The 143,884-nt window shown below is 40.0% G+C and overlaps 1 protein-coding gene across 1 annotated transcript; it reads left to right on the top strand.

The window, feature by feature from the left end:
* Positions 1-22,723: 22,723 nt before the first annotated feature.
* Positions 22,724-128,194, top strand: LOC128698569 (uncharacterized). The gene is made up of 15 exons (XM_070085027.1): positions 22,724-23,381; positions 23,525-23,617; positions 28,527-28,649; positions 28,781-28,973; positions 36,967-37,143; positions 39,209-39,338; positions 75,927-76,067; positions 85,593-85,764; positions 87,120-87,198; positions 89,118-89,256; positions 91,413-91,629; positions 91,906-91,928; positions 114,549-114,759; positions 125,380-125,618; positions 127,050-128,194. Exons 1-15 carry the CDS (start codon positions 23,218-23,220, stop codon positions 127,181-127,183), a joined length of 2,235 nt encoding a protein of 744 aa, XP_069941128.1. The 5' UTR covers positions 22,724-23,217; the 3' UTR covers positions 127,184-128,194.
* The last annotated feature ends 15,690 nt before the right edge of the window (positions 128,195-143,884 follow it).

Here is a 143,884-nt window from a genome sequence, read left to right as displayed (position 1 = left end):
AATGAAAAGAGAAGCCTGAGAATCTAAAAAACCCCACTATGATAAAGAAGAGATAAGATGTTTATGGAGCAACTTAAAAGTGAAAAGACTGACTGATGGAGTGGCCAGGCTTAGGCTTTTGGTTAAAATTTTTGGAGGGGGGAGACAACAGATGATGATAATTTTCCCAAATTTAAAGGATCGGGCATAGGGTTTTTACTCTTTCGGGGAACATTTATGTGTTTAATTGTCCATTTATTGAGGAATACAGAGACGGGAGCAGTATAAAAAACTTTAAGGGAATTTTTCAAGATATTTTTTATTAATAAAAAATAAGATACTAGATATCCCACAAATTTCCAAATTTGCTTGTAAAGATAAGTAAACCCTAGTAGGGGTATAAATCCATATGATTTTTGTTTTTTTTGGGGGCCCAGTTCCGGGCCTTTTGGACCCCTTTCCCTTGGGCCCCAAAGCCCACAGGATGGATATGGGGTAAAAATTAAATTAGCCCCCTTCGGGTTTAAAAATCTAATCTAATCTGGGAAATTTAAAAAGGGGACCCTTGAAAATTTGTGGAACGGGAGCCTTCACTATGGACCCTTTGATTTAACTTTTGTTGCCCACTCCCTTTTGTGTCTGATTTTTTTGGGGGCCAAGCCACCCCCTTTTCCCCTTTTCCCCGTTCCCCCTTTTAAAAGTTTTTTGGGGTTTATTAAAAATGTTTGCATTTTTAAATGCTTTTTGCAAAGTCTTTTAAAACATCTGCATTCTGTTTTTCTTCCAGTGAAACCAAGGGCCCAAGGCTGAGTGATAAAAGAAGGGGGAGAGGCGGGAAAGGACTTGCCCTGAACCCGTTCCCCTGGTTTTGCAGATTTTGGGAATCCAGGGGGGTTTTGGGGCAATCCGTTTTCCAGCACTCTTTCGTTTTTTATGATGGGGAGTCAGGGGCCAAAATTTCCATAGCTCTAACCCAAGCTTCCCCGCCCCCTTTTAGGGATTTGGGCACCCGTTTTTTTGGACTGTGAACCCCCACCCAGGTCCAGGCCCTTCCCCCCAAGGGGTACGGGGAAGGGAGGGTTTTTGCATTTTAATGAAAACAGAGTTCCAGATTTGGGGCCTGGGGCTGAGTGCATAGGCATTTTGGGTCAAGGGTTTTTTAGAAATCAAATGGAGTTGGGGGTAATGTTAAAAAAACCCTGGCATTTATGGATTTTTGGGCTCTTTCCCATGAAAAAATTTATTTGTTTTTTGGGACTCAGCCCAAAATTAGGGGTTTCCCCAAACACAGAGTCGTACGGGGATTTCAAAATTTTTTCTACCTTTTTCCCTTGTTGTCATCTGTGGCCCCAATCCTGTCTGAGAAAGGGGCCCCGATACAGATGTGGTTTTTGGGCCTTTGGGTTTTTATATGAAAAGAAAATTTTGAATTTCTTAAACCACTTTTAGTTTTGATTTTTCCTCCCGCCTCTCCCCATTTCCCCTGAAGGGAGTCATTTAGTTTAAAGTTGAAAAAGGCTCATTTCCGGGTCAGGGCCCCCTTTTCTTTATCAAAATTTTCCCAGCATTCCGGGAGGGGGCCCCAGTATTTTTTCGCCGCCCTGTAGGGGGAGCCTCTTTTCCCAGTTTATTCCTGCCTTCTTTTTTCGGGGGAATTATGCCTGAACATCCCTTTTGGGGCTACCGGGGTTGGGACCCTTTTTAAAGGCACTGGTTTGGACCCAAAGGTCTTTTAAGCACTTTTCCCCAACATGTTTAAGGGGGGGACAGGGGGTTTCCCCGGGTCCCGATGTTTTTGCTGTTGAAATTGTTTTTTTTGTAAGAAAATTTCCGGTCATGTTTCCGGCTGTTCGGGACCCTATGCATGTACGCCGACTTCGAAAGAGGGTGATCAAATTAGTTGTTTTGATTTTCCCCAGGGTCCTTATCGGGTCCCCATTATTTGTGAAGATAAGGTCAAGTGTTTTTTCAGTCTTGTTGGTCCCCCATCTGCTGGCTTAAGGTGTGTTTTTCGGGGGAGACTTGAGCCGGGTGGGGATTTTATCCACGCTCCCTTCCGGGGATTGTTTCACCCAAACATTATTTCCCAATTTTTCTTCCATTTTTTTGGCCTTAGGGGGAAACTACCAAGCGGGTAAGATGTTTATATTTAAGGGTTTTTCCCAAACAGTAATGATTTTCAGTAGCTGTTTTGAACTGTTGTGAGGTTGCATCTGGTGGTTTTAACAAACTACAATGACTGGGGCTTTTCTCATTTTTATTGATAGAATTTCCCAACTACCCCATTTGTGGTGTTAGCAACCTGGCAGAAAAGGGACTTTTGACATCACCCAACCCCCCTTGTTGCCTTTTTTTTTCGGTCGGATTTTTAAAGGTTGAAAACCATTTTATCCATTTTTTCCACTGTCAAAGGATTTTTTGTGTGAGTCCTGGGGAAGGCTGCAAATTCAACGGGCCCTTACCGGGAAGTCCACTGATAAAAGTTTTTTGGGGTTGGATTTTTCGGTTATTGAAAAAAATAATAAGGTTGTATTTTTGGTTTTTTGGGGGGGATTTTGTTATTGCCCCGGTAGTTGTAATTCGGGGAGGGCCATGGTGGCTACTGGTTGCGCCCCTCCAGCCCAACAAGGCCCCAAAGGGGGGGGGATATTTTTTTTTTTTTCCCCTTCCCTTTTTTTTTTTTTCTTTTCCCCGCTCCCAAAAATCACCGGGATTTGGGTTTGTAGCTATTTATTGTTTGTCTTAGGGGTCTGTGCCTCCTGGTCCTTTTAGATGGTATGCAGGGAAATTTATGTTGTAACACTGTTTCTGAGGACCTGGGGTACATTTTTGAAAAAAAGTACAGGAAGAAGAATGACACCTTTTGACAGGGGGTTCCCCAATTTTTTGGGATGGCCAAAGTTGCATGTCCCTTTTTTTTTCCCCTGTTATTCCATGCTTCAGATGCCCAAGCATAAAATTTTGGACAAATTCACCTTTGGTTTAGAATTGCTGGGAGGGTTTGGCAATTTTTGCAGGTTCTGGGACTTTTACCCATAAACTCAGCATCCAAACCGGGCCCCCCTCCTGGGTTCCATCTACTTTTCCCATAGAGGAAGAAGGAGGAGACTCCCTTTCCAAAATCTGTACTGTGGGGCCTGGGCCTTTTGCAATGATGGTTTTAATTTAGGGGGTTTTTGATGGTTTTATATTTACCGTTTTTGTGGTGGTTTGGGGGAGGTCCCCAGGGAGTCTGGGCTGGCAAATGCTTTGGGGGCCCGGGGGGTTGCACTGGGGTGGGGGCTGGGTCTGGGGGGGGACTGGGGGTGGGGGGTGGGGTCTGGGCCCGTGGCTGGGGCCCGGGCCAGCACCCAAAGGGGTTTAGTGCCATGGGCTGGGGAGCCCTGACCAGCACTTTGGGGGGTTGGGGCCATGCCTGGGGAGACTGGGCCGCACCAGCACTGTGGGGATGAAAACCTGGGGAGCCTGGGCCAGCACCGCACTGGGGTATTAGTGGGTATGAAAGGGGAGCCTGGGGCCCGAACCAGCACTGTGGGTATTGGTGCCTGGGGAGCCCGGGGACCCCGCATTGTGAAAAGGGATGGGGCTGGGGAAGGGCCCGGCTTAAACACCATTTGGGGGACTAGAAGGGTTTAGTCCTCTGTTGGGATGGACATTCTGGGGATTTTTTACACTATTCTCTTGCTCCTTTTTTTATATTTTTGGAGAATATCCAAGAGGCTTCCCTTTTTTTCTTTTAATTTTTACTCCTTTTCCCCTACCTTTTTGATACCGCCCCAAAGTTTCATCTTTTTTGACAAACCAGAAGCACCCTTTTTTAGTTTTGGGGGTGGGTTTTTTTAGGCTGTATTTAGCCTTTGTACAAGAGATATGGGTTTGAAGATATAGGTTGTGTGATTCGGGTTTCCCTTTCCAAGGGTTTTTTTCATGTCCCACAGAGCCAGTAAGGGGAAAAAAGTGAAAAGATAAGAAAACCCAAAATTGCAAAAAATAGAAATGCAGGAAAGAGCAAAAAAAAGGACTCACCGAAATGGGATAATTTTCCAAAACAAAAGGGGCCCCTTTTTGGAAATTTGGGGGGTTTGGGAAATAAAGAAGGGAAAAGAAAAAAAAGAGGGAATAATTTGCAGAAACCCCAAAGGGAAACCAAGGCCCCGGGACAAACCCCATGCACTCCCGGGATCTGCCAAAGGGGGAAAACTGGAAAAAAGGATGGGGGTGCAACTTTTGACCCCCCTAGGGAAAAAATAAAAAGCCCATATGAAAAAGGAAAATGCAAACCCCCTTTCCCGTGCCCTTTTTTCCCCCCTGGGAACGGAATTTTTTTCAGTACAGGGAAAAACGGTATAAATTTAAATTGCCAGGCATACCATCCAAAGGGGACAAAAAATACAAAAATCCAGGCCAAGGAAAACCTGGGGGGCCAGCCACCCAAGAGGGAGGGTTTTTGAAAGGAAGGGAAAAAAAGGCAGGGAAAAAAAGGGAGAAATCAACACCAAATCCAGCCCCCTGGAGGGGGAAAACAGTCGATTTGGGCCCCCCACCCAAAACCAACAGAAAAGATACTAATGCCGGAAAAAAACCCCCGTACCAAAATACCACCAGTCCGATAACATTCTTCCTTGGGAAAAATACAGGGTCCAAAGCCCGGGAAAAAAACCAAAAAACCCTTTTACCCGGGGGGCTTTTGGGGAAAAGGGAAAGAACCCTGGCCCACTGAGACCCCAAAAAGGGTTTACTTTACAATGAAATATGGATCCCCGGTTACAACCCATACAAAAATTGGGCAGATGAACAGGCAAAAGGGGGGGGCCTGTTTGGGGAGAGCACTTTTTTATTTTGAATCAAATGCCCCCAAAAGATGTAGTAAATTTGAAAAAGGTTTTGGGAACCAAAAACCCAGCCATTGTGATAGTTCCCCAAGCCTCCGGGGCAACATCCAGGAAATTCCCCGGGGGAAAGCTGAAAAACTGGGCACTGTCTGGAAAAAAATTTTCCCGCCCTGCACCCAACATCTTGCTCCGGGGGTTTAACTGGCCCCCAAAATGGGGGAATATAGCAAAAAATATTGTGCAGTAAAACACCAGGAAGCCTGATGAAATCACACTCAGCAGTTTTTAAATCTCGAAAAATTTTTAAACCCAGCAAATAAAGAGACTAGACTGAGAAACACTAGCCCTCTTTCCCCCAAAATGAGATCTGATAAGAAATATCACCATAAAAAAAATATACTCGATCACAAATAATTTGGGTTTCAGTCATGTATGGGGGGGGCATTCACCAAATTCAATTTCAAAAAAAAACAAAGTGCCCATGAACGTCCTAACCGGATAAAAGGGGGAAGATATACACAACACAGACCCCAACTTATCCCTAGAACAGATTAACTTGGAGCATTTATGATGCCAAGGTTATTCCAAAAAAAAGGAGGAGTAGAAAACAGAAAGAGACGGGGCCCCCTTTTTAAGGGAAAAAAGAATAAAGAGGGGAAAAGAGGTAATATATCTGAAATGCGGGGGAGACACTGGCCAGAGAAATAGCAAGACGAATTTGGGTTTAAAAGAATTTTGGAGCAGGAACCCAAAGAACTAAAAGAAAAATGAAATCGAAAGAAACCAAAGTATTTTTCCATGCCAAATAAAATCGAGAATAAGTCCAATTCCCCTACTTAAACAAGTTTCCTACAAGATGACAACAAGGAAATGAGTGAGTACCTGCCCCCAAATGACTCAGTTTTTGAACCCGCAACCCAGACTGGAGTCGAAGATCAAAATAAATTTTTATGAGGGGCCAAAAATTTGTTTAAAAAACCCTATCTGATGTTTCCTGAGCCAAATGACTTCGAACAGGCGAAAAATGACATGCCCATGCACTTCCCCAGGCCAGACTTGGAACTTGTGTTATCAAGAACTGCAAGAAGCCCCCCAGAGCCTTTTCCCTCCTATGGAGAGGGAGCAGGACACGGGGGCGTCCCCAAAGCCAAAAAAAAGACAAGCCCCCCCCCCACAAAGGGGCAGTAAAGCAACAGCAAAGAACTACAGACCAAAAGCACTAACATCCCATATCATAAAAAACTTTTAAAGGGTCCTTAACAAGATTTTACGCATCTAGAAACCCATCAGTTACACAACCTGGGCAACATGGGCTTAGAAATCGCTCCCGTCTGTCTCCAAAATATTGGGCCAAAAACGACAAGGTCCTAAATGCACTAGAAGACAAAAAAAAATGCAGATGTAAATTTTTTAAACTTGGCTCTCTGAAATGTGACCATTGGGGAATAGGGGCACAAAAAGGGGTGCTAAAGGGGAAAAATTTTTTGGAAAAACCTTGATGGATCCATAATTTCCTACCAAAAACAGAGAGTAGGGCCCCACAGAGAAAGTCCGGGGGCAAACAGGAAAGCCTGTTCCACGGGACAGATCGCTCCCATCTTGTTCCCCATCCTTTATCCGACATAGGGCAAGGGGGTGTCAGCCACAGCACTGCAGTCTTCCTTTGGGAGATGACACCCGAATCTGCAGATGTTTCCCCCCATTGCAGAACTGCAAAACCCAGGCAGACATCAAACCAAAAACCCTTTTTTAGGCCCGAAAACAATATGAAGTTCCCAATGATGAGAAAATTTTTTACTTTTAGATATGGGAAAAAGGGGGAAATTAAATCTTTCCCTCAGAGTACAAAAAAAATTCTGGGCCCAAGGGGTAGAGGGGAAAACCAAGTCAAAGACCTGGGGGGATTGCCCGGGGGATCTTACCTTTAAGGGCCATAACATTGACAACCATCTGTAGAAAATGAAAGGATGGATAATGAGAACCCTTTAAAACTAGGGAGGGCCCTTTGGGGTGACACTTCCTTTTTAGGTCACTTGTTCCCTCTAGGCTGGAAAACCGACATCAAAAATTTTTTAAGGCAGGGTGAAACCGACCTGGAAAATGTACAGAGAAAATTCATTGGGGCATAAAAGGGGGAAAACACCTCAAATTGGGAGGGGCTTGGGGGGTTCCAACCTGGGATTTTGGAACGAGGGGGGGAGAGAAAATGATTAATACACCCGGAAAACCCGAGGGGCTAGTACTGAATTTTTAATGAAAATAAACCCACCAGAAAAAAAAAGATTTTCCCGGGTGATGCACCATCCCCCAATGAAAAAAGGGCAGCCCTTTTTCGTTAAGAGACCAAATAAGTGTTTAGGGGGGAGATTGTTTAACTGGCCCCCCAGACAATAAGGGGGTCAAAAACCCCGGGAGCCTTTTAAGTACTGGAAACACTCAAAGCTGGGGCCCGGGTTCAGCCGGGTTTTGGTTTTTATGTTGGGCTGGGGAGCCAGGGAGGAACCCGGGCCCGGGGTTTATTTTAGGCTCTGATTTTACCAGGAGGCCTGGTCTTAGGCCGGGGGGGCGGCCCCGGAACTTTTCCCCGGTAAAAACCCCGGTAAACAGATATGCTAAAGGGGGCATCCTGTCTGTATCCCACACACTTTGGGTCAAGGAAGAAAAACTGATTTACTTACCTTTTTTTTGTTTGGGGCCAAAAATTTTGATGGTTTTATGAACCAAAATTTTCAGTATGGGGTGGTGGTGTAGGGGGTGGTGGGTTTTTGGGTGGGTGTGAGCCAGGGAGACTTGCCCCCCACCCCCACTCCCCACTATTTTTTTTTATTTCTAAGGGGTTATTATTATTATTATTATTTTTTAAATTTTTTTTATGGTGTTTACACTGTTTATCTCGAATACATTTATTTTTCAAAAACACTTTTCATGCGTTATACGACTTGTTTTATTATTTACAGAGAGTGGGCCTACCCCAACTTTCCCCTACACTTTTGGAAAAGATTTTTTTGTTTAGTAGAGGAAACTTTTATGCTCAATTTATGTATGCTGTGATTCCTGCCCCTAAACTACCCCATGTTTCAATCTTATGATATAGTAGTTATTTTATCCGTTATTAACCCCACGGGACCTCCAATAGTTCCTAGTGCCAGTTGCGTGATATTCCCATTACACTATTTTTTTTAGCTAACTTGAGGATAATTAAGATTACTCTTATCTACAATTTAGTTCACTATGTCACTGCACATATATATTCTTGTCTCTCACTATATTACTTATAGATAGATCGATATTTGTTTATTTCCACTTGTGTCGACATCCGGCAATAATTCACTAGTGCTGGTCAGGTCTATTTCCCACAGTAACCGTTTCTCCACCGGCACTCTCCATGTGACACTATAATCCATATTTTCCTATTTAGCGTTCACTGATATTCCTTTTTTGTTTGTTCAAAGGAGTATATGCACTTTATGGTTGCACACGCTTATTTCCCGCATTCTGTTCCTTCTGCTACTATCAAGACACGCAGTTTTTGACGGAGCACAAACGCGCGTGACTGTCCCCTCAAAACTGGGAGTATGTTGGTAAGTAAGTTTATTCAGGTATACACAAATACAGTTACATAGAATTATCATACATAGCAGCATATGTGTAGAGAACCTAGGATAACCCAAAAAAGTCAGACAGAGACAGAGTGACTTATTTCCATTGGTGTGTTGGTGTAGTTGAAGACTAAGGAAAGGTCGTGTATGTTGAGAATAGTGTTTGGGCGAGCATAGGTGGTAAAAAAGATAAAGGGGCCAAGGTGGGTGTGTATTCTGACTGCAAGACAGTGTTGGTGAACCTGGAGTTTACCTGGAGAGAGTTCCGGGGGTCAACGCCCCCGCGGCCCGGTCTGTGACCAGGCCTCCTGGTGGATCAGAGCCTGATCAACCAGGCTGTTGCTGCTGGCTGCACGCAAACCAACGTACGAGCCACAGCCCGGCTGATCCGGAACTGACTTTAGGTGCTTGTCCAGTGCCAGCTTGAAGACTGCCAGGGGTCTGTTGGTAATCCCCCTTATGTGTGCTGGGAGGCAGTTGAACAGTCTCGGGCCCCTGACACTTATTGTATGGTCTCTTAACGTGCTAGTGACACCCCTGCTTTTCATTGGGGTGATGGTGCATCGTCTGCCAAGTCTTTTGCTTTCGTAGTGAGTGATTTTCGTGTGCAAGTTCGGTACTAGTCCCTCTAGGATTTTCCAGGTGTATATAATCATGTATCTCTCCCTCCTGCGTTCCAGGGAATACAGGTTTAGGAACCTCAATCGCTCCCAATAATTGAGGTGTTTTATCTCCGTTATGCGTGCCCTGAAAGTTTTCTGTACATTTTCTAGGTCGGCAATTTCACCTGCCTTGAAAGGTGCTGTTAGTGTGCAGCAATATTCCAGCCTAGATAGAACAAGTGACCTGAAGAGTGTCATCATGGGCTTGGCCTCCCTAGTTTTGAAGGTTCTCATTATCCATCCTGTCATTTTTCTAGCAGATGCGATTGATACAATGTTATGGTCCTTGAAGGTGAGATCCTCCGACATGATCACTCCCAGGTCTTTGACGTTGGTGTTTCGCTCTATTTTGTGGCCAGAATTTGTTTTGTACTCTGATGAAGATTTAATTTCCTCATGTTTACCATATCTGAGTAATTGAAATTTCTCATCGTTGAACTTCATATTATTTTCTGCAGCCCACTGAAAGATTTGGTTGATGTCCGCCTGGAGCCTTGCAGTGTCTGCAATGGAAGACACTGTCATGCAGATTCGGGTGTCATCTGCAAAGGAAGACACGGTGCTGTGGCTGACATCCTTGTCTATGTCGGATATGAGGATGAGGAACAAGATGGGAGCGAGTACTGTGCCTTGTGGAACAGAGCTTTTCACCGTAGCTGCCTCGGACTTTACTCTGTTGACGACTACTCTCTGTGTTCTGTTAGTGAGGAAATTATAGATCCATCGACCGACTTTTCCTGTTATTCCTTTAGCACGCATTTTGTGCGCTATTACGCCATGGTCACACTTGTCGAAGGCTTTTGCAAAGTCTGTATATATTACATCTGCATTCTTTTTGTCTTCTAGTGCATTTAGGACCTTGTCGTAGTGATCCAATAGTTGAGACAGACAGGAGCGACCTGTTCTAAACCCATGTTGCCCTGGGTTGTGTAACTGATGGGTTTCTAGATGCGTGGTGATCTTGCTTCTTAGGACCCTTTCAAAGATTTTTATGATATGGGATGTTAGTGCTATTGGTCTGTAGTTCTTTGCTGTTGCTTTACTGCCCCCTTTGTGGAGTGGGGCTATGTCTGTTGTTTTTAGTAACTGTGGGACGACCCCTGTGTCCATGCTCCCTCTCCATAGGATGGAAAAGGCTCGTGATAGGGGCTTCTTGCAGTTCTTGATGAACACAGAGTTCCATGAGTCTGGCCCTGGGGCAGAGTGCATGGGCATGTCATTTATCGCCTGTTCGAAGTCATTTGGCGTCAGGATAACATCGGATAGGCTTGTGTTAATCAAATTTTGTGGCTCTCTCATAAAAAATTCATTTTGATCTTCGACTCTCAGTCTGGTTAGCGGCTTGCTAAAAACTGTCATATTGGGACTTGAGTAGCTCACTCATTTCCTTGCTGTCATCTGTGTAGGACCCATCTTGTTTAAGTAGGGGCCCAATACTGGACGTTGTTCTCGATTTTGATTTGGCATAGGAGAAGAAATACTTTGGGTTTTTTTCGATTTCATTTATGGCTTTTAGTTATTCCCGCGATTCCTGACTCCTAAAGGATTCTTTTAGCTTAAGTTCGATGCTTGCTATTTCTCTGACCAGTGTCTCCCTACGCATTTCAGATATATTGACCTCTTTTAGCCGCTCTGTTATTCTTTTCCGTCGCCTGTAAAGGGAGCGCCTGTCTCTTTCTGTTTTACATCTACTCCTCCTTTTTCTTAGAGGAATAAGCCTTGTGCATACATCGAGTGCCACCGAGTTAATCTGTTCTAGGCATAAGTTGGGATCTGTGTTGCTTAGTATATCTTCCCAGCTTATATCGGTTAGGACTTGGTTTACTTGGTCCCACTTTATGTTTTTGTTATTGAAGTTGAATTTGGTGAATGCTCCCTCGTGACTAATCTCATTATGTCGGTCTGGGGCTCCGCGCATACATGACTGAACCTCAATTATGTTGTGATCTGAGTATATTGTTTTTAATATGGTGACATTTCTTATCAGATCATCATTGTTAGTGAAGATGAGGTCTAGTGTATTCTCCAGTCTAGTAGGCTCTATTATTTGCTGGTTTAAATTGAATTTTGTGCAGAGATTTAAAAGCTCGCGTGAGTGTGAGTTTTCATCAGAGCTGCCTCCTGGTGTTATTACTGCAACAATATTATTTGCTATATTCCTCCATTTTAGGTGCCTTAAGTTGAAATCCCCCAGGAGCAAGATGTTGGGTGCAGGAGCTGGAAGGTTTTCCAGACAGTGGTCAATTTTTAACAGCTGTTCCTGGAATTGCTGGGATGTTGCATCCGGAGGCTTGTAGACTACCACAATGACTAGGTTTTGGTTCTCGACCTTTACTGCTAAAACTTCCACTACATCATTTGAGGCATTAAGCAGTTCTGTGCAAACAAGTGACTCTGCAATGTACAGGCCAACCCCCGCCTTTTGCCTGTTCACTCTGTCACATCTGTATAGGTTGTAACCTGGGATCCATATTTCGTTGTCCAAGTGATCCTTTATGTGGGTCTCAGTGAAAGCCGCGAACATTGCCTTTGCCTCTGCAAGCAGTCCACGGATGAAAGGTATTTTGTTGTTTGTTGCTGCCTTTAGACCCTGTATATTTGCAAAGAAGAATGTTATCGGACTGGTGGTATTGTTGGTACTGGGGGGGATTTTTTTTCCGGCATTAATACAATGCCATATGGATTACGCTTGCTCTTCTTGGTACTCTGCCTTGACAAAAAAAACTGAAAGATAGACTGCAAATCACCCAGAACAAAATCGTAAGATTCATCCTGGGGCTGGGACCAAGAGAACATGTAGGCCAGGATGAATTACAGCAGTTGGATATGCTGAATGTTGAAGACAGAGTAAAACAACTGAAGCTAAATCATGTTTATAAAATTGCTCACAAACAATGTCCAGAATATCTTGCTGTCAATTTTGTCAAGGTTGGGAACCAAAGCAATCATAGTACTAGGGGGAGAGAGCACAACTTTGTAGTATCCACAGTCAGTGGCCAGGCTTCAAACACCTTTTATTGTACAGCAATAAAGGAATGGAACAGACTGCCCGCACATGTCAAAGCCAGTCATAGCATGAACCAGTTCAAGAAGAGTGCCAAAAGGTGTCTGATGAATGTAGCTAGAGAAAGGGAGGGGAATGATTTTCTATTTTTTAGCTAACATACGTGTAAATTTTACCTTATTCCTAGTAATGACCCTCGTATTGTAGATAGTCTTAATGACCTTGGTGTAGTAGATAGTCTTTTTAGTATGATAATAAGATGTAATCTTCATTGTAGAATAATAAGAATATATTATAACCTTTATATTATAATAATAAGGTAAAAGGACCCCAATGGAAATAAGTCACTCTGTCTGACTTTTTTGGGTTATCCTAGGTTCTCTACACACATGCTGCTATGTATGATAATTCTTTGTAACTGTATTTGTGTATACCTGAATAAACTTACTTACTTACTTACTTAACAAAGTAAGAAAGAAGACTCCCAAGTTCGGTATGACACGTAAGGGTCTTACACTTCCTTGCGATTAAAATTTAAAGACACAGTCGAATAAATATTTTTATTGCTACCAGGGGAGGCCACGTGAGCTCTATAATTTCAAACTTCATAGTTATAAGTGTGTTGATTTTTAGGTACACGTTTACACTATTTATGGATGATTACAGCTGTCTTACATAGTAACTTATGCATAAATTATATAGGAAAGTCCCCAAAAAATCAATTATTATTATTATTATAATAAAAAAGAAGCACTAAGCCACCCCAAAAATCAAACAAAGTGACTTATTTGAATTTGGGTCCTTGAATACGGTCCTATAACCGCAAGCTTCAAAGTGATGGTTACGATCCTTTAATTAGAGACTTCTGCGCCAGCCTTTGTCGGGCGTGGACGTCTCTCTCTCGCCTGAGTATCAGTGACAAATTTCCACCGTTCTCTCAGGGACGCTTGTCCTCATGTATTTAGCCCGCCGGGCACTCTACAGGAGGGAGGGCACCTGTTCATCGGCTTACTTTTAGACAGCTTCATTTGTTTTTTTTTTTTCGCTCTCCGGATAATTCTTTAACGGTCTTTGGTGGGAAGCCGGTTACTGAACTCGGGTGGGGGTGTGGGCGTCTCTCTCTGCTGAGGCTTGCAAGGGGGTCCACCGGATCTAATTGGAAACTTCAAGTTTTTATCTCTATTTGGAAAGGAACCTTTGTTCCTTTTTCTTTCATCGCCCAGCCTTGGGCAACAAATCTTCCTCGTACCATCGAGAAACCGGACTCGACACGGCGTATGCTGTCAGTGGCCCTGATAAACCCAACAACAACAACAATTAGTGGGGTCATTAAATCCTGTACCCCAGACTGCCAACCACACCAGTCGGCTAACAATGTAAGTAAACTTATTTAGGCGCAGGTACACATAAGCACAATTATCATACATAAGCACAATTATCATACATAATGTAAAATTACCACTGATAACCCAAAAAAGTCTGACTTATTTGCAGTGTGGTGTTAGTACACGTGCAAGTACTGTGACACTGAGGCAACGTGTTGTTCTCTAGGAAGTTTGTCAAGGCAGTGTTGGGTGAACAAGGGGCAGCAGGAGTAAGGAAACATGCCCAACATTTCTACTCATCCTAGGACAGAACCTCCAGTCCTTTGGTGTATAAGCTGAGGCTGCTACCAAGTGAGCCACATGTAAGTTTATTTAGGTATGTTTACGAATAAGTACCCCTCAAGGGAGGTTCCTTGATGCTGGTGAGGGGCTCTTGATCTAGGGAATTGGATTTGTGCTTCAATTCCCTGAATTGAGCCTGAATGCCTTCCATCCCCCCTCCACATGCGCTGTATAATCCAATGGGTTTAGCGCTCCCCCAGGATTATAATATAATAATAATTATGAATAAGTACAATTACATAAGTTTTAGGTAATTACAGTTGGCTTACATTCTGCACACTGCCATAACAACATACTGGAGTGAGAGATATGGGAGGAAGTGTAAAATAAACCCAGTGAGGAGCAGGGGTGCGGTGGGGATAATAAGGGAACACCGTATCAACATCCGGGGTCCCAGACTATTCAACATCTTACCAGAAGATATCAGAAACACTGCTGGGACAAGTGTTGAAGCCATCAAGAGGAAACTAGACAAGTATCTTCACCAGGTGCCAGATCAACCAGGCTGTGATGGATATGTGGGGCAGCAGGCCTCCAGTAGCAACAGCCTGGTTAACCAGGCGAGCACCAGATGAGCCTGGCCCATGGCTGGGCTCAGAGTAGATATACTCTCGAAATTCTTCAAAGGTACATCAAAGGTATCAAATGTCAAAAACAGCTCAAAGAGCCTGCTTGTCTGCCTCAGAAGGCACATTTCGGACTTTTATCCACATTTAATAACGAGATACATCACACAGTTGCACACTTACAGCAGGGATGATGTCGAGACAAACCTCTTGAAACTTGTCCACCAAATTCTTGTAGACACCAGTGTTGCAGAGGTTGACAAAGATCCTCTACGCACCGTTTAATGCCACACCATATAACTCCTCATTGGCGACACATTAAGTATAGCGAATAATGGCTGGTAGCAATACCGAAGCATTCTGTGCAGACACCGCCCCTCGCACCAATTCTATGCAGGCAATGTTTATGCGTCATCGTCCCTGCTGTGCCATTTTGTGAAAACAAGCTTTCACCACTTTTCAGTAGGGGCAGTCCTAGCGCACGTCTGCTCTTCCCAGAGGTCGAGCAATGAATGAGAACTATTATTACACACATTTACATGTATCAGGTGGCTCATGGCTCAGAGGTACCTTCTTTGACTCGCATTTGAAGAATTCAGGCTTGATCCTGGGCTAGTAGAGACATAGGGCATGTTTCATTGCAGTTGTTGCCTCTGTTCACTTCACAGAAGCTGCACATTTCAGCTAGGGAACTTTTTTAACCACTCCATAAAATGGAATGGTTAAAAAAATTGTTAGCAGGTTTTTTAAAATGAGATAATTTTAGCAGTGTACCTCTATCTGCTAATCTTATCATTTCTAATTTTTGCATATCAGTCTGTCATGTATATTTCTTTGCATTCATTTTTTAAAAAATTGTAGTTTTTTTTTTTTTAGCTCATTGCAAGTGTCAAACAGTTGAAAGGACCTGGTCTTATAACAAGGAGGACGAACACTGCTAAGCACACTTCATATATTGAGTACTTACAAGTTCAGTACTGTGACAGTCATGTTGACTGTTGTGCCGTGGTTTTCAAGGTAAGTACATTTTCATCACTGAAACTTGGGCTTTCCTTTGGTTACATGTGCAAAGTATTTGGGCTCAATTAATGTTTATTATATGTAGTATGTAGTTTAAATGGGATCATGACAGAAATGTTAAAAGCAGGGGGGGATATATTGTTGGAGTGGTTGGTACTTTTGTTTAATAAATGTATGAAAGAGGGGAAGGTACCTAGGGATTGGCGGAGAGCATGTATAGTCCCTTTATATAAAGGGAAAGGGGACAAAAGAGACTGTAAAAATTATAGAGGAATAAGTTTACTGAGTATACCAGGAAAAGTGTACGGTAGGGTTATAATTGAAAGAATTAGAGGTAAGACAGAATGTAGGATTGCGGATGAGCAAGGAGGTTTCAGAGTGGGTAGGGGATGTGTAGATCAAGTGTTTACATTGAAGCATATATGTGAACAGTATTTAGATAAAGGTAGGGAAGTTTTTATTGCATTTATGGATTTAGAAAAGGCATATGATAGAGTGGATAGAGGAGCAATGTGGCAGATGTTGCAAGTATATGGAATAGGTGGTAAGTTATTAAATGCTGTAAAAAGTTTTTATGAGGATAGTGAGGCTCAGGTTAGGGTGTGTAGAAGAGAGGGAGACTACTTCCAGGTAAAAGTAGGTCTTAGACAGGGATGTGTAATGTCACCATGGTTGTTTAATATATTTATAGATGGGGTTGTAAAGGAAGTAAATGATAGGGTGTTCGGGAGAGGGGTGGGATTAAATTTTGGGGAATCAAATTCAAAATGGGAATTGACACAGTTACTTTTTGCTGATGATACTGTGCTTATGGGAGATTCTAAAGAAAAATTGCAAAGGTTAGTGGATGAGTTTGGGAATGTGTGTAAAGGTAGAAAGTTGAAAGTGAACATAGAAAAGAGTAAGGTGGTGAGGGTATCAAATGATTTAGATAAAGAAAAATTGGATATCAAATTGGGGATGAGGAGTATGGAAGAAGTGAATGTTTTCAGATACTTGGGAGTTGACGTGTCGGCGGATGGATTTATGAAGGATGAGGTTAATCATAGAATTGATGAGGGAAAAAAGGTGAGTGGTGCGTTGAGGTATATGTGGAGTCAAAAAACGTTATCTATGGAGGCAAAGAAGGGAATGTATGAAAGTATAGTAGTACCAACACTCTTATATGGGTGTGAAGCTTGGGTGGTAAATGCAGCAGCGAGGAGACGGTTGGAGGCAGTGGAGATGTCCTGTTTAAGGGCATTGTGTGGTGTAAATATTATGCAGAAAATTCGGAGTGTGGAAATTAGGAGAAGGTGTGGAGTTAATAAAAGTATTAGTCAGAGGGCAGAAGAGGGGTTGTTGAGGTGGTTTGGTCATTTAGAGAGAATAGATCAAAGTAGAATGACATGGAAAGCATATAAATCTATAGGGGAAGGAAGGTGGGGTAGGGGTCGTCCTCAAAAGGGTTGGAGAGAGGGGGTAAAGGAGGTTTTGTGGGCAAGGGGCTTGGACTTCCAGCAAGCGTGCGTGAGCGTGTTAGATAGGAGTGAATGGAGACGAATGGTACTTGGGACCTGACGATCTGTTGGAGTGTGAGCAGGGTAATATTTAGTGAAGGGATTCAGGGAAACCGGTTATTTTCATATAGTCGGACTTGAGTCCTGGAAATGGGAAGTACATTGCCTGCACTTTAAAGGAGGGGTTTGGGATATTGGCAGTTTGGAGGGATATGTTGTGTATCTTTATATGTGTATGCTTCTAAACTGTTGTATTCTGAGCACCTCTGCAAAAACAGTGATAATGTGTGAGTGTGGTGAAAGTGTTGAATGATGAAAGTATTTTCTTTTTGGGGATTTTCTTTCTTTTTTGGGTCACCCTGCCTCGGTGGGAGACGGCCGACTTGTTGAAAAAAAAAAAATATGTATATACATGTATATATATATATATATATATATATATATATATATATATATATATATATATATATATATATATATATATATATATACACATACAAATACATATACATATACATATATACATATACATACATACATATGTATATATATGCATATATACAACACAACCACTGTGTAAGAATAGAGAAAGTCCAAGCACTTTCGTGACTACTCACATTATCAAGGAACAATAAAAGTAATGCATCAAAAGAAGGCATATAAATATATATATATATATATATATATATATATATATATATATATATATATATATATATATATATATATATATATATATATATATATTTTTGTTATAGAAAATCAGAATAAGATTTTATTTACCAGAACTACATGTACATAGGTACATGTATTTTAAAATGATTATGTTAATGATGCACAGTAGTTTTTGCAAAGTCCATATTCATTGCAGCATTTTTGAAAGTGATCATTAAGGGTCTAGTACTTTCCTTGAATATAATAATAATCAGACAAGGAACATTAATATAATAAAACTTTATTAATATAAACAGGATTAATATTAAGAATTCTGTAGTTAAAAACTACTGTCTTCAAATTTACATGAATTAATAATTTTTACTTAAAAGCTCCACAGGGACAGATACTGCATCATTAGGTCATTTGAGAAACATTAGAGTTGCTCATTCATTTGTAGTACATAATTGATCATTCCCTAGGATGCAACTCACAACAGTCGACTTATCCCCATGTATCTTTATACTGACAGTAAACAGCAGTGGGTGTAAGGAGACTAACCCATATGTTTCAACCTGCCAAGCTATACCTAACACAATAACATTCAAAAGCAGAAACAGTCTTTATGGGAGTTCATAGGTATAGGAAACAAAAATTAATAATTTTCAAGGCAAAACTGAGCATTTTCAGTGTTAACACTAATTTTTGTATTTGAGATGAGAATTTATTTAATTTCCTGTATCCAAAAGGACTTTAGCATATATTAGTTACTTGTATGTTTTGTGCTATTTTATGATCCATAGAGTTTTTGTAAGGAAATCAGAGCACTAAAAAAAAAAAAGGTCAAAATTCTTTCCCCCTCATCCCTTCCAGAAAAGTGCCATTCCATTAGCCTACATGTGAGTTAAGGTAAATGTACATGTTTATTTTTAATATGTGCATTTTGTATAGGTACTTGTATTTTAATGGAATATTACATAAATTACCATTGAGTAACACTAGAACTTTGATTTTATAAAGGTTTAGAAGATGAAAATAAAATGTGACCTGTAGCTCAGCGGTAGAGTTTACTGCATACACTTGAAGAGGCTCAAGGTTGATTTCCAACAAAAATTGTATTAACCTAATTAAAAGCAAGATTATAAGCATCTGAAGTTGTTGGGACAGATGTGTTTTGGAACAGTGTTAGTGGCAATGTGCTTTTTGTTGCAATTGGTGAAATTTAGAAATACAATGGAACCTCTACTTGCGAGTTTAATCTGTTCCATGACCTTGCTCGCAACTGGATTTGCTCGTTTGCAGAGTCAATTTTCCTCATTTAAATTGATTGAAATGCAATTAATCCGTTCCAGTGGAATTCTGTACTTCAATAATTTCGCTAATATCAATTCTATGGCTTATTTATCTATCTCACTTCATCTAATATGAACAACATAAATAACATAGAAACCTGATATATACTCTAAAATGAATAAAATATGTTATTCATGTAGTGGTATGGGCGGTGTCGGCGGTGGACGAGAGTTTGTTTGGACACCGGGCAAAATACTTCATGAATAATTTCGCTAATTTCATCTATACGGCTTATTTATCTATCTATCACAGTTCATCTAGTATGACATAATAAACAATATGAATAACATAGAAACATGATTTATACTCTAGAATGAATAAAATATGTCATTCATGTAGTGGTATGGGCGGTGTCGGCGGTGGACGAGAGTTTGTCTGGAGACTGGGCAAAATTCTTCTTGAATAATTTCGCTGATATCATCTATATGGCTTATTTATATATCACAGTTCATCTAATATGACATAACAGACAATATAAATAACATAGAAACACAATATATACTCTAGAATGAATAAAATATGTCATTATGTAACAGGTGGAGGCGGCCACAACCGCTCCCTCTTTGTTGTGGTAAACACTGCCATCTAGTGACAGCCTTTTGAAGCCGTCTATTATTATAATTATTATATGTTGTACATTATTATATGTATTATTATTATACATATATTATAATTATTATTATTATTATTGTATTATACTATTATTATTATTGTATTATACTATTATTATTATTATTATACGTATTGTTATTATTCATATTATTATTATTATTATTATTATTATTATTATTATTATTATTATTATCATTATTATTGTTATTATATAAATTATTTGTAATTTTTATTCACACAAAAAATATAAGATTTACTGGTATTCCTTATTGCAATAATTGTTTAAATATGTCAACCCATTCACGACTGCATATTGGAATGAACAGTGACATCATTTGTTTACACTGAAACAGCCAAGCAGTGGACCATTTCTCCTAGGTTGAGCTCAGTTTCAAGGCACTTTTCGTCATGAAACCAATCAAAAATCATATCTATTTCTGTAATATATCTTCCATTCTATCAAATGAGACCAAAAAAATGAGAATACAACCATAAAAACCATACGAAACTACCACTAAGGGGTGGCTAATTGCTGAGAAGTGAGCTCCATTATTTATGCTTAGATTTTTTTCATCATTATTATTATTATTATTATTATTATTATTATTATTATTATTATTATTATTATTACAGTTCTCCCTCAACATTCACGAGGGTTAGGGGATCAAGATCCTCGCGAATGTTGAAAAACCGTGAATGTTTGGTGCCTCAACATATTGTAGGGAAATATATTACAATACTGCTTCCTTAACTTGTTGAACCATGAATAATCATAAAATACATGAAAACATCGTAAATTATACTAAATATATACATGTTATGCTTTAATAACGTACAGTGAACCCCCGCTTAACGATCACCTCCAAATACGACCAATTATGTAAGTGTATTTATGTAAGTGCGTTTGTACGTGTATGTTTGGGGGTCTGAAATGGACTAATCTACTTCACAATATTCCTTATGGGAAAAAATTCGGTCAGTACTGGCACCTGAACATACTACTGGAATGAAAAAAGTTCGTTAACCGGGGGTCCACTGTATGTTATTTAATATCATGTATGTTAATAACATGTATGTTATTAAATACCACAGACTCCACCACTGCAAGTCCCTACTACCCTCCCTCCGACCCCTGCAACTGGCAGCCAGCCCTCCCACCACTCAGTGTGGTGAGTGTTTTGTTTGTTCATTATTTGCTATTAAACTACAGAATAAATAATGTAAACCCATTCATGACTGCATATTGGAATGGCTATTAGGAAAGGTATTAGACGGTGACATCATGTGTTTACTCTTGAACACAGCAAAGAATTGAACATTTCTGCTATGGCTAATAATAACAATAGTAATAATAATAATAATAATAATAATAATAATAAATACGATATAATTGAAGAAGGAAATTGTACAAAAATACGAAGGAGTGGTTGACACATCGTCAGTGTGACTTTGTTTATGCTGGAGTGAACATTAGTCTCCCTGCTCTTCCAAACATTTCACAATAATTCAGCAGTTAAGGCAGTGGTATTTAATAACATATATAAATAATAATAGTACATGTTATTATTAATAACATGTATTATTATTAACATGTATGTATTTAATAACATATATGTTATAAATAATAATAGTACATATTATTAACCCCTTCAGGGTCCAAGGCCCAAATCTGAAGTGGTGCCCCAGTATCCAAGAATTTTCAAAAAAAAAAATTTGTTATTTTTTCTTATGAAATGGTAGAGAATCTTTTTGTAAAGGTAATAAAACAAAAAGTACGAAATTTGATGGAAAATTGATGAAATTATGCTCTCGCGAATTTTGATGTGTCAGCGATATTTACGAATCGGCGATTTTGACGACTTTGACTCCCATTTTAGGCCAATTACATTATTCCAGTCGACCAAATTCGTAGCAATTTCACTAGTATTACTTCTATTCTATCGACTGAGCACAAGAAATTGCCAAGTCAACTGTTTCAACTACAAATTAAAGTGATCGGAAATTGTTAATTTGGCCAATTTAACACAAAGTTCAAAATATTCCAATTTCAAAATAGGGTCCAGAATAAACAATGTAGGTATTCCTGGAACTAAACTAACATTTCCTCTGTTCATTAGTTATGTTTTGAGGCTTTACAAATAAATTCCATTTGGATTTTTTGTTCACTTAATGAATTTTTATTCACACCAAAAAATAGAAGATTTACTGATATGCAATACTGTAATAATTGTATAAATATCATCACCATATTTGTGAATGTATATTAGACCCACCAGCTGGCGTGTATTAGACGTGTGAGGTCGTTTGTTTACTCTTGAATATCGGCAAAAATTTAACATTTCTGCTACTTTGAGCTCAGTTTCAAGCCATTTCCAGTGCTAAAACCAATCAAAATCATCTCAATTTCTGTTATATGTCTTCCATTCTATCAAATGAGACCAAGAAATCACAAATACAACTATAAAAAACATACGAAAAAACACTGCAAAGTCGCTGTTTTAATCGAAAAATCATGATTTCAGTTTTTTTTTTATCTTATTATACACAGTGTGCTGCAGGATCTGTTTTATGTGGTGCACACATACCACATAGATGTATTCTCTCATATCTAGGCCCAAATGTACCACTCACAGTTTATCAGAGTGAACTGAGCTCATGACGTAGATCTACGGTTTGGACCCTGAACGTAAAGCCGTAGATCTACGGGACGGACCCTGAAAGGGTTAATAACTTGTATTATTATTAACATGTATGTTATTAAATACCATTGCCTCAATCACTGCCTTTACCACTCCAGTCACACTCAATCTACAAGCACCAAACACAATGAATTATTGTGAATGTTTGGAAGAGCAGGGAGACTAATGTTCACTCTAGCATAAACAAAGTCACACTGACGATGTGTCAACCACTCCCTCGTATTTTTGTACAATTTCCTTCTTCAATTATATCATATTTATTATTATTATTATTATTATTATTATTATTATTATTATTATTATTATTACTATTGTTATTATTAGTTGTAGCAGAAACGTTTAATTCTTTGCAGTGTTCAAGAGTAAACACATGATGTCACCGTCTAATACCTGTCTGAATAGCCATTCCAATATGCAGTCATGAATGGGTTTACATTATTTATACTGTAGTTTAATAGCAAATAATGAACAAACAAAACACTCACCACACTGAGTGGTGGGAGGGCTGGCTGCCAGTTGCGGGGGTCGGAGGGAGGGTAGTAGGGACTCGCAGGTGGCGGGAAACTTAAATATGACTTGGCGGCTGGGAATTTGACGGTTGGGAATTTGCGAATGTGTGAAGCCCATGAAAGTTGAAAACGTGAATGTTGAGGGAGACCTGTATTATTATTATTATTATTATTATCATTATCATTATTATTATATAAATAATTTGTAATTTTTATTCACACAAAAAATGTAAGATTTACTGTGACGTCATTTGTTTGCACTGAAACAGCCAAGCAATGGACCATTTATCCTAGGTTGAGCTCTATTTCAAGGTACTTTTCGTCATGAAAGCAATCAAAATCATATATATTTCTGTAATTTATCTTCCATTCTATCAAATGAGACCAAAAAAAACGAAAATACAACCATAAAAACCATTCGAAATTACCACTAAGGGGTGGCTAATTGCTGAGAAGTGAACTCCATTATTTATGCATAGATTTCTTTCATTTTTGGTGTACATTAAGAAGCATCTTTCCATCATACATTGCCCAAGTTTCAATAAGATAGTCCAACAAACAAATGAGATACAATTCCCGAGATCAAGAGCAAGAGCCCCTCACCAGTGTCAAGGAACCTGCCTTGAGGTCTGCTCAGTTGTGGAAATTTTGCTCGCGTATGGAAGCAAAAAATCGACCCATCGACTGCTCATATTTGGAAAAACTCACACGTGGACACGCACGCAAGTAGAGGTTCCACTCTAATTTCTTGTGTTACAATATTTACATGGCTGAGTAAAGATGCCTAATTTTTACACATGTGTTGTTTTACTTAACTAAATTATGATGTAGCCAATCTTATAAATTCATTTTGTTAAAATATATTTCAGACAAGAATGGATGGATGTATATAAAGCCATTTTCTCAGATGACATAAACTGCTGGAAAGAGGCTAAAGACACAATGCTGGTATGGCAGGCAAGGTAAAGATAAAACAAAGAATTAATAGTTAAGATGGTCCACAAAGCCTTTCATATTTAGGAACAAGAATACAAGGGGTTCAAATGGTATGGCTCCTTATGTACCATAGAAATGCACCACAGGTACTACCTGTATAGTCTGATTTATGTTGCCATTAAATATGCTCTAAAATGTCCCTCTGGGAAGACTCACTGATTCAGCCTATCCTGAAGAAAGGTAACCATTTGAATCCATCAAACCATTGTGTTGCAATGTTTCTCTCGCTCAGATGTCTTAAACATATTGATTATTATAGCCTTTTTTATTATCAATAGTACAGATTCATTTAGGATTATTCATCTGGTAACCGTTTACCTCTTTCTTTTTTTTAGTAGTACTTAAGTTTGGTCAAATTTTTCATCATTAGCAAAACTTTTGATAGGATATGACAGTGACTGAATGAATGACAATGAGCGTGTTTCCTTTTCTTGCATCACGTCACTCTACCTCAGTGGAAGACAGCTGGTGTATTAAAAAAAAAAAAGGACATGAAAGTTTGCCTCCCAAATTGGCATCCATTGCCCTCCCTTTATGTAATCATACCAGATATAGGGTCTGCTATGATTATATTACAATGCCAGCACTTTAAAGGAGGAGTTTGAGATATTGGCAGTTTGGAAGGATATGTTGTGTATCTTTATAGGTATATGCTTCTAAGCTGTTGTGTTCTGAGCACCTCTGCAAAAACAGTGATTATGTGTGAGTGAGGTGAAAGTGTTGAATGATGATGAAAGTATTTTCTTTTTGGGGATTTTCTTTCTTTTTTGGGTCACCCTGCCTCGGTGGGAGACGGCCGACTTGTTAAAAAAAAAAAAATGCTAAAGTATCATTTGCTTTTAGTTCTTTTCCATATTTTTTGTTATTTGTGGTAACCTGTTATTAGCTAGTACAGTCAACAAGAAAGCTGTGCATTTAGGCAAACTTATCTGATCTGTCATAATAAAGTACAGTGGAGTACAGTGGACTCCCGCTTAACGATCGCCTCCCAATGCGACCAATTATGTAAGTGTATTTATGTAAGTGCGTTTGTGCGTGTATGTTTGGGGGTCTGAAATGGAGTAATCTACTTCACAATATTCCTTATGGGAACAAATTCGGTCAGTACTGGCACCTGAACATACTTCTGGAATGAAAAAATATCGTTAACTGGGGGTCCACTGTAATTGCAGTAGTACAGTATTTTAATGAGACAAGGTATAACTGGCATACAGTATCTTGGTTGTAATAGACCAGCATTGATAGTAAAGAATATAAAAAGGAAATATATTAGCTTAATAGGACTATCAATTTGAAGTAAATTAAGAAATAAGTTATGCAGGATTTATTATTATACCTCTTGTGTACCTATATTTGATTCAACATTTATGCTATCACAGTATAATAATCTGTTCATTTTGTATGAAAAGTAGAAAGACCTTTTATCAAGGGGAAATAGATACCCTCTTCGCATCCATAGTCTTTTTCAAGAAGTGTTAAGAAGGGTATTCTATGCATTGGGTTCATGTGAAGATTAACCCTTTCACTGTTGAGACTCCTGCTCACAAACTTGCTCTCAGTGTCAAAGAGTTTTTAAAAAAAAAAAATTCTTATGAAATGATAGAGAATGTTTTCCTGATGGAAATGACACCAAAAGTGCAAAATTTGATGAAAAACTTATGGAATTACCCTCTCGTGAAGTTAGCGGTCTCAGTGATGTGTATGCATCAGTGATTTTGCCCACTTTGAGCCCTATTTTTGGCCAATTCCAATGTTCCAGTTGACCAAACCCGTAGCTATTCGCTAGAACATTTGTTCTATCGATTGAATGCAAGAAACTGCCCATTTACTGATTTTAACTACCCAAAAAAGTGATTAGAAATTGGTAATTTGGCCAATTTCATACACAATTCAAGGTCATTTTCAAAATAGGGTTCAGAATTAACAATACAAACATTCCTAGCACTAAAATATTTTCTCTTCATTAGTCATGTCTCCAGGCCCCTCTTGCTTACTTGCTTTCCATTTTGAATTTTTATTCACACGAAAAATAGAAGAATTACTGTTATGCAGACTACTGCATTATGTAAAAATGGTATAAATGATATCAGAGCATTTGTAAAAGCATATTAGACCCACCAGTTCATGTGTTTGGATGCGTGACGTGATTTGTTTACTCTTAAACATCAGCAAAAATTGAACATTTCTACTACTTTCAGCTCAATTTCAAGGTACAGTAGGGCCCCACTTACATGTCCGATTAGGTTCCAGGCTACTGCCGGAAAGGAGAAAGCCATTTTTTCCATTTATAAATGCATATAAATGCCAGATAACAAGTTTACACTAACATGTATTGAGTTAGCAATAGAACTAGGCATTAGAAAAAATACAAAGTAAAATAAGAACATAAGAAAGAAGGAACACTGCAGCAGGCCTATTGACCCATGCAAAGCAGATCCGTGTCACCCCTCCGGCTTAGATCAATAACCCACCTAGTCAGGTCACTTCCACATAAGGAAGGAGCATGGCATCAGACCTAGTAGCACAAGCTAGTCAGGTCCAACTCACACCGTCTCACACCCACTCATGTATTTATCTAACCTATTTTTAAAACTACACGACGTTTTCACTTCTATGATGGTACTCAGGGGTTTGTTCCACTCATCCACAACTCTATTACCAAACCGGTGCTTTCCTATATCCTTTCTGAATCTGAATTTTTCCAACTTGAAACCATTGCTGCGAGTCCTGTCAGGCATAGTTTATTATTGTCCTGTTCTACATAATTTATTATTTCATGGACCCACTCTTTGATAATTTGCCATGTGACCCATGCCTTATTATTAGCATTCCACATCACACACAATATACTCTTGAAGACTTTGGGATTTTCAGTAAAGGTTTCACTTTGAAATCCCCACTAACGTTAGCACAGAACGAGAGTTAGCCTGTCTTTCATAGGCTTGTGTCCTGGCACTGCCTTTCCCTTCTGCGTGATGTAGGTCCTCTTTGGCATTTTCTTCCATACGAGGCCTGTTTTGTCACAAACGCTTGTTGGGGGAGGAATTCTTCAGCCTCTACGTACCCCTTGAATTCATGCATGAGTTTTTTAGCCGCAGGTTTGTCTGAACTTTCAGCCTCACCATGCCTTACAACACTGTGTATGCCACTACTCTTCTTGAATCTGTTGAACCAGCCTCTGCTGGCTTGAAAATCACTAACAGCAGCACTCATTCCAGGCATTTTCTTTACGAGATCCGCATGTAACTGCCTTGCTTTTTCACAAATGATCAACTCCACAACACTATCTCCCACTAACTGTTTTTCGTTGATCCTCACCAACAACAACTTCTCCATATCTTCCACTGTTTGTGATCTCTGTTTTGTTAGTACATTCACCCCTTTTGCAACTTTAGCTTCCTTGATTTCTACTTTCTTTGCCAGCATAGTGTGTAAGTATGTTTAGGTATAGGTACACATAAGTATAATTATCAGAGTACATATAAAATATGCAATAACTTTAAAACACCTGAAATTTTGGAAAATTTCCAGACATAATAGATATATGTGCTCATGGAGAATGTAAACAAACCGGGTGGGGTACGCCGTATTTGAAAGACCACTTGCCGTATAGCAAATTTTGGTCATAATTTGAAATTGCCGTATTAGGGGAATGCCGTAAGGTGAAACACCCTAAAGCAGGATCCTACTGTACTTTTAGTCCATCAACCATTCAAAATCATCTCTAATTCTGTAATATATCTTCCATTCTATCAAATGAGACCAAGAAAACAAGAATACAACCATAAATACCATAAGAAAATACACCGCCAAGTTGGTGTATTTTCTCATTGTGCACTTTATGTTGTAGGATTTTTTTATACAGCCTCTCCTTACTTAACGACAGAGTTCCATTCCTAAGACCACATCGTTAAACGAATTCTTCTCTAAGTGAGGAGCATACCATAATGGTAGTGAGTTTGTGTCAACCATCTTTGATATTGTTTTAATATCACCTTTACACCATTTATAACATTTCTGGTATATTTTTAAATGTTTATACAGTAGTGTACTGTATATTCAAATAAATAGAATAGAGAAAAATCAGCTCTAATATGCATTATTTAGGTATGAATACTGGTCAGAGAACCCGTCGTAAGTCTGAGGCGTCGGTAAACGAGTATGTCGCTAAATGAGGAGAGGCTGTAATATGCACACTGACCACTCAGACCCATTCTCTCGTATGTAGGCCTACCAGCTTTCTCCCGCAAGATTTAAAGCCGCTAAAATTTTAGCGCAATATTATGAGACCGACGCTGATTTGCAAGCCGTAATATTACGAGACCGACAGTGAAAGGGTTAAGTATTACACATTATATCATACCTGTAAATCTTTGAACATTGCATATTGTTTGGTAGCTGGATTAATTATTTTTATCATTAAATTTAAAATATAGGTTTTACCAAATATTTCAGTGACTATTTTTTCTACAGTGGTTTCATGTTAAAAGTTAATGCTGTATTAATGCATAATCATTATTATAGGGTGTCCTTTGTTTTATGCTGTAGATAAATCATAGGTTTAGGCAGCTATTAACACTTATTTCCACATAAAAATCTTCAGTAAGCGTAGCAAACTGCAACACTTGCATATGGCAAGTGTATATTGCATGTATGGAACTACTGATACAAGTAGGACATCAAATAAGAGTCAAATAATAGTGACTTCTCACAAAACAAATCTGCATAGAGTGAAATTGTATTATTCTTTACTGATATAGTGATCAAATAGCACATATAGTAATCTTACATCTTCAGTATTTATGTATCCTGACAAATAATTAGAGAAAACCTTTCTGTAACAAAATTACAGATTTATTCATTTGTATTTTTCAGAGTTAATAAATTGCCTATAGGTATTGATGTAACATTGCCCTTACTGGAAGCTAAGGTGTTAGATGCAGACCCAACAGTTGAAAACTCTGTCAAATCTATATTGCTAGCTACAGCAGTACAGAGGTAAGTTATTGTTGTAATGTACACTTATATAGCTGACATTATTGGAGTATCTACTAAAATTACAGGATTAGGGCATTAAACATAAACTTGGCTGTCATATTTTGATTAATCTGTACACGTTTTCCTTTCAGGTTTGTGAGCTGTATTGTTAAGCTGCCACAGACAAAATACTATCAGAAGCAGACCATGCATGATCTTGCAAGAGATATTGGACTACCCATGCATCTGGTTGATCTTCGAAATGAGATCATACATGGTACTGGGGGTTGGGCAGGTGGACAAACCATTCATAAAGCCCTTGAGACTTCATATGACTGGATAAAGGTAATGTATGTACAAAAGATTATCTTTGCTGATTAGTTAGATGAAGGTTTTGACCATATTAATTACTCTATTGCATGCTTGAAATACTGTACAGTATTGCTTTTCATTATGTTGTATTGTGTTGGGAGAAGTGCTGTCCCCATTGAGTATATCATTTATGAGATAAACGAGTTAAAAAACCCTAGGGAACGAGTGGATTTGTCAGTTAAAAGCAGAGTAGGGGAGTTAGTAGATGGGGAGCTGAAGGTACAGTGGACCCCCGGTTTACGATCAGCTCCCAATGCGACCAATTATGTAAGTGTATTTATGGATTTGGAAAAGGCGTATGACAGGGTGGATAGGGGGGCAATGTGGCAGATGTTGCAAGTGTATGGTGTAGGAGGTAGGTTACTGAAAGCAGTGAAGAGTTTTTACGAGGATAGTGAGGCTCAAGTTAGAGTATGTAGGAAAGAGGGAAATTATTTCCCAGTAAAAGTAGGCCTTAGACAAGGATGTGTGATGTCACCGTGGTTGTTTAATATATTTATAGATGGGGTTGTAAGAGAAGTAAATGCGAGGGTCTTGGCAAGAGGCGTGTAGTTAAAAGATAAAGAATCACACACAAAGTGGGAGTTGTCACAGCTGCTCTTTGCTGATGACACTGTGCTCTTGGGAGATTCTGAAGAGAAGTTGCAGAGATTGGTGGATGAATTTGGTAGGGTGTGCAAAAGAAGAAAATTAAAGGTGAATACAGGAAAGAGTAAGGTTATGAGGATAACAAAAAGATTAGGTGATGAAAGATTGAATATCAGATTGGAGGGAGAGAGTATGGAGGAGGTGAATGTATTCAGATATTTGGGAGTGGACGTGTCAGCGGATGGGTCTATGAAAGATGAGGTGAATCATAGAATTGATGAGGGGAAAAGAGTGAGTGGTGCACTTTGGAGTCTGTGGAGACAAAGAACTTTGTCCTTGGAGGCAAAGAGGGGAATGTATGAGAGTATAGTTTTACCAACGCTCTTATATGGGTGTGAAGCATGGGTGATGAATGTTGCAGCGAGGAGAAGGCTGGAGGCAGTGGAGATGTCATGTCTGAGAGCAATGTGTGGTGTGAATATAATGCAGAGAATTCGTTGTTTGGAAGTTAGGAGGAGGTGCGGGATTACCAAAACTGTTGTCCAGAGGGCTGAGGAAGGGTTGTTGAGGTGGTTCGGACATGTAGAGAGAATGGAGCAAAACAGAATGACTTCAAGAGTGTATCAGTCTTTAGTGGAAGGAAGGCGGGGTAGGGGTCGGCCTAGGAAAGGTTGGAGAGAGGGGGTAAAGGAGGTTTTGTGTGCGAGGGGCTTGGACTTCCAGCAGGCATGCGTGAGCGTGTTTGATAGGAGTGAATGGAGACAAATGGTTTTTAATACTTGACGTGCTGTTGGAGTGTGAGCAAAGTAACATTTATGAAGGGGTTCAGGGAAACCGGCAGGCCGGACTTGAGTCCTGGAGATGGGAAGTACAGTGCCTGCACTCTGAAGGAGGGGTGTTAATGTTGCAGTTTAAAAACTGTAGTATAAAGCACCCTTCTGGCAAGACAGTGATGGAGTGAATGATGGTGAAAGTTTTTCTTTTTCGGGCCACCCTGCCTTGGTGGGAATCGGCCAGTGTGATAATAAAAAAAATAAAAATAATAATAGTATTTATGTAAGTGCGTTTGTACATGTATGTTCGGGGGTCTGAAATGGACTAATCTTTTTCAACAAGTCGACTGTCTCCCACCGAGGCAGGGTGACCCAAAAAAGAAAGAAAATCCCCAAAAAGAAAATACTTTCATCATCATTCAACACTTTCACCACACTCACACATTATCACTGTTTTTGCAGAGGTGCTCAGAATACAACAGTTTAGAAGTATATACGTATAAAGATACACAACATATCCCTCCAAACTCCAAACTGGACTAATCTAATTCACAATATTCCTTATGGGAACAAATTCGTTAAGTAATGGCACCTGAACATACTTCTGGAATGAAATAATATCGTAAACCGGGGATCCACTGTATTTGGTAGATGGCGGGAATATTTTGAGGCACTTTTAAATGTCAATGAAGAAAGGGAAGCAGTAATTTCATGCAATGGTCAGGGAGGTATAACATCTTTTAGGAGTGAAAAAGAGAAGGATGTGAGTGTGTGGGAGGTGCGCGAGGCATTACATAGAATGAAAGTTGGTAAAGCAGCTGGAACTGACAGGATCATGACAGAAATGTTAAAAGCAGGGGAGGATATTGTGTTTGACTGATTGGTATTTTTGCTTAATAAATGTATGAAAGAGGGGAAGGTACCTGGGGATTGGCAGAGAGCATGTATAGTTCCTTTATGTAAAAGGAAGGGGGAACAAAAGAGATTGTAACAATTATAGGGGAATAAATTTATTGAGTATACCAGGTAAAGTGTTTAGTAGGGTTATTATTGAAAGGATTTGAGGTAGGACAGAGAGTAGGATTGCAGATGAGCAAGGAGGCTTTGGAGTGGATAGTGGATGTGTGGAACAAATATTTTCATTGAAGCATATATGTGAACAGTTCATATTTAGATAAAGGTAGGAAACTTTTCATTGCATTTATGGATTTAGAAAAGGCATATGATAGAGTGGATGGGGGAGCAATGTGGCAGATGTTGCAGGTACAGTGGACCCTCAGTTAACAATGCCATCGGATAGCGATAAAATTGGATGCCGATATGTTTTTGCGTCAAAATATTGGCTCGGCTAATGATAAAAAACTCAGTTAAGGACATTGGTCCAGAACGTGTCCATGCGGCCTGAGCCACCCAGCCACTCCAGTGTGGCTAGTGTGCCATTGTTTACAAGCCACTGCAGACGATTCCACGCATACATGTGATACATTTTGTATTATTCCATTGTTTTTAGTGCTTGTAACTTCTAAATAAGCCACCGTGGGCCCAAAGAAAGCTTCTAGTGCCAGCCAGCCCTTTGGTAAAGGGCTGAGAGAGAGGGGAGAATGTGCCTTTTTCAGTGATTCTGCAATATGTACGATCCTAAAACAGCAGGAGTCTATAAAGGCTATAGTGGCAGCCAGTGATAAAGTGTACCATTAACTATAGCAAGTAAGTTAAGCGATTAATCGATAGAAAAAGGACAACACGAACCTAACTCCTCCAGTGTTGTTGGAGTTATGTAGGGCGACCGACAACACTGCCATTTCTAGTCTCTACCGTCTTTGCTGGCCTTCACCACCATGTACAGCTTATGCTCTCAGTGGCCTTTATACACCCAGCAACAACAACACAGCAACACTCGTGACATAATGACGTATTTTACTCATTTTAGAGTATATGTCATGTTTCTATGTTATTAATATTGCTTATTATGTCATATTAGATGAATTGTGCTAGATAAATAAGTCGTAGAGCTGATATTAGTGTCATTGAAGGACTATCTTGTCTCCCAACACAGTTCCTAACATACGCCTGAAACAGACTTCTCTGGAAAACTTTTTTGATTAACAGGGGTCCAGTGGCTCTCAAGCTGGTCCTAGTGGCATTAAAAAACAAAAGAGGGAAGTAACCCAGGATAAAGACTTGGTACCTGAAGTCTTTATGGAGTGGGATTCCCCTTCCAAACAGTTGTAAACTCCTCCAGCCTCTCCCCTCCTCCTGTCTTCCATACATCACCATGTCTTCACTAAAGGTAAGTGCGATGTTATTATTGTTTTATTCTTCATGTATCATTGTTTTCCATGTAGGGAAATGTATATTTTATGTAAAAAAATTATTTTGTTTAATACTTTTGGATGTCTGAAACAGATTAATTGGATTTCCATTACATGTATTTCTTATGGGGAAAATTAATTCGGAAAACGATAAAATCTGTTAAGGACAAGCTCTGTGGAATGGATTAATATCGTTAACTGAGGGTCCATTGGATATAGAATAGATAGTAAGTTACTAAATGCTGTAAAGAGTTTTTATGAGGATAGCGAGACTCAGGTTAGGGTGTATAGGAGAAAGGGAGATTACTTCCCAGTAAAAGTAGGTCTTAGACAGGGATGTGTAATGTCACCATAGTTGTTTTTTATATTTATAGATGGGGTTGTAAAAGAAGTAAATGCTAGGGTGTTGGGGAGAGGGGTGGGATTAAATTATGGGGAATCAAATACAAAATGGAGTTGTCACAGTTACTTTTTGCTGATGATACTGTGCTTATGGGAGATTCTAAAGAAATTTTGATAAGGTTAGTGGATGAGTTTGGGAGTGTGTGTAAAGGTAGAAAGTTGAAAGTGAACATAGATAAAAGTAAAGTGTTGATGGTATCAAACGATTTAGATAAAGAAAAATTTGATATCACAGTGGAGAAAGGGAGTATGGAAGAATTGAATGTTTTCAGATATTTGGAAGTTGACTTGTCAGCGGATGGGTTTATGAAGGATGAGGTTAACCATAGAATTGATGAAGGAAAAAAGGTGAATGGTGCATTGAGGTATCTTTTTATTATTATCACACTGGCCGATTCCCACCAAGGCAGGGTGGCCCGAAAAAGAAGAACTTTCACCATCATTCACTCCATCACTGTCTTGCCAGAAGGGTGCTTTACACTACAGTTTTTAAACTGCAACATTAACACCCCTCCTTCTGAGTGCAGGCACTGTACTTCCCATCTCCAGGACTCAAGTCCGGCCTGCCGGTTTCCCTGAACCCCTTCATAAATGTTACTTTGCTCACACTCCAACAGTATTAAAAACCATTCGTCTCCATTCACTCCTATCAAACACGCTCACGCACGCCTGCTGGAAGTCCAAGCCCCTCGCACACAAAACCTCCTTTACCCCCTCCCTCCAACCTTTCCTAGGCCGACCACTACCCCGCCTTCCTTCCACTATAGACTGATACACTCTTGAAGTCATTCTGTTTCGCTCCATTCTCTCTACATGTCCGAACCACCTCAACAACCCTTCCTCAGCCCTCTGGACAACAGTTTTGGTAATCCCGCACCTCCTCCTAACTTCCAAACTACGAATTCTCTGCATTATATTCACACCACACATTGCCCTCAGACATGACATCTCCACTGCCTCCAGCCTTCTCCTCGCTGCAACATTCATCACCCATGCTTCACACCCATATAAGAGTGTTGGTAAAACTATACTCTCATACATTCCCCTCTTTGCCTCCAAGGACAAAGTTCTTTGTCTCCACAGACTCCTAAGTGCACCACTCACCCTTTTCCCCTCATCAATTCTATGATTCACCTCATCCTTCATAGACCCATCCGCTGACACGTCCACTCCCAAATATCTGAATACATTCACCTCCTCCATACTCTCTCCCTCCAATCTGATATCCAATCTTTCATCACCTAATATTTTTGTTATCCTCATAACCTTACTCTTTCCTGTATTCACTTTTAATTTTCTTCTTTTGCACACCCTACCAAATTCATCCACCAATCTCTGCAACTTCTCTTCAGAATCTCCCAAGAGCACAGTGTCATCAGCAAAGAGCAACTGTGACAACTCCCACTTTATGTGTGATACTTTATCTTTTAACTCCACGCCTCTTGTCAAGACCCTCGCATTTACTTCTCTTACAACCCCATCTATAAATATATTAACCCTTTGACTGTCGCAACCCCCAATCCTGAGGTGTCTCCTGGTGTCGCAAAATTTAAAAAAAAAAAAAATTATTTTTTCTTATGAAATGATAGAGAATCTTTTCCCGATTGTAATGACACCAAAAAAAAACGAAATTTGATGGAAAACTGACGGAATTATGCTCTCGCGAAGTTAGCGACCTCGGCGCTGTTTACAAATCGGCGATTTCACCCACTTTGAGCCCTATTTTCGGCTAATTCCATTGTTCCAGTCGCCCAAACTCATAGCTATTTCTTTAGAACTTCATTTTTTCTATCGATTGAGTACAAGAAACTTTCCATTTACTGATTTCAACTACCTAATAATGTGGTCAGAAATTTGCAATTTGGCCAATTTCACGAAAACTAAAAAATATGACAATTTCAAAATAAGGTCCAGAATGAACAATGCAAACATTCCAGGCTCTAAAATAACGTTTTCTTTGTTCATCAGTCACGTCTCCAGGCCCCTCTGATATTACTCTTGCTTTCTATTTTGAATTTTTATTCAAACAAAAAATATTAGACTTACTATTATGCAGACTACTGCAATGCTGTAATAACTGTATAAATAACATCAACCCATTCATGACTGCATATTAGAATGGCTAGTTGGATATTTATTGGACAATGGCATCATTTGTTTACTTTTGAACATTGGCAAAAATCAAACATTTCCCCTACTTTGAGCTCCATTTCTAGGTTCTTTTTATAGTAAAATCAATCAAAAACACCACTATTTCTGTAATATGTTTTCCATTCTATCAAATGAGACCAAGAAAACGAGAATACAACCATAAATACTATACGAAAATAGACCACAAAGTCGGCATTTTAATTAAAAAAAACGGTCGGAGTTTTTTTTTTCTCATTATGCACTGCTTGCTCCAGGATTTTTTTTATATGGTGCACACTGACCACACAGATGCATTCTCTCACATGTGGGCCTACCAGCTTTCTCCTGCTTGATTTGAAGCAGCTAGAATTTATGAGTATATATACGTCAAACACAGCACCTCGTAAAACGTATATATACGGCCGCGACAGTCAAAGGGTTAAACAACCACGGTGACATCACACATCCTTATCTAATGCCTACTTTTACTGGGAAATAATTTCCCTCTTTCCTATGTACTCTAACTTGAGCCTCACTATCCTCGTAAAAACTCTTCACTGCTTTCAGTAACCTACCTCCTACACCATACACCTGCAACATCTGCCACATTGCCCCCCCTATCCACCCTGTCATACGCCTTTTCCAAATCCATAAATGCCACAAAGACCTCTTTAGCCTTATCTAAATACTGTTCACTTATATGTTTCACTGTAAACACCTGGTCCACACACCCCCTACCTTTCCTAAAGCCTCCTTGTTCATCTGCTATCCTATTCTCCGTCTTACTCTTAATTCTTTCAATAATAACTCTACCATACACTTTACCAGGTATACTCAACAGACTTATCCCCCTATAATTTTTGCACTCTCTTTTGGCCCCTTTGCCTTTATACAAAGGAACTATCCATGCTCTCTGCCAATCCCTAGGTACTTTGCCCTCTTCCATACATTTATTAAATAATTGCACCAACCACTCCAAAACTGTATCCCCACCTGCTTTTAACATTTCTATCTTCATCCCATCAATCCCGGCTGCCTTACCCCCTTTTATTTTACCTACTGCCTCACGATCTTCCCCCACACTCACAACTGGCTCTTCCTCACTCCTACAAGATGTTATTCCTCCTTGCCCTATACACGAAATCACAGCTTCCCTATCTTCATCAACATTTAACAATTCCTCAAAATATTCCCTCCATCTTCCCAATACCTCTAACTCTCCATTTAATAACTCTCCTCTCCTATTTTTAACTGACAAATCCATTTGTTCTCTAGGCTTCCTTAACTTGTTAATCTCACTCCAAAACTTTTTCTTATTTTCAACAAAATTTGTTGATAACATCTCACCCACTCTCTCATTTGTGGAGACAAAAAAACGTTATCCAAAACGGTTCCACTGGGACAGACCCATCATGGAGAAAATCACTATGCCGACCTAAAAAGATTTGTCCCAAACTAGGAACCTAGTGTGTATAGAAATGTACCTATTTGAGCAAATCTTATAAGGCCAGTATGGTATAGTGGCTGGTGTACTGACCTGATAGTTTTAGGGCTGGCTTGCTGTGGGTTTGAAACCCACCTGTTAAATGAGATGTTTACAGTCATGTCATGTCATGATTTTGCTAGTCAGTTATATTATACACAGATAACCCACATATAGGAGAATGGAAGTTATGATAACATTGTAGAGGTTAGTATTTATTATATTTTACTTATTTTATAATTTAATAATAATTTTTTAATGGGTTTTTAAATGAGCAGAACTATTATTGGGAGAATGAATGGAAGAAGATGATGCAGGTGATGCCAGAAGGTTACTCATTACCACTGATACCACAAGACAATTGGCAAAAGTTCTTGAAGCTTCTGAAACGGTACTCTACGCTTGTGATTCCTAAATCAAGAATGGCAGAATTCAATAGGAAACATCTAAAGAGGGTAATTATGTTAAAGTTATTAGATTCTCTCCTCATGGATATTAAAAATGTATCTAGTTTTTGTGCATATACAGGACACTCCTGGTGAGTTTAGTTTTCTGTTTATATTTATTTTTGTGGTTTGTCTTGGATAGTAACCACTTCAATTCTTGGACAGTAGTTAAACCTTTCATAGTTTTCTCTTGTTTTGGTAATGTTTATCATATTTTTAATGACATATTAGGGTCTGTACATGTTATGTCATGATGGAGATCAGCTAATTTTGATGGTATCATTATTGGCCAAAAGTTGAATATGGATCAATGTTGGTATCAGCAACTTTTTTTTTTTTTGTAAGATTATTGTTGCTATTTCATTTGCTGGTTAGAAGGACCTGTAAACTGTCATATCTATGTGCCTCTGGCCAGACAGTGATAGTGTGAATGATGGTGAAAGTGTTTCTTTTTTTTGTCATCCTGCCTAGGTGGGAGATGGCCAGCATTTAAAAAAAAAAGAAGTGTCAATTTTGCTACTATCTGTATTTTTAAGTGAATTTATTATTGATGCTTTTTCTAAAGGAATGGTAAGGGCCAGGTAGGAAAAATTGGATAATTGCCTGTCAGATGGCTACTTATGTCAACTTGAACCTTGGGATTGTTATTTGTATTTTGAACACAGGAAACATTTCAAGGCCTGTTGCACCTGGCCATAACCAAACTTAACAAAATTGCAAACAACAAGGGCGAGGCAAACACAGAGGGGTAGGTTTTTTTTTTTTTACCCATATATTCCTGATGAGCTTTTGGAGTGTGAGCAGGGTAATATTTTGTGAAGGGATTCAGGGAAACTGGTTAGCCAGACTTGAGTCCTGGAAATAGGAAGGAGGGATTTGGGATATGGCATTTTGGAGGGACATCTAAACTCTCATATCTGAGTGCCTTTGCAAAGACAGTGATTATGTATGAGTGATGGTCAAAATGTTGAATGAGGATGAAAGTTTTTTCTTTCTTTTTGGGTCACCCTGCCTCGGTGGGAAATGGTCAACATGTTAAGAAAAAATATTCCTTCACCAATATGTACAATATTTAAACCATACCACGGGTGGGGATAGAACCCATGATCAGAGAGTCTCAAAACTCCAGACCGTCGCGTTAGCCACTGAACCAGCTAGCCACAGTAAGATTCGTCCAACTAGGTATATTTCTACACCATAGGAAGGTTAGGCACCACTGTGACCACAAATGCAGATTTTTACAGACGAATCTCCAGCTAGCGTGGCTGTGACAAACTCTAGCTCAAGTCCCCTCAAAGCCGTCAACATGACTCACGAAATCGTAATGACATGATTCCAAACAAACCATACCACGGGCAGGGATAGAACCTGTGATCAGAGAGTCTCAATATTTACACAGTTAAGATATTAAGTTAGCAGTATAATGATAAGACAGAGCAAAGATCCACTCAAAACAAGAGCAGTGAATTTATCCAGAGTGAGTGATTGCTTCACATCCAGGCAGGCAGGTGTGATGTCACCTTGGCTGGGAATCCAGCTTTCACCTGATTGGTGGATTGAACTGGACAGTTAATACAGCAGTGGGGTCCCAGAACTGCTGTACTCTGAATTGCCAGTTTGCTGGTCGAGAGGACATGTCGGTGGTTGTATGATGAATGTTGAGTAAAGCATAACAAAATGAGCATACACCACATTTAGCAAAGAAGTTATTCAGTTTGCTCAAAGTGTCAGTTCTCAAGAGAGGGGCAGGAGGGTGGCTCACTTGCTTTAGAGAGGGTTACTTCTTTGCCATTTCCCACCACCTTGCTTGTAGCAGAAATTAATGTTAAATGGTTTCCTATTATTTTTTTTTTTCAGCACACTGGTTGTCTCCCACCAAGATGGTGACCCCCCCCCCCCACCAAAAAAAAAAAAACTTTCATCATCATTCAACACTTCCACCATCATTCACACATAATCACTGTCTTTGCAGAGGCGTGTGGATATGACAGTTTGTATGTCACTCGATATGACAGTTTGTATGTCACTCCAAACAGTTAATATCCCAAACCCCTAATAAAATTAAAATTTTCAGACTTCTAATGATTTGAAGTGGGCTTTGGAAAATATGTATGCAGAAGATTCACAAGAATGTATAAAGGCATTGATATCACATCTGCTTATTCCAAAAGCTATGCCAAATCTAGTACAGCAACTTCAGTCTGGTGAGTTTATTTTAGATCAGTGTCTTAAAATGATCAGTTCACTTGAAAGTTAAATTTGTTAGTTTTTTTTTTTTAAATTATGGTAGTTTTGAAGGCAGTAAAATTGTACAGCTGACCTTCAAACAACATGGGTTTGAACTGTGCAGATCCACTTATACTCGGATTTTTTCCCATAGATATATTGGAAAATTTTTTGGAGATTTGTGACAATTTGAAAGAACTCAAGACGAACCTCATAACCTAGAAATATTGAAAAAATTAAGAAAATGTTAGGTATGTCATGAATGCATAAAATATATGTAGATACTAGTCTGTCATTTACTACCATAAACAAATCTATTATAAAAGTTAAAATTTATCAGAACTTTCACAGATAGTACACGGTGCCATTCGCAGTTGAGAGAAATGTAAACAAACATAAAGATGTAATATTAACCCTTTGACGGTCCAGAGACCCTCAAGAGTGACAGCCAGGGTCCAAGAATTTTCAAAAAATTTTCTTTATTTTTTTCTTATGAAATGGTAGAGAATCTTTTTCTGAAAGTAATAAAACAAAAAGTATGAAATTTGATGGAAAATTGACAAAACTACACTCGCAAATTTTGATGCATCAGCGATAATTACGCATCGGCGATTTTGCTGACTTTGACTCCCATTTTAGGCCAATTACATTATTCCAGTCGACCAAATTCTTAGCCGTTTTGCTAATACTACTTCTATTTTATCGAATGAGCACAAGAAATGACCCAGTCAACTGTTTCAACTACAGTAGGGCCCCACTTGTACGGCAGGTTAGGTTCCAGACTACTGCCGGAAAGCAGGCATCGCTGGAAAGCAGAACACCATTTTTTTCCACTTACAAATGCATATAAATGCCAGATAACAAGTTTACACTAACATATATTAAATTAGCAGTAGAACTAGGCATTAAAAAACAATGAAAAGTAAAATACACACACAGTACACTCATCATTTACCTCAAAATATTCGTAGTCTTAATGTAGGGCAAAAGGTGAGTAGTATTTACTGTAAGAAGTTAGGTGTGGTAGCCTTCCTGGCCACCCCCACCCACACATAATATACTACGACGATGCTTAAAGCTCCATAGAGTGATAAAATGCATGTACAGTACACTTATTACTTACCTTAAAATATTTGTAGTCTTAATGTAGGGTGAAAGGTGAAAAGTATTTATTTGTAGAAAGTCGTGTGGTAGGTAGGGTAGTGTAGGGAAGCCAGCCTAGCAACCCCACCCACTGTTACGTTTCATAAACATTCATACAAACACCTTACAGGTAGGTAGTAGGTTGGTAGACAGCAACCACCCAGGGAAGTACTACCGTCCTGCCAGATGACTGTGAAACAGAAACCTGTAACTGTTTTACATGATGGTAGGATTGCTGGTGTCTTCTTCTGTCTCATAAACACACTAGATAATAGGGATATCTTGCATATTATTTAAAACATCCCAGAGAGGTAAAAAAAAACAAACCCATTAAATGGACCCCCATACCTTAATCCGGGAAGAGGCTGGTTTTAAAAAATTTTATCTTTAATTTTCCCCCTAGAAAAATGGGAAAAAAAATTAATCCCAAGACACCCAAAAGTATGAAAAAAAAAATTTTTTCCACAAAAATGTTTTATAAAAAACTGAAAAGGCATGCACAATTTTGACAACCCTTTTTTTTAAGTCTGTGATGATTGATGGGATAGGAGGAGGGGAAAAGTTTATTTTAGAAGAACCCTTTTCCTTGGACTTAGGTAAAGGGCCTTTCGGGGCCCTTTTCTTTTAAAACCCCTGGAACTAAATCACTGGGCTTCTTTTTTCCCCTTTTGTCCCAAATGGCCTTTTTCGTTCCTTTTTTTGTCTAAAGTGGTTCCAACAGTGTCTTGTAAAGCACCACACGGCTTGCTTCTGTGGGGGATTTTTTCAAAAAAGGTTTTTCCTACCATTTTGCACATTTCAATCTTTAAATAGGCAATTCCCTTTAATTTCTCTCCCCCCCTTTGAACCAGTTTCCCCGGTTGGCCTCTTTCTCTTGAAGTTGATCTATGCTCATCAGTGGGTTAGTTCTTCAGTCCTCCCCACCTTCCCCATCCTCCCCCCCCCTCCCAACCCCCAAAGGGCTTCCCAAATTCCCCAATTGATTCCCCAACTGGGCTTCCCCCAGGGGTTACCTCAAACCCCTTCAAATCCTTTTTTCTCAATTTATCCTTTTTTAAGGGATTCGGTTTTTCAGTCCCCCCTCCCAAGCCTTTCCTTTTACACAATTGAGGGTATTAAAAATGATCCCCAAAACTCTTTAGAATAAAGTTTTGGTCCCAAGCACTTTTGAAACAAGGTGTACAGTTTCTTTTAAGTTGGAAATGACCCGCTGGGGTCCCTGGGGGCCAAGGAGAGGAGTGGTATTAGGGGGAAAAAACCCCCTTAATGAACTATGTCCCCATAAAACGCTCTGCCAGTCTGTGGATGACCAGGGCATTGTCTAACACCAGGAGGGACTTACAACCCCCTTTTTCAGTTAGGTAATTTTTCACATTGGGGGCAAATGCATGGTGTAACCATTTATAAAAAAAAATTCCCAGGACCCATCCCCATTGTTTGCCCCCCACAGCACACAAAATTATCCTTGGGGACATTTTTTTGCCGGGGCGGCCGGGGGATTTTTCCAGAGGATACACAATTTAAAGGGCAATTTTGCAATCCCCACTAGATTGGCAAACAACAAAGAAAGCCTGTTTTTCATGGCAAAATTTAAGTTTTTTCCTCCTGAGTAATGGGTCCTGCTTGGCTTTTTTCCAGAACGGGGCCTTTTTATAAACAATTAAACACTTGTTCAGGTTCCAGTCCTTCCCGTTTCATGTTCCCCTTGGGAATTTTTTGCACATATTTTTCAGCCTTTTGGGGCCCAAAAGGAACCTCACCATGCCGTATCACACTATGGATCCACCCCTTTTTTAAAACTCCCCAAACCAACCTTTTCTTCCCTTTAAAATTTCCCCCACACCCTCACTGTTTGGGCATTTTTTTTAATTAAACCTTTATGCAACTTTGCCCTACATATGATCGCTTTAGAGCGTTTTCCCCCTGCTAGCTTTTTCATTTATCCCACCAATAAGAGTCTCCAAAACTTCCATCCTTCATCTTTTTTTTGAAAAAGGTTTTAAAAATTTAACAACACCTTTGATTGCCCCTTGCCCACAATAGGCGATGGTTGATTTTGGTTTTTGGAAAACCTGACCCGGTCGGGTCGATCCACTTTTCATACTTATCAATGATCTCTTTTTTTCATTTCAATGGGTATTCTTACCCTTTGGGGTGTGGGGTTTGGCATTTAGAAGCTTTCTTGGGGAATTAACTTTTTTTCCCCAAAACAAAAACAAAAACCCCGTAAAAACCCCCAAAATATTCAGTGTTGCTTGAAGGGCCCCCGGGAGGCTGGCTGGTAAATCCCTCCACCCGGGTACCACACAGCTCCACAAGTATTATTATCAGAGCACACATAAACTATGCAATAAATGCCAGACAACAAGTTTACACTTACTTATATTAAGTTAGCAATAGAAATAGGCATTAAAACACAATAAAAGGTAAGATACACACAGAGTACACTTACTACTTACCTTAAAATATTAATATTAATGTGTGAGAGGTGAGTGGCAGGGGGTTCATTGAATAAAATCAGAATGGCACACAATCATCCTCTAACTTGGCACTTAAAGCAAGAGGCTTACGACTTCTCTTTTTATTACAGCTAACCTTAGATGCCATCGTCAATGAGAGCCAACTAGTTAACGAAAGAGTAAATGAGAGAGAGAACGAGATACAGAGTTGAGACAATGTAAGAACACAAACTGAACAGGTAGTGGACGATCACTTGGTTAGGTGAAATAAATGCGTATTAATGTGTGTCTGCTTTTAGTTCATTCACGTCCATTTGTAAGAGTTTGTAAAACATTTACCTCGATGTTTTTTTATTTTAATAATAATTACCTCACAATACAAATACTCTTATATTGTGTACAAGTTGTACAAGTTAGTTCAGAATAAACAAACAGCAACACACCATTTTTAGAGTGAATGAAAAAGGAGAGCAGATGAAAGAGTGGGAGAGGCACTGTCAAGAAATTTTAATGAAAATAAGAAAAAATTTTGGAGTGAGTTAAACAAGTTAAGAAAGCCTAGGGAAAGTATGGATTTGTCAGTTAAAAACAGAGTAGGGGAGTTAGTAGATGGGGAGAGGGAGGTATTAGGTAGATGGCGAGAATATTTTGAGGAACTTTTAAATGTTGAGGAAGAAAGGGAGGCGGTAATTTCATGCACTGGCCAGGGAGGTATACCATCTTTTAGGAGTGAAGAAGAGCAGAATGTAAGTGTGGTGGAGGTACGTGAGGCATTACGTAGAATGAAAGGGGGTAAAGCAGCTGGAACTGATGGGATCATGACAGAAATGTTAAAAGCAGGGGGGGATATAGTGTTGGAGTGGTTGGTACTTTTGTTTAATAAATGTATGAAAGAGGGGAAGGTACCTAGGGATTGGCGGAGAACATGTATAGTCCCTTTATATAAAGGGAAAGGGGACAAAAGAGATTGTAAAAATTATAGAGGAATAAGTTTACTGAGTATACCAGGAAAAGTATATGGTAGGGTTATAATTGAAAGAATTAGAGGTAAGACAGAATGTAGAATTGTGGATGAGCTAGGAGGCTTCAGAGTGGGTAGGGGATGTGTAGATCAAGTGTTTACATTGAAGCATATATGTGAACAGTATTTAGATAAAGGTAGGGAAGTTTTTATTGCATTTATGGATTTAGAAAAGGCATATGATAGAGTGGATAGAGGAGCAATGTGGCAGATGTTGCAAGTATATGGAATAGGTGGTAAGTTACTAAATGCTGTAAAGAGCTTTTATGAGGATAGTGAGGCTCAGGTTAGGGTGTGTAGAAGAGAAGGAGAATACTTCCCAGTAAAAGTAGGTCTTAGACAGGGATGTGTAATGTCACCATGGTTGTTTAATATATTTATAGATGGGGTTGTAAAAGAAGTAAATGCTAGGGTGTTCGGGAGAGGGGTGGGATTAAATTATGGGGAATCAAATTCAAAATGGGAATTGACACAGTTACTTTTTGCTGATGATACTGTGCTTATGGGAGATTATAAAGAAAAATTGCAAAGGTTAGTGGATGAGTTTGAGAATGTGTGTAAAGGTAGAAAGTTGAAAGTGAACATCAAAAAGAGTAAGGTGATGAGGGTATCAAATGATTTAGATAAAGAAAAATTGGATATCAAATTGGGGAGGAGTATGGAAGAAGTGAATGTTTTCAGATACTTGGGAGTTGACATGTCGGCGGATGGATTTATGAAGGATGAGGTTAATCATAGAATTGATGAGGGAAAAAAGGTGAGTGGTGCGTTGAGGTATATGTGGAGTCAAAAAACTTTATCTATGGAGGCAAAGAAGGGAATGTATGAAAGTACAGTGGACCCCCGCTTAACGATCACCTCCAAATGCGACCAATTATGTAAGTGTATTTATGTAAGTGCGTTTGTACGTGTATATTTGGGGGTCTGAAATGGACTAATCTACTTCACAATATTCCTTATGGGAAAAAATTCGGTCAGTACTGGCACCTGAACATACTACTGGAATGAAAAAAGTTCGTTAACCGGGGGTCCACTGTATAGTAGTACCAACACTCTTATATGGATGTGAAGCTTGGGTGGTAAATGCAGCAGCGAGGAGACGGTTGGAGGCAGTGGAGATGTCCTGTCTAAGGGCAATGTGTGGTGTAAATATTATGCAGAAAATTCGGAGTGTGGAAATTAGGAGAAGGTGTGGAGTTAATAAAAGCATTAGTCAGAGGGCAGAAGAGGGGTTGTTCAGGTGGTTTGGTCATTTAGAGAGAATGGATCAAAGTAGAATGACATGGAAAGCATATAAATCTATAGGGGAAGGAAAGAGGGGTAGGGGTCATCCTCGAAAGGGTTGGAAAGAGGGGGTAAAGGAGGTTTTGTGGGCGAGGGGCTTGGACTTCCAGCAAGCGTGCACGAGCGTGTTAGATAGGAGTGAATGGAGACTAATGATACTTGGGACCTGACGATCTGGTGGAGTGTGAGCAGGGTAATATTTAGTGAAGGGATTCAGGGAAACCGGTTATTTTCATATAGTCGGACTTGAGTCCTGGAAATGGGAAGTACAATGCCTGCACTTTAAAGGAGGGGTTTGGGATATTGGCAGTTTGGAGGGATATGTTGTGTATCTTTATACATATATGCTTCTAAACTGTTGTATTCTGAGCACCTCTGCAAAAGCAGTGATAATGAGTGAGTGTGGTGAAAGTGTTGAATGATGATGAAAGTATTTTCTTTTTGGGGATTTTCTTTCTTTTTTGGGTCACCCTGCCTCGGTGGGAGACGACCGACTTGTTGAAAAAAAAAAAATTAATAATAATAATATTATTATTATTATTAATATTTATTATAAAAAGCACTAAACCCACAAGGGTCATGAATGGCTATAAATAGAGTAAAGGCATATGAAAAGAATATTTTTCTACAGTTATCCCCAAGTTTGACTAGAGAAAACGTAATTCTTCCAACACTACCTACACAGCTGCTTTGTAAACAAATCTAATATTTACATCAATTTTTATTCTGAGTGTATGTATCATGTTTATATGCTATGTAATGGGTTTCATATATAATTTTGAGGAAAATATCATAGATGGATTAATGAAAATGCCTATATTATGTAAAATAAGACATTTAGTGTACCCAAGAGTGATTATTATTACGTAGTATTGGCATCATGAGTAGAGAGAGACTTAGCGATTTTAATGTGTACCTGCACACCAGCACAGTGTGTAAGTATATTTAGGTACAGGTACACATAAGTATAATTATGAGAGTACATATAAAATATGCAGTAACTTTAAAACACTTGAAATTTTGGAAAGTTTCCTGACATAATAGATGTGGTCACGGAAAATGTAAACAAACTGGGTGGTGGGTGCCGTATTTGAAAGACTGCTTGCCGTATAGCAAATTTTGGTCATAATTTGACATCGCCGTATTAGCAGAACGCCATAAGGCGAAACGCCATAAAGCGGGGCCTTACTGTACGTACTAAAAAAGAGAAGGAGAAAAACTTTATAAAACTGGGATGCTTGAATGTGCGTGGATGTAGTGTGGATGACAAGAAACAAATGATTGCTGATGTTATGAATGAAAAGTAGTTGGATGTCCTGGCCCTAAGCGAAACGAAGCTGAAAGGGGTAGGGGAGTTTCGGTGGGGGGAAATAAATGGGATTAAATCTGGAGTATCTGAGAGAGTTAGAGCAAAGGAAGAGGTAGCAATAATGTTGAAGGATCGGTTATGGAAGGAGAAAAGAGAATATGAATGTGTAAATTCAAGGATTATGTGGATTAAAGTAAAGGTTGGATGCGAAAACTGGGTCATAATAAGCGTGTATGCACCTGGGGAAGAGAGGAATGTAGAGGAGAGAGAGAGAGATTTTGGGTGATGTTAAGTGAATGTATAGGAACCTTTGAACCAAGTGAGAGAGTAATTGTGGTAGGGGACCTGAATGCTAAAGTAGGAGAAACTTTTAGAGAGGGTGTGGTAGGTAGGTTTCGGGTGCCAGGTGTAAATGATAATGGGAGCCCTTTGATTGAACTTTGTTTAGAAAGGGGTTTAGTTATAGGTAATAAATATTTTAAGAAAAAGAGGATAAATAAGTATACAAGATATGATGTAGGGCAAAATGACAGTAGTTTGTTGGATTATGTATTGGTAGATAAAAGACTGTTGAGTAGACTTCAGGATGTACATGTTTATAGAGGGGCCACAGATATATCAGATCACTTTTTAGTTGTAGCTACACTGAGGGTAAAAGGTAGATGGGATACAAGGAGAATAGAAGCATCAGGGAAGAGAGAGGTGAAGGCTTATAAACTAAAAGAGGAGGCAGTTAGGGTAAGATATAAACAGCTATTGGAGGATAGATGGGCTAATGAGAGCATAGGCAATGGGGTCGAAGAGGTATGGGGTAGGTTTAAAAATGTAGTGTTAGTGTTCAGCAGAAGTTTGTGGTTACAGGAAAGTGGGTGCGGGAGGGAAGAGGAGCAATTGGTGGAATGATGATGTAAAGAGAGTAGTAAGGGAGAAAAAGTTAGCATATGAGAAGTTTTTACAAAGCAGAAGTGATGCAAGGAGGGAAGAGTATATGGAGAAAAAGAGAGAGGTTAAGAGAGTGGTGAAGCAATGTAAAAAGAGAGCAAATGAGAGAGTGGGTGAGATGTTATAAACAAATTTTGTTGAAAACAAGAAAAAGTTTTGGAGTGAGATTAACAAGTTAAGGAAGCCTAGAGAACAAATGGATTTGTCAGTTAAAAATAGGAGAGGAGAGTTATTAAATGGAGAGTTAGAGGTATTGGGAAGATGGAGGGAATATTTTGAGGAATTGTTAAATGTTGATGAAGATAGGGAAACTGTGATTTCATGTATAGGGCAAGGAGGAATAACATCTTGTAGGAGTGAGGAAGAGCCAGTTGTGAGTGTAGGGGAAGTTCGTGAGGCAGTAAGTAAAATGAAAGGGGGTAAGGCAGCCGGGATTGATGGGATAAAGATAGAAATGTTAAAAGCAGGTGAGAATATAGTTTTGGAGTGGTTGGTGCTATTATTTAATAAATGTATGGAAGAGGGTAAGGGTACCTAGGGATTGGGAGAGAGCATGCATAGTTCCTTTGTATAAAGGCAAAGGGGACAAAAGAGAGTGCAAAAATTATAGGGGTGTAAGTCTGTTGAGTATACCTGGTAAAGTGTATGGTAGAGTTATTATTGAAAGAATTAAGAGTAAGATGGAGAATAGGATAGCAGATGAACAAGGAGGCTTTAGAAAAGGTAGTGGGTGTATGGACCAGGTGTTTACAGTGAAACATATAAGTGAACAGTATTTAGATAAGGCTAAAGAGGTTTCTGTGGCATTTATGGGTTTGGAAAAGGCGTATGACAGGGTGGATAGGGGGGCAGTGTGGCAGATGTTGCAGGTGTATGGTGTAGGAGGTAGGTTACTGAAAGCAGTGAAGAGTTTTTACGAGGATAGTGAGGCTCAAGTTAGAGTATGTAGGAAAGAGGGAGATTATTTCCCAGTAAAAGTAGGCCTTAGACAAGGATGTGTGATGTCACCGTGGTTGTTTAATATATTTATAGATGGGGTTGTAAGAGAAGTAAATGCGAAGGTCTTGGCAAGAGACGTGGAGTTAAAAGATAAAGAATCACACATAAAGTGGGAGTTGTCACAGTTGCTCTTTGCTGATGACACTGTGCTCTTGGGAGATTCTGAAGAGAAGTTGCAGAGATTGGTGGATGAATTTGGTAGGGTATGTAAAAGAAGAAAATTGAAAGTGAATACAGGAAAGAGTAAGGTTATGAAAATAACAAGAAGATTAGGTGATGAAAGATTGGATATCAGATTGGAGGGAGAGAGTATGTATGAGGTGAATGTATTCAGATATTTGGGAGTGGACGTGTCAGCGGATGGGTCTATGAATGATGAGGTGAATCATAGAATTGATGAGGGGAAAAGGGTGAGCGGTGCACTTAGGAGTCTGTGGAGACAAAGAACTTCATCCTTGGAGGCAAAGAGGGAAATGTATGAGAGTATAGTTTTACCAATGCTCTTATATGGGTGTGAAGCATGGGTTATGAATGTTGCAGCGAGGAGAACGCTGGAGGCAGTGGAGATGTCATGTCTGAGGGCAATGTGTGGTGTGAATATAATGCAGAGAATTCGTAGTTTGGAAGTTAGGAGGAGGTGCGGGATTGCCAAAACTGTTGTCCAGAGGGCTGAGGAAGGGTTGTTGAGGTGGTTCGGACATATAGAGAGAATGGAGTGAAACAGAATGACTTCAAGAGTGTATCAGTCTGTAGTGGAAGGAAGGCGGGGTAGGGGCCGGCCTAGGAAACGTTGGAGGGAGGGGGTAAAGGAGGTTTTGTGTGCGAGGGGCTTGGACTTCCAGCAGGCATGCGTGAGCGTGTTTGATAGGAGTGAATGGAGACAAATGGTTTTTAATACTTGACGTGCTTTTGGAGTTTGAGCAAAGTAACATTTATGAAGGGATTCAGGGAAACCGGCAGGCTGGACTTGAGTCCTGGAGATGGGAAGTACAGTGCCTGCACTCTGAAGGAGGGGTGCTAATGTTGCAGTTTAAAAACTGTAGTTTAAAGCACCCTTCTGGCAAGACAGTGATGGAGTGAATGATGGTGAAAGTTTTTCTTTTTCGGGCCACCCTGCCATGGTGGGAATCAGCCAGTGCTAATAAAAAAAAAAAAAATAAAACACCTTACATTGTGTACAGATTGGCTTCACAGTGGTACAGTAGAATAAATGAAGACCAACACTTCCATTCTCATGCAATTTTTAGAAGGAATGATGCTCTGAAAAATTATTATTGCGAGTTATTATTATTATAATCATAATAAAAGAAGCACTAAAATCACAAGGGTCGTGAATTGCTATATATAGAGTGAAGGCATATGAAAGGAATATTTATCTACAGTTATCCCCCAGTGTTTGACTAGAGAGAACATACAGTAGGGCCCCACTTATATGGCAGGTTAGGTCCCAGGCTACCGCCGTAAAGCAGAAATTGCCGTAAGGCAGGGTGACCCAAAAAAGAAAAAAAATCCCCAAAAAGAAAATACTTTCATCATCATTCAACACTTTCACCACACTCACAAATTATCACTGTTTTTGCAGAGGTGCTCATAATACAACAATTTAGAAGCATATACATATAAAGATACACAACATATCCCTCCAAACTGCCAATATCCACTTATAAATGTATATAAATATTAGATAACAAGTTTACACTAACATATATTAAGTTAGCAATAGAACTAGGCATTAAAAAAAATAAAAATGTAAAATACACACATAGTGCACATATAAAGATCATCCCTCCAAACTGCCAATATCCACTTATAAATGTATATAAATATTAGATAACTAGTTTACACTAACATATATAAAGTTAGCAATAGAACTAGGCATTAAAAAACAGTAAAATGTAAAATACACACATAGTGCACTCATTACTTACCTTAAAATATTTGTAGTCTTAATCTAGGGTGAGACAAGTAGTATTTATTGTAAGAAATCAAGTGTGGTATGTATGGTAGCCAGCCAGGCTACCATACCAGGCCACCCCACCTACACATAATATTCTATTACATCTAAGCATCCCAGAGCGATAAAATGCATATACAGTTCACTCATTACTTACCTTAAAATATTTGTAGTCTTAATCTAGGGTGAGAAGAGTAGTATGTATTTATTGTTAGAAATCAAGTGTGGTATGTATGGTAGCCAGCCGGGCTACCATATCAGGCCATTCCACCCACACATAATATTCTATGACATTTAAGCGTTCCAGAGCGATAAAATGCTGGAGGCAGTGGAGATGTCATGTCTGGGGGCAATGTGTGGTGTGAATATAATGCAGAGAATTCGTAGTTTGGAAGTTAGGAGAAGGTGTGGGATTGCCAAAACTATTATCCAGAGGGCTGAGGAGGGGTTGTTGAGGTGGTTTGGATTTGTAGCGAGAATGGAACAAAACAGAATGATTTCGAACGTGTATAAATCTGTAGTGGAGGGAAGGCGGGGTGAGGGTCGGCCTAGGAAGGGTTGGAGGGAGGGGGTAAAAGAGGTTTTGTGTGTGAGGGGCTTGGACTTCCAGCAAGCGTGCATGAGTGTATTTGATAGAAGTGAATGAAAACAAATGGTTTTTAATACTTAACGTGCTGTTGGAATGTGAGCAAAGTAACATTTATGAAGGGATTCAGGGAAACTGGCAGGCCAGACTTGAGTCCTGGAGATGGGAAGTACAGTGTCTACACTCTGAAGGAGTGGTGTTAATGTTGCAGTTTTATAATTGTAGTATAAAGCACCCCTCTGGCAAGACAGTGATGGAGTGAATGATGATGAAAGTTCTTCTTTTTCAGGCCATCCTGCCTTGGTGGGAATCGGCCATGTGTTATTAAAAAAAAAATCGTTACTTACCATAAAATATTTGTAGTCTTAACCCTTTGACTGTTTTGGTCATATATATACGTCTTATGAGCCAGTGTTTCGGATGTATATATACTCAATATGGAGTATATGGAGAAAAAGAGAGAGGTTAAGAGAGTGGTGAAGCAATGTAAAAAGAGAGCAAATGAGAGAGTGGGTGAGATGTTATCAACAAATTTTGTTGAAAATAAGAAAAAGTCTTTCAGTGAGATTAACAAGTTAAGGAAGCCTAGAGAACAAATGGATTTGTCAGTTAAAAATAGGAGAGGAGAGTTATTAAATGGAGAGCTAGAGGTATTGGGAAGATGGAGGGAATATTTTGAGGAATTGTTAAATGTTGATGAAGATAGGGAAGCTGTGATTTCGTGTATAGGGCAAGAAGGAATAACATCTTGTAGGAGTGAGGAAGAGCCAGTTGTGAGTGTGGGGGAAGTTCGTGTGGCAGTAGGTAAAATGAAAGGGGGTAAGGCAGCCGGGATTGATGGGATAAAGATAGAAATGTTAAAAGCAGGTGGGGATATAGTTTTGGAGTGGTTGGTGCAATTATTTAATAAATGTATGGAAGAGGGTAAGGTACCTAGGGATTGGCAGAGAGCATGCATAGTTCCTTTGTATAAAGACAAAGGGGACAAAAGAGAATGCAAAAATTATAGGGGGATAAGTCTGTTGAGTATACCTGGTAAAGTGTATGGTAGAGTTATTATTGAAAGAATTAAGAGTAAGACGGAGAATAGGATAGCAGATGAACAAGGAGGCTTTAGGAAAGGTAGGGGGTGTGTGGACCAGGTGTTTACAGTGAAACATATAAGTGAACAGTATTTAGATAAGGCTAAAGAGGTCTTTGTGGCATTTATGGATTTGGAAAAGGTGTATGACAGGGTGGATAGGGGGGCAATGTGGCAGATGTTGCAGGTGTATGGTGTAGGAGGTAGGTTACTGAAAGCAGTGAAGAGTTTTTACGAGGATAGTGAGGCTCAAGTTAGAGTATGTAGGAATGAGGAAAATTACTTCCCAGTAAAAGTAGGCCTTAGACAAGGATGTGTGATGTCAGCATGGTTGTCTAATATATTTATAGATGGGGTTGTAAGAGAAGTAAATGCGAGGGTCTTGGCAAGAGGCGTGGAGTTAAAAGATAAAGAATCACACATAAAGTGGGAGTTGTCACAGTTGCTCTTTGCTGATGACACTGTGCTCTTGGGAGATTCTGAAGAGAAGTTGCAGAGATTGGTGGATGAATTTGGTAGGGTGTGCAAAAGAAGAAAATTAAAAAATACAGGAAAGAGTAAGGTTATGAGGATAACAAAAAGATTAGGTGATGAAAGATTGGAAATCAGATTGGAGGGAGAGAGTATGGAGGAGGTGAATGTATTCAGATATTTGGGAGTGGACGTGTCAGCGGATGGGTCTATGAATGATGAGGTGAATCATAGAATTGATGAGGGGAAAAGGGTGAGCGGTGCACTTAGGAGTCTGTGTAGACAAAGAACTTCGTCCTTGGAGCCAAAGAGGGAAATGTATGAGAGTATAGTTTTACCAATGCTCTTATATGGGTGTGAAGCATGGGTGATGAATGTTGCAGCGAGGAGAAGGCTGGAGGCAGTGGAGATGTCATGTCTGAGGGCAATGTGTGGTGTGAATATAATGCAGAGAATTCGTAGTTTGGAAGTTAGGAGGAGGTGTGGGATTACCAAAACTGTTGTCCAGAGGGCTGAGGAAGGGTTGTTGAGGTGGTTTGGACATGTAGAGAGAATGGAGCGAAACAGAGTGACTTCAAGAGTGTATCAGTCTGTAGTGGAAGGAAGGCGGGGTAGGGGCCGGCCTAGGAAAGGTTGGAGGGAGGGGGTAAAGGAGGTTTTGTGTGCGAGGGGCTTGGACTTCCAGCAGGCATGCGTGAGCGTGTTTGATAGGAGTGAATGGAGACAAATGGTTTTTAATACTTGACGTGCTGTTGGAGTGTGAGCAAAGTAACATTTATGAAGGGGTTCAGGGAAACCGGCAGGCTGGACTTGAGTCCTGGAGATGGGAAGTACAGTGCCTGCACTCCGAAGGAGGGGTGTTAATGTTGCAGTTTAAAAACTGTAGTGTAAAGCACCCTTCTGGCAAGACAGTGATGGAGTGAATGATGGTGAAAGTTTTTCTTTTTCGGGCCACCCTGCCTTTGTGGGAACCGGCCAGTGTGAGAATAAAAATAAAAAAAAAAAGGAAGGCGGGGTAGGGGTCGTCCTCGAAAGGGTTGGAGAGAGGGGGTAAAGGAGGTTTTGTGGGCAAGAGGCTTGGACTTCCAGCAAGCGTGCATGAGCGTGTTAGATAGGAGTGAATGGAGACGAATGATACTTGGGACCTGACGATCTGTTGGAGTGTGAGCAGGGTAATATTTAGTGAAGGGATTCAGGGAAACCGGTTATTTTCATATAGTCGGACTTGAGTCCTGGAAATGGGAAGTACAATGCCTGCACTTTAAAGGAGGGGTTTGGGATATTGGCAGTTTGGAGGGAAATGTTGTGTATCTTTATACGTATATGCTTCTAAACTGTTGTATTCTGAGCACCTCTGCAAAAGCAGTGATAATGTGTGAGTGTGGTGAAAGTGTTGAATGATGATGAAAGTATTTTCTTTTTGGGGATTTTCTTTCTTTTTTGGGTCACCCTGCCTCGGTGGGAGACGGCCGACTTGTTAACCCTTTGACTGTTTCCGACGTATAAATACGTCTTACGAGCCAATGTTTCTGACGTATTTATACGCACAAATTCTAGCGGCTTCAAATCGAGCGCCAAAGGCCTGATAGGCCTACACGGGAGAGAATGGGTCTCAGTGGTCGGTGTGCACCCTGTGAAAAAAATCTGGGACCTAGCGGTGCATTGTGGGAACGCCATGTTGTCAGTCCATTTTCACCATGCCTCTCGGTAAGAAGTTCCTCACTCCTCGGCGGATTGGAGGTCTTTTGTTCCCAAGTGATAGCTCTAACAGCGATGAAAGTGTCAGTGACAGTGAATTCAAGGGTTTTCAAGTGAGTGTTACCGAAAAAAGTGCCCAGGATAACGTAAATAGTGACGAAAACCCAGATGACCCACAACCTTCGACCTCTGGTGCTGTGCCGGCTTGTTCACGTTCACGTTCGCCTGTACCAGGACGAAAGAGGAAACTATTTGGTCGTGTACAACACCCTGATGATAGCAGTGATAGTGATAGTGATAGTGATAGTGATTTCAAGGTCATTGAAAGCAGTTCTAGTGACAGTGAGAGTGAATATTCCCCAGTGAAGCGCCAGTATGTACGACGTAGCATGCGGTCTGGTAGTGTTTCATATGTTGTTCCAAGGGGAAGGAGAAACTCTGGGAGCACATCCCGTGGCCCAACACCACGACCTGATAGTGAAGATGACGATATTGTAACGATGGGTATGAATGGTGACAGTGAGGGAGGAGGCAGTGGTGGTGATAGTGAGGGTGGCACGGCCCATGTGGCACCATCACCGGGCCACGCTACTAGCCACGCGGCTGACTCAGCAGAACAACCAGCCTCACCCTACCCCACACTGCCACAACCTGCACCACCACAACCTGCACAGCCACAACCACAGCCACAACCACGGTACAATATCCAGACCCCACCAGCAGACCGCATCTGGGATTGGCAGGACGGTGACGAGTTTGTTCCCAGTCCCCATGACTTTGATGAAACACAAAGTGGAATAAAGCCATCTTGTCCACTTGGGAACAATGCCAGTGAACTGGACTGCTTTGAGTTATTCTTCGATGAACCCCTGATGGACATCATTGTCAGGGAAACCAACACATACTGTGAATACACCATGGCAAATACAATTCTCTCACCAAAATCACGGCTACACAAGTGGAAGGAGACAACTGTGGCAGAGATGTACCTGTTTTTTGCCACAATAATGCTTATGCCACATGTGTATAAGCACACTGTCACCACATACTGGACAACAGATCGCCTGATTTCAACTCCAGGTTTTAGTGACATTATAGGTGTCAATCGTTTCCTGATACTGTTGCGTATGTTACACTTTTCAGACAAAACCAGGCCTGACAGAAGCGACAGGTTATATAAGATAAGAAATGTGTTTATGTACCTGAAACAAAAGTGCTGCATGTATTTTTATCCCTTCAGGAAGCTTGTTATTGATGAGTCCTTGATTTTATTCAAAGGAAGACTCTCATTCAAGCAATATATACCAAGCAAGAGGAAACGCTTTGGTATAAAGCTATTTGTACTGTGTGATTGCAGAAGTGGTCTTGTTTTAGATATTATTGTGTACACTGGCAGTAATACTTTGAGAGATACCATGAAGTTATTGGGTATCTCTGGTGATGTGGTTCGAACAATGATGGAACCATATCTTGGTAAGGGGCATATGTTATTTACTGATAACTGGTACACAAGCCCCTTACTCAGTGATTTCTTGCGAGTGAACTTGACAGACGTGTGTGGCACAGTGCGTGGTAATCGCAAACATATGCCAAGGTTCGACGCTGGCACTCGCAGAGGTGAGGTGCAAGCCTTTGCTGCCAATGACATCATGGCATTTCGGTGGCATGACAAACGTGATGTCACATTGTTGACATCAGTTCACACAAACGAAATGGTACCCAGTGGCAGGGACAACAGAGAGACCAATGAACCCATTCTAAAGCCTGCAGCTGTCATGGACTACAACCTCAATATGCGCTTAGTGGACAAATGTGACATGCAGATTGGGTTTGCAGACTGTGTACGCAAGAGTTATAAGTGGTATATCAAACTTTTTTTCCATCTTGTTGATATCTCTATGCTAAATGCTTATAACATATACAAGTTGAAGACCAACAAAACACCAAAATATGGTGAATTTTGCCTGTCAGTAATCAGACAAATAATTGCAAAGTACAAAGGAGCAACTCCTGCAATAGACCAGCGCCCACAGACGTCATCTCGTATGAGGCCTGGTGATCACTACCCCATACAACTGCCTCCTACTACTGCCAAGAAAAATGCTCAGAAGAGGTGTTATGTATGTATGCATACCACAAAACGCCCACAAACACGCAGAGACACTCGTTTTATGTGTGAGGAGTGTGAAGTGCCCCTCTGCATATACCCATGTTTCAAAGAGTTCCACAAGCTGCAGCAGTTCTAGGAACGTGTTTAGTGACTGTACATATGTATATATATTATGGAACAATAGTAATAAACATTGTTTTGTATTGTTTGTTTGTGTAAACAAAGTGTATACACAAACTAATAGTGATAAAGTTTGTTCTGTTATTGTGTTGTAAATAATGAGTGTATATTTGAACAATGCACCTTACATTGGTCTCACAGGCCACATAAGTTACCTGGAAAAGAAAAATATTGAAAAATGCAAGAAACCTTTGAATTAGAGTAAATAAAAGAATACCGGGTGGGCGGCAGTCGCCGCTGTTGCCGTACGCACGTCAATTTCTGCAAACTTTGCGGCTCTATATCTCGGTAAGTACTGATGGCAAAAATTTTTTTTTAGGCTTAAAACACTAGTAAAAATATTCCTAACATTTTCATAAGAAAAAATAATTTTTTTTTTTTTCGAATATTTGGCGACATAGAATGACAGTTTCAGAGAGGGCCCTGAAACAGTCAAAGGGTTAAGAGGGGCCTAGAGACGTGACTAATGAACAGAGGATATGTTCTTTTAGTGCCAAGAATGTCTACATTGTTTATTCTGGACCCTATTTTGAAACTGGCATCTTTTTAATTTGCGTGAAATTGGCCAAATTGCCAATTTCTGACCACTTTTTTGGATAGTTTAAATTGGTAAATGGGCAGTTTCTTGTACTCAGTTGATAGAAAAAAATGGAGTTCTAAAGAAATAGCTAAGAGTTTGGTCAACTGGAACAATGGAATTGGCCAAAAATGAGGCTCAAGGTTGGCGAAATCGCCGAGACCGCTAACTTCGTGGGAGCGTAATTCTGAGAGTTTTCGACCAAATTCCATACTTTTGGTGTCATTACCATCGGGAAAAGATTATCTATCACTTCATCAGAATTTTTTTTTTTTTTTTTTCCAAAAAATTTTCGACATAGAATGACAGTTTCAGAAAGGGGCTTGCGACAGTCAAAGGGTTAATGTAGGGTCAGGGGTGAGTAAACAAGATAAAGCGAATAAATGAGAGGGAGAGACAGAATGAGTACATGAGAGAGGACAGGCGTGGAGTTACGTAAACAAACCAGGCGAACACAAGTTTTGTAAACAAACCATGTGTTCACGTCTGGTTTGTGTACAAGTTACATTGTGTACGAGTTGTCTCTACATTGATATGGTAGAATAAATAAAGAGGAACACTCCCATTCTCATGCAACATCATTTTTAGAAGAAATGAAGCTCTGAGTGAAGGCAATGGAAATAAGTCACTGATTTTTTTGGGTTATCCTAGGTACTTTACACATATGCTGCTATGTATGATAATCTATGTAACTGTAGTTGTGTTACCCAAATAAACTTACATACGAAAGGAATAATTTTCTACGGTTAACCCCAGTAAGATATTTTCTCTTATGTTGGACTAGGGAAAATGTTACTCTTGCTGTCGCTCGTACAAGTTGTCTGGCTACCACATCTCATATTTATGTTTATTTATTCTACTGTGGGGTGTAGTTATCATCTTTATATGTTATGTATCGTGCTTATTATATAATTTTGAAAAAAATATCATAGATGGATTAATGAAAATGTGTATATTAACGTAATATACGACATTTAATGAGACTCAGTGATAATTATTATTATTACTATTATTATCTAATTATTATTATTATTATTATTATTATTATTATTACTAATATGGCATCACTCGTACAAGTCGTCTGGCTACCACATCTCATATTTGTTTATTCGACTGTGGGGTGTATTTATCATCTTTATATGTCATGTATCATGTTTATTATATAATTTTGAAAAAATATCATAGATGGATTAATGAAAATATGTATATTAACGTAATATATGACATTTAATGAGACTCCGTTATTATTATTATTATTATTATTATTATTATTATTATTATTATTATTTCAACAAACCGGCTGTATCCCACCAAGGCAGGGTGGCCCAAAAAGAAAAATGAAAGTTTCTCTTTTTAAATTTAGTACAGTGGTCCCTCGATAATCATCGGGCTCGATAGTCGTTCTTTTCAGAAATCACGTTATTTTCGTCTAAACATTGGCTCGCAAATGGTCGGTTGACTTGCTAATCGTCGTTCGTCCTGGACGCATACTCATGGCTCTGAGCCGCCTTGGCCTCCCTTCCCAGCCATTGTGCCATTGTTTACCAGTGAGCGGCGGTCCCCTCACTTGTTCATACGAAACATTTCATAATGTTCCATTCATTTTAGTGCTTGCTAGTGCTAAATAAGCTACCATGGCTCCAAAGAAAGCTTCTAGTGCCAAGCCTTTGGTAAAGAAGGTGAGAAATATGATTGAATTTAAGAAAAACATCATTGAACAATATGAAAGTGGAGTACGTGTGGCCGAACTGGGCAGGTTGTATGACAAACCCCATACATCCATATCTTCCATCATGGCAAAGAAAAAGGAAATCAAGGAAGCTGTTGTTGCTTGGGGAAAATTGTGGCCAGATTGTGTCCACAAGAGGGATTTTGAAGGGTTTGTGGCTGACCCTGATGAGCCTATGTCAGTTGTGAAATCTATTGTGGCATTGGGGAGTTCCATAGGGTTGGATGTGAGTTTGGAGGATGTGGAAGAGTTGGTGGAGGACCACAACGAAGAGCTAACCACTGAGGAGCTGCAAAAGCTTCAGCAGGAACAGCAACAGATCGCAGCTCAGAATCTTGCTGCAGAGGAGGAAGAGAGATGGAAGAAGGTGCCTTCTTCAGAAATTAAGGAGATTTTTGAAATATGGGGTAGGATGGAAAGATTTATGTAGAAACATCACCCTGAGAAGGATGTTGCAAGCCATATCAGCAACTTGTACAGTGACAGAGTCTTGGCCCATTTTAGGGAAGTTTTAAAGAGATGCCAGAAATAGAGCTCTCTGGACACTTTTTTTGCGAGACAGGACTCCAGTGACTCTCAAGCTGGTCCTAGTGGCATTAAGAAACAGAGAAGAGAAGTAACCCCAGAAAAGGACTTGGTACCTGAGGTGTTGATGGAAGGGGATTCCCCTTCCAAACAGTAACTAATCCAATCACTCTCCTCCTCCAGTCTTCCATACACTAAGAAAATCACCAATAAAGGTAAGTGTTATGCTGTTATTGTTTCATTCATCATATCCCATTGTATTGTTTTTGTACTACATCTATATTTCATGTAAAAAAAAAAATTTTTGTTTTAATACTTCTGGGTGTCAGGAACGGATTAATTGTATTTACATTATTTCTTATGGGGAAAATTGAACCATACCCCCGGCCGGGATTGAACCCGCGGTCATAGAGTCTCAAAACTCCAGCCCGTCGCGCTAGCCACTAGACCAGCTAGCCACAATAAGATTCATCCAACTAGGTATATTTCTACACCATAGGAAAGTTAGCACAGGCACCTCTGTGACCACAAATGCAAGTTTTTACAGACGAATCTCCAGCTAGCGTGGCCGTGACGAACTCTAGCTCAAGTCCCTTCACTGCCGTCAACATGACTTAAGAAATCGTAATGACACGATTGCAAATAAACCATACCCCCGGCCGGGATTGAACCCGCGGTCATAGAGTCTCAAAACTCCAGCCCGTCGCGCTAGCCACTAGACCAGCTAGCCACAATAAGATTCATCCAACTAGGTATATTTCTACACCATAGGAAAGTTAGCACAGGCACCTCTGTGACCACAAATGCAAGTTTTTACAGACGAATCTCCAGCTAGCGTGGCCGTGACGAACTCTAGCTCAAGTCCCTTCACTGCCGTCAACATGACTTAAGAAATCGTAATGACACGATTGCAAATAAACCATACCCCCGGCCGGGATTGAACCCGCGGTCATAGAGTCTCAAAACTCCAGCCCGTCGCGCTAGCCACTAGACCAGCTAGCCACAATACCTAGTTGGATGAATCTTATTGTGGCTAGCTGGTCTAGTGGCTAGCGCGACGGGCTGGAGTTTTGAGACTCTATGACCGCGGGTTCAATCCCGGCCGGGGGTATGGTTTATTTGCAATCGTGTCATTACGATTTCTTAAGTCATGTTGGGGGAAAATTGATTCGAAAATCGTCTATTTTGATAATCGTTGCACTTCCAGGAACGGATTAACGACGATAAACGATGGACCACTGTAATTTATACAGGAGAAGGGGTTACTAGCCCCTTGCTCCCAGCATTTTAGTCGCCTCTTACAAAATGCATAGTTTACGGAGGAAGAATTCTTTTCCACTTCCCCATGGAGATGAGAGGAAATAAACAAGAACAAGAACTAGTAAGAAAATAGAAGAAAACCCAGAGGGGTGTGTATATACATGTACAGTATATGCTTGTACATTTATGTGTAGTGTGACCTAAGTGTAAGTAGAAGTAGCAAGATGTACGTGAAACCTTGCATGTTTATGAGACAGAAAAATGGACACCAGCAATCCTACCATTATGTAAAACAATTACAGGCTTGTGTTTTTACACTCACTTGGCAGGACGGTAGTACCTCCCAGGGCGGTTGCTGTCTACCAACCTACTGCCTAGAATTATTATTATTATTATTATTATTATTATTATTACTAATGTGGTGTCTCGAGACATAAGGCACTCTTAATGTGTACCTGCATGCCAGCACAGTCTGTAAGTTTATTTAGGTACAGGTATACATAAGTATAATTATCAGAGTATGTATATATAAAATATGAAATAACTTTTAAAAACACTTGAAATTTTGGAGTTTCCAGACATAATGGAGAGACTTAGTGCTTACGGATCTCACGGAGAATGTAAACAAAGTGGGTGGGGCACGGTGACCTTATTAGAAAGTCGGGGGGAGCCATATAGAGAGTTTTGGTCATAATTTGAAATGACTGTATTAGCTGAACGCCGTAAAGCAAAACGCCGTAAAGCGGGGCCCTACTGTAATTCTATCGACTCTCCTACAAAGCCACTTTGTAAACAAATATATTTATGTCAATTTTTATTTTGTGGGTGTATGTATAATGTTTATATGCTATGTAACATGTTTCTTATATAATTTTGAAGAAAATATCATACATGGATTAATGAATATGTCTATACATATTAACGTATAATAAGACATTTAATGTGCCCAAGAGAGATTATTATTACGTAGTATTACTATGGCGTCGTGAGGCGAGAGACTCTTAGTGATTTTAATGTGTACCTGTATGCCAGCACAGTAAGTATATTTAGGCACAGGCACAAATAAGCATAATTATCAGAGTACATAAAGGTAAAAAGTTGAAAGTGAACATAGAAAAGAGTAAGGTGATGAGGGTATCAAATGATTTAGATAAAGAAAAATTGGATATCAAATTGGAGAAGACGAGTATGGAAGAAGTGAATGTTTTCAGATATTTGGGAGTTGATGTGTCAGCGGATGGATGTATGAAGGATGAGGTTTATTTATTTATTTATTTATTTATTTATTTGAACATGATACATAGAAGTATAGAGAAATACAGTGGTTAAGTGTAACATGCCAAAGCCCCTTGTATGCAGAGCATTATGGGCAGGCTTAAAATTTACTTAAGATTAACTAAGCAAGGTAATGTAATTAAAAATAACAAAGTTTGATTTGGTCACAGGTTAAACATTTATGAGATACAATTATTCAGTATTTATTTAGTTGAGGGTGAATAAGTGATTTTTGAGAAGAGATTTTAATTTATAAACAGACAGTGCTTCTTTTATATTCACAGGTAATGAATTCCAGATTTTTGGGCCTTTTATGTGCATTGAGTTTTTGCATAGTGTGAGATGGACACGAGGAACATCAAAGAGTGATCTGTGCCTTGTGTTCTGGTCATGTGTTCTGTTGAGGCTGGTAAGGAGACGTTTGAAGGGAGGGTTTATATCTGAGTTGAGTGTTCTATGTATGTAGTAGGTACAATAATAAGTATGGATGTTTTGTATGGTGAGTAGGTTTAGAGTTTTGAATATTGGTGGAGTGTGCTGCCTGTAGTTGGAATTTGTTATCATTCTGACTGCAGCCTTTTGTTTGGTAATTAATGGTCTGAGATGGTTTATTGTTGTTGAGCCCCATGCACAAATTCCATAGGTGAGATTGGGGTAAATAAGTGAGTGATATAGGGCCAGGAGGGCTGACTGTGGAACACAGTACCGTATCTTCAATAGTACAGTGGACCCCCGCATAGCGACCTTAATCCGTGCAAGAGGACTGGCTGTTATGCGAAATGTTCGGTATGCGAATGAATTTTCCCCATAAGAAATAATGGAAATCAAATTAATCCGTGCAAGACACCCAAAAGTATGAAAAAAAAAATTTTTACCACAGGAAATGTTAATTTTAATACACACAAACTGAAAAAGGCATGCACACTTACATGACACTTACTTTTATTGAAGATCTGGTGATGATTGATGGGATGGGAGGAGGGGAGAGAGAGTGTTAGTGTTTAGAAGGGGAATCCCCTTCCATTAAGACTTGAGGTGTCGAGTCCTTTTCTGGGGTTACTTCCCTTCTTCTTTTAATGCCACTAGGACCAGCTTCAGAGTCACTGGACTTCTTTCGCACAACATATCTGTCCATAGTGGCCTGTACCTCTCGTTCCTTTATGATTTGTCTAAAGTGGTTCACAACATTGTCATTGTAACAGTCACCAGCACGGCTTGCAATAGCTGTGTGAGGGTGATTTTCATCAAAAAAGGTTTGCACTTCAAGCCATTTTGCACACATTTCCTTAATCTTTGTAGTAGGCAATTCCTTCAATTTCTCTCTCCCCTCCTTTGAACCAGTTTTCCCAGGTCTGGCCTCTTGCTCTTGAAGTTGATCTATCAGCTCATCAGTGGTTAGTTCTTCATTGTCCTCCTCCACCAACTCTTCCACATCCTCCCCACTAACCTCCAACCCCAAGGATTTCCCCAATGCCACAATTGATTCCTCAACTGGTATACTCCTCTCAGGGTTAGCCTCAAACTCTTCAAAATCCCTTTTGTCTACACATTCTGGCCACAGTTTCTTCCAAGCAGAGTTCAAGGTCTTCTTAGTCACTCCCTCCCAAGCCTTACCTATAAGGTTTATACAATTGAGGATATTAAAGTGATCTCTCCAAAACTCTCTTAGAGTCAGTTGAGTTTCTGAGGTCACTACAAAGCACCTTTCAAACAGAGCTTTTGTGTACAGTTTTTTGAAGTTTGCAATAACCTGCTGGTCCATGGGCTGCAGGAGAGGAGTGGTATTAGGAGGCAAAAACTTCACCTTAATGAAGCTCATGTCCCCATAAAGTCGCTCTGCCACGTCTGTAGGATGACCAGGGGCATTGTCTAACACCAGGAGGCACTTAAGTTCTAATTTCTTTTCAGTTAGGTAATCTTTGACATTGGGGGCAAATGCATGGTGTAACCAGTTATAGAAAAAGTCCCTAGTGACCCATGCCTTACTGTTTGATCTCCACAGCACACACAAATTATCCTTGAGGACATTCTTTTGCCTGAACGCTCTGGGAGTTTCAGAGTGATACACTAATAAAGGCTTAACTTTGCAATCACCACTAGCATTGGAACACATCAACAAAGTAAGCCTGTCTTTCATAGGCTTATGTCCTGGGAGTGCCTTTTCTTCCTGAGTAATGTAGGTCCTGCTTGGCATTTTCTTCCAAAACAGGCCTGTTTCATCACAATTAAACACTTGTTCAGGTTTCAGTCCTTCAGTTGCTATGTACTCCTTGAATTCCTGCACATATTTTTCAGCCGCTTTGTGGTCCGAACTGGCAGCCTCACCATGCCGTATCACACTATGTATGCCACTACGCTTCTTAAATCTCTCAAACCAACCTTTGCTGGCCTTAAATTCACTCACATCATCACTAGTTGCAGGCCTTTTTTTAATTAAATCCTCATGCAACTTCCTAGCCTTTTCGCTTATGATAGCTTGAGAAACGCTATCTCCTGCTAGCTGTTTTTCATTTATCCACACCAATAAGAGTCTCTCAACATCTTCCATCACTTGCGATCTCTGTTTCGAAAACACAGTTAAACCTTTGGCAAGAACAGCTTCCTTGATTGCCTTTCTGTTGCCCACAATAGTAGAGATGGTTGATTTGGGTTTCTTGTACAACCTGACCAGGTCGGTGATACGCACTCCACTTTCATACTTATCAATGATCTCTTTCTTCATCTCTATTGGAATTCTAACCCTTATTGCTGTAGGGTTGGAACTAGAAGCTTTCTTGGGGCCCATGGTCACTTATTTTCCAGAAACAGCACCGAAAACACTGTAATAATACGAAATATTTCGATTGTATGCTTGAATGTTACCGCGGAGGCTGGCTGGTAAACAATGCCACCGGCGGAACATATGAGGCTGGCTCAGGCCGCACATTGGACGCGTCTCGGACGAAGGGCGCTGAGCGGGTTTTTGGGCGGTATGCGAGGCAAAATTTTAGCGATCAAAGCGTCCGGTATGCGGATTGTCCGTTATGCAAGGCGTCCGGTATGCGGGGGTCCACTGTATGCCTACGGTCTTGGAAATTTTCTTGGAAATTTGTTGTACATGTGTTTGAAATTTGAGTCTATTATCAAGGTGGATTCCTAAGAATTTTCCCTCTGTGAGCTTTGTGATAGGTGATTCGTTTGTCATTATGTTAAGAGGGACATCTGTAGCTCTGTTACCAAACTGAATGAAGTAGGTTTTGTCAATGTTGAGAGTAAGTTTGTTAGTCATCATCCAGGTAGATATTTTCTGTAATTCGGTATTCACAGTATTGGCTAGCATGACTGGGCTTGGGTGAGAGAAGACGTATGTAGTGTCATCTGCAAATAGTGTGGGTTTGAGTAGTTACGATGCATTTGGAAGGTCATTTATGTAAACGAGAAAGAGAAGAGGGCCAAGGACACTTCCCTGTGGGACACTAACTGTAATTGGCTGTGCGGAAGAGTTTGCTCCATTTGTGTACACGTATTGGCTTCTCTTGCTGTGGTATGACTTAACCCTTAAACGGTCCAAACGTATATATACGTTTTTTCAACATCTGAAGGTATGTAAAAAATGTAGATCTTCTTTTTTGTTACATTTGAAAATATGTAAAAAAAAAGTAGATCTACTTTTGTAGCACTTCGAATTTGAACGTCGATCTGTTTGGACCGTTTAAGGGTTAAGGTAGTTGAGGGAATGCCCTCTTATACCATAGTGCAAGAATTTTATGTGGAGCAAATCATGGTCAACTGTATCCGAAGCTTTACGTAAATCAATGAAGATCTCCAGTGGGACTTCTTTTTTCTCTAGTGCAGTGTATATTTGTTCTAGCATGTGTATAATAGCATCATTCATATTTTTATTAGGCCTGAACCCAAACTGACAGGGGTTGAGTATGTTGTGGGAGATGTGGTAGGAATAGATTCGCTTATGAATTAATTTTTCAAAGATTTTAGAGAGAGGGTGTAAGTTGGATATTGGCCTATAGTTGTTCAAGTCTGCTTGGTCTCCTCCTTTATGGATCGGGGTGACCCTCGCTATTTTGAGAAATGAAGGGAAGGTAGAGGATTCGATGGATTTGTTAAAGAGTGTTGCAATGATTGGTGACAGCACTTGCGACTCTCTCTTGTATATAAAGGGTGGTAAGGTATTTAAATCTCCTGTCTTGTTTTTTAGTGTGTTGATAGAATTGATGAAGGAAAAAAGGTGAGTGGTGCATTGAGGTACAGTAGGGCCCCGCTTTTCGGCGTTTCACCTTACGGCGTTCCGCTAATACGGTGATCTCAAATTATGATCTCAAACTTTCTATACGGCAAGTGGTCTTTCAAATACGGTGCGGGCCACCCGGTTTGTTTACATTCTTCATGAGCACATCTCTCTATTATGTAATAATAATCACTCTTGGGCACATAAATGTCTAATTTTACGTCAATATAGACATTTTCATTAATTCATCTATTATATTTTCTTCAAAATTATATAAGAAACATGTTACATAATATATAAACATTTTGTTTATATACTAAGGAGGTGTGGTAGCCGGGTGGAGGGAAAACATTACGTCACTCCCCTTAATACATAACGCTTTTGTTTACAATTCTCGGCATGAATTATTCATTACTTTTCCCTTTGTTTATGATAGCATCTAAAGGTAGCTGTTAGAAACAATTAAACTCAGTGAACAAGGTATGTCGATGGTAATAATATGGCTCTGGGCCACATTAACCCGTAAACGGTCCAAACGTATATACAGTGGTCCCTCGTTTTTCGTAATTAATCCGTTCCTGGAGCCGTTACTATAAACGAAATTTACGATTTGCGAATCAATTTTCCCCATAAGAAATAATGTAAATACAATTAATCCGTTCCTGACACCCAGAAGTATTAAAACAAAAAAATATTTTACATGAAATATACATATAGTACATAAACAATACAATGGGAAATGATGAATGAAACATTAACAGCATAAAACTTACCTTTATTGGAGATTCTTCTTAGTGTATGGGAGACTGGAGGAGGAGATTGGATTGTTTACAGTTTGGAAGGGGAATCCCCTTCCAGCAACACCTCAGGTACCAATTGCTTTTCTGGGGTTGCTTCTCTTCTCTGTTTCTTAATGCCACTAGGACCAGCTTGAGAGTCGCTGGAGTCCTGTCTCGCAAAATAACTGTGGAGAGAGCTCTGTTTCTGGCGTCTCTTTAACACTTCCCTAAAATGGCCCAAGACTTTGTCATTGTACATGTTGCCAACATGACTTGCAACAACCTTGTCAGGGTGATGTTTCTCCATAAATCTTTCCACTTGTGCCACTTTCATATTGTTCAATGATGTTTTTCTTAAATTCAATCATATTTCTCACCTTCTTTACCACAGGCTTGGCACTAGGAGCTTTCTTTGGAGCCATGGTAGCTTATTTAGTACTTGCAAGCACTAAAATGAGTGGAATATTATGAAATATTTTGTAGGAACACATGAGGGAACCTTTGCTCACTGGTAAACAATGCCAGACTGGCTGGGTAGGGAGGCCGCCCCGGCTCACACCGTGCGTACACGTCCCAGACGAACTACTATTCGCGAGTCAACCTATGATTAGCGAGCCCATGTTTATACGAAAATATCCCTATGATTTCTGAAATCTATGATTCCCGAGAACTACGAAAAACGAGGGACCACTGTATACGTCTTTTCAACATTTGAAAGTATGTAAAAAAAGTAGATCTTCTTTTTGTTTTTTTACATTTGAAAATGTGTAAAAAAAACTTTGATCTACTTTTTTTTTTTGTTACATTTGAAAATATGTAAAAAAAATGTAGATCTACTTTTGTAGCACTACACATGTGAATGTAGATCTGCTTGGACCGTTTACGGGTTAAATATCGTGGAGCTATGTAGGTAGGTGTAGGTATGTAGCCCAGGCAGACTACATACCTACATTATTATTATAACTGATAATTATACGTATGTGTACCTGTACCTAAGTAAACTTACACACTGTGCTAGCATGCAGGTACACATTAAAATCACTAAGAGTGTCTTATTAGTCTTTTGATGCCATATTAATAATAATAACACAATAATAATCACTCTAAGGAGCATTGAATATCGTATAAAACGTTAATATAGACATTTTGCTTAATCCATCTAAATACACCCTACAGTAGAATAAATTAACATAAATATGAGATGTAGCCAGGTGACTTGTAGGACTTGTGGTAGCCAGGCAACTTGTAGGACTTGTGGTAGCCAGGCAACTTGTAGGACTTGTGGTAGCCAGGCAACTTGTAGGACTTGTGGTAGCCAGGCAACTTGTAGGACTTGTGGTAGCCAGGCAACTTGTAGGACTTGTGGTAGCCAGGCAACTTGTAGGACTTGTGGTAGCATTCATCTGGTTTGTTTACATTATGTGTGGGTGGGGTTGGGAGGGCTGCCCTTCCTGGCTACCCATACTTCCCAACCTGACTCCATACAAATAACTCACCTCTCACCCTACATTAAGACTACAAATATTTTAAGGTAATTAATGAGTGTACTATATGTATATGCATTTTATCGCTCAAGGGATCTTAATGTCATAGTAGTTATAAATGGCCAGACAGGATGCCATACCTCCCACACGACTTTCTACAAATAAATACTTTTCACCTCTCACCCTACATTAAGACTACAAATATTTTAAGGTAAGTAATGCGTGTACTGAATATGCATTTTATCGCTCTAGGGAGCTTTAAGCATCGTAGTATAGTATGTGTGGGTGGGATGTCCAGGAGGGCTACCACACCTGACTTCTTAAAGTAAATACTACTCGCCTTTTGCTCTACATTAAGACTGCAAATATTTTGAGGTAAATAATAAGTGTACTGTGTGTGTATTTTACTTAATGCCTAGTTCTATTGCTAACATAATATATGTGAGTGTAAACTTGTTATCTGGCATTTATATGCATTTATAAATGGAAAAAATGGAGTTCTGCTTTCTGGCGAAGTCTGCTTTCCGGCAGTAGCCTGGAACCTAACCTGCCGAATAAGTGGGGCCCTACTGTATAGGTGGAGACAAAAAACATTATCTGTGGAGGCAAAGGGAATGTATGAAAGTAATGTGGCACCAACACTCTTATATGTGTGAGAAGCTTGGGTTGTAAATGCTGCAGCGAGGAGGCGGTGGAGATGTCCTGTCAAAGGGCAATGTGGGGAGGCCTGGTCGTAGACCTGGCCGCAAGGGCGTTGATCCCCGGAATAACCTCCAGGTGTAAATATTTTTTTTTTTTATTATCGCACTGGCCGATTCCCACCAAGGCAGGGTGGCCTGAAAAAGAAAAACTTTCACCATCATTCACTCCATCACTGTCTTGCCAGAAGGGTGCTTTACACTACAGTTTTTAAACTGCAACATTAACACCCCTCCTTCAGAGTGCAGGCACTGTACTTCTCATCTCCAGGACTCAAGTCTGGCCTGCCAGTTTCCCTGAACCCCATCATAAATGTTACTTTGCTCACACTCCAACAGCACGTCAAGTATTAAAAACCATTTGTCTCCATTCACTCCTATCAAACACGCTCACGCATGCCTGCTGGAAGTCCAAGCCCCTCGCACACAAAACCTCCTTTACCCCCTCCCTCCAACCTTTCCTAGGCCGGCCCCTACCCCGCCTTCCTTCCACTACAGACTGATACACTCTTGAAGTCACTCTGTTTCGCTCCATTCTCTCTACATATCCGAACCACCTCAACAACCCTTCCTCAGCCCTCTGGACAACAGTTTTGGTAATCCCGCACCTCCTCCTAACTTCCAAACTACGAATTCTTTGCATTATATTCACACCACACATTGCCCTCAGACATGACATCTCCACTGCCTCCAGCCTTCTCCTCACTGCAACATTCATCACCCATGCTTCACACCCATATAAGAGTGTTGGTAAAATTATACTCTCATACATTCCCCTCTTTGCCTCCAAGGACAAAGTTCTTTGTCTCCACAGACTCCTAAGTGCACCACTCACCCTTTTCCCCTCATCAATTCTATGATTCACCTCATCTTTCATAGACCCATCCGCTGACACGTCCACTCCCAAATATCTGAATACATTCACCTCCTCCATACTCTTTCCCTCCAATCTGATATCCAATCTTTCATCACCTAATCTTTTTGTTATCCTCATAACCTTACTCTTTAATGTATTCACTTTTAATTTTCTTCTTTTGCACACCCTACCAAATTCATCCACCAATCTCTGCAACTTCTCTTCAGAATCTCCCAAGAGCACAGTGTCATCAGCAAAGAGCAACTGTGACAACTCCCACTTTATGTGTGATTCTTCATCTTTTAACTCCACGCCTCTTGCCAAGACCCTCACATTTACTTCTCTTACAACCCCATCTATAAATATATTAAACAACCACGGTGACATCACACATCCTTGTCTAAGGCCTACTTTTACTGGGAAATAATTTCCCTCTTTCCTACATACTCTAACTTGAGCCTCACTATCCTCGTAAAAACTCTTCACTGCTTTCAGTAGCCTACCTCCTACACCATACACCTGCAACATCTGCCACATTGCCCCCCTATCCACCCTGTCATACGCCTTTTCCAAATCCATAAATGGAGTGTGGAAATTAGGAGAAGGTGTGGAGTTTATAAAAGTATTAGTCAGAGGGCTGAAGAAGGGTTGTTGAGGTGGTTTGGCCATTTAGAGAGAATGGATCAAAGTAGAATGACATGGAGAGCGTATAAATCTGTAGAGGAAGGAAGGTGGGGTAGAGGTTGTCCTCGAAAAGGTTGGAGGGAAGGGGTAAAGGAGGTTTTGTGGGCGAGGGGCTTGGACTTCCAGCAAGCATGCGTGAGTGTGTTAGGAGTGAATGGAGACGAATGGTATTTGGGACCTGATGCGCTGTTGGAGTGTGAGCAGGGTAATGTTTAGTGAAGGGATTCAGGGAAACTTGTTATTTTTATATAGCAGGACTTGAGTCCTGGAAATGGGAAGTACAATGACTGCACTTTAAAGGAGGGGTTTGGGATATTGGCAGTTTGGAGGGATATGTTGTGTATCTTTATATGTATATGCTTCTAAACTGTTGTGTTCTGGGCACCTCTACAAAAACAGTGATTATGTATGAGTGAGGTGAACGTGTTGAATGATGAAAGTATTTTCTTTTTGGGGATTTTCTTTCTTTTTGGGTCACCCTGCCTTGGTGGGAGAAGGCCAACTTGTTAAAAAAAAAAATACACAATAACTTTAAAACACTTGAAATTTTTGAAAGTTTCTAGACATAATAGATGTGCTCACGGAGAATGTGAACAAACTGGGTGGGGCGAGTCGTATTTGAAAGACCGCTTGCCATATAGCAAATTTTGGTCATAATTTGAAATTGCCGTATTAGTGGAATGCCGTAAGGCAAAACGCTATAAAGCGGTGCCCTACTGTACCCAGTAAAGTGATCGGAAATTGGTAATTTGGCCAATTTAACACAAAGTTCAAAATATTCCAATTTCAAAATAGGGTCCAGAATAAACGATGCAGGCATTCCTGGCAGTAAAATAACATTTCCTCTGTTCATTAGTAATGTTTTTAGGCTTCACATATGAATTCCATTTTGACTTCTTATTCACATAATGAATTTTTATTCACACCAAAAAAAAAAAAATGTGGAAGATTTACTGTTATGCAATATTGTAATAACTGTATAAATAATATCACCACATTCACAATCATATATTAGACCATCCAGCTGACATTTATTAGACATGTGACATCATTTGTTTACTCTTGAACATCGGGAAAAATTGAACATTTCTGCTAATTTGAGCTCAGTTTCAAGCCATATTCAGTACAAAAACCGATGAAAATCATCTCTATTTCTGTAATATATCTTCCATTCTATCAAATGAGACCAAGAAATCGCGAATGCAACTGTAAAAAAAATACGAAAAAACACCGCAAAGTCGCTGTTTTAATCCAAAATTAGGTCACAGTTTTTTTTTCTCTCATTATGCACTGTGTACTGCAGGATTTGTTTTATGTGGTGCACACTTACTACATAGATGTACTCTCTCATAGCTAGGCCTAAATTTACCACTCACAGCTTATCCAAGTGAGCTGAGCTCACAGATTAGATCTACTGCTTGGACCTTGGCTTCAAAGCCATAGATCTACAGGATGGACGCTGAAAGGGTTAAATCATAACTGCATAAAGAAAGAGATGATTGTGGATGTTATGAATGGAAAGAAGCTGAAGGGGGTAGGAGAGTTTCAGTGGAGAGAAATAAATGGGATTAGGTCAGGGGTTTCTAATAGAGTTAGAGCTAAGGAAGGAGTGGCAATAATGTTGAAGGATAAGTTATGGCATGAAAAGAAGGAATGTAAATGTATAAATTCAAGGATTATGTGGAGTAAAATAAGGGTTGGATGTGAAAAGTGGGTTACAGTAAGTGTTTATGCAACTGGAGATAAGAGAAGCGTAGGGGAGAGAGAGAGATTTTGGGAAATGTTGAGAGTGCGTGGGAAGTTTTGAACGAAGTGGGAGGAGTACTCGTGGTTGGGTATCTCAATGCTAAAGTGGGTAAAAATGTTGTAAAGGGAGTAGTAGGTAAATTTGGGGTGCCAGGGGTAAATGAAAATGGGGAGCCTTTAATTGAACTATGTTTAGAAAGAGGTTTAGGTAATAAGTAATACATATTTCATGAAAAAGAGGATAAATAAGTATACAAGATATGATATAGCACATAATGAAAGAAGTTTGTTAGATTATGTATGGGTGGATAAAAGGTTGATGGGTAGGCTTCAGGATGTACATGTTTAGAGGGGCAGTGGATATACAGTAGGGCCCCACTTTATGGCGTTTTGCCTTACGGCGTTCTGCTAATATGGCGATTTCAAATTATGACCAAAATTTGCTATACAGCGAGCAGTCTTTCAAATAAAGTGCACCCCACCCGGTTTGTTTACATTCTCCATGAGCACATATCTCTATTATGTCTGGAAATTTTCCAAAATTTCAAATGTTTTAAAGTTATTGCATATTTATAGGTCACAAAACCTCCTTTACCCCCTCCCTCCAACCCTTCCTAGGCCGACCCCTACCCCGCCTTCCTTCCACTACAGACTGATACACTCTTGAAGTCATTCTGTTTCGCTCCATTCTCTCTACATGTCCGAACCACCTCAACAACCCTTCCTCAGCCCTCTGGACAACAGTTTTGGTAATCCCGCACCTCCTCCTAACTTCCAAACTACGAATTCTCTGCATTATATTCACACCACACATTGCCCTCAGACATGACATCTCCACTGCCTCCAGCCTTCTCCTCGCTGCAACATTCATCACCCACGCTTCACACCCATATAAGAGCGTTGGTAAAACTATACTCTCATACATTCCCCTCTTTGCCTCCAAGGACAAAGTTCTTTGTCTCCACAGACTCCTAAGTGCACCACTCACTCTTTTTCCCTCATCAATTCTATGATTCACCTCATCTTTCATAGACCCATCCGCTGACACGTCCACTCCCAAATATCTGAATACGTTCACCTCCTCCATACTCTCTCCCTCCAATCTGATATTCAATCTTTCATCACCTAATCTTTTTGTTATCCTCATAACCTTACTCTTTCCTGTATTCACCTTTAATTTTCTTCTTTTGCACACCCTACCAAATTCATCCACCAATCTCTGCAACTTCTCTTCAGAATCTCCCAAGAGCACAGTGTCATCAGCAAAGAGCAGCTGTGACAACTCCCACTTTGTGTGTGATTCTTTATCTTTTAACTCCACGCCTCTTGCCAAGACCCTCACATTTACTTCTCTTACAACCCCATCTATAAATATATTAAACAACCACGGTGACATCACACATCCTTGTCTAAGGCCTACTTTTACTGGGAAAAAATTTCCCTCTTTCCTACATACTCTAACTTGAGCCTCACTATCCTCGTAAAAACTCTTCACTGCTTTCAGTAACCTACCTCCTACACCATACACTTGCAACATCTGCCACATTGCCCCCCTATCCACCCTGTCATACGCCTTTTCCAAATCCATAAATGCCACAAAGACCTCTTTAGCCTTATCTAAATACTGTTCACTTATATGTTTCACTGTAAACACCTGGTCCACACACCCCCTACCTTTCCTAAAGCCTCCTTGTTCATCTGCTATCCTATTCTCCGTCTTACTCTTAATTCTTTCAATTATAACTCTACCATACACTTTACCAGGTACACTCAACAGACTTATCCCCCTATAATTTTTGCACTCTCTTTTATCCCCTTTGCCTTTATACAAAGGAACTATGCATGCTCTCTGCCAATCCCTAGGTACCTTACCCTCTTCCATACATTTATTAAATAATTGCACCAACCACTCCAAAACTATATCCCCACCTGCTTTTAACATTTCTATCTTTATCCCATCAATCCCGGCTGCCTTACCCCCTTTCATTTTACCTACTGCCTCACGAACTTCCCCCACACTCACAACTGGCTCTTCCTCACTCCTACAAGATGTTATTCCTCCTTGCCCTATACACGAAATCACAGCTTCCCTATCTTCATCAACATTTAACAATTCCTCAAAATATTCCTTCCATCTTCCCAATACCTCTAACTCTCCATTTAATAACTCTCCTCTCCTATTTTTAACTGACAAATCCATTTGTTCTCTAGGCTTTCTTAACTTGTTAATCTCACTCCAAAACTTTTTCTTATTTTCAACAAAATTTGTTGATAACATCTCACCCACTCTCTCATTTGCTCTCTTTTTACATTGCTTCACCACTCTCTTAACTTCTCTCTTTTTCTCCATATACTCTTCCCTCCTTGCATCACTTCTACTTTGTAAAAAACTTCTCTTTATAGGTACTCTGATAATTATACTTATGTGTACCTGTACCTAAATATACTTACACACTGTGACAGTGTGCAGGTACACAGTAAAATCACCAAGTGTTTCTTGACTCGACACCACATAATAATCTCTTGGGTGCATTAAATGTTGTATATTACGTTAATATAGACATTTCTATTAATCTGTCTATGATATTTTTTTTTTCAAAATTATATAATAAACATGATATGTAACGTATAAACATGGTACATACACCCCAGAGTATAAAAATTGACATAAAGAAGAGATTTGTTTACTAAGCGGTTCGTGGGAGAGTCAGAAGAATTGCGTTCTCTCTAGTCAAACACCAATAACTTAACTGAAGAGGGGCTATTGAGGTGGTTTTTGTCATTCAGAGAGAATGGAACAAAGTAGAATGACTTGGAGAGCATATAAATCTATTGGGAAAGGAAGGCAGGGTAGGGGTTGTCCCCGAAAAGGTTGGAGGGAGGGGGTAAAGGAGGTTTTGTGGGCGAGGGGCTTGGACTTCCAGCAAGCATGTGTGAGCGTGTTAAATAGGAGTGAATGGAGACGAATGGTTTTTGGGACCTGATGAGCTATTGGAATGTGAGCAGGGTAATATTTTATGAAGTTATTCAGGGAAACCAATTAGCTGGACTTGAGTCCTGGAAATGTGAAGTGCAGTGCCTGCGCTTTAGAGGAGGGGTTTAGGATATTGGCAGTTTGGAGGGACATCTAAACTGTTGTATCTGAGTGCCTCTGCAAAGACAGTGATTATGAGTGATGGTGAAAGTGTTGAATGATGATGAAAGTTATTTCTTTCTTTTTGGGTCACCCTGCCTTGGTGGGAAGTGGCCGACGTATTAAAAAAAAAAATGCATAAAATTAGCCCTGCCAAGTGAGTGTAAAACAGAAACCTGTTGTACATGATGGTAGACTGCTGATGTCTTTTTTCTGTCTTGTAAACATGCAGGATAGCAGGTATATCTTGCTATCTTTACTTGCACTTAGGTCACACTACACATGCGTGTACATGCATATGTATATATACATTCCCCTCTGGGAATTTAAGTAGAGAAAGTTTTATTTTTCTTTTTAGGTCACACTGCCTCGGTGGGACACGGCCAGTTTGCTGAAAAAAAATGCATAAAATTAACTGTAAATATATATGAGTTTCTTTTTCACATTTCTTTTCATTTTTGGTGTCAAGTGTTAGTAATACAGTGGTCCCTCGATAATCGTCGGGCTTGATAGTCGTCCTTTTCGGAAATCGTTGCGTTATTTTTGTCCAAACATTGGCTCGCATATGGTCGGTTGACTCGCTAATCGTTGTTCGTCCTGGAAACGTACTCATGGCTCTGAGCCACCTCGGCTTCCCTTCCCAGCCAGTGTGCCATTGTTTACCAGTGAGTGACGGTCCCCTCACTTGTTCATACAAAATATTTCATAATACAGTGGTCCCTCATTTATCGTCATTAATCCATTCCTGGAAGTGCGATGATTATCGAAATAGACGATTTTCGAATCAATTTTCCCCATAAGAAATAATGTAAATACAATTAATTCGTTCCTGACACCCAGAAGTATTAAAACAAAAAAAAATTTTACATGAAATATAAATGTAGTACATAAACAATACATGTACAATGGGACATGATGAATGAAACATTAACAGCATAATTTCTTTACCAGATCATCATGCAACTGCCTAGCCTTTTCACAAATACAGTGGACCCTCAACCAGCGATGGTATCGATTAACGATAAATCTGACTAGCGATACATTTTAATGCAAAAATTTTGCCTCGACTAGTGCTTAAAAACCTGACCAACGCTATTCGTTCCGTTCAAGACGCGTCCACTTTGGCCTGAGCACGCCCCACTTGTCCCATGGGTGCCAAGCAGGACGTACATTACTCAGGAGGAAAAGGCACTCCCAGGACATAAGCCTATGAAAGATAGGCTTACTCTGTTGATGTGTGCCAATGCTAGTGGTGATTGCAAAGTGAAGCCTTTATTGGTGTATCACTCTGAAACTCCCAGAGTGTACAGGAAAAACAAAGTCGTCAAGGCTAATTTGTGTGTGCTGTGGAGGGCAAACAGTAAGGCATGGGTCACTAGGGACTTTTTCTATGGACTTTTTACACCATGCATTTGCCCCCAATGTGAAAAATTACCTAATTGAAAAGAAATTAGACCTTAAGTGCCTCCTGGTATTAGACAATGCTCCTGGTCATCCTTCAGACTTGGCAGAGCGACTTTCTAGGGACATGAGCTTCATTAAGGTGAAGTTTTTGCCTCCTATTACCACTCCTCTCCTGCAGCCCATGGACCAGCAGGTCATTTCCAACTTCAAGAAAGTGTACACAAAAGCTATGTTTGAAAGGTGCTTTGTAGTGACCTCAGAAACTCAACTGACTCTAAGAGAGTTTTGGAAAGATCACTTTACCATCCTCAATTGTGTAAACATTGTAGGTAAGGCTTGGGAGGAAGTGACTAAGAGGACCTTGAACTCTGCTTGGAAAAAACTGTGGCCAGAATGTGTAGACAAAAGGGATTTTGAACGGTTTGAGGCTAACCCTGAGAATCCTATGCCAGTTGAGGAATCAATTGTGGCATTGGGGAAGTCCTTGGGGTTGGAGGTTAGTGGGGAGGATGTGGAAGAGTTGGTGGTGGAGGACAATGAAGAACTGACCACTGATGAGCTGCTAGATCATCTTGAACAGCAAGAGGGCAGACCTGAGGAAACTGCTTCGGAGGAGGGGATAGAGAAATTGAAGAAGTTGCCTACTTCGAAGATTAAGGAAATGTGTGCAAAGTGGCTTGAAGTGCAAACCTTTATTGATGAAAATCACCCTGCACAGCTACTGCAAGCTGTGTTGGCAACCTGTACACTGACAATGTTGTGAACCACTTTAGGAAAGTCATAAAGGAACGAGAGGTACAGGTATCTATGGACAGACATGTTGTGCAACAGAAGTCCAGTGACTCTGAAGCTGGTCCTAGTGGCATTAAAAGAAGAAGGGAACTAACCCCAGAAAAAGACTTGCTACCTCAAGTGCTAATGGAAGGGGATTCCCCTTTCTAAGATCAATCATCAATCATCACCAGATCTTCAATAAAGGTAAGTGTCATGTAACTGTGCATGTCTTCTTCAGTTTGTGTGTATTAAAATTAATATTTTATGTGGTAAAATTTTTTTTTTCAATACTTTGGGGCATTTTGCATGGATTAATTTGATTTCCATTATTTCTTATGGGGAAAATTAACTTGACTAACGATTATTTCGATTAACGATGAGCTCTCAGGAATGGATTAATATCGCTGGTTGAGGGTCCACTGTAATTGACATCATTAGAATGTCTCCTGCTAATTGTTTCTCGTTTATCCACACCAATAATACCTTCTCAACATTTTCGAGTACTGGTGATCTCATTTTTGTCAGCATATTTACCCCCTTTGCAACAACAGCTTCCTTGATTTCCTTTTTCTTGGCCACGATGGAAGATATAGTTGTACGGGATTTGTTATACATCCTGGCCAGTTCGGCCACACATACGCCACTTTCATATTGTTCAATGATGTTTTTCTTAAATTCAATCATATTTCTCACATTCTTTACCAAGGCTTGGCACTAGGAGCTTTCTTTGGAGCCATGGTAGCTTATTTAGCACTTGCAAGCACTAAAATGAATGGAATATGAAATATTTCGTATGAACAAGTGAGGGGACCGTCACTCACTGGTAAACAATGGCACACTGGCTGGGAAGGGAGGCCGAGGTGCCTCAGAGCGTGAGTACGCGTCCCGGACGAAGGACAATTAGCGAGTCAACCGACCATTTGCGAGCCAATGTTTGGATGAAAATAACGCAATGATTTCCGAAAAGGACGACTATCGAGCCGGACGATTATTGAGGGACCACTGTATTCCATTCATTTTAGTGCTTGCAAGTGCTAAATAACCTACCATGGTTCCAAAGAAAGCTCCTAGAGCCAAGCCTTTGGTAAAGAAGGTGAGAAATATGATTGAATTTAAGAAAAACATCATTGAACAATATGAAAGTGGCGTATGTGTGGCCGAATTGGCCAGGAGGTATAACAAATCCCATACGACCATATCTTCCATCATGGCCAAGAAAAAGGAAATCAGGGTAGCTGTTGTTGCTAAGGGGGATAAATATGCTGACAAAAATGAGATCACTAGTATGTACTCGAAGATGTTGAGAAGTTATTATTGGTGTGGCTAAATGAGAAACAATTAGCAGAAGATACTCTAATGATGTCGATTATTTGTGAAAAGGCTAGGCAGTTGCATGATGATCTGGTAAAGAAATTGCCAGCAATGAGTACTGATATTTGTGAATTTAAGGCCAGCAAAGGTTGGTTTGAGAGCTTTAACCCTTTGAGGGTCGACAGGCGCTCTCCGAAACTCGTTCTCAGGGTCGGCCAAATTTAAAAAAAAAAAAAATTATTTTCTCTTATGAAAAGATAGAGAATCTTTTCCCGATCATAAAGACACCAAAAGTTTGAAATTTGATAGAAAACTTACGGAATTATGCTCTCGCAAAGTTAGCGGTCTCAGCGATGTTTACGCATCGGCGATTTTGCCCACTTTGAGCCCCATTTTCGGCCAATTTCACTGTACTAGTCGACAAAAATAGATATTTCGATGAAATACGTTTTCTCGAATGGTGAAAATCGCTCATTGCCAAATTCTACTTATCAGTTAGTAGTCAGAATTAACAATTTTTCATTTACACAAATTTCAAAGATGCCAATTCGGTGGTTAGATAACTAAGAAAAGACATTCCTGCTTTTAAAATAGCATTTCCTCTAGTCATTAGTCATGTCTCAAGGCCCCTCATATATTCTTTTTAACTCGCACAATTTTATTATACCAAAATATAGATTTGCTGTTATACCAGACTACTGCATTAGTGTAAAAATGGTATAAATATTGTTGGTGCCGTGAAAGAATATTAGACTCTCCAGTTGACGTGTATGTTGCGCGCTTGTACCGCGATTGTTTCTTTTGAAGTTTGGTAAAATCGAACATTTCCTGATACTTTGGCTCAATTTCAGGCACCTTTCTTTGTAAAACCAGTCAAAATCATCTCAAATTTCTAGTAATATGTATTCCCATTCTATAAATGAGACCAGAAAAGCTAGAATACAACAATAAATACCCATGCAAAATACACTGCAAAGTGCTGATTTATTAAAAAAATAGTAAAAATTTTTTTTTCTCATTATACACTGTGTGCTGCAAGTTTTTAGACTGTACACATGACACATAGACATTCATATGCTTTCATATGAAGAAGGCCTGGCTCTCCTGGATTTGGGGCCGCTAGAATTTATATGGTGCTAGTGCGTCCAAAAACCCCTCTGCGTGGGCGTACTGAATGCAGTGAAAACCTCAAGGGTTAAGGGCTGTGATGGCATACACAGTGTGATTAAAGCATGGGTAAGGCTGCCAGTTGAACAAAATTGCAGCTACCAAAGTGTAGAGTGAATTCAAAGAATTGCATAGAGGCTGAAGGACTGAAACCTGAACAAGTGTTCAGTTGTATTGAGAGCAGGCCTCTTTTGGAAAATGTAAAGAGGACCTACATTACTCAGGAGAGGAAAAGTTTGTAGGACACAGCTTCTGAAAGAACAGGCTGGCGCTCATGTTCTGTGCTAATGTAGTGGGAGGATTTCAGAGTGAAGCCATTACTAGTGTGCCATTCTGAAAATCCCAGAGTGTTCAGGAAAAACAATGTTATGAAGAGTAAATTGTGTGTGTTTGGAGATCTAATAATAGGCATGAGTCACGAGGAAATTTTGTCAGTGGTTCAATGGGGAGTGTTTGGCCTAGTGTGAGCCACTCTTGGAAAAATTTGATCTCAAGTGCCTCTAGTAATGTGGACAATGCACCTGCTCATCCTCAGACTTGGATGACCCTGAATTCTTAGGAGTTTGGGTTCATCAGTGAAAGTTATTGCTTCCCCCAAATGCCACTCCTCTCTTCCAGTATGGACTGTGGGTCATTTCAAACTTTAGAAAACTCTACACCAAGCAGTGTTTCAGGGTGCTTTAAAGTATGACCTCAGACACTCACTTGACCTTAAGAGATTTTTGGAAGAACTTGCTTCCAGTATCCTCCATTGCATGACCTTATAGGTAAGGCTTGGGAGGAGTGACTACTAGGACGAGTGCTTGGAGAAAGGTGTGGCCAGATTGTTATTTTAAGAGGATTTTTGAAGGGTTGTGGCTGACCCTGATGAGCTTCAGCAGACAGCAGCAGTTAAGCTCGAATCTTGCTGCAGGATGAGGAAGAGAGAGATGGAAAAGAAGGTACCCTTCTTCAGAAATTAAGGAGATTTTTCAAATGTGGGAGTAGGATTGAAAGATTTATGGAGAAACATCACCCTGAGAAAAGGGGATGTTGCAAGCCATATTTGACAACATATGCAGTGGCAGAGTCACTGTGGCCCATTTGGGGAAGTTTTAAAGGCAACCAGAAACAGAGCTCTCTGGGCCTTTTTCTTGAGACAGGACTCAGTGACTCTCAAGCTGCGTCTAGTGGCGTGCAAACAGAAGTGGCTTGATCTTCTATACACTAAGAGAATCGCCAATAAAGGTAGTGTTATGCTGTTAATGTTTCATTCATCATGTCCCGTTGTATTGTTCATGTACTACATCTATATTTCTGTAAAAATTTTTGTTTAATGTACAGGCATCAGGAATGGATTAATTGTATTTACATTATTTCTTTATTGGAAAAATTTGTTAGAAATTGTCTATTTCGATAATCATTGCTTCCAGGAGCAGTTACTTGACGATAAATGAAGGACCACTGTACATTTATCCCTTTTAGGGTCCAGAGGCCAAATTTCAAAGTGTGAACCAGAGTCAAGGAATTAAAAAAAAAAAAATTTGTTAGTTTTCTTGTGAAATGGTAGATAATCTTTTCTGAAGGTAATAAAACAAAAAGTACAAAAATTTGATGGAAAATTGACCAGAAATTATGCTCATAAATTTTGATGTGTCAGCGATATTCTGCATCAAATTGATTTTGCTGACTTTGACTCCCATTTTAGGCCAGTACATTATTCCAGTCAGCCAGGTCTTGGCTATTTCACTAGTATTGCACTTCTATTCTACGTTGAGCACAAGAAATCACATTGGTCAATTTAACGCAAAGTTCAAAATATTCAATTTCAAATGAGTTCAGAATTAGTTACATTTTCAGAGCTTTACAAATGAATTCCATTTGATTTTTATTCACATACTGAATTTTATTCAAACCAAAAATAGAAGATTTACTGGCATGCAATATTGTAATTGTATAAATAAATATCACCACATTTGTGAGATGTATATTAGACCCACCAGCTGAGCATTATATTAGATATGTAGAGGTCATTGTTTTACTCTTGAACATCGGCCAAAAATTTAACCCCATTTCTGCTACTTTCAGCGCTCCAGTTTCAAGCCATTTTATCTTCAAACCAATCAAAATCATCACTATTTCATATAATATGTCTTCCATTCTATCAAATGAGACCAAGAAATTGCAAATACAACTTTAAAATATCTGAAAAAATCACTACAAAGTCTATGTTTTGAGTGAAGTACGGTCTCGATTTTTTTCCTATCATTATGCACTGTGTGGGATTTGTTTCTTGTGGTGCACACATGCCATGTGAATGTATTCTCTCATATCTAGGCCCAAATTGCCGCTCACAGCTTTTCAGGTAGAGCTGAGCTCATGGGCGCATTAGATCTATGGTTTTATTTTTCGACTCCAGAGCACGTGGGAACTACGGCTGCGGACCCTGAAAGAAGAAAGGGGTTAATATCTACAGTGTTTTGTATCATATAAGACAATATTGATGCCAGGTTCTGACAGACAGACAATTCATCTTGTAAGCAAAACAATGTGAGCTTTTGGTGTCATTAAATAAATTGCATTACTGTAAGTGTATTTTATCTTCACTATGATTTTCTTAACAATATTTTTCTTTTCTCTGAAAGCATGCTTCATTGCAAAGATACAGATATTATAATACGTATGCTGTATAAAATTTGTGTGATAATCGACTATTCATGCTATTGGTAAGATTTCTGGTCTGTGAGCTGTTAGTAGTTAAGTTTTTGAAGTCAAGAAGTTAAGTAAAAGGACACAAGTACAACTAATGCTGACATTTTTACTGTAACACGGCGTTGTGCCTGTGTCCTTTTACTTTACATATTGCCGATAATTCTACCAGCACACTCATTAATACCAAAGGATTATGTACGGATTTCGACTGTGTGCTGGGGTCAGTCCCCTAACCTGTGTTGTTCAAGGGTCAGCTGTAATATTGTAGTCTTTTCACATAGCAGAATATTCATAGTAACTGTAATAAGAAAATTACAGTTATTTCATGTTAAGTTTTGTAAAAAGTATATATCTATTGTTTCCTTTATTTAGCTCTAGTCTGGGGATTTATTGCCTGTATTAATATGTAAAACCTGTAATTATATCAAAAACCTTATATTCTATATTGAGCTGTATAGTCAACTAGTTTTAAGAAGGTTTGGTCATTTCTTATGGCTGTCCCAAATGTAGATCTCGTTTACGTGGTGCTGCCAGACCTTGATTTTTCTCCACCAAGAAGAATGTAAAAGTAGATTTATGTTGGGAAGCGCTCTGTGAAGAAGCGAGCAGCAGATCTATGTTTGCACAGTTTAAGGGTTGAAATTTTGAGGATAGAACAAAGATGTTAATAAAGTGATCCCTCCGATATTTTCGACATTCTATTATTTCAGTCTCCACCAAACTCCATAGCTATTTCACTTCTTAGCTTCTATTCTATCGATTGAGTACGAAACCCTTCCATTTACCTATTTCATTTACCAGTAAAGTGGTCAGAAATCAGTAATTTAGTAATTTCACTGAAATTTCAAGAGATGCCAGTTTCAAAAATAGAGGTCAGAATAAACAATGCAGACATTTCTGACATTAAATAACATTTTCTCTGTTCATTAGTCACATCTCAGGCCTTCTCTTTATATTCGCTTGCTTTCCATTTTGAATTTTATTCACTACAAAAAATAGAAAATTTACTGGTATGCAGACTACTGCGTGTGTAACCAATTGTATAAATAATGTGCGGCCCCCTTTTGTGACTCTGTATTAGACCAGCCAGTTGGACATGTATTGGACAGTGACATCATTTGTTTACTCTTGAGCTGGCAAAAATGAACATTTCTGCTACTTTGAGTTCAATTTCAAGAAGTACTTTCCTCACATAAAACCAATCAAATCATATCTATTTCTGTAATATATCTTCCATTCTATCAAATGAGACCAAAAAAAAAAAAAGTATGCTACCATCTGATCAAGCGAAAATACATAAGTAGCAGTTTTACCACACCAAGAAAGCATAGTCTCAGTATTTTTCTCATTCATACACTACGTGCTGCAGTTTTATATAGTCCACACTATACAGACCTATTCTCTAGCATATTGACCCAAGTACGATCTGGCTTATCACCAAAGTGAGCACAGGCTCACTTGGCAACCAACAGTATTCAAAACTACTTTATCTTTTAGCCAATGTTATATTGTGTATGTGCTTTACTGGCCAAGACATTCTTTATTCATTGGAACCATGTGTTTATTGCTGTTGAACAGCGGTTTTAGTGCTGAAGGAGGCGTGGTAGCCAATGCGGCCATGGTTAGAACTAAAAAAAGTGAGCAGGTTATAACAATGAATGGAGAAAAAGAAATTGGATGACATTCAGCAGGATTGCATAAAAATTTGAAGTATGCTAACCCGAATTAGTGCTGGATTGCGATGGAACTACAGATTACTTTAATTTTGGATAGATGACCATTACGTACTAAAATTATAATAGCACTAATAAAAAACTTTTATGAAGCATTAAAAGGTATCTGAGTTTTATGAATGTATAAGATATCACAGAGAAACAATACTTGCATAATTTTTACTTTACAGTATAATGAATAATATTGATACAAATCCTCTAAGTAATAATAAAACCTGCAGTGTTAATGCCTTTATAATATGTGTACATAATAAGTGACATTTGTAATAATAATAATTTTATCATTCTTTTTATATTGGTAGATAAAGCTGGCCTTGTGGATGCTTCTTTAAGAAAGATATCATATCTGGTGTTGGAGTGCCATAATAAGTTCCTACATTTGGTAGAAGGATCCAACTGAACTACTTGTTTCTCATCTCATTAAGAAGAAGAAAGGGAAGTGGTGAGTTTTAAGCAATTTTAAAGAGTTAGAATGCTATACTAGAAAGTATTGCCTGGTCACTTCTTTTTAACAACATTAATTCAAGATTTTCTAGATAAAGATTTATGCCATTGTATAAAGGGCTTGGTATGTATATACTGTCCCTGAATATTTTAATGCTGTAATATTTAATAACAGAAACAATATATGTTAATATTCATTATATATTAATATCATATGTAGTAAAAGTACATTATTCTAATTGTATATTTAAGTATACTGTATTTGGAAGAATAGTGGCTAGTCACTTTGCCATATAGCTTCTTTCATAATATAAACACATTTACATGAAGGTGAAAGTAAAGGAAGAAAATTATAAGATATTAAATTGTGTATCGAGATAATTATGGGAATATTAATTGGTTGTAAATACGCCAGAGAGAAATTGCAGCAGCTTTGGAAACTTCATTAAGATAACATTTGTAGCGTGCAGAGGCACATGAGAAATGAGTTATATCTGTAGTTGGCATGTTGGGCGAAGGGAGTCAGGTGCGGTGGCCGGCGGCGGTAGTGGTAGTGCTACTGGCAGTGGTGACGCTGCGCAGCACAATGCCTAGTGCTACTGGCAGTGGTAATTGCTACTCACTGCTAACGGCTGGTACTAGCGGTGCGCTGCTGGCAGTGGCGCAGCAATGGTAATGCTACTGGCGGTAGGTAATTTTTAACGGTAGTACCGCTGTGATGGTAGTACTGGCGGTAGTGCTACTGGCGGTAGTGTGCCTGGCGGTAATGGTACTGCTAGCATTAATTGAGTACTGCTAACGATAGTAGTACAGAGCGGTGAGTGGTTAAATTGGACGCATGTGCCAGCTCTTGGGTATCTTTATTGAGGAAATGTTTTTGCGTTGACTGTCAGTCCATACAAAAGGATAAACTTGAAGAACAGAGGAGAGAATGAGGTAATCAGTCCTCGGCCTTGAGTCGATGTGGTCAGTCATCCAATCTTGAATGAATGGACTGATACGTGTTTTTGGAAGCTGAGAGTTTGTTACCTCATTCTCTCCTGTTCTCGGACCCAACTCGCTGTATGAACTGATGAACCACTAATGTGAAGTGGCACAACCTCACTCAATAAAATACCAAGAAATTACCTAAGTATCAGGATTTCTTTGAACCATTTAAATCACAAACGGTAGTAGTACTGCTTGTGTGCTATTACTAGTACTACTAACGTAGTACAACGCCAGTACTAGCGACGTACTACTAGCAGTAGTAGTGCTGGCCAATAATAATGCTAGCAGTAGCACTACACTAGCAGTAGTTTTACTAGCAGTGGTATTGTGATGGTAGTGTGGCGGTATTATACTAAGCATGGTGTTTAATAACGGTAATTACTACTAGCAGTGGCACTAGTAGTGGCAGTAGTAAGTGGTGTAATGTTGGTAGTAGTAGTCTTACTATTAACTATTAGTGTAGTGCTACTAGTGGCAGTAGTAGTACTATTGCCTAATGGTAATGTAGTGGTGGTGTTCCAATTCTTATCACCATGCTGAGTGGCACGTAGTTCGCGGTAATATGTTTGTTGATCAAATACATTGCTAGTGATCTGGCAAACTGAAAATTTTAGTTCTGAGCAGTGGTAATAATTTGCATGATTTGTCACCTTTTTAATTATTAATTTTGCATTGAAAATCTCATGGAATAGTTATACAGCTCCTATACTAGAAGCATCATTAATAAAATTATCAATTAGGACTGTATACTTGTTTCGTTGATACAAGTGGTTCAAATTCCACCAGCAGTTTGCCATTGTACAGCCTCGATGCAACACTCTTATGAGATTTTGTAACTCCAGCACACACCTATCTGTGGCTGTGTCCTCTGTATCTGTAATGTACACAGGAATCTGTGAGATGGAACATGGTCTGTGTGGAAAAGCAGTGAGGATGCATATAACTCCACCTTGAAAAATACTAACCTATTCTAATAAATGACCTCTGATGATTTGGAAATATAAGCACATGCATTATAATCACGATCCTTGCAACAGCGTTCACCCACCCAGTGGAAGCTTTTTCAGTTCTAAGCAGATCTACCTGGTTCGAGGTTCAGGTTCTGACCAGGCTTTGGTAAGAGAGGAGAAGAGGATGGGTAAGGATGGAAGTTCCCCCAGGAAAGGTGGGAGGGAGGGAGGGGTAGGTGGGATTATAAAGGGTAGTGGCCTATCACTTTGGTGTAGATTTGGCAGATGTGTGTGTGTACTGCTGTGAGTGATTTATAGAAGAAGGTTGATTATGAGTAGGGTATACTATCTGCCCATCAATTTTACTTGTCACTATGTTATGTTATACCAGTGGAGTCATTGAATTGGCAGGATGCATACTGCATAAATTGCCTTTTTTTCACAGAGAGAGGTTGGTCAGAGAAACGGCTGCAGTAGAAAGGTTGCCGGGCATTGATGGAGGTTGGTTGCTCACCTGGGATCGTGCCAAGGCAGTGACTTTGAGGTGAGTATCCTGCTGTATTGTAGTGAGTAGGTGCACGAGTCAGTTGTGAGGTGTTGGTTGATAGAAATTGGAGTGCAGAGATGAATTAGTGCTAGTCCCCATGTTTACTGGACAGAATAGTTTCGGTAGTATCCGACTATTGCGTCTCTGCGGGAGGAGTCGCTTAAGATTTTTGGGACAAGGGAAGTTCCTCCTTGTGGATAAAGCGTCAGACTCTTCATTGGGGTCATTCTTTGGGGATGTGAGAATTGTTGTGGTATGTGCGGTTGTATTCACTGGTTGGGAGGATTACTCCTCTGTCAGGCACGTAGAGAGTTCCTGCATGTCATATAGTTGTCTCTGTAGTAAGTTTGTCTAATCAGGACTGATTGATTCTTGAGATTCTCTGTTGTATGTGTAAGTCCTCTGATCTGATTCTGTCTCTTAGTCTGGTGTTCGTGATGGCTTCGGGAGACTTTGTTTGGACTCTTTGGGTTTTAGCATGTTGGTTTGGTTGTGAGTGACATGGAGTGCGCAGGGTATTCCAGCCAGAGAGTCACGATCATCTTGTCTGGGTGTAGTTTGATGTGGGAGGAGCTGCTGAATCGTCACAGAAGTTGTACAGGCGAGACTTTGCACAGAGTTTACTTTTTTGGTTATATGGAGTTGTAGGGATTGAGTAATCTGCTACGATCTCATATCCTAGGATCTTGTTTGGATTCCTTATAACACTTGTCTGGATGCACCTCTGATGGAAATGCCCCTTTTTCTTCTATGGTTGATGTAAGCACCCAATGGTGCTGATGAGGACTTTGTCAGGGTTGTTGTGGTCTCCATTTCTTACTCCCACACCTGGCAGTTCCTATTTTAGTTCTTCATTCATTTTTTCTTGATTGCCTCTCCTGTTTGTTTGCACCAGCTGTAGGGGTGGAGAGACAACATGGATGACTTGCTCGATCTGCAATTGGTGATGATGTGTCGGTATGTTCCAGGTTGGGGAAGTCGTTGGCGGTATATGTTGAAGAGAATGGGGCTGAGCCAGGAGCCTTGGTACTCTGCTGTTGGTGTGAAGGGGTTGATTTCGGCTCCGTGGAAGGTGGGGATGTGATTTTCTTCCTGTTAGAAGTTGTAGATGAGCTGAAAAGGTCAGTTGTGATCAGGAGGTCTGTGAGTTTGTAAATGAGACCGTCATGCCAAAAGGCTGTCGAGGAGGCGCGTGTCACGTCCTGGTGGCGATAGAGGCGGTTCCTTGCTTCTTCAGGCTGGCCACAGCATCGCAAATGTTTATGGCATGCTGAGTGCTCGCGGTGGGACCTGAAGCCAGTTTTCACCTTTCAGAAAATGAGTGGTTGAACTCCACATGCAATAGTTGAGTCTGTTGGAGATTATTCTTTCAAAGACTGCCCGTGACCGAGCGGGAGAATGGGTCTGTAGTTCTGCGGGTTGCGGTTGTCGCTTGTTTGGTTTCGCGATGAAGATCATCTTGGCTGTCTTGAAAGCCACTGGGAAGTGACCAGATGCCAAGATAGCATTGTAGATATTCTGGGGTGTCTTGCGATTAGGGAGATTGCTTTAGTTGTTTAGCTCTTATGCCTGATGGAGCCAGGGCTGTGTTTCTCAGTCGCCTTATGACAGGATACTTCTCTGAGCTTGATTGTCTGGTGAGGATGTTCGTCTTCAGGGTAGCTGTGTCAATTGATGGTATGGGATGAGAAAGTCTTCCTGGGTTCTCGATCCACGCATTGGTTTGACCACCTGGTAGTGGAGTGTTGTTAAATCTTCTGCTGTCATTATGTGAGAGAATGTTCTCCCATGCCCCACCCCATCAAGCAGCGGTCCAGTGGGTGCGTCAAGTAGGAGTAGTCTTTCTTACCTCTGCATTTGATCGGTGAAGAATGAGAGAGGTGTTGAGTGCAGAGTGTGTTTTGGCCCCTAGTAGTCTGCGGATCATGCTCAGGAGATTGGTCAGGGTGGCAGTTGTACTGGTTAGCAGTGCACAGATATTCCCAAGATCTCTTTTTGTATGTTTGATGGATAGGCGTTAGCTCTACTGATCTTAATGGGGGCACCATGGAGACACTGTAGAAAGTGTCTACTGCATTCTAGGTGGTACCTGTCATTCTGTCCTTGATTCCCCTAGTTGGTTTTGTATTGTTGGTAAATTACAGGCCCGATGTTAATGTGCAGCAAGCTAGTGTGGCACTCTTTGATTCTGGCGTGAAGGGTTAATTTGCCATCTGTTGCAATGCAGGGCTAGTCTTCAGAGATGGTTTGATCATTCCACCTAAGAAGGCTCTAAGGGGTCAAAACACAAGCGTCTTCAGGTTAGTTTAGGAGGGGTGGGTGTGCGGAGCGGGTGGGCTGTAGCTTGATTACAGGGATGTGAAGTCGGAACGCGTTGCCACCTGGAGAGACCACTGATGGGAACAGAAGTCACAGTCTCTGTTGGTTTGAGGACTCACGTCTGGGGTGCCTGGGTGGTAGCCCACAAGGAAAACTGAAAGAATTGGCCTTGGAATTTGAGGTCTTTCGAGGCCATTATGTGGTATAGTTATTTCCCCCTTGTGGTCCGCCCAGGGCAGAGTGGCTCACAATTGAGAGAGCAGGGTGGTAGGCATTGAAGTCCCCAGGCTGGGGCAGGTGGATATTTTATTGAGAGAAGTCGGTTTAAGGGAATGGATTCGATATCGGTTGTCCTGGGAGGGGAAGTACCTGTGATTACTGGGTCTCCACATCATGATGTTGGCACTTCAGCTTATGGGGCGTTTGTCCTCGTCGACATATGTTCTTGGAATTCATACCTAGGAGTGGAAGAATGCTGCAGTATTTATAGTCAGGTTCAGAATGCTGAGGTCAGAGTGGAGAATGCTGCATCTGATGATGTACAGTGAGTTGCAGTCTAAAATCTTGGGTAGCTTGGAAGGGAGGTGGATAAGTTTTGAGCAGACCTTTAAGTGTTCTTCCATTCCTATGCTCTTATGTGAGATAGCGTGGAAAAGTTTCTTGGCAAATGGTTCAGCTATGTTATAGAAACCACTATTCTTGTTGAAGTTATCGGATATAGAGATAGCGATGATTCGATTCTTCGATATCGAGTATTGTCTTCTGTTGCGATAAGTCTTGAGTTTCTGTAGTTTATTAAGTGGTTGTGTGAATTGCGATTGTTGTACACAGGCATTCATGTATCGTCAGACCTGCTTGTGTATATTGGTGTTCACAAATACAGTGGACCCGCACCGCGATCACCTCGGTCGACAATTATCATAGTGTATTTATGTAAGTGCTGTTTGTACATGTGTTTGGGGGTCTGAAATGGACTAATCTGCTTCACAATATTCCTTATAGGGAACAAATTCGGTCAGTACTGGCACCCACAAGACATACTTCTGGAGTGAAAAATATCTCGTTAACCGGGGTCCTCTGTAAGTGTTTGGAGGTCATGATGTTTTAAACACGGCTAATTTGATTGCCAAGTCATGCAAAGGAGTTATGTATACCCACTGCAGAGAGAGGATGAAGCTTGTCACTGTCTATCTCACAGGTAATAGTATTCTTTGATGAGTAGTAGTTATGGAGGTAGATACTTGGAATGGTATTGGAAAAATATGTTGGAAGCATGTTTGGCAATGGGTTGGTGAGGAGGACTATGTATCTATTCTGCGGCGAAAGTGTCTTCTCTGGGTGTGTGTTGAGAAGATGTTTAATGCCGTCATCTACAGTCTCTGATGGAAGTGACAGAAGCCACTGTGTGGAGTGATGCATTGTCAATAAAGGATCACATTATGCTGCATATGTGTTTTATATTTCCATTGTCATCGGTATTTTCACCATTTATTTCCTCTGATGATTTGTTCCAGAAAGAGTTATGCCTCTGATGCTGCTGGGAATACAGAAGCTTCAGTGTGCACACTTTACAATAGCATGGTATGAGTTGGAAGTGATCAGAAGTGAACATAAATTTGTAGAAGTGAGCTTTTGTGTATGTGGAAATGGGGAGAGGGAGCAAGCAGGAATCACTGGAAACTACGGAGATGAGGGAAAAATAGAGGCAGAATTGAATGTCAAAGGAGAAAAGTAAATTAAGTGAAACTGCAGAGTGAGCTATGAAGGGGAAGGGCATAAATAGGAACAGTGGTGAACAGATTAGCCCTTACTATTATCAGTTAGTTCTATGGGAAGTGCGTGAAGGTCATGAGAAAGTGGATAAAATAAGCTGAGACAGTGGCATTGTGTCACATACTTCTGATGGGACATTCATCATTCATATTGGCTTCCAGACTCCCCAAGGTACTTTACATATGACCATCCAGAAATTTAACTTTCCTCATCCCATTATGCTTTTGTATACAGCTTTGGTTGTACCATTTCTGAAAGTAAGTGCAAAGAAGTCATATTTTTACTAGATCCTTGGACATACTGATGTTCAAAACAGCCAGACATGCACCCAACCACCTCGGTCAGCTATTCAGGACCTCCTGATTTCTCATAGGGTGTTCCACACGAACGCTTTCTTTTCTTTCTCACACCTTACATAACCGTTAGTTTGCGCGAATCCTAAATTGTTTTATCAAACTGAGTGGACCCGGTTTAAGTGATTAATCCGTTCAGAGAAGTCTGCGAAGGGCGGAAATTGCCGAATATAAAACCACATTTACTCCCGCAGAAATAATGGAAATAAATTAATCCATTGCAGACACAAGAAAAGTTAAAAAAAAAAAAAAAAATCAAAATATATATGATTTACATACAGAAAACAATGCAAAATCAAGTACATACATATGCAAAATAATAATATTACACTTACCTTTACTAGAAGACTTCCAAAAGATTGCACTATAGAATTTACTTCCCTTCTGTACTTTTTAATGCCACTGAACAATTTGAGAAGACTGGACCCCTGTTGCACAAATAATATCTGTCCAGAGAGCTCTGTTTCTGGTGTTTTCTTTTAAAAGATTTGTCTGAAGTAGGACACAACACTGTCTTGTACATGTTGTCTTTGTCTCTAATAGCTTTGTCAGGGTGAGATTCATCCATAAATATTTGCACTTCAGTCACTTTGCTCAAAATGTCCTTTAATCTTTGAAAAGCACCTTCTCCACATGTCTCTTCCTTCTCCTCTGAAAGCAATTTCCTGAGCTGTATGTGGTCTGTTATTTGTTTCAGGTGAGAGATCTTACAACTCTGTAGTGGTTAGCTCTTCATGAGTCTCTTAATTCTTCCCATCATCCAAACTTACATCCTTCATGAAATTCTGATGACACACTCTTTCCCCAGTGGCATAGGGTCCTCAGGTGTTTAAGCCCTTCAAAGTCCCTCTCTTGTACACACATTCTGGCCTGATTTTAAACAAGTTCAAAGTCCTGCAAGTGCTCCAGCCGCCTGCAGGTATATGCACGTGAGATATTAAAATAGTCTTTCAATGTCTGAGGTCACTTCAAAGCACTTTGAAACTCTGCTTTGGTGTATAGTTTTTGAAGTTTGAGTATTGCTGGTCCTTGGGCTGAGGAGAGAGTTGTGATGGGGGCAAGAACTTCACTGATAAGCGAAACTCCTCCTCAGTGCTCTTCAGAAGTCTGGAGGATGAGCAGACATTGTCCCGTGCTAAGGCGCGAGTTCAATTTATTTCCGGAGATATTTCTTCACACTGGGGCCCAAGCCCCTTCATTCTGCGCGAATCAAGAGAAATTTCCTTATTGACCCATGTGCCTTGCTGGTGGCCTTCCACATCACACACAGTTACTCTTGTAGCTTACTGTTTTTCTTGAACCTCTGGATTTTCAGAATAATAGACCAGAAATAAAACTGCTTTGTTCCACTAGCATTACTGAAACATAGGGGTTAGCCTGTCTTTCATAGGCTACATGTCCTGGGAATCACGTTTCCTCCTGCATGATGTGTAGGTCCTCTTTGGCATTTTTCTTTCATGGACACCATTTCGTCACAGATGAACACTTGCTGAGGTTTAGTTTTCAGTGACTAAATGCATAAACTTCTGTTACAAACTTCTCAGCCTTCCCTTTTCTCTGAACTGGCCCGGACTACCATCACCTTACACACCGTGTATGACACTATGCTTCTTAAATCTCTCGACCAACCTTCTTCACTGGCGCCAAATCCACGAGCATCACCACTGTTGCAGGCATTTGTTTACAAGGTCATCAGCCACCATTTGCTTGCACGTTTCATAATATCATTTGCATCAGTACCTCTCCTGCTACTTTGTTTTTGGGTAATCCACCATCAATAACCTCCCACTTCCTTTGAGGAGTTTGCGCGATCTCTCTTTTTTGTCATATCTACCCTTTTTGCAACAACCAGCAGCACACTTTATTTCTTTCCTTCACGTCAGTGATGGATTTGAATAGAGTTTGCCCCATATCACCAACAGCTCTGTAACACACACTCCTCTCATATTTTCAATGATTTCTTTCATAGGGTCGATGTATTCTTCACTTTCTTTACCAAAAGTGAAGTATTGGCACTCCAGACCATGGTGACTTGTAAGCAGTTGGAAAGCACAGAGAACAATGGTTATGTATTATGAAATGCTCATCATATAGACCTGTGGGGTGATGATCACTCCTTTATTGACAATGGCACTGAGTGTACGTAGATTGCAGAGACTGGCTTTGTGTGCTGATGGCGGATGCGTACTGGACGATCGCCCAGAATCACAAAGCCAATCACGAACAGCGAGCTATATTTTGGCAAAAGTTGCGGTGGTTCCCAAAGAAATGTGCTTGTAGCTGAATGGTGAGGTTACTGTATTTACAGGATTCTGGCCCATCATCTGCATATTGGACACAATTGACTCGCTTACGTACCACCTGGAAAAACAACCGACATTACTCTGTGAGAGACTGTCATATTTGCTGTCCATTCAGTATATCTTAGATTGTCCTGCCCATCAGCACATAACATAATCCCTTCTGACATCTAAACTGCCCCAACATGCTCCTCTCATAATCTCTTCCATCTTTGTCACGTATTTTCTGACTTTTAACCAAAAACTAACCTGTTGCAGCAACATTTCAGTTGTACTCTTGCATTAACCCCTAACTGCACATCCTTACTTCTCACATAACCTTCACATATTCCTACTTTCATACATCCCTCCTTGCAGAAAGTGTACATAGCACTTATGAGGTGTAGTGTTTTAGTTTTGATTATAACAATAATAGCAGTGCTTGAATAGTGAGTGGAGGCTGTGCAAAACACTGTGTTGGCTTAAAACAATATTTGTAATGTATAGAGGTGGCTATACTGATGGGGAAAGGCTTTAAAATACACTGTGTCTGTTTGTCAGTTCTATGTACAGTAAACCCTTTAATAACAGACCCATTAATGGTAGTCTTCAAAATCAGCATTCAGGTCTGACCATTCTAACGTTTGTCAGTATGGGCTGCGTGCACTTGTTCAGAACATGTTTCAGTTGCATTTCTCGGAGCCATAGCTCCATGTAAGTTTGTGGTGATTCTCTTTGTACATACTCTCGACACTCCAGTCTCCAATTTTCCTTGGATTTGTGGTGTGATGTGTGACCATTGGTATATTAAGTAAACCACTTTTAACATTAGCGACTTTAAGTGATGCCAGAGGAAGCATGTGAATGCCAGTGTTAAGTAAAACTTGAACTAATAAGGAAAGTTGATTTGGCATCTCAGTGGCATGGTATGTAGTGCATATTGATCAAAAAAAAAAGGAGCAGTTTACTTCACACTCTCACCATAATAGTGATCAAGTGCAATAAATAATACCTGACGTACCTTGACTTGCGGTTAATTGGCTCGTGACGGCTGTAACTCGAATTTGCTTGCCTGTCAGTCATTTTCTATCATTGAAATTAATTGAAATGCCATTAATCTGTTTCAATACCTAACTTTTAATTTTTTTTGTTATGGGTTTTAAACAATGTATTCAAGATAAGAAACATTGTATAAAAACATATGCAGTGGACCCCGAGTTTCATAGTTCTTAATCATTCCAGAGCCTGCCGAGATATATTGCCAAATGGCGTCACATTTCCCTATAAATAATGGACAGTGGGTGAATGATGGTGAAAGTTTTCTTTTAGGAGCCACTTACTGCCTTGGTGAGAATGATAGTGTGATAATAAAAAAAAAAAAATTAATCACGTTCGACACTAATTAAATAAAATATTTTTTCAAATTAAATAAAGATTTACATACTGAAAACAATGAGAAATCAGGTACACATACATATAAAGTAATAATAACGTACTTACCCTTTACTGAAAGATTTGGGTGGATGGAAGACAGGAGTACACTATTGTTTGGAAGGGAGAGTCTCCTTCCATTAGTACTCAGGTATGAGAATCCTTATCTGGGGTTACTTCCCTTCTGTTTATTAGGAGCACTGAGGGAGCCTTGGGAGGCACTGGAACCTGTTGCAGAAATGTCTGTCCCAGAAATCTGTTTCTGGTGGTTTCTTTTAAGATTTGTCTGAAGTGGGACCACAACACTGTCATTGTACATGTTGCCAATACAGCCTGCAACAGCTTTGTTAGGGTGAAGTTCATCCATAATTGTTTTGCACTTCAGTCCACTTTGCACAAATGTCCTTAATCATTGAAGAAGGCACCTTCCTCCATCTCTCTTCCTCCTCCTCTGCAGCAGTTTCCTGAGCTGTGATCTCTTGCTGTTGCAGATGAAGCTCTTGCAGCTCTGCAGTGGTTAGCTCGTCCCTGTGGTCCTCCACCAACTCTTCCACATCCTCACCACTCACCTCCAACCCCAGGGACATCCCCAATGCCACAATAGATTCTACAACTGGCATAGGCTCCTTAGGGTCAGCCCCAAACCCTTCAAAATCCCTCTCTTGTACACATTCTGGCCACAGTTTTCTCCAAGCATATCTACTCCTTTTGCAACAACAGCACACTTTGTATCCTTTCCCTTCGCCACGATCGAAGTGATGGTTGAATTGGGTTTGCCATACATCCTGGCAAGTTCTGTAACACGCACTCTGCGTTCATATTTTTCAATGATTTCCTTCTTGAATTCGATCGTGTTCCTCACTTTCTTAACCAAAGGGCTTGCGCTAGCTTTCCTTGGGCCCATGGTGACTTATTTAGCAGTTGCAATCACAAAAAACAATGGATTATTACGAAATATATTGTATGAACCCGCGGGGTGATGGTCACGTGCTGTTAAACAATGGCACACTGAGTGTGAATGGTGCGGGAGACTGGCTTTGTGTGCGCGGTGATGGACGGACGGGTACCGGACGATCGCCAAATCACGAGTCCAATCATGAACCACGAGGCTAAATTTTGCCGAAAAAACTTGCCGAAAGTCAGATTTCATGAGAATCGATGCCGACAAAACTCGGGGGTCCACTGTAATGAGAATGTAAAGAAATAAACTGATTTTATTAAGAGTATTTACCTTGGAGATCAGACGACTTGGGCTAACGGAAGATGCTGGTGGAGGCGGAGGGTGGAAAAGATAGGCAGAGGAGATCGGAGGAGTTTGTTTCGTTTTGTGCTTTTCCAGTTGCTTTCGTTTGTCATAAACTCTGTCGCTTAATCACTTAACTTACTTGCTACACTCTTAATGATACACTATTGCTGAACTTAATTGCTACAATTTTTTTTTTCACTTTCACTGATTTTTGCCTTTTTCACCACGCTTTCCTCACTTTCATCTGCAGGGCATTTCAATAAAAACCTGTCAAAGGAGGTTTGTTTCAGCCTCCCTTTCAGAATGTTTCAGAAATGAGTTTGGCAAGTGTCATTAAATAGCGCCAACGCACGACCAGTTGCAACTTTTTCTGGGTGTTTCCTTTCAATAAACTCCATCAGCCACATCAACAGCAGCTTCTCCATCTTTTCATGGACAGTGGTCCGCAGCTTAGAAATTATTTTAACACCCTTGGTTGGCGTTATAGCCTTCATCGACTCCTCCTGCTTTAGTATGGTACATATTGTAGAAGTACTACGCTTGTACTGCCTCACCAAGTTGACTACACACACACACACACACACACACCTCGCTCGTTTTATTTCTATGATTTCATGCTTTAATTCAATGGACATCATCCTCTTCTTCTCAGCACTGTCCTTTGCACTTACTCTCTTGGGACCCATGGTCAGAAAAAAGAAATTTGGCAAAATAACTGCACAAAAAGCACAAAATGCAAGCACAACACAAGAGAGATGCTTCCATAGTGAGGTAACTATATGCACTGAACAAGTGAAATGTGGGATGCTGGGCAGATGTTGTGGTGTTCACTGCGCCAACTAGTAGCAGCGTATCTGAAGCTTGCTTGTAACTCAGATTCTGGCTTGCAACTCAAAGCAAAAAATCAACTGAGCAATGGCTCGTAACTCAAAAAACTCGTAAGTTAGGGCACTTGTAAGTCAAGGTACCACTGCACGTACTATCCTCCATTGTACATGTACAGTAGAGGACAGCATATTGAAATTGAAAGTACATTAGTACTGTACATGTAGAGTACTATTATACTGTACTGTTTTACAGTTTACAATATTCTTAGTATCTGGTGGTCAAAGGACTAAGTCCGCTGATTCTGAACTTTGTCCATTTATATTATGATCATTTAAAAAAAAAAAATGAAGAGTATTGTACAGTGGACCCTCGACATTCGATACTAACCCGTTCCTGAGAGCTATCGAATGTCGAAAATATCGAAAGTTGAATTAATTTTCCCCATAAGAAATAATGGAAATCAAATTAATCCATGCAAGACTCCCAAAAGTACGAACAAAAAAATTTTACCACATGAAATATTAAGTTTAATGCAATAGAATAATTACAATAACAACAATAACAATAGATTAATAACAATAGAATAATTGACATTTACCTTTAATGAAGATCTGGTGATGATTGATGGGATGGGAGGAGGGGAGAGTGTGGATGGTGTTAGTGTTTAGAAGGGGAATCCCCTTCCATTAGGACTTGAGGTATCAAGTCTTTTTCCGGGGTTACTTCCCTTCTTTTAATGCCACTAGGACCAGCTCGAGAGTCACTGGATTTCTGTCGCACAACATATCTGTCCATAGAGGCCTGTACCTCTCATTCCTCATGACTTTCCTAAAGTGGTTCACAAAATTGTCAGTGTAATAGTCACCAGCACGGCTTGCAGTAGCTGTGTCAGGGTGATTTTCATCAATAAAGGTTTGCACTTCAAGCCACTTTGCACACATTTCCTTAATCTTAGAAGTAGGCAACTTCTTCAATTTCTCTATCCCCTCCTACGAAGCAGTTTCCTCAGGTCTGCCCTCTTGCTGTTCAAGACGATCTAGCAGCTCATCAGTGGTTAGTTCTTCATTGTCCTCCACCACCAACTCTTTCACATCCTCCCCACTAACCTCCAACCCCAAGGACTTCCCCAATGCCACAATAGATTCCTCAACTAGCATAGGATTCTCAGGGTTAGCCTCAAACCCTTCAAAATCCCTTTTGTCTACATATTCTGGCCACAGTTTTTTTCCAAGCAGTGTTCAAGGTCCGTTTAATCACTTCCTCCCAAGCCTTACCTATAAGGTTTATACAACTGAGGATATTAAAGTGATCCTTCCAAAACTCTTTTAGAGTCAATCGAGTTTCTGTGGTCACTTCAAAGCACTTTTGAAACATAGCTTTTGTGTACAGTTTCTTGAAGTTGGAAATGACCTGCTGGTCCTTGGGCTGCAGGAGAGGAGTGGTATTAAGAGGCAAAAACTTGACCTTAATGAAGCTCATGTCCCCAGAAAGTCGCTCTGCCAAGTCTGTAGGATGACCAGGAGCATTGTCTAATACCAGGAGGCACTTAAGGTCTAATTTCTTTTCAATTAGGTAATTTTTCACAGTTGGGGACAAAAGCATGGTGTAACCAGTCATAGTCCCTAGTGACCCATGCCTTACTGTTTGCCCTCCACAGCACACACAAATTAGCCTTGAGGACATTCTTTTGCCTGAACACTATGGGAGTTTCTGAGTGATACACCAATAAAGGCTTCACTTTGCAATCACCACTAGCATTGGCACACATCAGAAGAGTAAGCCTGCCTTTCATAGGCTTATGTCCTGGGAGTGCCTTTTCCTCCTGAGTAATGTAGGTTCTGCTTGGCAATTTCTTCCAAAACAGGCCTGTTTCATCGCAATTAAACACTTGTTCAGGTTTCAAGTCTTCACTGTCATTGTAATCCTTGAATTCCTTCACATATTTTTCAGCTGCTTTTTGGTCTGAACTGGCAGCCTCACCATGCCTAATCACACTATGTATGCCACTACGATTCTTAAATCTTTCAAACCAACCTTTGCTGGCCTTAAATTCACTCACATCACCACTAGTTGCAGGCAATTTCTTTACCAAATCATCATGCAACTGCCTAGCCTTTTCACAAATGATCGCTTGACAGATGCTATCTCCTGCTATCTGTTTTTCATTTATCCACACCAATAACAGTCTCTCAACATTTTCTAACACTTGCGGTCGCTGTTTCGCAATCACAGTTGCACCTTTTGCAACAACAGCTTCCTTGATTGCCATTTTCCTGGTCACTGTAGTAGAGATGGTTGATTGGGGTTTTGTATATAACTTGGCCAGCTCCGACACACGCACTCCACTTTCGTACTTTTTAATTATCTCTCTCTTCATTTCAATAGTCATTAGCACCCTTGGTCTTGAAGGGCTGGCACTAGAAGCTTTCTTGGGGCCCTTGGTGACTTATTTTGCAGAAACAAGCACCAAAAACACTGTGATAATATGGAATGTACCGAATATATCCTTAGATGCGAGCACACTGGCTGGCTTGTAAACAATGGCACACATGGGGCAGTTCAGGCCACATGTGGACACGTCTTGGACGAATCGCTTATACTGGGCTTTGTAACGGGAACCGAGGCAAATTTTTTGTGATATAATACATCGCATACCGGATTTATCAGATACCGATAGCATCGCGAACCGGGGGTCCACTGTATAATAATAATGTACTACATATAATAATTATAATAATAGATGGCTTCAGAAGGCCGTCACTAGATGGCAGTGTTTACCACAACAAAGAGGGAGCGGTTGTGGCTGCCTCCACCTGTTACATAATGACATATTTTATTCATTCTAGAGTATATATCAGGTTTCTGTGTGATTTATATTGTTTATTATTTCATATTAAACGAACTGTGATAGATAAATAAGCCGTAGAGTTGATGATAGCGAAATATTCAAGGAGTATGTTGTCCTGTCTCCAGACAAACTCTCGTCAGCCGCTGACACCACACATGAATGACATATTTTATTCATTCTAGAGTATATATCAGGTTTCTATGTTATTTATATTGTTTGTTATGTCATATTAGATGAACTGTGATAGATAAATAAGCCGTATAGATATTAGCAAAATTATTCATGAAGTATTTTGCCCGGTCTCCAGACAAACTCTTGTCCACTGCCGACACCGCCCATACCACTACATGAATGACATACGTATTTTATTCATTTTAAAGTATATATCAGGTTTCTTTGTTATTTATATTGTTTATTATGTCATATTAGATGAAGTGAGAAAGATAAATAAGCCCTAGAGTTGATATTAGCAAAATTATTGAAGTACAGAATTCCACTGGAACAGATTAATTGCATTTCAATTAATTTAAATGAGGAAAATTGACTCTGCAGAAGAGCAAATCCAGTTGCGAGCAAGGTCATGGAACGGATTAAACTCGCAAGTAGAGGTTCTACTGTATTCCTATGTGTTATTTTGGCTTTTTCACTTAATATTATATTCAGGAGTATTTCCATTAATAGCTAAAGGGAATTTACTCAACTTTATAATATTATCTGGCCATAAATTGTTTAGCTTTGTACATAGGTAGGATGTTTAACCCTTTGAGGGTCGACAGGCCCTCTCCGAAACTCGTTCTCAGGGTCGGCCAAATTTAAAAAAAAAAAAAATATTTTCTCTTATGAAAAGATAGAGAATCTTTTCCCGATCATAAAGACACCAAAAGTTTGAAATTTGATAGAAATCGTACTGAATTATGCTCTCGCAAAGTTAGCGGTCTCGGCGATGTTTACGCATCGGCGATTTTGCCCACTTTGAGCCCCATTTTCGACCAATTTCACTGTACTAGTCGACAAAAAACATGAATATTTCGCTAGAACTCCATTTTTTCTATCGAATGGGTGCAAGAAACCACTCATTTATGAAATTCAACTATCCAGTACAGTGGTCAGAATTTAGCAATTTTGCCAATTTCACACAAATTTCAAAAGATGCCAATTTCCGAATAGGGTCCAGAATAAACAAGAAAGACATTCCTGGCACTAAAATGACATTTCCTCTGGTCATTAGTCACGTCTCAAGGCCCCTCTTATATTCTTTTGCTTTCCACTTTGAATTTTTATTTTCACAAAAAATATAAGATTTACTTTTATGCAGACTACTGCATTAGTGTAAAAAATGGTATAAATATTATTGGTGCACTTGTGAAAGAATATTAGACTCACCAGTTGACGTGTATTGCACGCTTGGCACGATTTGTTTACTTTTGAAGTTTGGTAAAAATCGAACATTTCTGCTACTTTGAGCTCAATTTCAAAGCACCTTTCTTTGTAAAACCAGTCAAAATCATCTCAATTTCTGTAATATGTCTTCCATTCTATAAAATGAGACCAAGAAAACTAGAATACAACAATAAATACCATACGAAAATACACTGCAAAGTCGCTGATTTATTAAAAAAAAATGGTCAAAGTTTTTTTTTTCTCATTATGCACTGTGTGCTGCAGGATTTTTTTTAGACTGTGCACACTGACCACATAGACCCATTCTTTCATATGAAGGCCTACCAGCTTTCTCCCACTAGATTTGAGGCCGCTAGAATTTATGAGTACTAGTACGTCAAAAACCCCTACGCGTAAGACGTACTAGTACGACGAAAACCCTCAAAGGGTTAAATATTCTAAACTGTTGGTGCAACCTGGTTAAGCACCAGCAGGCAATTTGAGCCTCTCAACCCCTGTTGTGAGGGTTCGTGGAGATTTGATGGTTGGAGTTAAACACAAGTCGTTGGGTATTAACACTTATATTGCAGACTGTGATAAGGGAGAGCCCAAACTGCCTGTCCTGTCACCTGCTAGGCCTACGAGGAACTGAGGCCGATGCAGCGCATCCCACGCACTCATGTGGCATCACGTGACATCACACAAACTAGTCACTGGGCCTAGCAAGGGGTCGTGTATGTAAAACATATGGATGGTACTAACTATGATACTCAGATAACATATACATATACAGGGGATCAGCAACTATGCTGACACCCCTACTCCAACAGTCAAGGTTGGCTAGTAAAGCCTTACCTTCCACTGGTCCAGGAAGGGTCTAGTGGAGAATCTGGCTTTAAGTTACCCTACACCTCCCCAGAAGTCACCAGGGCTTTTGGAAGCCTTTTGCAAGGGTATATCTCAGTCAGAAAAGACGGTTGAGAAACTCTTGAGGAAAATAAGATAAAGTGAATGAGTCTAAGTGTTACGCCATTTACAGGCTCTGATTTGGAAAAGGGATTATTGTGGAATGGTCCCTGAGGAAGAGCTCTATTGTTGATATCAATGTGGTGTTTAAGCTTTTAAAAAATGCCAGTGTATGTACATACATACAGTGGACCCCGGATTAAGTCGTCATCGGAATAAGTAATATTCGGAATACAGTGGACCCTCAGTTAACGATGCCATCGGATAGCGATAAAATCGGATACCGATGCATTTTTGAGTCAAAATATTGGCTCGGCTAATGATGAAAAACTCAGTTAAGGACATTCGTCCAGAACGTGTCCTCACGACCACCTGGCCAATCTATGTACAGCCAGTGGGCTGTTGTTTACAAGCCACTGTGGACGATTCCACACGTATATGCGATACATTTTTATTATTCCATTATTTTTAATGCTTGTAACTGCTAAATAAGCCACTATGGGCCCAAAGAAAGCTTCTAGTGCCAACCCTGTGGTAATAAGGGTGAGAAATACTATTGAATTGAAGAAAGAGATAATCGCAAAGTACGAAAATGGAGTGCGTGCCTCCAAGCTGACCAGGTTGTATAATAAACCCCAATCAACCATCGCTACTATCTTGGCCAACAAAAAGGCAATCAAGGAAGCTGTTGTTGTGAAAGGTGCAAATGTGCTTACAAAACAGAGATTGCAAATACTTGAAGATGTGGAGAGACTGTTATTGGTGTGGATCAACAAGAAACACTTATCAGGAGAGTGTTTCAGTCAATCATATGTGAAAAGGCAAGGCAGTTGCATAATGATCTAATTAAGAAAATGCCTGGAACTAGTGCTGATGTTAGTGAATTTAAGGCCAGCAAAGGTTGGTTTGAGAGATTTAAGAATCGTAGTGGCATACACAGTGTGATAAGGCATGGTGAGGCTGCCAGTTATGACAAAAAAGCAGCTGAAAAATATGTGTAGGAATTTAAGGGGTACGTAGACACTGAAAAATTAAAACCCCAACAAATGCTCAGCTGTGATGAAACAGGCCTGTTTTGGAAGAAAATGCCAAACAGGACCTACATTACTCAGGAGGAAAAGGCACTCCCAGGACACAAGCCTATGAAAGACAGGCTAACTCTCATTTTTTGTAGTAATGCTAGTGGGAATTGCAAAGTGAAGCCTTTAGTGGTGTATCACTCTGAAACTCCCAGAGTGTTCAAGAAAAACAGTGTCGTCAAGGCTAATTTGTGCGTGATGTGAAGGGCAAACAGTAAGGGATGGGTCACTAGGGACATTTTCCACAATTGGTACTATCACGTGTTTGGCCCCAGTGTGAAAAAATACGTCCTGGAAAATAAATTGGAACTCGAGTGCCTCCTGGTATTTGACAATGCTCCTGCATCCTCCAGACTTGCAAGAGCGAATTGTGGGGGAGTTTAGTTTCATCAGAGTCAAGTTTTTGCCTCCTAACACCACTCCTCTCCTCCAGCCCATGGACCAGCAGGTCATTTCAAATTTCAAAAAACTGTGCACCAAAGCAGTGTTTCAAAAGTGCTTTGAAGTGACCTCAGACACGAAATTGACCCTAAGAGAGTTCTGGAAAGATCACTTCAGTATCCTCAGTTGCATAACCCTTTTGGTAAGCTTGGGAGGGAGTGACTTGCAGGACTTTGAACTCTGCTTGGATTATTATTATTATAATCAAGGGGGAAGCGCTAAACCCGGAGGATTATACAGCGCCTGGGGGGGGATGTGGAAGGCATTCAGGCTTAATTCGGGGAACTGGAGCACAGATCCAATTCCCTAAATCAAGAGCCCCTCACCAACATCAAGGAACCTTCCTTGAGGGGAACTCTGCTTGGAGAAAATTGTGGCCAGAATGTGTACAAGAAGGATTTTGAAGGGTTTGGGGCTAACCCTGAGGAGCCTATACCAGTTGTGGAATCTATTGTGTCATTGGAAAAGTCCATGGGGTTGGAGGTCAGTGGCGAGGATGTGGAAGAGTTGGTGGAGGATGACAATGAAGAGCTAACCACTGATGAACTGAAAGAGCATCTGCAACAGCAACAGACCACAGCTGAGGATATTGCTTCAGAGGAGGGGGAAGAGAGATGGAGGAAGTTGCCTTCCTCAACAATTAATGACATTTGTGCAATGTGGACAAAGGTACAAGCCCTTATGGATGAACATTACCCTGACACAGCTGTTGTAAGCCGTGCTGGTGACTTTTGCAATGACAATGTTGTGTCCCGTTTTAGGGAAATCTTAAAGACATGCCAGAAACAGGGCTCTCTGGACAGATTTTTTGTGCGACAGGGGTCCAGTGTCTCAAGCTGGTCCTAGTGGCATTAAAAAACAAATTAGGGAGGTAACCCCAGAAAAGGACTTGCTAACTCAAGTCCTTATGGAAGGGGATTCCCCTTCCAAACAATAATACACCTCCATGATCTCCCCTCCTCCTGTCTCATCACTAAGTCTTCAATAAAGGTAAGTGTCATTTTATGTATTATTAATGTACGTATTTATTGTTCATGTCTCTTTGTTTTCTGTGTAGGAAAATGTATATTTCATGTGAAAAAATTTTTTTTTTAATACTTTTGGGTGTCTGGAACGGATTAATTGGTTTTCCATTATTTCTTATGGGGAAAATTAAATTGGATAATGATAGAATCGGTTAAGGACAAGCTCTCTGGAACGGATTAATGTCGTTAACTGAGGGTCCACTGTAAGTAACGTTTTTTTGTCAAAATTTTGGCTCGGTGAACGTCACTGAACTAGGTATAAGTCATTCATCTGGAACATGTCCGCATGGCCTGAGTGGCCCCGACACTCCATGTACAGCCAGTGAGGACAATCCCACATGTTCATAAGATACATTTTGTATTATTCCATTCTTTTTAGTGCTTGTAACTGCTAAATAGGTCACCATGGGCCCACTGAAAGCTTCTAGAGCCAGCCAGCCCTTTGGTAAAGGGTTGAGAGAGAGGGGAGAATGTGCCTTTTTCAGTGATTCTACAATATGTGCAATACTAAAACAGCAGGAATCGATAAAGGCTATAGCACCAGCCAGCGATAAAGTGTAGCATTAACAGTGTAGCAAGTAAGTTAAGCGATTAATCGATAGAAGGACAGCACGAAACTCCTCCATTGTTGTTGGAGGTATATAGGGCAACTGACAAGGCCGCCTTCTCTGCTGCCTCTTGCTGCCGCCTTCACCACTACTATGTAAGGCTTATCTTTCAGTGGCCCTTATACACCCAACAACAAACAACACACTACCACTCATGACAGTCTTAATGCCATATTTTATTCATTGTAGAGTATATATCATGTTTCTATGTTATTAATATTGTTTATTATGTCATATTAAATGAATTGTGCTAGATAAATAAGCCGTAATTAGGTAGTAGGTTGGTAAACAGAAACTGCCCAGGGAGGTACTACTGTCCTGCTAAGTGTGTGTAAAACGAAAGTCTGTAATTGTTTTACATGATGGTAGGATTGCTGGTGTCCTTTTTTCTGTCTCATAAACATCTTGCTGCTTCTACTTACACTTAGGTCACACTACACATATATTCTTTCTTTCAACACACCAGCCGTATCCCACCGAGGCGGGGTGGCCCAAAAGGAAAAACAAAAGTTTGTCCTTTTACATTTAGTAATATATACAGGAGAAGGGGTTACTAGCCCCTTGCTCCTGGCATTTTAGTTGCCTCTTACAACACGCATGGCTTACGGAGGAAGAATTCTGTTCCACTTCCCCATGGAGACTACACATATATATACAAGCATATATATACACACCCCTCTGGGTTTTCTGCTATTTTCTTTCTAGTTCTTGTTCTTGTTTATTTCCTCTTATCTCCATGGGGAAGTGGAACAGAATTCTTCCTACGTAAGCCATGCGTGTTGTAAGAGGCGACTAAAAGGCCGGGGCCAAGGGGCTAGTAACCCCTTTTCTTGTATAAATTACTAAATTTAAAAAGAGAAACTACAGTTTTTCTTTTTTGGCCACCCTGCCTTGGTGGGATACGGCTGGTTTGTTGAAAAAAAAAAAAAAAGCCGTAGAGCTGATATTAGTGTCATATTGAAGGACTATCTTGTCCTGTCTCCCAACACAATTCCTAACATACGCCAAAAACAGACCTCTCTGGAACACTTTTTTGAGCGACAGTGATCCAGTGACTCTCAAGCTGGTCCTAGTGGCATTAAAAAACAAAGAAGGGAAGTAACCCAGCATAAGGACTTGGTACCTGAAGTCTTTATGGAGTGGGATTCTCCTTCCAAACAGTTGTAAACTCCTCCTGCCTCTCCCCTCCTCCCGTCTTCCATACATCACCATGTCTTCAATAAAGGTAAGTGTGATGTTATTATTGTTTTATTCTTCATGTATCATTGTTTTCTGTGTAGGTAAATGTATATTGCATGTAGAAAACATTTTTTTTAATACTTTTGGGTGTCTGAAATGGATTAATTGGATTTCCATTATTTCTTATAGGGAAAATTAATTCCGAATAAGTCAGATTCGGGATAAGTCACTCTCTCTCTGGAATGAATTAATTCCATAATCCGGGGGTCTGCTGTACAGTGGACCCCCGGTTAACGATTTTAATCCGTGCAAGAGGGCTCATCGTTATGCGAATGAATTTTCCCCATAAGAAATAATGGAAATAAAATTAATCCGTGCAAGACGCCCAAAAGTATGAAAAAAATTTTTTTTTACCACATGAAATGTTAATTTTAATACACACAAACTGAAAAAGGCATGCACAATTACATGACACTTACTTTTATTGAAGATCTGGTGATGATTGATGGGATGGGAGGAGGGGAGAGCATTATCTTCTTACTGTTTAGAAGGGGAATCCCCTTCCATTAGGACTTGAGGTAGCAAGTCCTTTTCTGGGGTTACTTCCCTTCTTCTTTTAATGCCACTAGGACCAGCTTGAGAGTCACTGGACCTCTGTCGCACAACAAATCTGTCCATAGAGCTCTGTACCTCCCGTTCCTTCAAGACTTTCCTAAAATGGGCCATAACATTGTCATTGAAATAGTCACAAGCACGGCTTGCAACAGCTGTGTCAGGGTGATTTTCATCTATAAAGGTTTGCAGTTCAACCCACTCTGCACACATTTCCTTAATCTTTGAAGTAGGCACAATGGATTCCACAACTGGCATAGGCTTCTCAGGGTTAGCCCCAAACCCTTCAAAATCTTTCTTAATTTCCATACTAATTCTCACCCTTTTTACCACAGGGTTGGCACTAGAAGCTTTCTTGGGGCCCATGGTCACTTATTTTCCAGAAACAGCACCGAAAATACTGTAATAATACGAAATATTCCGAGTGTATGCTTGGATGTTACCGCGGAGGCTGGCTGGTAAACAATGGGACGGAGCGGCACATGTGAGGCTGGCTGAGGGCACATTGGACGCGTCTCGGACGAAAATCGGTATGCGGGTTTTTAATCGGTATGCGCGGCAAAAATTTTGCGATAAAAGTAATCGTTATGCGGAAAAATCGCTATGCGATGCCATCGTTATGCGGGGGTCCACTGTATATCTTTTGACTCACTGAGAATGAGTCCAGAAACTGTCTAGACCCTTTTGTAAATATTTAACTTTTTACTGTGCTGTGGTAATACAGTGGACTCTTGGTTTGCGATGGCATCTGTATCTGATAAATCCGGTATTCGATACATTTTAACACAAAAATTTTGCCTCAGTTCCCGTTAAAAAACCTGCCATACGCAATTCGACCGAGACGTGTCCACGAGTGGCCTGAACTGCCCCGTGTGTGCCAGTGTTTACAAGCCAGCCAGTGTGCTCGCATCTAAGGATACATTCGGTACATTCCATATTATCAGTGTTTTTGGTGCTTGTTTCTGCAAAATAAGTCACCATGGGCCCCAAGAAAGCTTCTAGTGCCAACCCTTCGAGAAAAAGGGTGCTAATGACTATTGAAATGAAGAAAGAGATAATTGCAAAGTACAAAAGTGCAGTGCGTGTGTCGGAGCTAGCCAGGTTGTATACAAAACCCCAATCAACCATCGCTACTATAGCGACCAGGAAAATGGCAATCAAGGAAGCTGTTGTTGCAAAAGGTGCAACTGTGATTACGAAACAGCGACCTCAAGTGTTAGAAGATGTTGAGAGACTGTTATTGATGTGGATAAATGAAAAACAAATAGCAGGAGATAGCATCTCTCAAGCGATCATTTGTGAAAAGGCTAGGCAGTTGCATGATGATTTGGTAAAGAAATTGCCTGCAACTAGTGGTGATGTGAGTGAATTTAAGGCCAGCAAAGGTTGGTTTGAAAGATTTAAGAATCGTAGTGGCATACATAGTGTGATTAGGCATGGTGAGGCTGCCAGTTCGGACCAAAAAGCAGCTGAAAAATATGTGAAGGAATTCAATGATTACTTAGACAGTGAAGACTTGAAACCTGAACAAGTGTTTAATTGCAACAAAACAGGCCTGTTTTGGAAGAAACTGCCAAGCAGGACCTACATTACTCAGGAGGAAAAGGCACTCCCAGGACATAAGCCTATGAAAGGCAGGCTTACTCTTCTGATGTGTGCCAATGCTAGTGGTGATTGCAAAGTGAAGCCTTTATTGGTGTATCACTCAGAAACTCCCATAGTGTTCAGGCAAAAGAATGTCCTCAAGGCTAATTTGTGTGTGCTGTGGAGGGCAAACAGTAAGGCATGGGTCACTAGGGACTTTTTCTATGACTGGTTACACCATGCATTTGCCCCCAATGTGAAAAATAACCTAATTGAAAAGAAATTAGACCTTAAGTGCCTCCTGGTATTAGACAATGCCCCTGGTCATCCTACAGACTTGGCAGAGTGACTTTCTAGGGACATGAGCTTCATTAAGGTCAAGTTTTTGCCTCCTAATACCACTCCTCTCCTGCAGCCCATGGACCAGCAGGTCATTTCCAACTTCAAGAAACTGTACACAAAAGCTATGTTTCAAAAGTGCTTTGAAGTGACCACAGAAACTCGATTGACTCTAAAAGAGTTTTGAAAGGATCACTTTAATATCCTCAGTTGTATAAACCTTATAGGTAAGGCTTGGGAGGAAGTGACTAAGAGGACCTTGAACTCTGCTTGGAAGAAACTGTGGCCAAAATGTGTAGACAAAAGGGATTTTGAAGGGTTTGAGGCTAACCCTGGGAATCCTATGCCAGTTGAGGAAACCATTGTGGCATTGGGGAAGTGCTGGGGGTTGGAGGTTAGTGGGGAGGATGTGGAGGAGTTGGTGGAGGAGGACAATGACGAACTAACCACTGATGAGCTGCTAGATCATCTTGAACAGCAAGAGGCCAGACCTGAGGGAACTGCTTCGGAGGAGGGGAGAGAGAAATTGAAGAAGTTACCTACTTCAAAGATTAAGGAAATGTGTGCAAAGTGGCTTGAAGTGCAAACCTTTTTTGATGGAAATCACCCTGACATAGCTACTGCAAGCTGTGCTGATGACTATTACACTGACAATGTTGTGAACCACTTTAGGAAAGTCATGAAGGAACGAGAGGTACAGGCCTCTATGGACAGATATGTTGTGTGACAGAAATCCAGTGACTCTCGAGCTGGTCCTAGTGGCATTAAAAGAAGAAGGGAAGTAACCCCAGAAAAAGACCTGATACCTCAAGTCCTACTGGAAGGGGATTCCCCTTCTAAACACTAACACTATCCACACTCTCCCCTCCTCCCATCCCATCAATCATCACCAGATCTTCATTAAATTTAAGTGTCATGTATTCTATTGTTAGTAGAGTACTACAAACTATGCATGTCTTCTTCAGCTTATGTGCATTAAACTTAATATTTCATTTGGTAAAAAAAATTTTTTTCATACTTTTTGGTGTCATGCACGGATTAATTTGATTTCCATTATTTCTTATGGGGAAAATTGATTCGCTTTTCGATAATTTTGGTTTACAATGAGCTCTCAGGAATGGATTAATATTGCAAACCGGGGGTCCACTGTAGATCTAATAATATATGTTATGCTCATAGTGTTTACGATATGAGGTGTGTTGTAAAGATGGAATGATTTAATCCATTATGGAATTCTTAAGTGATTATTAACCCTTTGACTGTCGCAACCCCAAATCCTGCGGTGTCTCCCGGTGTTGAAAAATTTTTGAAAAAAAAAAAAATCTTATGAAATGATAGAGAATCTTTTCCCGATAGTAATGACACCAAAAGAACGAAATTTGGTGCAAAAAGTTATGGAATTATGCTCTCGCGAAGTTAGCGACCTTGGCAGTATTTACGAATCGGCACTTTTGCCCACTTTGAGCCCTATTTTCAGCTAATTTCATTGTTCCAGTTGACGAAACTCATAGCTATTTCTTTAGAACTCCATTTGTTCTATCAAATGAGTACAAGAAACTGCCCATTTATCAATTTCAACTACCCAATAACTTGGTCAGAAATTTGCAATTTGGCCAATTTCACACCAATTAAAAAATATGTCAATTTCAAAATAGGGTCCAGAATGAATGCAGACATTCCTGGCTCTAAAATAACATTTTCTTTGTTCATCAGTCACATCTCCGGGCCCCTCTGATATTACTCTTGCTCCTCTATTTTGAAATTTTTATTCAAACAAAAAATAGAAGATTTACTGTTATGCAGACTACTGCAATATTGTAATAATTGTATAAATAATGTCAACCCATTCATGACTGCATATTAGAATGGATAGTTGGACATTTGTTTACTTTTGAACAGTGGCAAAAAATCAAACATTTCCCCTAATTTGAGCTCCATTTCAAGGTTTATTTCATAGTAAAACCAATCAAAATCATGTCTATTTCTATAATATGTTTTCCATTCTATCAAATGAGATCAAGAAAACGAGAATGCAACCATAAATACTATACGAAAATACACCGCAAAGTTGGCATTTTAATCCAAAAACACGGTCGGAGCTCTTTTATTTCTCATTATGCACTGCGTGCTGCAGGATTTTTTTTATATGGTGCACACTGACCACACAGACTCATTCTCTCACATGTGGGCCTACCAGCTTTCTCCTGCTTGATTTGAAGCCGCTAGAATTTTTGAGTATACAGTGGTCCCTCGTTTATCGTCGTTAATCCGTTCCTGGAAGTGTGACAATTATCGAAATAAACAATATTTTAATCAATTTTCCCCATAAGAAATAATGTAAATACAATTAATCCGTTCCTGATACCCAGAAGTATTAAAACAAAAAATTCTTTTACATGAAATATAGATGTAGTACATAAACAGTACAATGGGACATGATGAATGAAACATTAACAGCATAACATTACCTTTATTGGCGAAAGAATCTAACATTTCTGCTACTTTGAGCTCAATTTCAAGGTAGTTTTCATTGTGAAAGCAATCAAAATCGTATCTATTTCTGTAATATATCTTCCATTCTATCAAATGAGACCAGAAAAACGAGAATACAACCATAAAAACCATACAAAAATATACCGCTAAGGGGCGGCTAATGCCTGAGAAGTGAACTCCGTTACTTATGGTCTGATTTCTTTCAATTTTGGTGTACGTTAAGAAGCATCTTTCCATCATACATTGCCCAAGTTTCAATAAGATAGACCAACAAACAACTGAGATCCAATTCCCTAGATATGAGTGACTGCTAATATCTTGAAAAACTCTCACATTGGGGCACTCGTAAGTAGAGGTTCCACCGTAAATTTAAAATGGACACTGAAAGGTATTTTGTTTTCCCCATTAGTATAGTCACTTCCAGTATCACAAAAATGTTGAGCCAGACAAACAATGAAGTAGCTGTCACAGCTGCCTTCATTATTTATGATGTTACAAGGCACATATACATCATTCACAGCCAGACAGTGGATTCTGGAGTATACAAATTCCACGTATGTACATGTTAGAGTCTGGGCTACTGCTGTAAAGGAAAAATCATTGTAAAGTGAAACATAGCCCTTTTAACAGATGCATACAGAAGCTTCATAACATATTTACACTAAAATATGTTAGGTGGGCAATGGAGCTAGGCATAAAAAAATTCATATACGTATAGTATACATGTTACTTACCCTAAAGTGTTTTCGTCCTTAGCTTATAGCGAGTGGTGAATATATTTATTGTTGGTCAGGATGTGTGATGTCACTGTGGTTGTTTAATATATTTATAGATGGGGTTGTAAGAGAAGTAAATGCGAGGGTCTTGGCAAGAGGCGTGGAGTTAAAAGATAAAGAATCACACATTAAGTGGGAGTTGTCACAGTTGCTCTTTGCTGATGACACTGTGCTCTTGGGAGATTCTGAAGAGAAGTTGCAGAGGTTTGTGGATGAATTTGGTAGGGTATGCAAAAGAAGAAAATTGAAAGTGAATACAGGAAAGAGTAAGGTTATGAGGATAACAAAAAGATTAGGTGATGAAAGATTGGAAATCAGATTGGAGGGAGAGAGTATGGAGGAGGTGAATGTATTCAGATATTTGGGAGTGGACGCGTCAGTGGATGGGTCTATGAAAGATGAGGTGAATCATAGAAATGATGAGGGGAAAAGGGTGAGTGGTGCACTTAGGAGTCTGTGGAGACAAAGAACTTTGTCCTTGGAGGCAAAGAGGGGAATGTATGAGAGTATAGTTTTACCAATGCTCTTATATGGGTGTGAAGCAAAGCATGGGTGATGAATGTTGCAGCGAGGGGAAGGCTGGAGGCAGTGGAGATGTCATGTCTGAGGGCAATGTGTGGTGTGAATATAATGCAGAGAATTTGTAGTTTGGAAGTTAGGAGGAGGTGCGGGATTGCCAAAACTGTTGTCCAGAGGGTTGAGGAAGGGTTGTTGAGGTGGTTTGGACATGTAGAGAGAATGGAGCAAAACAGAATGACTTCAAGAGTGTATCAGAATGTAGTGGAAGGAAGGTGGGCTAGGGGTTGGCCTAGGAAAGGTTGGAGGGAGGGGGTAAAGGAGGTTTTGTGTGCAAGGGGCTTGGACTTCCAGCAGGCATGCGTGAGCGTGTTTGATAGGAGTGAATGGAGACATATGGTTTTTAATACTTGACGTGCTGTTGGAGTGTGAGCAAAGTAACATTTATGAAGGGATTCAGGGAAACCGGCAGGCCAGACTTGAGTCCTGGAGATGGGAAGTACAGTGCCTGCACTCTGAAGGAGGGGTGTTAATGTTGCAGTTTAAAAACTGTAGTGTAAAGCACCCTTCTGGCAAGACAGTGATGGAGTGAACGATGGTGAAAGTTTTTCTTTTTCGGGGCACCCTGCCTTGGTGGGAATCGGCCAGTGTGAGTAAATAAAGAATGGGTATAATTGAAAACCACTGCATGAGCAAAATGCTGTAAAGCAGGGCCTGCCTGTACTTGTGTTATGTATCTGGGAGGTACAATGCATACAGTCTGAAAGTATGATGGTGAGGAAAAACTGAGAATTAGTGAATGTTTTCTATGGGTCATAGTGCCTAGATGAGAAATTGCCACTGACACCATGGATGTTAGAACATTCACCAAATATAGTTAGGCTTTTATTTAAGCTCTTAATTTTTCAGAAAATCCAAAAGTAGCTTCAGAATGGATTCGCTTAATAGTTGGAAGTGTTCTTGGACTTAGTGTGTTCTATAATCGAAGTGAAGACTGCAGAAACCATTCTTTAAAGATTGAAACCAAGCTGTATGTCGAGTGGAAACTAATCGTTTTGGAGCTGCTTGAGGCGGAGGCAGAATGGGCCACAGACATTGCCATGAGGTTGGTTGAAAATGTTTCAGTTATTGCAGATATTGATTCAATCAGGTTTTTTTTTAATGTTTGTTATATATTTAATTTTTGGAGCTTGGACTTCCAGCAAGCGTGTGTGAGTGTGTTAGATAGGAGTGAATGGAGACGAATGGTTCTTGGGATGTGACGAGCTGTTGGAGCATGAACAGGGTAATATTTGTGAAGGGATTCAGGGAAACCAGTTAACCGGACTTGAGTCCTGGAGGTGGGAAGTACAGTGCCTGCACTTTAAAGGAGGGGTTTGGGATATTGGCTGTTTGGAGTGACATCTAAACTGTCATATCTGAGCGCCTCTGCAAAGACAATTGTTATATATGAATGATGGTGAAAGTGTTGAACGATAATGAAAGTTTTTTCTTTCTTTTTGGGTCACTCTGCCTCAGTGGGAAACGGCTGACATGTTAAAAAAATTATAAACACATGAGATTTATTTATTTGGTAAAATTGTCAGAGTATAATACAACTGGATGTCAAAATAATTCTTTTTAAGTAGTTAAGATGGTTAATATAAAAGGCACTAATAAGATCTAGGAACTATTTTCTATATGTTCATTTCAGCTGTCACAGTTATTATTATCAAGATTTTTTTTTATGTTGCTAGTTTTGTCATGTTTGTTTTTGTGTAATAAAGCTTTGTTGCCAAATGAAATCTCTAGAACCCTTCTTCAGATTTGCTAAACTTTAACCCTTTGACTGTCGCAACCCCCAATCCTGAGGTGTCTCCTGGTGTCGCAAAATTTAAAAAAAAAAAAAAATTATTTTTTCTTATGAAATGATAGAGAATCTTTTCCCGATTGTAATGACACCAAAAAAAAAACGAAATTTGATGGAAAACTGACGGAATTATGCTCTCGCGAAGTTAGCGACCTCGGCGATATTTACAAATCGGCGATTTCGCCCACTTTGAGCCCTATTTTCGGCTAATTCCATTGTTCTAGTCGACCAAACTCATAGCTATTTCTTTAGAACTCCAATTTTTCTATCGATTGAGTACAAGAAACTGCCCATTTACCGATTTCAACTACCCAATAATGTGGTCAGAAATTTGCAATTTGGCCAATTTCACGAAAATTAAAAAATATGACAATTTCAAAATAAGGTCCAGAATGAACAATGCAGACATTCCTGGCTCTAAAATAACATTTTCTTTGTTCATCAGTCATGTCTCCAGGCCCCTCTGATATTACTCTTGCTTTCTATTTTGAATTTTTATTCAAACAAAAAATAGAAGACTTACTATTATGCAGACTACTACAATACTGTAATAACCATATAAATAACATCAACCCATTCATGACTGCATATTAGAATGGCTAGTTGGACATTTATTGGACAATGACATCATTTGTTTACTTTTGAACATTGGCAAAAATCAAACATTTTCCCTACTTTGAGCTCCATTTCCAGGTTCTTTTTATAGTAAAATCAATCAAAATCACCTCTACTTCTGTAATATGTTTTCCATTCTATCAAATGAGACCAAGAAAATGAGAATACAACCATAAATACTATACGAAAATAGACCACAAACTCGGCATTTTAATTAAAAAAAATAGTCGGAGTTTTTTTTTCTCATTATGCACTGCGTGCTCCAGGATTTTTTTTATATGGTGCACACTGACCACACAAACCCATTCCCTCACATGTGGGCCTACCAGCTTTCTCCTGCTTGATTTGAAGCCGCTAGAATTTATGAGTATATATACGTCAAACATGGTACCTCGTAAGACGTATATATACGGCCGGGACAGTCAAAGGGTTAAATCTCTTATAAATGGTCATAATGTGGATGATTTTATTGTAATTTAGCTTGAATTCTACATTCCCTTTTTGCTTTCTTTAGAACAAAATATCTTTGACAATGTAAGAGAAGGAATGGTTATCAGAGTGCCTGGTCACAAATTCTTAGTTTCAGAAAAAAGACAATATAATGGAGAATTTCATTTGCAGTCTCAGACTCAGAAAATATATATTTTTTTTCAACAAACCAGCTGTATCCCACTGAGGCAGGGTGACCTAAAAAGAAAAACGAAAGTTTGTCTTTTTAAAATTAGTAATGTATACAGGGAAAGGGGTTACTAGCCCCTTGCTCCTAGCATTTTAGTTGCCTCTTATGATATGCATGGCTTACGGAGGAAGAATTCTGTTCCACTTCCCCATGGAGATCAGAAAGTATATGACCAGAGCAAACTTTTTTTTTATACCTTCAGAAGATACACTGTGTTCTATTATTTCCTAAACATATTCATATATAGTATCTCTTACATAACACTGGTCTACATGATTTTTTTTATTGACTCTATGGTATCTTTTTTGGTATATGTATGGAAAATAGTGATTCATTATGTTTTTTATTCATCTGTATCACATCAGGTTGTAAAGTTATATGGAAACGTTACTTTTCTCTTTTAGTATAGCATAAGTAAATGAGAAAGTGGTATATTACCAGTTAAAATGCTTACCTTTTATTGACTTAAATGTTAAATCTAATATATTTTTCTTTATTTTCAGACTATTAACCTTTTCAGGGTTTCTGACGTACTAGTACAGCTTACGCTCCAGAGTTATTGACGTACTAGAACGCCTAAATTCCAGCGCCTTCAAATCTAGCGAGAGAAAGCTGGTAGGCCTTCTTATGAAAGAATGGGTCTATGTGGTCAGTGTGCATGGTATAAAAAAAAACCTGCAGCACTCAGTGCATAATGAGAAAAAAAAACTCCGACCGTGTTTTTGGTTTAAAACAGTGACTTTGCAGTGTATTTTCATATGGTATTTATGGTTGTATTCTAGTTTTCCTGGTCTCATTTTATAGAATTGAAGACATATTACAGAAATTGAGATGATTTTGATTGGTTTCATAATGAAAAGTACCTTGAAATCGAGCTCAAAGTAGCAGAAATGTTCGATTTTTACCAAATTTCAAAAGTAAACAAATCATGCCAAGCGTCCAATACACGTCAGCTGGTGAGTCTTATATTCTTTCACAAGTGCACTGATATTATTTATAACATTTCTACACTAATGCAGTAGTCTGCATAACAGTAAATCTTCTATTTTTTGTGAGAATAAAAAGTCAAAGTGGAAAGCAAAAGAGATGTAAGAGGGGCCTGGGGACGTGACTAATGAACAGAGAAAATGTTATTTTAGTGCCAGGAATGTCTGTCATGCTTATTCTGGACCCTATTTGGAAATTGGCATCTTATGAAATTTGTGTGAAATGGGCAAATTTGCCAATTTCTGACCACTTTATTGGATACTTGAAATTGGTAAATAGGTGATTTCTTGTACTCATTCGATAGAAAAAATGAAGTTCTAGCAAAGTAGATATGATTTTTATCGACTAATACACTGAAAGTGGCCAAAAATAGGGCTCAAAGTGGGCGAAATCACCGATGTATAGACATCGCCGAGACCGCTAACTTCGCGAGAGCATTATTCTGTAAGTTTTCCATCAAATTTTATACTTTTGGTGTCATTATGACTGGGAAAAGATTCTCTATCATTTCATAAGAAAAAAAAAGTTTTCCTAAAAATTTTCAACCCTGAGAACGAGTTTAGGAGAGGGCCTCTCGACCCTGAAAGGGTTAATATGTCTAGAGGCTGCATAAATTCACCAGACATATTTTTGCTATGTCTGCAGGCAATTCACCCCTTCAGATTCCTAGAGCAACATTATTCCTTTATTGAAGTGTTGCTACTTTGCTTATTTTGGCTGCAAACTTGGAGACCAGGACAAACCATTTGCACCACACAAAGCTTGCAAGAGTTGCATCAGTAAGCTCCAAATGTGATCAGTTGGAAAACTTTAATGTATGCCCTTTGGAGTACCAATGGTATGACAGGAGCAGATGAACCACCATGATGACTGATACTTTTGTATGACTAAAGTAGCTGGATTCAACAAGAAGACTAAGGATCACATAATTTTATTTTATTTTTTTTATTATCACACTGGCCGATTCCCACCAAGGCAGGGTGGCCCGAAAAAGAAAAACTTTCACTATCATTCACTCCATCACTGTCTTGCCAGAAGGGTGCTTTACACTACAGTTTTTAAACTGCAACATTAACACCCCTCCTTCAGAGTGCAGGCACTGTATATACCCAAATATTCCTTCAGCAGTAAGGCCTGTTCCACACTGAAGATATTCCTGTACCTGTGCCACCTGAGACATGGCAGATTTCATCAGAATCTAATACCAATGATTCTAAGGAGACGGAAGTAGACTATGAACCACCAACAAATGATGATCCCAAACCCTTCAACCAAGTTAAGCTCAGTGACTTGGTGAGAGACCTTTGACAAAGAGGAATCTTTAGTATTCTGTTCAAATATTTCTGGCCTTATTGAACACATGGGGATGTCATACAAATAAGATGAATGGAGACTCTTCATTGATTCTTTAAAAGAAGCTTAAAGGCTGTACTTCTTTACAATGGCAACATAGCTGCATCTGTGCCAATTGGCCATAGTGTCCAAATGTCAGAAACTTACACAAATATGAAGACACTAATAACTGCAATCAAGTACCAGAATCACAGTTTTCTCATTTGTGGTGATTTAAAAGTTATTGCTCTCCTACTAGGTCTTCAAGGCAGATACACCAAGTATCCCTATTTTCTTTGTCTTTGGGATAGTAGGGCAGACAGCCAGCACTATGAACAAAAAGACTGGCCACCAAGAACCAGCTTCTTACCCGGAAATCACAACGTGAAAACTGCCACTAGTTGACCCCAAGAATATTCTGCTGCCACCACTCCACATCAAATTAGAGCTTATGAAAAATTTTGTGAAGGCCTTGAACAAGAATGGAACTGCTTTCAAGTATACCTGGAGTCAGAGTTTCCTCATATAAGCGAAGGCAAGCTAAAGGCAGGAATCTTTGTTGACCCTCAGATTCGGGAATTGATGAAGGACAAGCATTTTGATGAAGCATTAGCAGGTGTCGAGGTGAATGCTTGGTTTTCATTCAAGCAGATTGTCCACAACTTCCTGGGAAACAGGTACTTCCTCAAATATGAAAAAACGATCCAAGACCTGATTTCAAGTTTCCAACAACTTGGGTCTAGAATGAGTGTGAAGATGCACTTTTTACACTCACATTTTGACTGTTTTCCCAACAGTTATGGGGACCACAGTGAGGAACCAGGAGAGTGGTTCCATCAGGATATTTGCACCATGGAAACTCAATACAAGGGCAAATGGAGTGTCAGCATGATGGCAGATTACTGCTGGTCATTGAAACGTAATTGTCTTGATGCACAGCGCAAGTGAAAATCAAAGTGGTCCTCCTTCCTTTGATTCAGTATGTAAGCAAACCATTAGGAGCATAATTTTTTAATAAAATCATTTGATTTGATTCATGTTGATTTGGAATTCATATGTTCTTAAAACTAACAGAATGTGCTTTTCCATGATTTCTTCCCTTATTTTAATAAATTAACAATTAACAATTTTAGGTAGTAGGTTGGTAGACAGCAACCACCCAGGGAGGTACTACCGTCCTGCCAAGTGAGTGTAAAACAAAAGCCTGTAATTGTTTTACATGATGGTAGGATTGCTGGTGTCTTTTGTCTGTCTCATAAATATGCAAGATTACAGGCACGTCTTGCTACTTCTACTTACACTTAGGTCACACTACACATACATGTACACGTTTATTTATACACACTCATCTGAGTTTTCTTTGATTTTATCTTAATAGTTCTTGGTCTTATTACTTTTCCTTTTATATCCATGGGGAAGTGGAATAAGAATCTTTCCTCCGTAAGCCATGCGTGTTGTAAAAGTCAACTAAAATGCCAGGAACAATGGGCTAGTAACCCCTTTTCCTGTAAAGATTACTAAAAAGAATAAGAAGAAGAAAATTGTCAAAGTGGGAAGTCTGAATGTGCGTGGATGTTGTGCAAATGATAAGAAAGAGATGATTGTGGATGTTATGAATGAGAAGAAACTGGATGTCTTGGCTTTAAGTGAAACAAAGCTGAAGGGGGTGGGAGAGTTTCAATGGAGAGGAATAAATGGGATTAGGTCAGGGGTTTCAAATAGAGTTAGAGCTAAAGAAGGAGTAGCAATAATGTTGAAGGATAAGCTATGGCAGGAAAAGAGGGACTACAAATGCATAAATTCAAGGATTATGTGGAGTAAAATAAAGATTGGATGTGAAAAGTGGGTTATAGTAAGCGTGTATGCACCTGGAGAAGAAAGAAGTGTAGAGGAGAGAGAGAGATTCTGGGAAATGTTGAGTGAATGCGTGGGGAGTTTTGAATCAAGTGTGAGAGTAATGGTGGTTGGGGATTTCAACGCTAAAGTGGGTAAAAATGTTATGGAGGGAGTAGTAGGTAAATTTGGGGTGCCAGGGGTAAATGTAAATGGGGAGCCTTTAATTGAGCTATGTGTAGAAAGAAATTTGGTAATAAGTAATACATATTTTATGAAAAAGAGGATAAATAAATATACAAGGTATGATGTAGCACGTAATGAAAGTAGTTTGTTAGATTATGTATTGGTGGATAAAAGGTTGATGGGTAGGCTCCAGGATGTACATGTTTATAGAGGGGCAACTGATATGTCAGATCATTATTTAGTTGTAGCTACAGTTAGAGTAAGAGATAGATGGGAAAAGAGGAAGGTGGCAACAACAAGTAAGAGGGAGGTGAAAGTGTATAAACTAAGGGAGGAGGAAGTTCAGGCGAGATATAAGCGACTATTGGCAGAAAGGTGGACTAGTGCAAAGATGAGTAGTGGGGGGGTTGAAGAGGGTTGGAATAGTTTTAAAAATGCAGTATTAGAATGTGGGGCAGAAGTTTGTGGTTATAGGAGGGTGGGGGCAGGAGGAAAGAGGAGTGATTGGTGGAATGATGAAGTAAAGGGTGTGATAAAAGAGAAAAAGGTAGCTTACGAGAGGTTTTTACAAAGCAGAAGTGTTATAAGAAGAGCAGAGTATATGGAGAGTAAAAGAAAGGTGAAGAGAGTGGTGAGAGAGTGCAAAAGGAGAGCAGATGAAAGAGTGGGAGAGGCACTGTCAAGAAATTTTAATGAAAATAAGAAAAAATTTTGGAGTGAGTTAAACAAGTTAAGAAAGCCTAGGGAAAGTATGGATTTGTCCATTAAAAACAGAGTAGGGGAGTTAGTAGATGGGGAGAGGGAGGTATTAGGTAGATGGCGAGAATATTTTGAGGAACTTTTAAATGTTGAGGAAGAAAGGGAGGCGGTAATTTCATGCACTGGCCAGGGAGGTATACCATCTTTTAGGAGTGAAGAAGAGCGAAATGTAAGTGTGGTGGAGGTACGTGAGGCATTACGTAGAATGAAAGGGGGTAAAGCAGCTGGAACTGATGGGATCATGACAGAAATGTTAAAAGCAGGGGGGGATATAGTGTTGGAGTGGTTGGTACTTTTGTTTAATAAATGTATGAAAGAGGGGAAGGTACCTAGGGATTGGCAGAGAGCATGTATAGTCCCTTTATATAAAGGGAAAGGGGACAAAAGAGATTGTAAAAATTATAGAGGAATAAGTTTACTGAGTATACCAGGAAAAGTATACGGTAGAGTTATAATTGAAAGAATTAGAGGTAAGACAGAATGTAGAATTGCGGATGAGCAAGGAGGCTTCAGAGTGGGTAGGGGATGTGTAGATCAAGTGTTTACATTGAAGCATATATGTGAACAGTATTTAGATAAAGGTAGGGAAGTTTTTATTTCATTTATGGATTTAGAAAAGGCATATGATAGAGTGGATAGAGGAGCAATGTGGCAGATGTTGCAAGTTTATGGAATAGGTGGTAAGTTACTAAATGCTGTAAAGAGCTTTTATGAGGATAGTGAGGCTCAGGTTAGGGTGTGTAGAAGAGAGGGAGAATACTTCCCGGTAAAAGTAGGTCTTAGACAGGGATGTGTAATGTCACCATGGTTGTTTAATATATTTATAGATGGGGTTGTAAAAGAAGTAAATGCTAGGGTGTTCGGGAGAGGGGTGGGATTAAATTATGGGGAATCAAATTCAAAATGGGAATTGACACAGTTACTTTTTGCAGATGATACTGTGCTTATGGGAGATTCTAAAGAAAAATTGCAAAGGTTAGTGGATGAGTTTGAGAATGTGTGTAGAGGTAGAAAGTTGAAAGTGAACATAGAAAAGAGTAAGGTGATGAGGGTATCAAATGATTTAGATAAAGAAAAATTGGATATCAAATTGGGGAGGAGGAGTATGGAAGAAGTGAATGTTTTCAGATACTTGGGAGTTGACATGTCGGCGGATGGATTTATGAAGGATGAGGTTAATCATAGAATTGATGAGGGAAAAAAGGTGAGTGGTGCGTTGAGGTATATGTGGAGTCAAAAAACGTTATCTATGGAGGCAAAGAAGGGAATGTATGAAAGTATAGTAGTACCAACACTCTTATATGGATGTGAAGCTTGGGTGGTAAATGCAACAGCGAGGAGACGGTTGGAGGCAGTGGAGATGTCATGTTTAAGGGCAATGTGTGGTGTAAATATTATGCAGAAAATTCGGAGTGTGGAAATTAGGAGAAGGTGTGGAGTTAATAAAAGCATTAGTCAGAGGGCAGAAGAGGGGTTGTTGAGGTGGTTTGGTCATTTAGAGAGAATGGATCAAAGTAGAATGACATGGAAAGCATATAAATCTATAGGGGAAGGAAAGAGGGGTAGGGGTCGTCCTCGAAAGGGTTGGAAAGAGGGGGTAAAGGAGGTTTTGTGGGCGAGGGGCTTGGACTTCCAGCAAGCGTGCATGAGCGTGTTAGATAGGAGTGAATGGAGACGAATGATACTTGGGACCTGACGATCTGTTGGAGTGTGAGCAGGGTAATATTTAGTGAAGGGATTCAGGGAAACCGGTTATTTTCATATAGTCGGACTTGAGTCCTGGAAATGGGAAGTACAATGCCTGCACTTTAAAGGAGGGGTTTGGGATATTGGCAGTTTGGAGGGATATGTTGTGTATCTTTATATGTATATGCTTCTAAACTGTTGTATTCTGAGCACCTCTGCAAAAGCAGTGATAATGTGTGAGTGTGGTGAAAGTGTTGAATGATGATGAAAGTATTTTCTTTTTGGGGATTTTCTTTCTTTTTTTTTTTTTGGGTCACCCTGCCTCGGTGGGAGACGGCCGACTTGTTGAAAAAAAAAAAAAAAAAAAACAATTTATAAAAAATTTACATTTTTTATTATCATTACTTTGTATTTTATTCAAAATCCTTACGTGATAGAGCAAAATGGTTTAGATATTTACAATCAGCAGCCCAAGAATATGTAAGATCACAATCATAAATAAAAATTAAAAACATTCTCAATGCAGACCAGTGTAATAGGAGTACCATATATCACAAAAACTAAAGTACAGTATGCATTAAGGTATTTATTGAAATACTTGTAAGGTTAAACATTTATGTAATGAAATAATATATAATGATTATCAGGGTAATTTTATGTATTTAATTTTATGTATTTATTTAGTGGATGAGTTTGGGAATGTGTGTAAAGGTAGAAAGTTGAAAGTGAACATAGAAAAGAGTAAGGTGATGAGGGTGTCAAATGATTTAGATAAAGAAAAATTGGATATCAAATTGGGGAGGAGGAGTATGGAAGAAGTGAATGTTTTCAGATACTTGGGAGTTGACGTGTCGGCGGATGGATTTATGAAGGATGAGGTTAATCATAGAATTGATGAGGGAAAAAAGGTGAGTGGTGCGTTGAGGTATATGTGGAGTCAAAAAACGTTATCTATGGAGGCAAAGAAGGGAATGTATGAAAGTATAGTAGTATGGGTGTGAAGCTTGGGTGGTAAATGCAGCAGCGAGGAGACGGTTGGAGGCAGTGGAGATGTCCTGTTTAAGGGCAATGTGTGGTGTAAATATTATGCAGAAAATTCGGAGTGTGGAAATTAGGAGAAGGTGTGGAGTTAATAAAAGTATTAGTCAGAGGGCAGAAGAGGGGTTGTTGAGGTGGTTTGGTCATTTAGAGAGAATGGATCAAAGTAGAATGACATGGAAAGCATATAAATCTATAGGGGAAGGAAGGCGGGGTAGGGGTCGTCCTCGAAAGGGTTGGAGAGAGGGGGTAAAGGAGGTTTTGTGGGCAAGGGGCTTGGACTTCCAGCAAGCGTGCGTGAGCGTGTTAGATAGGAGTGAATGGAGACGAATGGTACTTGGGACCTGACGATCTGTTGGAGTGTGAGCAGGGTAATATTTAGTGAAGGGATTCAGGGAAACCGGTTATTTTCATATAGTCGGACTTGAGTCCTGGAAATGGGAAGTACAATGCCTGCACTTTAAAGGAGGGGTTTGGGATATTGGCAGTTTGGAGGGATATGCTGTGTATCTTATATGTGTATGCTTCTAGACTGTTGTATTCTGAGCACCTCTGCAAAAACAGTGATAATGTGCGAGTGTGGTGAAAGTGTTGAATGATGATGAAAGTATTTTCTTTTTGGGGATTTTCTTTCTTTTTTGGGTCACCCTGCCTCGGTGGGAGACGGCCGACTTGTTGAAAAAAAAAAAAAAAACTAAGAAAGCTTTCATTTGTTAATATGTGAACAAATTTAAGGGTAATGGATTGTATAATTTTTTCAGAATCATGACTTGCCCAACAACAGGCTTTGGAGAATCACAGAGAAAGAGTATAGATGAGTTACTTCAAATTATGAAAGGCAAGAGTGAGGATAACTTGAAGGAAGCAGAGGAACCTACTAACAAGTCAAAGGATGGTGTCTACACTATTGATGATATTGTTGAAGCGGCTCGGGAGCACTCTGTAAATGTTTTGGCAAAGATGGAAAGACTGAAAGCCTCACTAATTTTTCCTGGAAAAAGTAATGTCAAAATTATGAAATTGTATACATATATTGCTTTACAGAATTTCATTTTTATTTCTTTATCTGTGTTTCATTCTTTTTATGTTTCTTCTTTACTTGACATTGTGTTTGGTGAGGTCAGTCTTCTTTCATTTCACAAATTCTTGTATCTCAGTGAAAGAATCTGGAGACTGATTTCCTTTTATGATAGTGAAATTATCATGTAGAAAGTTTTAGGTGTTCCTTAAACCTACAACATTTATACATTAAAAATGCCTGACTAATGTTCCACATACAGAGACCTTTTCAGGACTGGGGATTAGGAGGAGATGCGGGGTTTCTAAAAGTATTATCCAGAGGGCTGAGGAGGGGTTGTTGAGGTGGTTCAGACATTTAGAGATGCTGGAATGAAATAAAATGACTTGGAGAGCGTATAAATCTGTAGTGGAAAGAAGGTGAGGTAGGGGTCGGCATAGGAAAGATTGGAGGGAGGGGGTAAAGGAGGTTTTTGTGTGCAAGGGGCTTGGACTTGATATGTTGTTGGAGTGTGAGCGAAGTAGCATTTGTGAAGGGATTCAAGGAAACCAGCAAGCCGGACTTGAGTCCTGTAGGTGAGAAGTACAATGCCTGCACTCTGAAGGAGGGGTGTTGATATATTGCAACTTTTTAACTGTAGTGTGGGCACACCTCTGGCAAGACAGTGATGGAGTGAATGATGATGAAAGTGTTTCTTTTTCAGGTCACCCTGCCTTGGTGGGAAATGGCTGATATGTAATAAAAAAAATAAATAGAGGAAAAAACAGTTTGCATACAAAAATTTTCTGCCTTAATGTTGCAAGAATATGAAAACTCTGGAAGTATTAGCTGGTATGCAGGGAACAGCTTATTAAGTCACATTTATGAGACTTGTGACACCCGAGGTAAAAAAAAAATTGTGTATAAATAGGGTATACTGTGGTGGCCTTTTGAACTTCAAACAAACATTGATCATGGTGATGTCACAAGATTATTTTTTCACATTCTTGTTTATTTGTTGTGCTTTTCACACTATTATTAATTGGTAACATATTCAACTTTTTTATAAATTCACCTAGAGTAAGTCAATGACTGACTGTTAAAGGTACAGCAATGTGTAAAGTTAAATTATCATTTACTAGCCTAGCCTTTTAGCTATTTTTTCCTAAATTTACAGAGCCATAAATGAATATCACAGCTTGATTGAAAAATGATGCAGCTTCTCTACTGTCTTGTAGTGAAAACATACTAATGGACTTCATCTTAATCAACAGGCTTCTGTATTATATTTTCTTACAAATGACCATAAAGATTCCAGTACAATAATTTGTTTGCTTGATTTTATTGAAAAGTGTATAATGCAAGGTTGTAAGTCAGCTATGTCTTCTAAACCAATATTTTCTAGTTATAATTTAATTTTCTGTTTTCTTTCAGTCTTGGTAGATATTGATGCTCCTCTGGGTGTCCTTCCTCACCAGAGAGATAACACAGCCTTCTACAAAGAACTATTACTTCAGCACGCAGATACAAGAGAAAATTCACCTTTGACTAAAAGACGCAAAACATAGATATACCTTGTTTGTGTGTGAAAGTTCTGTTTTTCAGTGTTAACTTTATCTTTAAAAATTATTGGTGTAATTTTTATGTAATTTTTTAATGCAACTTACCTGTAGAAATCAGAGATTTCTGTGGGGAAATGTTATGATAGTGCTATAATTCAACAGTCATTCCCAAGACAAATGAAAGAAATGTATTTAGGTAACTAAAGACAAATTAAGGGAGCAGGAGAAGAGCATCTAAATACAGCTCAGGTATGCTCAATAAGATGCACTTTATCATGTTAGATCAGACTTGCAGTACTGTATTCTGAAACATCCAGGTTAAGTTTTCTCTATCCTGTAACTAATCTCTTCTAGATCTTAATGTCCTCAGAAGTTTTGCAACATTCATAAAAGGCAGCTTCAGTTCCTCAGATTAAACTTAATTGCCTTCCATTTTTCAGGTGCCATATGACATGGTTTAGTGCTTTTCCATGAATATTATAATAATTATTGATGTTGTAATGTAGAAGTTTATCCAAACATTTTCTCTAACATTGTTGCAAATGATTAATTTTGTGTTTGTGAATTTCTCTTTATCCTCAGCATGTTGAGGAAAAAATAGTGTACATAAAGATCTCATGCTATAGAGATTATTTTCCACATTGCTAACTGTATTTAGCAATTAAATACTGTATTCACAGAATAACTTCTGGAAATGCCCATAAAATACTGCTTTTAAACACCTTAATAATGTCTTGAGTAAAAATCTACATGAAGAAATTTCTCAAAGGAACATGGCATCAGCTACATACACAAAATTAGTATTTCCTTGCTATCAAACACAGCATTATAGGAAAAGATTAAATTACATTCAGTAGCATAATTAATGAAAATGTAAAGAAAAAGAAGTAGAAAGAACAACCAAAGAAGAGAAGCCAAACTTAAAAACAATGGATCTTCTCACATAGATTAGAACTTGATAAGGAGTATGCTGAGAATATGTAATTTTTTAAACAAAATAAAATACATATACCAGTATTTTATTTGTTTGGGTTTATATCCTTAATGTCTTAAGTTCTCTTCAGATGGCTTTAAAAAATATTGTAGATATTTTAGTATGAAAAATATTACCTCATGCATATGCAAAAATGATGTGATTGTGGGAGCTCCAGTATATTGTTCTTACAAAAAAATGTAAGAAAGTTACCAAGTATCCAGTCCAATAGAACTAGGCAAATGCACATCTCGACTTACAAAACAGTGACAGAAATCTCTGCTACAATCACGTTCTTATTTTTCAGAGCATTTATTTGTCTTAGATTATTCATAAGTTATTGCAGAATATTCCAGATATGTGACAGTTTTTCAGATTCAAAACTACCAGTATATATAAGCCCCTTCAAGGGGAGTGCCTTGGTGCAGGTGAAAGGATCTCGACCAAATGCAGTGCTGTACTTTTTCACATTAGTCGCTTCAAGGTGGGAACTCGCCTTTAGTGCTTATTAATTTAATATATATTTTTTTGCCTCTGTCTAACCTGAACTACTACTACTGTCTACTTAAGGTGCTTCAACTAACAAAAATTATATGCCAAATCATTATCTGAGAAGATAGGTGTTACTGAAATGCTTATCTGCACATACAGTATTTATGCAAGTTAGTCATCTGTAAATCCATATACACTATCTGCTAAGATAACTAGCCTTGATAGTCTGAAAACTTGATTGTCTAAAATGGGGCATATTACATGAATTATCCCCTTAATTTCGAATGGCTTTTGATTCAAAGAATTAAAGCTTTCCTTCCTTGCAGCAAACCTTACTACTCCCATTTCACATAACCCATACAGGTGTAGGATTTTCCATAAATAAAATAAAAATTATTAATACTTTGTGTAGGTGTCCTAGTGAGTTTAGTGCTTGGTGTTGATTATAATAATAATAATGCATAGGTGTGACAACATGGTACAATGTCAATCAATTATGATGAATTAGAACCCAAATGAATCTAGTTATCAACAGAAAGGCTCTTGATCCTAGATATTGAAGCTACCCTATACTTCATTTTCCACTTGAAGGGGAATTAATTGCATCAATGCCAAGGAAGGGCTTTTGATCCAAAGAACTAGAGCTTCACCCTCTTTCATTGGATTAAATTTGACTGCTTCCCATTCCGAAGGTACTGTATAACTCCTGTGAGTTTATCACTGTACTCGATGAATGTAATCTTGACCCAAGAAACTAGACATGTCCTCCCCTCCTTGAACCAGACCTCAGTGTCTTCCATTTCCCAGGAGCTATATGACCCTTTTGGGTTTAGAGCTTAATTTGAGTATATTATCATTATCATCATATGACCTTTACTGGTTCAGTGCTTCTCCTTCATTAAAATATAAATCCCTCTCTTGGATTGAATCTGATTACTCCCTAAAAGGAAGTTCCTCGAAGCTAGTGAGGGGCTCATGATTAAGGAATTGAACATGCTTTCCTTTTCCTTGGATCAAACCTGAATGCCTCCCATTCACCAGGAATTGTATAACCTCCTTTGGATTTAGCTCTCCCCTCCTAAATATAATAATATGACTCCTACAGGTTTATCACTCAAGAATATAATAATCTAGTACCTTGAATCAAACCTGACTTCCACAATCCACATTCCCATGACCCTTAATGGGCTTAGTGCTTCCTCCAATAAAATTATATAAATTATAACACTAATAATACTTTCCTAAGGACTGATTCATTTACTTGGTGGGGGATTTTGTGGTCATCATTGCTTCTGGGTAACACTGATTGGTTCTTTATACAATGCTGCCTCGATGTGTTTTCTGTGCATAGAGTCAGTTTAGCGCTTCTTTTTTATTCTTCTTTCTTTCTTTCAACACACCGGCCGTATCCCACCGAGGCGGGGTGGCCCAAAAGGAAAAACAAAAGCTTCTCCTTTTACATTTAGTAATATATACAGGAGAAGGGGTTACTAGCCCCTTGCTCCTGGCATTTTAGTTGCCTCTTACAACACACATGGCTTACGGAGGAAGAATTCTGTTCCACTTCCCCATGGAGATAAGAGGAAATAAACAAGAACAAGAACTAGAAAGAAAATAGAAGAAAACCCAGAAGGGTGTGTATATATATGCTTGTGGTATAAACCTTGGTAATAAATACCGACAAGTTGGTTTAGAAAGACACGTAAGCAAACACTATGACATATTTATTAGAAAACGTTTCGAAACGGTCCTGGGACCTTGATCACTTCTAACATACAGAGGTAGAAAGGCATTATATATATAGGCGGAGAGTGAGGTGTGACGCACGTGACCTGAGGAATGTCATAAGAACATAAGAATGGAGGAACACTGTAGAAGGCCTACTGGCCCATGCAAGGCAGGTCCTTTATCAAAACAACCTCTGCCTATGATGAAGAGGTAGACGTTGAAATCATGTGACTCCTGTGTTGTTGGGTTGGTGGTGCTTAAGTATCATGTATGCCAATGTTTTTGAAATTTTGTAGTTTCCAGTGTTGCGTTCTATAGTGTCGGTGACGGCGATTAGTGAGGCTTCTAGGCACCGTCGGCGTCTGAGGTCTGGTTCGGTGAGAACGAGTTGTGCCTCATTCCAGTTCATCAAATGTCCCATGGAGTCTCTGTGGATGACACAGGCGTACCTTACATCGTCTCTGTTAGAGGCATTTCGATGCTCATTCAAGCGGACTGCAAGATCTCTGCCTGTCTCGCCTACATATTTCTTGGGACAGAACCCACAGGGGATAGTGTAGACGCCTGCTGTAGAAGTTAGAGGTGTGGGGCTGCGTTTCGTAGTGAGGTCTTTGATAGATGATGTGTTTATTGTGGAAACGTTGATGTTACTCATAGCAAGTGCCCGGCGAGTATTCGTGGCAACATCACCACATGGGAGTACTATGAACTGCTTAGGGGGCTGTTCCATTGGCGGTTTGTTGAGAATAGCTTGTGCCTTAAGTCTGCAATCTCGGATGAAGAAAGATGGGAACTGAAGACGTGTAAAGGCTTGTGTTATGTAAGTGCATTCTTCTTCTAGAAAACAAGGGCTGGAGATGCGAAGAGCTCTCAAGAAGAAGCCAATGAGGACTCCTCTCTTAGTGCGGGTGTCTTGGTGTGAATAAAAGTGTATAAGATCGTCCTTGTTGGTAGGTTTTCTATACACTTTGAAGAGAAGTTTGTCACTGTCGGGAGATCTGCACAGTAGAACGGCCTATCACTTCGGGCATAGGGAGTGCACCACACAGACTAGCCGGCTACCTTGCCAAATACCTTTCAGCACTTCTGGGCACCATCAGTCAAGCACACCTCAAGCACTCAGATGACCTTCTCTCCCGAATTTCCAACCTGAATGTCAAAAACAAAAGCATGGCTTCCTTCGATGTCACAGCCCTCTTCACCAACGTTCCTACTGACGCTGCAATCAACATTCTGAGACAGAGGCTCACTGAAAACCACGACCTCCCTTTACCTCTTCTAGACTTCATCAATCTAGTGGAACTTTGTGTTAATTTCAACTTCTTCAAGTATCAGGACAACTGTTACAAACAGTGCTTTGGGATGGCAATGGGCAGCCCGCTCAGTGCTGTGCTTGCCAACCTCTTCATGGAAAACCTGGAGGCAGAGAAATTCAGCACCCTCATTCCCAACACCGTTACCTGGCTAAGATACGTTGATGATGTATTGGTTTTCTATCCGAGACGTCTCAATATCCAGGCCCTTCTCAACAAGATCAATGCAGTTGAACCATCAATAAAGTTTACACTTGAACTCGAAAATGATGGCAAACTTCCTTTCCTTGACGTTCTACTGTGCAGATCTCCCGACAGTGACAAACTTCTCTTCAAAGTGTATAGAAAACCTACCAACAAGGACGATCTTATACACTTTTATTCACACCAAGACACCCGCACTAAGAGAGGAGTCCTCATTGGCTTCTTCTTGAGAACTCTTCGCATCTCCAGCCCTTGTTTTCTAGAAGAAGAATGCACTTACATAACACAAGCCTTTACACGTCTTCAGTTCCCATCTTTCTTCAGGCACAAGCTATTCTCAACAAACCGCCCATGGAACAGCCCCCTAAGCAGTTCATAGTACTCCCATGTGGTGATGTTGCCACGAATACTCGCCGGGCACTTGCTATGAGTAACATCAACGTTTCCACCATAAACACATCATCTATCAAAGACCTCACTATGAAACGCAGCCCCACACCTCTAACTTCTACAGCAGGCGTCTACACTATCCCCTGTGGGTTCTGTCCCAAGAAATATGTAGGCGAGACAGGCAGAGATCTTGCAGTCCGCTTGAATGAGCATCGAAATGCCTCTAACAGAGACGATGTAAGGTACGCCTGTGTCCTCCACAGAGACTCCACGGGGCATTTGATGAACTGGAATGAGGCACAACTCGTTCTCACCGAACCAGACCTCAGACACCGACGGTGCCTAGAAGCCTCACTAATCGCCGTCACCGACACTATAGAACACAACACTGGAAACTACAAAATTTCAAAAACATTGGCATACATGATACTTAAGCACCACCAACCCAACAACACAGGAGTCACATGATTTCAACGTCTACCTCTTCATCATAGGCAGAGGTTGTTTTGATAAAGGACCTGCCTCGCATGGGCCAGTAGGCCTTCTACAGTGTTCTTCCATTCTTATGTTCTTATGACATTCCTCAGGTCACGTGCGTCACACCTCACTCTCCGCCTATATATATAATGCCTTTCTACCTCTGTATGTTAGAAGTGATCAAGGTCCCAGGACCGAAACGTTTTCTAATAAATATGTCATAGTGTTTGCTTACGTGTCTTTCTAAACCATATATGCTTGTACATTTATGTGTAGTGTGACCTAAGTGTAAGAAGAAGTGGCAAGATGTACCTTTAATCTTGCATATTTATGAGACATACAAAAGACACCAGCAATCCTACCATCATGTAAAACAATTACAGGCTTTCATTTTACACTCACTTGGCAGAATGGTAGTACCTCCCTGGATGGCTGCTGTCTACCAACCTACTACCTACTCTTTTTTATTATAATAATAATGTGCATAGAGTCCTGTGTACAGTACTCATTTTCTCTTGCCTTGAACCTGAACCTTCTCCAGATCTGTGGCTCAACTTTAGGCAACACACTTTTTTGATGAGTTAATGGTTTGCAGCTGGCCTTTCAGATGTGCAATTTACTGGTAGAATGATGCTGATTGATTCATATATATGATACTCTAATATGCAGTTATGCACTTTTGGTTTGCAACCAGCTTTGTGGATAGCATTAGGTGAGTTGTATTTAGTTAGGGTTAAGCATGCCCTTGTAGTTTTCTGACTGCTTCCCATGTCCTCTGATTGTTCCTTGCATATACCTTTCCATTAACCCTAAAGCCATTAGAGTATTTAGTACCTTCCCGTGTTGAGTGGAGATACAAAGAAATAATTTTTTTTTTTTTTTTTTAACAAGTCGGCCGTCTCCCACTGAGGCAGGGTGACCCAAAAAGAAAGAAAATACCCAAAAATAAAATACTTTCATCATCATTCAACACTTTCACCTCACTCACACATAATCACTGTTTTTGCAGAGGTGCTCAGAACACAACAGTTTAGAAGCACATACATGTATGTATAAAGATACACAACATATCCCTCCAAACTGCTAATATCCCGAAACCCCTCCTTTAGAGTGCAGGCATTGTACTTCCCATTTCCAGGACTCAAGTCCGGCTATATAAAAATAATTGGTTTCCCTGAATCCCTTCACTAAATATTTCCCTGTTCACACTCCAACAGATCGTCAGGTCCCAAATACCATTTGTCTCCATTCACTCCTATCGAACACGCTCATGCACGCCTGCTGGAAGTCCAAGCCCCTCGCCCACAAAACCTCCCTTACCCCTTCCTTCCAACCTTTTCAAGGACAGCCCCTACCCCGCCTTCCTTCCCCTACAGATTTAAATGCTCTCCATGTCATTCTACTTTTATCCATTCTCTCTAAATGACCCAACCACCTCAACAACCCCACTTCAGCCCTCTAACTAATACTTTTATTAACTCCACACCTTCTCCTAATTTCCACACTCTGAATTTTCTGCATAATATTTACACCACACATTGCCCTTAGACAGGACATCTCCACTGCCTCCAACCGCCTCCTCGCTGCTGCATTCACAACCCAAGCTTCACACCCATATAAGAGTGTTGGTACTACTATACTTTCATACATTCCCTTCTTTGCCTCCATAGATAACGTTTTTTGTCTCCACATATACCTCAACACACCACTCACCTTTTTTCCCTCATCAATTCTATGATTAACTTCATCTTTCATAAATCCATCCGCCGACACGTCACCTCCCAAATATCTGAAAACATTCACTTCTTTCATACTCCTCCTCCCCAATTTGATATCCATTTTTTCTTTATCTAAATCATTTGATACTCTCATCACCTTACTCTTTTCTATGTTCACTTTCAACGTTTTACCTTTACGCACACTCCCAAACTCATCCACTAACCTTTGCAATTTTTCTTTAGAATCTCCCATAAGCACAGTATCATCAGCAAAAAGTAACTGTATCAATTCCCATTTTGTATTTGATTCCCCATAATTTAATCCCACCCCTCTCCCAAACACTCTAGCATTTCTTTTACAACCCCATCTATAAATATATTAAACAACCATAGTGACAATACACATCCCTGTCTAAGACCTACTTTTACCAGGAAGTAGTCTCCCTCTCTTCTACACACCCTAACCTGAGCCTCACTATCCTCATAAAAACTCTTTACAGCATTTAGTAACTTACCACCTATTCCATATACAGTGGACCCTCGCCTAACGATGGCATTGCATAACGTTAAATCTGCCTAGCGATACATTTTAATGCAAAAATTTTGCCTCGACTAGCGCTAAAAAACTCGCTCAGCGCGATTCATTCGAGACACGCCCATGTGTGGCCTGAGCCCGCCTCACTTGTTCCGTGGGTGCCAGTGTTTACAAGCCAGCCACCGCGGTCGCATCCAAGCATACAGTCGGAACATTTCATATTATCATAGCTTTTTTAGTGATTGCACCTGCAAAATAAGTCACCACAGGCCCCAAGAAAGCTTCTAGTGCCAACCCTACAGGAAAAAGGGTGAGAATTACTATGGATATGAAGAAAGAGATCATTGCTAAGTATGAAAGTGGAGTGCGTGTCTCCGAGCTGGCCAGGTTGTACACAAAACCCAATCAACCATCGCTACTATTGTGGCCAAGAAAACGGCAATCAAGAAAGCTGTTCGTGCCAAAGGTGCAACTTTGTTTTCAAAACAGAGATTGCAAGTGATAGAAGATGTTGAGAGAGTGTTATTGGTGTGGATAAATGAAAAACAGATAGCAGGAGATAGCATCTCTCAAGCAATCATATGTGAAAAGGCTAGGAAGTTGCATGACGATTTAATTAGAAAAATGCCTGCAACTAGTGGTGATGTGAGTGAATTTAAGGCCAGCAAAGGTTAGTTTGAGAGATTTAAGAATCGTAGTGGCATACATAGTGTGATAAGGCATGGTGAGGCTGCCAGTTCGGACCACAAAGCGGCTGAAAAATATGTGCAGGAATTCAAGGAGTACATAGACAGTGAAGGACTGAAACCTGAACAAGTGTTTAATTGTGATGAAACAGGCCTGTTTTGGAAGAAAATGCCAAGCAGGACCTACATTACTCAGGAGGAAAAGGCACTCCCAGGACATAAGCCTATGAAAGACAGGCTTACTCTGTTGATGTGTGCTAATGCTAGTGATGATTGCAAAGTGAAGCCTTTATTGGTGTATCACTTTGAAACTCCCAGTGTGTTCAGGAAAAACAATGTCCTCAAGGCTAATTTGTGTGTGCTGTGGAGGACAAACAGTAAGGCATGGGTCACTAGGGACTTTTTCTATGACTGGTTACACCATGCATTTGCCCCCACTGTGAAAAATTACCTCCTGGAAAATAAATTGAACCTTAAGTGCCTCCTGGTATTAGACAATGCTCCTGGTCATCCTTCAGACGTGGCAGAGCGACTTTCTGCGGAAATGAGCTTCATTAAGGTCAAGTTTTTGCCTCCTAATACCACCCCTCTCCTGCAGCCCATGGACCAGCAGGTCATTGCAAACTTCAAAAAACTCTACACAAAAGCTATGCTTGAAAGGTGCTTTGTAGTGACCTCAGAAACTCAATTGACTCTAAGAGAGTTTTGGAGAGATCACTTTAGCATCCTCAATTGTGTAAACATTATAGGTAAGGCTTGGGAGGAAGTGACTAAAAGGACCTTGAACTCTGCTTGGAAGAAACTGTGGCCAGACTGTGTAGACAAAAGGGATTTTGAAGGATTTGAGGCTAACCCTGAGAAGCCTATGCCAGTTGTGGAATCAATTGTGGCATTGGGGAAGTGCTGGGGGTTGGAGGTTAGTGGGGAGGATGTGGAAGAGTTGGTGGAGGAGGACAATGATGAACTAACCACTGATGAGCTGCTAGATCATCTTCAACAGCAAGAGGCCAGACCTGAGGAAACCTCTCCGGAGGAGGAGATAGAGAAATTGAGGAAGTTGCCTACTTCAAAGATTAAGGAAATATGTGCAATGTGGCTTAAAGTGCAAACCTTTTTTGATGAAAATCACCCTCACACAGCTATTGCAAGCCATGCTGGTGACTATTACACTGACAATGTTGTGAAACACTTTAGGAATGTCATAAAGGAGCGGGAGGTACAGGCCTCTATGGACAGATATGTTGTGCGACAGAGGTCCAGTGACTCTCAAGCTGGTCCTAGTGGCATTAAAAGAAGAAGGAAAGTAACCCCGGAAAAGGACTTGCCACCTCAAGTCCTAATGGAAGGGGATTCCCCTTCTAAACATTAACACCATCCACACACTCCCCTTCTCCCATCTCATCAATCATCACCAGATCTTCAATAAAGGTAAGTGTTATGTAACTGTGCATGTCCTCTTCAGTGTGTGTGTATTAAAATTAATATTTCGTGTTGTAAAAATTTTTTTTCATACTTTGGGGTGTCAGGAACGGATTAATTTGATTTCCATTATTTCTTATGGGGAAAATTAATTCGGCTAACAATAATTTTGCCTAGCGTTGAGCTCTCAGGAACAGATTAATATCGTTAGGCAAGGGTCCACTGTACTTCCAACATCTGCCACATTGCTCCCCTAAAGTTATATTTGTTTAAATGGTTCCCTATACCTATCTTGGAACTCTTCAGGCAGACAGCCATGCTTGAGTCACTTCATTAAATATCCCTGAGAGCAGCCTTGCATGAAGATACTACCATCCTGTCATATGAGTGTAAAACTAAAGCCTCTTTAACATTTTTTACTCTGGCATTTTGCTAGCAGTCTTTTCTTTGTCTCGTGAACATGTAAAATGGCAGGTATGTCTGTCTTGCTGTACTTAAATTCAGTATGCCCCCAATGCTGGGTCACCCTAAAGTGATGACGAGATTTGTGCTTAGGATTAGGGGCTTCTCTGGGAGGGGTGCCACTCATCCTACAGAGTGCTTGCCTGACTAAGAACCCAGCATCTCGTGGCATAAATAGTGATGCTAATCCTCTCGTCTAAATTTTCTAATGCTTATGGTCAGTTTCACAGAATCTGTGTTTATGGGTTGTGGAATGTGAAAATAAATGACTTTAAATAATTTTACTTGGTTTGTGATTATGATTTCTGTAATATGAGAGTGAATTGGTCACTATGGTAGCAAGTTGATAATGATATTGCAATCTAACCATTAGCAATAGTGCTGAATAACTAAAGAGTTTGTAAATGACACAAATGCATATTCACCAGGCTCTGGTGGCCTGGTGGCTAACGCTCTCGCTTCACACGGCGAGGGTCTGGGTTCGATTCCCAGCCAGAGTAGAAACATTGGACGTGTTTCTTTCCACCTGTTGTCTATGTTCCCCATCAGTAAAATGGGTACCTGGGTGTTAGTCGACTGGTGTGGGTCGCATCCTGGGACACTGACCTAATTTGCCCGAAATGTACCAAAATGCGGAGCATAACAAGGGAGTTTCTATATAGTAGTATGTCATTGTTGTCAGCTAGGACTGTATACCTTGTACATGTACTTGTAGTAAATAAAGATATTATATTATATTATATATTATATATTATATTTATCAAAACTTGTTTTCTTGTGGATTTTGTATTACTGATTACTGTACTGCATTTCCTATTCCTGCAATATTTGCTTTCTAATAAGAACATAAGAACATAAGAAAGGAGGAACACTGCAGCAGGCCTGTTGGCCCATGCTAGGCAGGTCCTTTACAATTCATCCCACTAACAAACATTTGACCTACCCAATTTTCAATGCTACCCAAGAAATAAGCTCTGATGTGCAAGTCCCACTCAAATCCAACCCTTCCCACTCATGTATTTATCCAACCTAAATTTGAAACTACCCAAAGTCCTAGCCTCAATAACCCAACTAGGTAGACTGTTCCACTCATCTACTACCCTATTTCCAAACCAATACTTTCCTATGTCCTTTCTAAATCTAAACTTATCTAATTTAAATCCATTACTGCGGGTTCTCTCTTGGAGAGATATCCTCAAGACCTTGTTAATATCCCCTTTATTAATACCTATCTTCCACTTATACACTTCGATCAGGTCTCCCCTCATTCTTCGTCTAACAAGTGAATGTAACTTAAGAGTCTTCAATCTTTCTTCATAAGGAAGATTTCTAATGCTATGTATTAATTTAGTCATCCTACGCTGAATGTTTTCTAACGAATTTATGTCCATTCTGTAATATGGAGACCAGAATTGAGCTGCATAATCTAGGTGAGGCCTTACTAATGATGTATAAAGCTGCAGTATGACCTCTGGACTTCTGTTGCTTACACTTCTTGATATAAATCCCAGTAATCTATTTGCCTTATTACGTACGCTTAGGCATTGCTGTCTTGGTTTAAGGTTGCTGCTTACCATAACCCCCAAGTCCTTTTCGCAATCTGTATGGTTAAGTTCTACATTATTTAACTTATAAGTGCTAGGGTTATGGACACTCCCGAGCTTCAGAACCTTGCATTTATCTACATTGAACTGCATCTGCCACTTTTCTGACCAAGAGTAGAGTTTGTCTAAATCCTCCTGAAGTTCCCTAACATCTACGTTTGAATCAATTATCCTACCTATCTTCGTGTCATCGGCGAATTTGCTCATATCACTAGTAATTCCTTCATCAAGATCATTGATATAGTATATTATAAACAACAACGGGCCCAAGACTGATCCTTGTGGAACGCCACTTGTTACTGATCCCCACTCGGATTTAACCCCATTTATGGACACTCTTTGCTTCCTGTCTGTGAGCCATGATTCGATCCACGAGAGCACCCTTCCCCCAATGCCATGAGCTGCTACTTTCTTCAACAGTCTTTGGTGCGGAACTCTATCAAATGCCTTACTAAAATCTAAGTAAATAATATCAAATTCTTTATCGTGGTCAACAGCCTCAAAAGCTTTACTGAAGAAAGTTAATAAATTAGTTAGACAAGACCGGCCTCTTGTGAATCCATGCTGAGTATCATTAATCAAGCTATGCTTATCGAGATGGCTTCTTATAATCTCAGCTATAATTGACTCTAGTAATTTGCCTACAATTGAGGTCAGGCTTATTGGGCGGTAATTTGACGGTAACGACTTGTCCCCTGTTTTAAAAATAGGAATTACATTAGCCATCTTCCACATATCAGACACTGCACCTGTTTGAAGAGATAAATTAAAAATATTAGTTAATGGTTCACAGACTTCCATTTTGCATTCCTTTAGAACCCTTGAAAAAACCTCATCAGGACCTGGTGACTTATTTTGCTTCAGTCTGTCTATCTGCTTCACAACCATTTCACTAGTGACTGTGATGTTACATAATTTATCTTCTTCTGATCCACTATAAAAATTAAATACCGGAATATTATTAGTGTCTTCCTGTGTAAAAACCGAGAGAAAATAATTATTTAAAATCGAGCACATTTCATTCTCTTTGTCAATAAGATGCCCATAGTTATTTTTAAGGGGACCTATCTTATCTCTGACTTTTGTTCTATAGACCTGGAAAAAACTTTTTGGGTTAGTTTTAGAATCCCTAGCAACTTTAATTTCATAGTCCCTTTTAGCTTTTCTTATCCCCTTTTTAATGTCCCTCTTAATGTCAATATATTGATTCATAAGATGACCCTCGCCTCTTTTGATACGCCTATAAATTCCTTTCTTATGCCCTAGCAGATATTTCAGCCTATTATTCATCCATTTTGGGTCATTTCTATTTGATCTAATTTCCTTATAAGGGATAAACGTTCTTTGAGCAGCATGTATTGTGTTCAGAAAACTGTCATATTGATAGCTCTCTTCGTTACCCCAGTCAACAGATGATAAGTGTTCTCTAAGCCCATCGTAATCTGCTAAGCGAAAATCTGGGACTGTTACTGAGTTATCCCTACTATCATACTTCCATTCAATTCTACATGTAATTGATTTGTGGTCGCTAGCACCCAGTTCCTCTGAAACTTCTAAATTATTAACAAGGGATTCATTGTTTGCCAGAACTAAGTCAAGCAGGTTATTACCCCTTGTAGGTTCTGTCACAAACTGCTTCAAAAAACAATCCTGAACTACTTCTAAGAAATCGTATGATTCTAAATTCCCAGTCAAGAAATTCCAATCAATATGACTAAAGTTAAAGTCTCCTAGAATTACTACATTATCGTGCCTTGTGGCCCTAACAATTTCCTCCCATAGTAGTCTCCCCTGGTCCCTATCTAAATTTGGGGGACGGTATATCACACCTAAAATTAATTTTTCATGTCCCTCTGAAAATTCTATCCAAACAGACTCTGTATGTGTTACTTCAGACTTAATACCCGTTTTTATGCAACAGTTCAAGCGATCTCGGACATACAATGCCACCCCACCCCCCTTCCCGATACTTCTATCTACTTGGAACAATTTAAAACCCTGAATGTGACATTCTGCAGGCATGTCCCGACTTTTTGAATTAAACCACGTCTCAGTAATGGCAAATACATCTATGTTACCTGCACTAGCAACTAGTCTCAACTCGTCCATCTTATTCCTAGCACTGCGACTATTTGTGTAATAAATATTTAATGACCCTCCTATCTCTTTACCCTTCCTGCTCCTTTCTGTTATTCCACTAAACCTATTACTGTCATTGTCAATTAGTGCCACTGGCTTTCCAATATCCTCCTCATTTTGCCTATTACTAGTTCTCCTAGTACTCATGTTACTACCCTGCGACTTCACAGTTTTCCCGCCAAAACCCATACCACTAACTATTCCTAGTTTAAAGACCTAACAGCTCCCTCCACTGCGTTGGCCAGTGCTCCCACCCCACACCTAGACAAGTGAACCCCATCCCTGGCATACATGTCATTTCTGCCATAGAAGAGGTCCCAGTTGTCAATGAATGTTACCGCATTTTCCTTACAGTATTTGTCCAGCCAGCAATTGACACCAATTGCTCTGGACAACCATTCATTTCCAACTCCTCTCCTTGGCAAAATGCCACATATGACAGGTTTCCCACCCTTCTTCCTAATTATCTCTATTGCTGACCTATACCTGCTAATCAGGTCCTCACTCCTACGTCTGCCAACATCGTTGCCTCCAGCACTGAGACAGATAATAGGATTGCTCCCATTACCTCTCATGATGTCATCCAGACGGCTAACAATATCCTTCATCCCAGCCCCAGGAAAACATACTCTCTGCCTCCTACTCCTATCCTTCAAACAGAATGCCCTATCCATGTACCTAATCTGGCTATCCCAATTTAGGAGGCCTGTTCTGAGGCTAGATTATAGCAGCAAAGATCCTTGGAACTTTTATAGATTGTTCCCACCGTTCTGCTGTCCCTCCAGATCCTACCTGTACCCCTCCCCCATTTCCATGGTTGGTCCACTCCATCTATCTCTGCCACTCCCTCCATCCCCTGCCTACCATTTTCCATTGCCTGTCCACCTTCCTCCAGCTCTTCCCCACCCAACTCCATCTCTCCACTTCCAATTGTATTCTGCCCACCTGCCATCCCCTCCCACCTTCTGCCCACTACACGCCTCTTCTCTACTTCTAACCATCCTCTCCGCCTCCTCACTCCATCAGCTTTCTCGCATCCCTTTATCTCCTCCCCAACTCCTCCCCTTCCCACCTCGCTCCATCTCCCGCTTTCAACCATCCTCTGCCCACCTCCATCCCTTCCCCACTTCCCTCTTGTCTCCTCTCTCCATCCCCTCTCATACTAACCCCATTCCCAATCTCCCTCCAACCCCTTCCAACATCCTCCACCACTTCCATTATTAATGTCTTTGGCAAGTTAGTTCCAGACTTTCCGACTTGTGTATATACACTTTCATTTTTAATATAGTTCACTGTGCCCTCTTAGTATGCAAGCCTGACGATCATATTGTAATTTCTCGTCATATTTGCTCAGAGTCTAAATCTTGTGTTTACGTTAGCAGTAATTACATGAATCTGGAGTCGTTGGAATCATCCAAATAAGTGTGGGTACCAGTGGTGGGAGGTTGCCCTGTGTACATGATTGGTTGGGGATCATCACGGGCACACCAGTTGTGGATGGGGGGTCTCTAGGCACACTAGTCATGGATGGCGGGTCTAGGGTACACCAGTCGTGGGGCATTATCGTGGGCACTCCAGTGGGCATACCAGTGGTGGGGTGTTCCTGGGCACATCAGTAGCGTGGGTAGTCCTGGGCACACTAGTGATGGAGGTTGTCCTGGGTACATCAGTAGTGTGGGTATTCCTGGGCACACCAGTGGTGGGTCGTCCTGGTACATCAATAGCGTGGGTATTCCTGGGCACACCAGTGGTGGGGTCGTTCTGGGTACATCAGTAGCGTGGGTATTCCTGGGCACACCAGTGGTGGGGGTTGTCCTGGGTACATCAGTGGTTTGGGTATTCCTGGGCACACCAGTGGTGGGGGTCATCCTGGGCACACCAGTAGTGGGGTCGTCCTGGGCACACTAGCGGTGATGGTTGTCCTGGGCACACCAGCGGTGGAGATAGTCCTGGGCACACTAGTAGTGAGGGGTCGTCCTGGGCACACCAGTGGTGGGGTCGTCCTGGGAACACTAGCGGTAAGGGGTTGTCCTGGGCACACCAGTGGTTGGGGTCATACTGGTACACTAGTAGTGGGGTCGTCTTGGGCACACTAGTGGTGGGGTCGTAATGGCACACCAGTGGTGGTTGGTTAGTGTTCCTGGTCCAGTGAACCTATCTATCCCTTTTCCTTGGATCGAATCTGATTGCTACCCATTCCTTGTTCACCATGTTCTGTATGTACCCTGTAACACACCCCGCCTGCCACAGAGACAGTCAACCTACCACTCCGCCTGCCACAGAGACAGTCAACCTACCACCCTACTGCCACATAGACAGTCATCCTACTGCCACAGAGACAGTCAACCTACAACCCCGCCTGCCACAGAGACAGTCCACTTACCATCCCCTTTCCACAAGACAGCCCACCTACCACCCTCTTTCCACAAGACAGTCCGCCTACCACCCATTCTCGGAACACAACCCACCTACCACCCACTCTCGTAACACAACTCACCTACCACTCACTCTCGCAACACAACCCACCTACCACCCACTCTCGCAACACAACCCATCTACCACCCACT

Source organism: Cherax quadricarinatus, chromosome 14 (genome assembly GCF_038502225.1).
Source record: "Cherax quadricarinatus isolate ZL_2023a chromosome 14, ASM3850222v1, whole genome shotgun sequence".
Taxonomy (NCBI): domain Eukaryota; kingdom Metazoa; phylum Arthropoda; class Malacostraca; order Decapoda; family Parastacidae; genus Cherax; species Cherax quadricarinatus.
The sequence above is the reverse complement of the archived record's forward strand: the minus strand, read 5'-3'. Positions and strand labels throughout refer to the sequence as shown.

Excerpts from the sequence above, each read along its gene's own strand:
- LOC128698569 (XM_070085027.1), top strand. The coding sequence starts at position 23,218 with ATGAGATACAATTCCCGAGATCAAGAGCAAGAGCCCCTCACCAGTGTC. Across the intron at positions 28,650-28,780 it reads CTAGCTACAGCAGTACAGAG|GTTTGTGAGCTGTATTGTTA; the intron begins GTAAGTTATTGT and ends TTTTCCTTTCAG. Across the intron at positions 89,257-91,412 it reads GGTAGCTGTGTCAATTGATG|AAAGAGTTATGCCTCTGATG; the intron begins GTATGGGATGAG and ends GATTTGTTCCAG.